This window comes from Ascaphus truei, chromosome 10 (genome assembly GCF_040206685.1).
Source record: "Ascaphus truei isolate aAscTru1 chromosome 10, aAscTru1.hap1, whole genome shotgun sequence".
Taxonomy (NCBI): Eukaryota; Metazoa; Chordata; class Amphibia; order Anura; family Ascaphidae; genus Ascaphus; species Ascaphus truei.
In genome coordinates, this window is record NC_134492.1 from 29418218 (window position 1) to 29523064 (window position 104847).

The window sequence follows — 104847 nt, forward strand, 5'->3', positions numbered from 1 at the left end:
TAATATTTCCAAATGAATAACACAGTGGTAGATTCTAATGCCTCTTTATGGAATGTGAACGGTAGGATTGAAGCCCCCAACTGCGGGCAAAACCACTTGAGACACACTTGCAGGGTATGCTGGTTAAATGCAAGTCTATATATAATACATTATTGTTCCTGCAGAGATATGGTGGATACTGGTATCTCGTGTGAACAATAGATTGTATGATGAAAGCCCCCACTGCGGGCAAAACCGCTTAGACACACACACATACAAGGTTTGCTCATTTGGTGTAAGCCTGTATACAAAACAATGTTGTCCCTACTTGCGGGTGTTGCCAAAACTAATGGTTTCACAGTCGGAATATTGATAGCTTGAGGATGTAATCATCCCGTAATTAATACAGTTAGCTCCGTTTCAGGGAGACTAAAACAGCGATATTGCAGGTTCAAATATCTCTTGTGTGTTCCGTTATATGCTGGAAGCCCCCACTGTGGGAAACGCCACTTAGCACACACATATAAGTCGCTGTACACCTGCTATCAATACAAGCCTGTCTTCCCAAATGCTGCTGTCTCTGTTCGCTGACGCTGCCACTTCTGATGACGTCACTCGTGATTACATCCTCAAGCTATCAATATTCCGACTGTGAATCCACTAGTTTTGGCAACACCCGCAAGTAGGGACAACATTGTTTTGTATACAGGCTTACACCAAACGAGCATACCTTGTATGTGTGTGTGTCTAAGCGGTTTTGCCCGCAGTGGGGGCTTTCATCATACAATCTATTGTTCACACGAGATACCAGTATCCACCATATCTCTGCAGGAACAATAATGTATTATATATAGACTTGCATTTAACCAGCATACCCTGCAAGTGTGTCTCAAGTGGTTTTGCCTGCAGTTGGGGGCTTCAATCTTATCGTTCACATTCCATAAAGAGGCATTAGAATCTACCACTGTGTTATTCATTTGGAAATATTATACAGTGCCCCTAGACACACTTTTGAACAGATATCATTGCACCCTTGGATAGAGGTTACCTGTATTTTTGCCAACTTACCAGCACATATATAGAGACTACATCTCTGATAAATACTCCTTCCGCCATTGAGGTTTGAAGGAGCATACTTACCTGCTTGTCCACTAACAGTGATAATCGCTATTTAGACGCCCATGGTGAAACATAATATAGCAATTTACTGCCAATTCACCTAACCACTTCAATACGGGGTTTTTTAATGTTTGAATGTTTTATATGTGTTTTTAATCTTGATCAACTACAATGAACTAATAAAATTTTATTATTTTTCCTGAACTTACCCGGTCGAGAAGGGCCACACCTTTTTGTTCTATCTAAAGGTATTGATACCGATAGACTATTGTAAGTCTCACCACAGTGTACTAACATTGAGTGCTTATCATATGAGGGAGCCTTTTCTGATCTACACTGTAATATAGTATATAAAGTCTGCATGAACTGTGCCAACTATCCCCTGAAGTGCGCATGCGCACGAAACGCGTTGGGCCTTTGAGAGTTACAGTGTGTCAGCGAACTCTATCAGGAGCAGACCCCTGCTGAAATCCACAGCTTCAGAAAGCAGGAGAAGCGAGTTCGGCAAGCGGCTTCACCTAGTGTGACGTAGTTCCGGTCGCGGACGGGAGGCATCGCGAGAAGTAGTCTGCACTGACGCGCAACCTGACTTCGACCGGAAGAGGCGCCTGCAGCCTTCCCTGAAGCGCCACGCGTCCACCATTACCTGCCGCCGGACAAGGCTTATTATACACCACTGCCTGTTATCTTTGGATTTCCTGTAAGTAGGATTCCGGTTTTACACACCGGATCCTAGACCTGCTCCGTTAGTTCTCTGCCTTTTTATATTTGTTTAATAAATTCTCTGTTATTAGTCAGCCTGTTATTGTTATAAGTGTTTGTGTGTCCGTGTATGTGTGTTATATGTTTTGTTCATACCTTGTTACGCTATGATTTCTCCTTTTATCTTCCCTGCATTATATATCTTGGTTGCTGCTGTGGAGCCTGCTGTCTAAAGACTGGATCATCCTTATTGGACATTGCAGCATATCCTTGGACTCATTTATCATTTTCCATTTGGACATTGAGGCGCCGGGCTGTATTGTTTTCTTCTGTGCTTTGTACTAACTGTGTTTGGGTTAGTTTATTTCCTGGCAGCCTTGCCATATTTAGTTAATATCACATATGATATAACACTTTGTGGTCACAATATTGCACCGTAATATTATTTGTTATTTTTAGCGCTATATACACCATTTTTTCTTTTAGTGTCTCTGTGTGTGTATCAGTGTGTGTGTGTATCAGTGTCTCTGTGTGGCTTGCGTGTGTGTGTCAGTGGCTGTATGTGTGTGTATCAGTAGCTGTATGTGTGTGTATCAGTGTGTGTGTGTCAGTGGCTGCGTGTGTCAGTGGCTGCGTGTGTATCAGTGGCTGTGTGTGTGTGTATCAGTGGCTGTGTGTGTCTGTGCAGGCCCTATAGGCCAGTATAGGCGATAAAAATTTTAGTGGGTCACGAAGGAGAAGTTCAAAAATAACCGGGTCACGGAAAAAAAAGTTCAGGAAACCCTGCTCCAGGCCATTAGCATAGTGGACCAGGGTTCGATTCATGGCTGGGGTGTTTATTTTTTTCCATTTTAATTTCTACTGAGTGCGAATAGCCGTGCGGCTATTTGCACTCAACTTAACTGAGTGCGAATAGCCGAGCTGCTATGAACACTGTAATGTCAGTAGGTTTCTATGCCTTTATGCACTAGAAAAGCATCATAATGTCTTATAGCTCAATGGTTATGCTCCAGGCCATTAGCAGAGTGGACCAGGGTTCGATTCCTAGCTGGGGTGTTTATTTTTTTCCATTTTATTTTCTACTGAGTGCGAATAGCCGTGCGGCTATTTGCACTCAACTGTGAATAGCCGTGCGGCTATTTGCACTCAACTGTGAATATCCACTGCCCACACAACCAACACAGACACAACTCACACACACAACCTCAATCACAGCACACACAACCAAACTCAATCACAACACACAGACACACACCTGAATGCCCTCCTATTGTCTCTAAGTTCTCCCCACCAATTACATCTCCGGAGCAGGGACTCCTCTTCCGAAATGTTACTTTTATGTCTGAAGCACTTATTCCCATGACCTGTTATTTGTATTATTTGTAATTTATATGATTGTCACATGTATTACTAATGTGAAGCGCTATGTACACTAATGGCGCTATATAAATAAAGACGTACACACATACAATCACAAACAACACACACACAAACACAAGACACATACTCACAAGTCATACACTTTCTCCTGGGGGGAGGGAAGTACCAAGCATGCTCCTGTGGAGAAACAGACTGGAGGAGGAGGGGATGACTGTGTGCAGGGAAGGCCCCGCCCCCGCACCAAGCCACAGCACAGAGAAGCAGCAGCAGCACCGAGCTTTTGAACGCCCGTGCACAGCTCTGCCCGCCTCCAGGTTTCCCTGCACGCCGCCTTCGCCCCCCTAAATAATCTTGCGCCCCCCAGTTTGTGCACCGCTGAGCTACAATTTACTTCCCGTCTTTATGACGTCATGATGCTATGACGTCATAACCAGGAAGTAAATTGTAGATCAGAATTTCGCAAGCGATGTATCTTATGTCCACGGCAACAGTAGCCATTAGAGGCAGCGACCATTGAAGTAATGATGCATTACATTGCAATGATTAAATATTAAGCATCAGTGTATTGGTTTAAATTAAAAAGTTAAATCAAAAATGTATCAAAGTTATTAAAGGTACTATATAAAACAATACTTCATTGTTTTCCAATGATATATAATATAAATATACAGTATAAAACTATGCTCTCATGCCTGTTGCCTGGCCACACGTGCACAATGACACGGCTCAGAGCACACATACACACAGTGCTATACACTGCTCAGCACATGTACAACCAGAGTACTACACCCGACTCACACGTACACAAACCCAGTGCTACACACTGCTTAGCGTATGTACTCACAGAGTGCTATACACACAAAGCACTCAGCTCTGCACACGCATACCATGCTCTGTACACATCACCAATTCACCTAAAGTAAACGATTTTAAAATCATATATTTATTTTTTTGCTGAAACACAGTAACGATCTGATTGATCTCCGTCCCTCATAGAGATAATTGCAGTGTCCCAGCTCCAATCCCAGCCTGGAGCAGCGAATGTAAACTTCCACCTGCAGAACACCTTAAAAATATATAGCAAATGAAGTTGTACAAAAACAGAATCCAAGTTGTCGGCAAGTTATAATCTTTAACTTTCCAGGTGAGGACGTTCAAAGGAACTGAATATAAAGTATAAATATCAAGGAAGAAATCCGGATCCCTCTGCAGACTGAGCTCTGGAAGGTGATGGGCTTATAGTCATACTTTTAAGGTCTGACTTATTTTCATTTGAAACATAAATAAGGTTTGGTGCAGAGTAACAATCCTTTTTTTTCTAAGGAATGTTATGTTGCTTGTACAAAGGACATCTGTCTGAACGAGAGGCGAGCATAGTGTCATGGTATAGCAAGATGGCAGGAGATGATTCCTTAGCATGTTTATAGATGGTAGCTAGGAATGAAGATCTTTGGTGTCTTCTACATATTCCCCACGGAGTGTTCATACTACGCACACCTGGGGCATACGATTGGTGTAGACCTTCCACTGTGTAATGTCTCTGGAGCAATTGATTAAATATTTTCACAGATCATACAGACCCTTGTGCAGAACCCAAATCATCCCGGAAATAAACTTGGGCCCCGGAATAAAACATGAGAGGGGAGCTGAAGAAACAATGATGCAGTCACACAAAGGGAGACCACACTTTAAAGCATTTAGTGTCCCATCCACCAAAGTCATTCTGAAGTTAAGCTCCTGTTTTATGCAGCGACACGGAGGGAAAGTGCCTGGAAAACAAACAACGAGTAAAAAACAAGGTTCCACATTCACAAAAGATGGCTGGGAGCCAAAGCGTCCCAAAGCTTGGCACTCTGTTGTGGATCTATTCATAATCACTTTAAAAGATCACTTTTAATCCTAGCCCTGAACACGGTTCATTCCCCCCAAAGGCGGACGTCTGATGGGGTTCCCCAAAAGCTGCTCCCCTCTGGATAGAACCAGCGTGCTTAGGGTTAATATCTGCGTTTGCTTACTGCTGTGTTTCGTCAGCCCCACTCTCTGGAATGTTAATGACCCAGAGGACAAAGGACTTTGAAACCACAGCTGTATTCAATCTGAAACCCTTCAGTCTACATCTGCGTCGCCCCAAAGGCGTACAACCTTTGGTGCAGCCGAAGGGCAGCCAAAGGGTGTGAGCTATTTGGCTGCCGTTTGCCGATGTTAAAGCTGCTCTAGTTTCAGTCTGAAACTCACCAGCCCTTTTATCTCCTGTACCCAATTTTCCAACTCTAACTGTCCACAAAATGTCTGTGAATTAACTTTAGAACCTCTGTTCATTTAATGTAACCATGCATTGTCATCATAATTCTGTGCCCAGGACATACTTGAAAACGAGTAACTCTCAATGTATTACTTCCTGGTAAAACATTTTATATAAATAAATATGAGAAGTGATTATAGATATATATATATATATATATATATACAGTGTTCAACAAATCACCCAAAAATCTACTCGCCCAACCAAAAAATCTACTCGCCACCTAGTCCCGCCCTCAACCCCGCCCCTAGTCCCGCCCTCAACCCCACCCCTAGTCCAGCTTTAAAATAAAATATATAAATAAAATACATTTAATAAATTCCTAGTCAGAACAACATTCGTTTTTGACATAAATGTATTTATTGTATTACATTATACTACAATTAGTCCTTGTTACGTGTGCGTGTGTGTGTGTGTAAATGTCGGATCTAGAAATAAAAGCCAGGTTTGAATGACTAGTTTCCTGAACCCCTTAACCAGTGTCTGGACGTCCCCGCTTCACAATATCTAAAGCAGCAATCCCGCCTGGGATCTTACCTGATCCGCAGTCCCTCAATGTCCAGGTACCCTCACTCCCACAATGTTATACATTGGAGAGGATGTGTTCCCTACCTGTCTTCCGATGTCTTCCGTGTGAAGCTTGAATCAGATCTGGAAGAAAGCAGTATAGGTTATTTCAGTGTAGTATAGGGCAGTTAAGATATATAGGGTAAATAAGATATCCAGATCCAGAGTGTGGGTGACAGAGAGTGTGAGGGAGAGAGAGAGTGAGGGAGAGAGAGTGTGAGGGAGAGAGAGAGAGAGAGAGTGTGAGTGAGAGAGAGAGTGTGAGGGAGAGAGTGTGGGGGAGAGAGGGAGAGAGGGGGAGAGAGGGAGAGAGAGAGAGTGTGGGGGAGAGAGAGAGAGTGGGGGAGAGAGAGAGTGTGGGGGAGAGAGTGTGGGGGAGAGTGGGGGAGAGAGAGTGGGGGAGAGAGAGTGGGGGAGAGAGAGTGGGGGAGAGAGAGTGGGGGAGAGAGAGAGTGTGGGGGAGAGAGAGAATGTGGGGGAGAGAGAGAATGTGGGGGAGAGAGAGAGTGTGGGGGAGAGAGAGAGTGTGGGGGAGAGAGTGTGGGGGAGAGAGAGCGTGTGGGGGAGAGAGAGCATGTGGGGGAGAGAGAGCGTGGGGGAGAGAGAGCGTGGGGGAGAGAGAGAGTGTGGGGGAGAGAGAGCGTGTGGGGGAGAGAGAGAGTGTGGGGGAGAGAGTGTGGGGGAGAGAGAGAGTGTGGGGGAGAGAGAGAGTGTGGGGGGGGAGAGAGAGAGTGTGGGGGGAGAGAGAGTGTGGGGGGAGAGAGAGTGTGGGGGGAGAGAGAGTGTGGGGGAGAGAGGGAGACTGACTGACTGACTGGGTAGGTGACTGACTTTAGGTGACTGACTGACTGGGTGGGTAGGTAGGTGACTGACTGGGTGGGTAGGTGACTGACTGGGTGGGTAGGTGACTGACTGGGTGGGTAGGTGACTGACTGGGTGGGTAGGTGACTGACTGACTGGGTAGGTGACTGACTGGGTGGGTAGGTGACTGACTGACTGGGTAGGTGACTGACTGGGTGGGTGGGTGGGTAGGTGACTGACTGACTGGGTGACTGACTGGGTGGGTAGGTGACTGACTGACTGGGTGGGTGGGTGGGTAGGTAGGTGACTGACTACTTGTGGTCTCTCTCTCCCACCCCCTACACACACACACACACACACTCTCTCTCCCCCCCCTACACACACACACACACACACACACACACACACTCCTCTCCCCCCCCCCCTACACACCGTGGATCGCTGTAGTCTCCGGTCTCTGTGACAGCCGAGGAAGCGGCAGGCCGGGTGTCACCCTCGGCCTCGGCGGCTGTCGCTGCGGGTCACCGGGTGGCAGTGAGGGATCCGGACACAGGGGAGAGAGGAGTGGGGGGGCTAGTGATGCGGCTGGTTACCGGGTGTCAGACACGCCGGGACATGGGGGCAGCGGCAGCCTCAGCTCAGTGGCTGTCGGTGAAGGAGGAGACCATCTTCTCACGACGGGCTGATCCGGGTCACCGACCTGGCGGAGCTGCCACGCGGGGTCACGGAGGCCAGGGACACGGAGTTGGAGGTGAGATCGGGAGTGAGTGGGGAGATTTGGGGTGTCGGGGGGGGGGGGAGATTGGGGTGTCGGGGGGGGGGGTCACGGAGGCCGGGAGAGATTGGGGTGAGGGGGGGTCACGGAGGCCGGGAGAGATTGGGGTGAGAGGGGGGGTCACGGAGGCCGGGAGAGATTGGGGTGAGGGGGGGGGGTCACTGAGGCCGGGAGAGATTGGGGTGAGGGGGGGGTCACTGAGGCTGGGAGAGATTGGGGTGAGGGGGGGTCACTGAGGCCGGGAGAGATTGGGGTGGGGGGGGGGAGGTGGCGGGTGGCTCGATGGGAGAGGAGGCGACAGACGGCCCTGCAGGGGCCTGAGGCAGACAGGCGCGGAAGGGGCTGGCTGCCGGAAGGGGGAGGAGTGGAAGCGGTGAGGAGGGAAAGTATTGCTGAGAGGCGGGGGAGGAGCGAAGGCACTGCTCAGAGAGCCGGAGGCGGGGTAATCTCCCCCAACAACATGAACCCGCCTCCGGCTTTTTTTTTTTTTTTTTCTCCAGCGCGAGCGCGGGAAAAACAGCAGCGCGAGCGGGGGAAATTAAAAAAACAAACACGTGTGCTGCTTGGGCCAATATTTACTCGCCCGGAAGTTAAATCCTCTCGCCCCGGGCGTGTAAATGTATAGGATTGTCGAACACTGTATATATATATGGTTGGCCCATCCTTTAGCTTCTTTGCATACCCAGTTAATCAACCCCACACTGATGAGACCCATTAAGGTCAAAACAGCTGTCTGTGGGTGGTTTTCTGGGTATGCACCTTAACCCTGGCTGTGCTCAAAGCTGTGACCATGCAGCAAGCTTAAGCCTATAGGGAACCATGTTAAAAATGGTTTTTGAAGCAAAAAGTGGCTCATTTGCATGTAATTTCCCAGAATCCCTTGGTGCAGTGGAAGTGCTGTGTGCTGGGTGATAATGGGGAAAGGCGGGGTTGCAGACCTGCCTAAGACATGCAGATGAGCATACAGTTGTATTTACATTTGTGTATATATATATAGATATATATATATATATAAATATATATATATCTATATATATACACAAATGTAAATACAACTGTATGCTCATCTGCATGTACATGTACATACATATATATATATATATACACACACACACACACACACACATACACACTATATAGAGAGAGAGGTATACACACTGTATATATTTAAAAATATATATTTAAAAAAGCAGCTTTGTATCTCAATGTATCTTTACTAGTAACAAAAACATTGTGTTTCTACACTTACCTCCAGTCATTGAGCCTGCGCTGTTCCCTTTGTTGCATTTAGAGTGGCCTCCTTGTGTGTTGCATGGTCCTTCTCTGGAGGATCAAAGAAATACACCTAAAGAAGAAATGCATACATTTACATTTTACACAGGCCGTCACATGGCGAACGCATGTCTCCGTCACTCATATAGAGAATACTATACACAGGATTTACATTCCGACGCCTCATTTTATGGAGGGTGTGACCTGCCTGTGTGAGCCGTAGAAGACGGAGTGAGAAGAATGAGTCTGCGAGTCGCAGTGCACCAGCCAGCATTATGACTTCTGGGATTGCCATGTTTACAATGTGACAGTAACACACTGGAGATACTTTGCCCACATTCGAAGCCGCTGCGAATATGCAGTTTTTGCGCATGGACAATGTTTGTTTTTTTTGGGATTCTTGACCAAAAAAGGGAGGATGAGCTATTTTGGATATGCAAAGTATATTCAAAATGACAAATTAGCATATATCCTAGGCATCTCAGTTGTGGTTCTTTTGTGCACAGGTAACCAACTCTCCATGTGTTGTATCTAGCTTTGTTTGAGGAGGTATATGTAGAAGGTGGCACTCTAGTTAAGAAGACTCTCACCACATATTTTAATCATCTCTTCATGGTGCAACATTAAATCTTCACTGTCCAATGGTTCAGCTACTCATTCTCACTAGGTAGCTATACAATGCGCTAGCGGGGAAGTGGTGAAGCTAAGCAGTGACTTACCTTGAAGCCAACTGCCAGCAGCGCATGGAGGAGCATGATGGTGACCATGGTTGTGACTGCGATCCTGCGGTTATCCTCACGCACGGCTGGCCAAAACGTCAGCATGAGGACAGTCCCAGAGAGGCACATGGCAAATGCCATAATGACCCAGCGCAATGCCTCAGGGGGAATAATCCACAGCACCTGCACAGAAAGGAGATAATGAGTCAGAGTAATGTCAGGGAGAGAAAGCTATCTTCACCGAGAGTAATTTCCGAGAGAGGAAGATATCCCCACCGAGTAATGTCAGGGAGAGGAAGATATCCCCACCGAGAGTAATGTCAGGGAGAGGAAGATATCCCCACCGAGAGTAATGTCAGGGAGAGGAAGATATCGGCACCGAGAGTAATGTCCAAGAGAGGAAGCTATCCCCACCGGGAGTAATGTCAGGGAGAGGAAGATATCCCCACCGGGAATAATGTCAGGGAGAGGAAGATATCCCCACTGAGAGTAATGTCCAAGAGAGGAAGATATTATCACAGAGTAATGGCAGAGAGAAGTAACTATAACTCCACAGTAATGACAGAGAGAAGAGGTCAAAATAATATGAGATACTATCGGAGAGAACAGAGACTGGTAATAATGATTTGGAGTAATGTTAGGGAGAGGAGGTTATAATGATTTTCAGTAACAGCATCCATTATGAGATGTATAATATGATTTCTGAGGAGAAACAAGATGCTGAAATTGCTCTACTTTAAGCTGCAGCTGGTACTCTTTCAGTCTATAGGGCGTGTGAGAAGGACCTGCCATGTACTTGCTCTGGAAGGGTTTGCGGTGCAGTGCACTCTGGAAGTTATAAGATTTCGCAGGCGCTATTTAACCTGAGGAGTATTCTGGAGCACTTTGCTTCCTGATGTGATGTTTGCACAAACAAATGATGTATTTATCAGATGAGAAGCAGTTACAGGTCCTCAGTGTCCTTGCTGTGCATTCCACTAAGTTCTCCCAAGTGCGGCTGGCTGCAGGACGCACTCACAGCGGCAGGGATGTAGATGAATAGAGAGTATCCGTAAACGCACACGATTTCCAGGAAGGAGTAGGACACCATGCTCATCACTTTGCTCTGTCTCCATGTGAGGAAGCCCCAGAGCGCCAGCGGCACAAGCCAGACGTATGCATAGATAGCGGTGGCAGCAATGGACACTGCAACAAACAAGGTGATCACTAAAATTCACGCAGGGACCCGCTGCCTGACGTGGGATGGGAGAACATGGGGTCTGGGGTAAACACTGAAGAGGATGGGTTTGTCTGCCCTTTAATGTAAACATGTTGCATTGTACAATAGTACCGAGCATCACCATACATCCATTCGCCAGATAACACCTATCTTAATTTGTTAATGGTCAGCCTCTCCTCACACATCAAGTCTCCACACAATAAATATACAACTTCATGTAATGATACTGAGCACATCTTCACAAATGTATTCTGCAGAAAATAAATATTTAGCTTCATACGACACAGTATCTCTATGTTCTAACATATGCGGGGGCCTTTTTCAAATTTGTTCTGGGCCCAAATAGTTCTGTTGCCAGTCCTGTCTCTACACATGTCAAAGTCCCAGAAAATGAACAAGCACCTCCAACCTTTCAGACATGTGCATGCAACACTGAACACCACCACGGAATATCTGTAACTCCTCCACAGAGAGGAGAACTCAGTCTGAAGACACGGCTTGGAAGTAGCTGCACCACGTATGGCTGGTTACTCTCCTTACCGTGAGCAGTACACCTCCCGCCACCTTGTGAACACAACATAGACATAAGTACCAGCAGACAGAACACAGGAGCAGCCAGTCACCTCCCGCGGGTCAGATGTCACTCACCTTTCCTGAACTCAGGCACGTAGTGATATTGTGGCTGGCCCAGATGCATCAGGAAGTTGGACAGATTTCCACTGATGGCGATGGTGAAAACCAGCGTGGCACAGATCCAGAACGGACCTAAAGCAGCCATGTTACAGGCGTTACAATTGTAGCGATAAACCACACTCGGCATACGGAGGGGGGTAAAAGTGTGAGAAATTGTGAATCTGTTCAGTTTTGTACAGTATGTGAAGAGGACTCACAATCACTGAATATCTTTTTGTGACGGGGGTACAATGATCCAGAGAACAGGTGGAGCAGTACAGGCAGAAATAGTAGTGACGGCACGCTCATGGACTTGTGCCAGCAGTGATAATTTTGACTTTTGGCAAGAAACCGGCAAGTGAACAGAGTACGATCAATACGGGTATCCTGACGCCATAGGACAGAATTGGCGCCAAAACTCTGCAATTGGCGTTGCGAGGCAACGAATAGTATATACCACAGGTTACAGCGTAGAAATGCAGGTAAATAAAAACAAACGATATAGCAGGAACCAAAGGAAAAAATAAAGAGCAACAGCAAACAAAAAAATCTTGCTGTAACAGAAAATATTTCCCCAAGTTCAGGAGATAGAGGTTACAGAAACTACATGCGTTTGTAGTACTTACTTAAGCAGTCTCCGTTAATGGGATCTCTAGAATCTCATCTCAATGAAGTGTAAGATTAGTAAATCCGAAAGGGTTATGTCAGGTAACAGCCGATATGAACAGATAAAGTGGCACAGGGTTATTATAGCGCAACGTCTAGAAGTAGCAGGTTGTAGCAAATCGTATTCAAGGCCGTCACGTATGTAACCAACCAACAAACGAAGCCAACGGGAAGAGGCCACTTTATCATACATACTGTAGGTAGATTAAACAATATTCGTGCCTCCTGATGCAAGAAATCCTATTTGTAGGTGGGATATTATGTATACTATGTATATAATATATATATATTACAGTATGTGTATATATTATGTTTGCTTACTCAATGGACATTTTTTGGTACATTCGATAGATAGTTGACCAATGCTGAAAATATTTTCAAAGAAACTACTCCCCCCCCCCCAAAAAAAGCTCCAACATTAGTGCGAGGTGAATGGTGAGAGTAGTCCGTATCGGGGATAGTGAAGGATGTTAAGGCGAGTCCATTGTATAGTACAAAAAAATATCCCTGTTAATAGAGATGTCACAAAGAGCAGATAATACTAAAAGTAAATGATGTGCATAGAAGAGTAATGCTGGTGTTTGAATTCATGAATTACACGAGACAACGGACGGAGGGCAATTGCACTGTAAGCACATTCCAAAGTACATTGAAAAAATGTAAAAGTATAAGAGCCCTAACCAGCCTCTCCATGCGCAGTACTGCTGGGTGTGTAGGCAGGGTCCCAGCAAGCATTTTAACACTGGTCAAGTGATATGAAGTTCAGTTTTCACACCTTCCAGTGTCCTGATCACATGGTCGTCCGGAAAACCTGGTCTATGTAGAGACAGGTAACTGGATGAAGCTCTCGTCCGTCCCTCCATGGATCACACAATACTGGAATTGTAGGTAGGGATCTGGACACATTGCAGGCCGAGTTAGCAAAGTTCAATGCGATGATGCAGTATCCAAATAGAGCCCTCGAAGGGGCGATGTCTATATAGAGATATGTAGTTGGGTTTACTTGCATATCTACCCTCACACACACCTGCGGTGTTTTCAATGTGTTCCCTGGTAACGCAGGTTGCAGGATTTGGCGCCAGTTTGTCTCGTGGCGTACGGCTACAGGTATTTAACGTACACTCTGTTCACTTGCCAGTATCTTGAAAAAGGAACACCTAGGGACTGAAATGTTGCTCGGTTTCTATGAAATAATTGATAACTATTAGCACAAGTCTATGCAAGTGCCATCATTAATACTTTATATTTAGTTTTGTACAGCAGAAATCTCCAATTGAATGTAACAGCTGATCACAGCTTCCGAAATATAAATAGATATAGAAAAAGTTCCATGGAAGGGAGAGACTAGTTTGTGATGCTGTGACAGGAAGCGGATCTTACAAAGTGGACATTTTAACAACCATATTTGCAAGGTAACTATTACAAAAGATAGAGTAGAACCATCTCTGGACAAACAAAACATTCGTGGGTTGGGAATTTTTCCAAGACCGAGTTTAACATCACTCTGTGTATGTGGGTGGGGGGGGCGAGAGAGTACAATGGGATGGGGGAGGGGGGTGCAGCGATATATCACTCACTGTACAATGGGGTGAGGGGGTGCACAGATACATCACTATGTGTACAATCGGGTGCGGGAGTGCATCAACACATCACTTTGGGGAAGGGATACAGGGATACGTGACTCAGTGTACAATGGGGTGGGGTGTGGGGTGCATTACTCACCGTACAGGTCAGGGTTGCTGCGGATATACAGCCGTACAAAGTTTCTTCCGGGTATTGGTAAAACGGAGCCTTTAATTCTATCCAGAACCTGTTGTAAAGCGTTAGATTCAGAGAGCAGAAACACAGACTTTACGGGGGGTGTATAACCTATTAGCAGAAACATTGACTAAGCCCACACAGGGATCATATATACATATTTAGTTCTCCTGTATATCCCCCAGTGCAGGATCTCTGCTCACACGCCCATCGTATTAGTGCCTGTGCAGCGAACGATAATCACTAATCACCCTCCTTCTCTACTATGTGCTGCAGCTCGTTACTCACTTGGTAAGTGTCGACGTCGAAGAATGTCTGATAATAATCAAACGTCCAGAAGGGGGCGCTTTTCTTCTGCCCGGCAAGCAACTACAAGCCAGAAACATACAAGCTGCTTATTCAAGTGTAGAGATGTAACACAACATATCCCGTTCTAATGCAGAATATCACAACGGTCCCTGGCAGAGGGAACAATGCAGCAAAATATCAGTGTAAGGAAGTGTTAGGGGTCAAACATTTGGAGTGAATGTGCATCAATTACCATTCACGACACATATGGATGTAGATCATGCAACATTACAAACTAATGCGCTTAAAATGTAGAAACTTACAGAAATCCTACTTTAGAGGAACCCAAAGCAGCGCAGTGACGCCATTTATAATTATAGCAGATTTGGAAAAAGATTCCAAAAGGAGGAACCAAGTTTATATTATATTTCTGAGGTTAGTTTGCTCAGTCATTTCTGTTGTAGACTAGTGAAAAATAGTAATTTTTTTATGAAGAAAAAAAAGCCAACACGTTTTCACCATTACTGTGCACAAAGTGAATTGCACCAATATTCACACATTTTCTATACTGATTCCAAATTTATTTCAGGCTATTCACACACACAAAACAAGACTGTTTATTAATACTATTCTAGGTGGACACCTAACTATGTCCTGCGCTGGTTTAATAAAGAAATTATCAGCTGTTATTAACACCATTTATCTAGCACCACCATATTCTGTAGAGCAGTACAGATAAGAGATTGCTAATCGGTATTTTGCAATATAAAAATCCCTGGTCCCAGGTGTAACAGGTTGTGTCAGGTGACTCGCCTCCGTTTTATCCGAGTCTTCCTCCTCGTCCTCCATCCTGTGCCCGTGCTGGCCCCCGGACTCGCCGATACTCACCGTTGTGGCATCTGGGTTTGCAGTCAGCAGATTAGCTGCGTCATCAAACTCTGAAACAAACAAACATCTCCTGAGCACAGGCACGTTATCGGAGCTCTGTCTGCAAAGAGCACGCACACGTGTAGACAGAGCACACATACATGAGGGAGGATGGTATGCATTTTATAGACTCCCAAACATTCAAAATAAAAACAAGCGCATATCTTTGGATAAAGGGCTATGAGAAAGGAAATAGTTTAGAGGTTAGAAGACTGAGCTAAGTTCTGTTCCACGTGCAGACTCCACTGTATGCCTTTAGTGGAAGTGGACAGTCACCCAGCTCAGACACTGTGCAGGAGGAACAACGCCACAGAATGACCATGCTCGCTCTTACTGTCACTGTGGTCCTCACCTTGAAACTTCAGATCATCCGCAGTCGCCATTCAGTCTGTGTCAGTGACGCTTTGGTCACAAGTCCTGCAGAAATCACATGACAACACATCAGAAATGCCCAAACTGGACATGCACAGAGAGAGCCGAGAGTGGTTGTGGTGCTGACCCTTGATATGGTTCATGATCATTATGACCTCAGGCATTACTGGGTTATCTATCCTCTGTACTGCTTAACATTTCCTATTTATTGATAGACTAGCTAAAAGTACCCAGCGTTGCTCAGCAATTACCGAAAATTTTGTTTCTCGTTTTCTCTCCATGTCAAGTCGGGTTTAAAGGATATCCCAGCTTCAGCACAGGTGACTCAATCCGTGGCTCAGTTGAAAAACTGAGCCACAGATTGAGCCACCTATGCTGAAGCAGGGATATCCTTAACACCTGACCTGTTGGTGGGCCTTGAGGACTGGAGTTGAGAACCCCTGCTCTAAACCTTTGTATTTATTCTGCTGCTCCTTCAAGACTTTCCCAACAGCCACAAAGTGGTTCCATTCAATGGGGGAGCACATCAATAAAAAACAAAGATACAGAATATAATGTAGTACTTCAGGATTATTTAAAACCAGAGACAGAACATGAAACACAGACAGAGCTCAGTGCACATCCAGTGAAACTTATACACGGCACAGTGGCTAAATATACATGTATAGATATCTATTAAATAAAATGGTCTTTTAGTTTAACATTTTGGCCAAAGTGTTGTAAGCCCCTGAGCCACTACACGGCAGACCACATCTCAAGGGTCCCTAACACTAATATAAATTCTTAATAACCTGTGTATTACCAGGAAGAATGATTTATAATAAATCTGTCAAAATTAGTTGCATAGTTCTAAGTCTGATTGAAGCTTTTATTAACCTGTACATTACCAGGAAAAGCACTCTGTATTAGATTTGTCACAATCATACTGCAAGCAAGCAAGTTCCCCTGAGAGTGGGAGATTCTATGCAGTGAGCTTTTAGCCATTTAAATGTGGGAGGGGGTGAGCTTCAACAAGATAGGAAGAGCCACCCTCCAATCAGCTAAGAATTGTTCAGCTGGTCTTAGCTGATTGGAGGGTGGCTCTTCCTATCTTGTTGAAGCTCACCCCCTCCCACATTTAAATGGTTAAAAGCTCACTCCATAGCATCTCCCACTCTCAGGGGAACTTGCTTGATTGCAGTATGATTGTGACAAATCTAATACAGAGTGCTTTTCCTGGTAATGTACAGGTTAATAAAAGCTTCAATCAGACTTAGAACTATGCAACTAATTTTGACAGATTTATTATAAATCATTCTTCCTGGTAATGCACAGGTTATTAAGAATTTATATTAGTGTTAGGGACCCTTGAGATGTGGTCTGCCGTGTAGTGGCTCAGGGGCTTACAACACTTTGGCCAAAATGTTAAACTAAAAGACCATTTTATTTAATAGATATCTATACATGTATATTTAGGCACTGTACCGTGTATACGTTTCACTGGATGTGCACTGAGCTCTGTGTTTCATGTTCTGTCTCTGGTTTTAAATATATATCGCCATGCTCAGTAGCACTCCTCTGTGACACTTATATGCTTATATATATATATGTTGTGGTTATTTTGGGGGTTCAATATGAGCTTGCAGGTGTCCTGTATGTTTTACAGTACTTCAGGATTAATATGAATGATGTAAAACATCCCAATGAACTCACATGTAGATGCAAACATTGTATTAAGATGTTATTGTCATTATTAAAAACTACTACATTATATTTCTTCTTATTTTCTCTTCACTTCTACCATGCTGAGGACTATTTACTTAAGACTCACCTTTTTGCATCTACATGTGAGTGCATTGGGATGCTTTACACCATTCATATTCTTGAATATCTTAAAAACGAATACACTATATTTTGTATTTTTGTTTTTTTAATGGATGTGCCCCCCCATCGAATGGAACGATCCACTTTGTGCAGCCTGATTTTCTCCAGAATATGTGTAGTATAGGGAATGGATGAAAAATGTACACCAGGGATACATTTCATTTCATGGATTGAGCGTCTGTCTATATTGCCCTTGGTCTTGTTTCCTTGAATAGAATTTCTCACATTTGGAATTGTGAGTCTTTGCCATTAGATCTACTGAGGGCTTTCCCCATTTCTCCACTATTTGATTGGTTACTGAATGTATTCATTCTCCTTGGTCTATTATGTTTCGACGTAGAAAGTCTGCTTGTATAGTCTCTCTCTCTGCAACATGAATGGCGGATAGAAAGTTCAGATTTGAATCTGTCCACCTGAGCAGTCTCGTGACTTCTTTGGCTGAAGACTGGCTTCTTGTGCCTCCTTGATGATTTACATAAGATACCGTCGTCATGTTCTCTGAATAAATCATTACCGCTAACTTCTTTATTGTTTGGAAAAACAATGTCAAGGCCTTGAACATCGCACTTGCCTCTAGAATATTGATGGGTAATTTTTATTCCTGTTTTGTTCATAGGCTTGAATTAGTCTTGAAGGTTTTCTGGTCGTGCATTGCAGCGGCAAATTCGCACCAAGGTAGCTAGTGGGCCTGGCCCCATTGAAGGGCGGTTCTTGTTCCTGCAGCGCACGCTGTAGCACACGCTGCAGCATGTACTGGGGACCTAGCCTAAGGCTGCGCTTATAGTGCCAGTGACGCGACCGATGATGTCACCCGTCGCCATTGTGATAGTTGCAATTCAAGTTTAGGCGACGCTGGCTACAAGGCCAGTGACGTCATAAAAGGGAAAGTCAGAGGGACAGAGAATCTCTCTGATTGGCCACATGGAGAGACCGTTGCCGAAAAAAATCAAATAACAGTGACTACCAGATTTTTGGTAGTGCTGTCGCTTGGTCGCGCCGTCGTGTGCACTACAAGCTCCGACGACGACGGTGACAATGCATTCGTTATGACGCGACGTCGCATCACAGTCGCTATAAGCGCAGCCGTAGGGAGGACAGCCTCAGGGCCCACTAGAGCACATATGGACTGTGGAAATAGAGGGGTTACATAAGTATATAATTAAAAGGTTATTAAATAAAACACAGAACTAGAAGTAGTTCAAACTAATAGGTTTTTTTAAATAAAACTTTTAGATGAGGGATTCTGACAAAGAATAATAATTTACTTTAATTAATAAACCTAGAATTCTAGTCTTCTACTTTCTCCCCAAGATCCACAAATACATAAAATCATCCATGAAGACCAACTACTCTTTAACTATTAACCACACAGTACATAGACTTTTGTTTGCAACAATATGTACATTCCTTGTGGAATAGGACTATGTTTCGCTGCTGCCGTTCAGCCACCGAGGGACAGCTGGCTACCGCTGTTCAGTCGCTGGCTATTTAGGCCCTGAGTTAGGTGATTAGTGTTAGGATAAGGGGTTAAATTTAGGGTTGTTAGGGTAAGAGGTTAATGGGTTAAGGTTTTTAGTGAAAGTACTTAAGTTTAGGATTTTAAGGGTTTAGGGGTAAGGTGTTAACAGGGTACATTTCTATGGTAAGGGGGTTATCGGGGTACATTTTATTGTAAAAAGGTAAGGGGTTAACAGGGTACGTTTTTAAGGTAAGGGATTAACAGCGTACATTATTAGGGTAATCAGGTAAGGGGTTAAGGAACAAACACTTTACCTGCTGCGAAATGGCTGCATCAAAATGTCCTACACCGCATCCTTTGAGGATATTTTAAGGATACTAATTAAGCATTGGATATATATATATATATATATATATATAGATATATATATAGATATAGATATATATACACACCCTCTTCCCCCTCCCATTGTATATACATACACCCACTCTCTCCCATATATATATATATAGATATATATAGATATATACTGTATACCCCCTCCCCCACCCTCATTGTATATATACATACACACCCTCTCTCTCTCCCCCCCTCCCCCATTGTGTATATATGCACACATACAAACCTTCTCGCCGGTCCCGGATGTCACTCACTGCACAGGATCACGTGACTATGGATTTGTTGCCGGAAGTCTGTGCGTATCAGTGACATCACCTCATTGACCACGTGATACAGGGTTACCCAATCGCAGGACACTTTGCGCCACTTCATAAGAGCAACCCCGGGTACAGAGCGCTGTGGTGTCTGGGCCCCCCACGTGTCAGTGTAAGGGGTTCCCGGAGAGGGTGTCCGCAGCGTTATCCTAATCAGGAACATAGAACTGAGACACAAGATCACCGGCCCAGCACAAGTGAAAATATTATGTCACCTGTCACCTCTCCCTGATGTCCTGTCTCACCCCTCCCTCCCCGATGTCCTGTCACCCAGAAACAATACCCTGTCTCTCCAAAATACCTTGTCAGTCTCCGTGATATCAAATAGACTTCAGTTATAACAATTGGTAATTTTCCATTAAATGTATTTTCTTTGGTCTGGAATCCCACATTCCCACTGACTTCGGTCCTCGGAGGCTGACATATCTCCACACTTTTGTCACAGTTGACCGACCGTCTGTCAGTGAAGCTGAGCAGCCAACGTCCTAATAACAGCACTTGCGTGTGCGCAGCCTGGGTCCTGGGTGATCCTCATTGATAAAATCATAGGCTCTGCAAACGTTAATTGGAAATGACAGCTTGTGTGTAATACTCATTAGGTTTGCACTGCTGTGTTATTAGCTGGAGTTGTATATAACACGTTTCCTTCCAGATCTTGCTCAGTTCTCGATAAGCTTTGCGTTTCTGCGCTAGCTGCTGAATATTTGTGATACGATTGCACAAACACCCGAAATGACCTACATTAGCCAGCACAAACTTCTCACACCCCGGAGGGCAAAAGCAGAGAGATGCTGGGGGCAAGTAACAGTGACAAAGTCGGTGGAAGAAGAATGAATTTGGCCCATATAAGGGGAGAGGGTGAGAAATGCTTATACAAGGAAGTGCAGGAGGGCGCTGCTAGTTATACGTAGCGCTTTACAGAGACATTGTGCAGGCATAGGTCCCTGCCCCGTGGAGCTTACAATCTATGTTTTTGGTGCCTGAGGCACAGGGAGATAAAGTGACTTGCCCAAGGTCACAAGGAGCCGACACCGGGAATTGAACCAGACTCCCCTGCTTCAAACTCTCAGTGCCAGTCAGTGACTTTTACTCACTGAGCCACTCCCTCTCCCTATAATATACATGTTACAGTAGTTTCACCCAAAGGGGTGAAATCTCCTTCTGCAGGGGGCTGGAACCTGGAGGAAATGGGTCTGTATAAGCGAGATGGCCTGCATCCATCTTGGAGGGGAACTAGGATGCTCAGTGAATAGTTTACCTTAATTATCCAATTATTAAATCCAATTAAATTCGTCAGGGTGAATCTAACTGACCCTCCCTCCCCCTACCTGTAAGAGGTAGTGGTTAGGTGAGATATTACAGCAGGAAATATCCAGGGGGAAGGAGAACAGCTTAAATATTTAAAAAAATTAATATGAAATATGAAAATGAAGTATGTTTGTTGTCGCCCAGCACTATATTGCAAGTAGTGGAAAGGCTCAGCCTGTGATAGCAGCATCACACTCTGTCAGAGAGTCTGTGCTCAGGGATATAAACTATGGGCTGTTATATAGTGGCCGCATGCGCTACGCCGTGCACGCGCAGCACTTATAATTGGCTGAGGTTAGTCAGCCCTTCTATACAAGGGCCGCGCACGGCAGTGAGCGTGCATCCGGCCGACAGTGGGGAAGACGGGGAATAGAATGATTTCGCGCCACTACCGGCGCTGAAATGTATGTATATGTGTGTGTATGTATGTATGTATGTATGTATGTATGTATGTATGTATGTATGTATGCACAATGTTAACAAATATTTTATTTTTACCAATGTAGTTTTTTTTGTTTTTTTAATAAATTACACATACATACACACATATACATACATACATAAACACACAGTACCTTCACAGCTCACAGCATACAAACAAAAAGCATGTGGCACGTGCACGCGCACGGCCGCACACACTATATGAACAGAGAGAGTCTGCCACAAGTGGTGTAATCCTTTCAGTGAGTTGCCTTGCATATGAGTCCAGCTCTCAGGCAGATCCAGCACACCCTGATTAGTGAGCTTCGTTTCACGTGAGCCCAGCTCTCAGGCAGATCCAGCACACCCCGATTAGTGAGCTTCGTTGCATATGAGTCCAGCTCTTAGGCAGACCCAGCACACCCCGATTAGTGAGCTGCATTGCACGTGAGCCCAGTTCTCAGGCAGATCCAGCACACCCCGATTAGTGAGCTGCGTTGAACATGAGCCCAGTTCTCAGGCAGATCCAGCACACCCCGATTAGTGAGCTGCGTTAAACGTGTGCCCAGCTCTCAGGCAGATCCAGCACACCCTGATTAGTGAGCTGCGTTGCACGTGAGCCCAGCTCTTAGGCAGATTCAGCACATGCTGATTGGAAAACTGGACACAAACCCAGCTCCCTTACAAATCAGTACTTGATTACAGACGTGGTAATCCTGTAGTCCAGGGTAACAGGACATTCCCTGTGCTGGAGAAGATTTTACCCAGTTTACTTGAGTTGATCTCTTCTCCAGCACGAACAGGACATGTGCTCGGCCTACTGCATACTCACACCTGGGGCCGCTGCTGCTTGTGTTTCTCTGAGATATTTCACTTTTGGTACATCATCTAGTGCAGGGGTGGCCAACTCCAGTCCGTAAGGGCCACCAACAGGTCAGGTTTTACAGATATTCCTTCTTGAGCACAGGTGGCTCAATTAGTGACTGAGCCACTGATTGAGTTACCTATGCTGAAGCAGTGATATCCTTAAAACCTGATCTGCTGGTGACCCTTAAGGACTGGAGTTGGTCATTCCTGATCTAGTGTCATGGGGAGGTGACTTCGTCCTTTTAATCAGATTAAGTTTACTCTCATATTTCCCTGTTTGTTTGCTGTCTCCCGTGTTCAAATCCACACAAACCAGTGTTTACAAAAAGGAAACACCTAGGAGCCTCCTACACTACAGAGCTACTGCCAGCCAACTGTGCCCCAGGGGAACCTCTTCATTATGCAGGTTGGGTCACTGATATAAGACATCCTTAAGTGAGCTGTGAATTACAGAGCCACCTGCTGGGCCTCCTCAGTGCTCAGCATGGGGAGCTTGCTCCAGGTAATAAGCACCGTAGCTCTGTTTGTGCAGAAGAGTCTGATCCTCTGCTCCCTCTTACTGTACGTTGCTTTTGGCAGAGTCCTGATGATCCTTTTTCCGCAAACCATGGCATCTGTGCTGAAGTCACATTTCAAGATGACTGGCACCCATCACCCCAAGTTTCAGTATGAGGACTGGGGACACACCTTCTTCACATACAAATTTTTAAGGACTGTCCTTCAAATCATGTGGTTGCGGCTGGAAGATGAGGCATTCCTGGGACATGCTGCCCCCAACATGCCTGTCGTTGGCCTGAGTGGTGACCTACATCATATCTGGGACTATCTGAAGGGTAAGGACCTACAGCCTGTTCCCAATGTGAGGACGGGGGGGGGGGGGGGGGGCTGGGAGATACAGGAAGGACTGGATCACTCATATCACAGGCAGTAGTCTCTGTCTCCTGCAACATCTGTGTGTATCCAGAATGAGAAGTTATTGTATTGTGCAGTTTGTGAATGCAGAATCCTACACTCTACAATAAAGAGGAGGGGTATGAAGGGGACATCCTCACAGTGAGGGGGAGCACCTGCGTAGTGAGAGGGTGGAGCAGGAAGGTGGAAGTATTAAGGGGAGCACTGACAGTTTAAGGGGTATGAGGATTCAGCAATGTCCCCTCTTGCTGCGTCAGGTATTTGACCTTGTGATAATACCCCCCAGGCCAGCGTCCATTGGTCCTAAGTTTTGGGAGCTGTACTTGACCCCCGTTCCTCTTCAGACTTGACGAGTTTAACAAGCTGGTTCGGGATTTCAACTCTATGGCAGATTTCCTGATCATCTACATTGATGAAGCACATGCAGCAGGTAGGAGAGAAGCACCCGGGGGGAGGGGGTGGGGGGGGGGGGGGGACCGGAGTGTCTGTTACATGGAGAAAATGGGCGGCGTCACAGTGCAGATAGGGAGCATTTTTTACCTTGTATATTTTCATTGGGATTTCTATGATTGTATTTTTACCCCTCTCTTCAATGGTTGCACCCCCCCTTTCGGAAGGTTTCACATTAAACAGTTATGTAGTGAGTATTGTGGTGCTCAAACAATCAGATATTGCTCTATGGTCAACTTATTGCTAGAATCTAGCAGTGTCCAGATGCTAATAAGATGCCCAATCTTGTAATAGGTGCTGAATAGGTCTGAAAGGGGTGTATGTGCCAAGTGGTGTCAACTTGATGACCACAAATATTGACATATAAACACCCAATCATAAAACAATGTATACAGCCACTTCCAGTTAAAGACAGGATATATTTCAGGGCACTAAACAGGTCTGAGCTCTGAGGAAAACCTTCCACGCATCATATTTCCTGAGCACCAAGACACAACAGAACGAATTTCTCACACCTCTATCAACATAACGCAGTGTCAGTTTAGACCCAGCACTTTCACCTCGTGGTTTGTTTAATCATTTAATTTCTGAACATCATGTAGTTTGAAAGAAGTCACACTAGAGGCTGTGGATTAGAAGCCCTGGGTCAATATGACGGGACAGGAAGCCTGTGTGGGGGATGTTATATTGTCTTGCTGATTCCTTCTGCTCACTCCCACTGCTGATTTGTTTAATGTTTCTTTTGGCATGTTATTATTCTATAGGTTTTCCATGATGTGTTTGGGTTCCACATGTTTGTCTCGCGTGGCATTCAATACATCAATTCTACTTTTAGAAGTGTTCTGTGTGAAGAGATTTAGGAGCGGTGATAACGATCAATGAGACTCTGGGGATGATGCTGTGTGTTGGTAGGATGAATATGTCACTCTCAGGCTTTCTGTGCAAGTGCAACATCTTTCTTTGTGCAGTCAGAGTTGGTTTTCAAGAGTAGTAAATTATGTGTATGTTGACACCTTTTTATTGGATTTTTTGTCATTGTACATAAATTATCAGACTGCAAGTACCCCCAATGTAGAGATATTCAAACAACCAATGTCCATATACTGCTGAAAAATGCATGTACATCATCAATGTATCTATTTCATGTGGTGCAATTAGCACTGTAAGATCTTGTTAAGAGCCCCTCTGTTTTGTATGCAGATATTAAAGAGCTCTGTATTCTAACATGTTATCTTTGTTCTGCATGCAGATGAATGGGCTTTAAAAAACAATGTGGCTATCAAGAAGCACCAGAGCCTCCAGGATCGGCTTGTCGCAGCTCAGCGCCTGTTAGAGGAGCTACCCTCCTGTCCTGTGGTGTTAGACACTATGGAGAACCTGTGCAGTGCTAAGTATGCAGCATTACCCGAGAGGCTTTACATCCTGCAGGGGGGCAAAGTAATGTATAAGGTAACAGCCTTAATGACATTATCTGTAAAAGAAGGTGCCGATTTCAGGCGCACATCACATACATCAGTACAAGTCAGTCAATCCGCGCTCATGCTTCCTAAAATGAAGATCTTGAAGTAGATCTACTCTCTCCTTTTGCTGCTGCTGTAACGTGAAGGCACCCCTCCTTCACCAACATCCACTGCGGAGAAGCTCCAACGGCGGATAATCATGCAAAAAAAGGCACAGAAGCTCACCAAGGGTAAAGATTCATGTATCTTAATATATAAAATCGAAAGGTTGGTACTAGCTGCGGTGAATCTGATTGGTCCTCAGCCTCTGGCCAATCAGATTGGTGGCTCTATGACGTCACCCAGCTCTATGACGTCACCCAACTCTCTCCCTCTCCCTCTCTCTCTCTCCCCCTTCCCCTCTCTCCCTTCCCCCCACCGGCTCCCGGACGGAGGGGAAGCGCGGCGCGGCCCTCCTGCCCAACGCTCACTTCCCTCCCTCCCCGGCGGGGGGGACAGGCAGTGGGCAGGCAGCCTCCGGAAGGACCCCCTTCCTCCTGCAGATGCGGACAGGCGGGGGGTGGTATTCAGTCAGGAGAGAGGGGGGGGGAGTTAGTCAGGAGAGAGGGGGGGTTAGTCAGGAGAGAGGAGGGGGAGGGAGTCAGGAGAGGGGGGAGAGAGGAAGTCAGGAGAGGGGGGGAGAGGGAGTCAGGAGAGAGGGGGGGAGAGGGAGTCAGGAGAGAGGGGGGGGGAGAGAGGGGGGCGGGGAGGGAGTCAGGAGAGAAGGGGGGAAGCCTGAACAGCTGTGAAGAGGGGGGGAAGGGAGTTGAGAGGGAGGATGGGGGAGGCAGAACATTACATCACGGGCAACGCCGGGTATATCAGCTAGTTAAACATAAAATAACAATTGCAAGTATTAACTTACATATAAAGTAAAATTAATCCAGTAGTAAGAGGTACAGGGACATCTGACACAGGTTGATACAGGACCCAGGGGTAGACACCGAGGCTCACAGATCAGTCCCGCGCACTGGGACCAACTGGCTCGGCAATACTCACATGTTTCTTCCGGGTTGCGTCCTCTCGCGATGCCCACAAGGAGTAGTCCACCGCAATCGCCGTATCTCTACAGCTAGAACACTACCCCCGTTGGAGCTAGCCAGATGAAGGCAGCTCAAAACTCCGTGGGAAGGCTAGTGTCAACTGAGCAACTGAGTGTCTGTCCTGTACAAGATTAACTCCGCAACGCGTTTCACACACTCTGGTGCTTCATCAGGCAGTCCTGATAAAGCACCAGAGTGTGTGAACTGAGTTAATGTAGTGTTCTAGCTGTAGAGATACGGCGATTGCGGTGGACTACTCCTTGCGGGCATCGCGAGAGGACGCAACTCGGAAGAAACATGTGAGTATTGCCGAGCCAGTTGGTCCCAGCGCGCGGGACTGATCTGTGAGCCTCGGCATCTACCACTGGGTCCTGAATCAACCTGTGTCAGATGTCCCTGTACCTCTTACTACTGGATTAATTTTACTTTACATGTAAGTTACTACTTGCAATTGTTATTTTATGTTTAATACACGAATCTTTACCCTTGGTGCGCTTCTGTGCCTTTTTTTGCATCACATACATCACTTCCAAAAGGGGATCCTGTGTCAGCTCTTCTATTTCCTTTGTTAGAAGATGTGAGTTCTCTAATCTCTGTGCCGCTTCAGCTCTGGCAGGAGGAATAAAGCACTGTACGTGCAGCAACATTAACATGTAAAAGTGTAAAAACTTTTCTACACAAGTAAAAAGAGGACAAACAAATGTTTCTAAATTACCTTCAGGGCAGCCGTGTTAGCCTATTTCCAGTAAATGTACACGTTGACACTAAACGTTTTGTTTCTCTAGCAGCGAGGTTAATTACTAGGAGACCAATGTTTTGTTTGGACTAATTACGAGTAATAACAGGAAACTAATGTCTCATCAGCCACACAGAGATGTGTTTAAAAGGGCTATTTTATAAAGAGAAATCCTTACACTGATAATAAAACAGAAGGTGATGAATGTATAATCTTCATTGGTGATTAAGGCGCACTGTAGGAGATTAAAAGAAGCTTAGCGTTTTGAAAGGTTTCAGAAGGAGACAGAAATGTTGTATCGGGAATATTATATGCTTCATTATGCTTTCTTTACAGGGCAACATGGGTCCATGGGGCTATAAACCAGAAGAAGTGCGCTCTGTTCTTGAGAAAATGAAATAATCCAATTAAAATTAGTCACTGCAGAACAATCAACAAGTTCCCGACCATAACGAGTGCTCAGAAACGGACTCCAGAAATATTTTGTTTGTGATGGTTGTAGCTTAAAGCCCAGACGGTTCCCACCTGATATTGCAAATATTTGTAGGAGTTGTGTGTTCTGAACGCAGAAAAAAAAATAAGATATTTTTCAACAACATGTTCTTACCGGTGTCTCTCCTGCTATGAGGAGGAAGAGCTCTTCCTGTTACATACTGTTCTGCTTTTATGCTGGGAGAGATTTTCCTTCTGTTACATAGATTGTATGTTCTGTTTTACGTACCAGATACATATTCTGAAACTCATGTGTTAGTACTTGCTTCCCTCCTTTAGTTTCCCAGAAGTAGAAGCTCTTGTGCACTCACAGCACCTCTGGTGATATGGACATTGCGCTACAAAAACATGGGATGAAGTTTACTGAACACTGTGCGGTGTTTGCGTCACGTCTTCTAAAGCAGAATGTGAGCCATGGATTTGAGAGCAGACTGTACATGTGATGTAAACTGATGTGAAGTGGAAAACACTCATGTTTTATTAAGAAATATATAAATATTTTACATACAAGATCAAAACTTGACAGTTCTATCAGGGCCACTTCATTCCGATGTAATCTTCCTTACTGCAGTCCTGCTTAACCTAGTTAAAACTGACAGCTGTTCCCAGAATGCACTGGGAGATAAAGGCAGGACTGCAATCAAGTGGAGTAAAGCAGGATGAGTTATACGTCCTCTTCTGCCGACACGCTGCACACAGACACAAAATGATCAAATCCGGACAGGATTACAAAACGCAAGTGAGCAACTTGAAGTCCAGCGAGCTGGGGGGAAAAAAATCAAAGGATTCCGTAACTAAATCATAAAGGATCCCCGGCAGGTTAATTATCACACTGATTATCCGTTCAATAAGAACACACACTTTAAAATATAGTAGAGATAGTTCCTTATCTTGTTATTAGCATTGGATGTGATGGGAACACAGGGGCAGAGAGGCACATGCAGTGAGTGCAGGAGAAGAAACATAGTACTGTATAAGGATGCAGGAATTGCCTAGTCCAGACTAGCAGATGACAATTCCAGAGACAGTGGCAGCCCACGGAGTGAATTAACAAGCTGAGTCTCAGCAGGGACAGAACTTCTGTAACCAACTCTTAATGTGCTGGCTGCAGATCACATCTAATGTACAGTTTGGTCAGTATGAGGTGAACATGGACAGTAAACATTCAGAATAAATCCATCAGCGCTCAGCTCAGAATATTCACCTGCATAGTTCAGAGATAAGTTCTATATCGAACTTATTATAGTTCTGATTGCTGTTAAGAGAGATCAGTCCCTAAATTATAATAGACATGACTGTGCCGGGCCAGGTACAGTACTTACTGGAAACTCCTCGACCTGGAGCTGCCTGTCCACGTGCTCGAGATCTGGAGTGAGAGATAACGGCATGTCACATATCCAGAGTGTAACCAGTGGACTGAACTTTCCTGACCCACTGCATCCATAATAACCATTACTCATCCTCCTACTTATTGTGTGTCCTCAAATAGTACTGCACTACACATCTACATGATATAAATAAATGGCAAAATGTTAAAGTTGCAGTTCCCTCTGCATGCTTATTATTTTTTGATTGTTGAACAATTTCTTCACAATACAGGGTCTTTGGTAGAATGGAGAAAGTGAAGTGTTTATAACTGAACCCTAGTGCGCACACAGGGAATTAACCTTAAGAATAATTCCACTTTTCTTCTAGTCCCTTTATGCCAGTATAAAGAAATAGGTATTTAACACCCCCAGTTGGGGTTAGGACAAAACTTTCAACGAATCAGTCTCCATCAGCTCTGGGCAGGCTGGCAGACAAACCAGAAAAATAAAACCTGCGAGGAGAGACCCTACCCCGTTGGCCTGCTGTGAGGAGTAGAGCACGCAGCCTTGTAGTGGCTGTTGGAGCCTGATTAGTTGATGTTTTATCCTCTGTGCTGGGTAGGCCTGTATTCCCCATTTCTTTGAACTGGCAAAGGCGGGACAGAGTGAAATAGGAGTTAATTCTGTTGCGTTTAATCTGCAAAATAATACAAATTTAAGATTATGTAAATCGTTAACAATTTAGCTGGTGATAGTTATAGACATAATATATAATACGCAGAGGCAGTTTGTGCTGAATAAATACTTGTCCATTGGCGACTTCTATAGAAGAAGAGATGAGGTGCCCAGGCATGTAGACCTGTCTACACCTCACTATCAGATGGGGCTTGAGGAGAAGCTCAGTGGTAATGACACTGTGAATTAGGTGAACCAAGTTCATATCCCACTGTCAGCTACTTGTGACCTTGGGCAAGTCACAATTTCCCTGTGCCTTAGCCACAAAACAGATTGCAAGCTCTACAGGGCAGGAACGGCGTCGGTCAAATTCTACGAAAAGCGCTGCGTACACTGAGCGCTATACAAGACTTAAAAAAAATACTTTGATAAATAGAATGAGATTCCTTCTGTGTGATCAGCCAGAAATCTCTTCTCATACTGTAACTTTCCACAGAACACTCACCACTGCAGAAGTTTTGCGGATAATGTGCACAATAATATCTAGGAATAACTTGCAGTTTGGGCCAACAAACAACCTGAAAAGCTCAGATTAACCGAGGGAAAGTGCAGCAGCTGGAATTGACCAGACACCTTTCTTTGTCCACGTTGGGTATTGTTAGGACCAGTATGTCAGGCCAGAGTCTGCACTCATGTTAAGCTTCCATTTTGTATGGTCATAACTAGTTAAGATTCTGTAGTCAGCCTTTTTGCTGAAATATAATTCATAAATGCACTCAGTTTCTCTGCTAAATTGCATTTCATTCTTCCTGGCCAGGATATCACTAGATACTTTTGTAAGGTCAATTTCCTGGTGTTTTAGTAGAATATAATAGCATAGTTCTCTGCAAGAAGCAAGGTAGTGAAATATAGTTGCTAAGACTCAAGGTCTCTTTTGATAACAGACAATGAATAAGCTATGTATTCAGAACATTGCTTGTATTGAAAAGGGACACGTCTCAAAAGTCACGCCACTAATATGTCCTGCCCCTAAATCACGCCTCTAATTAAAGCTACGCCCAAGACACACCTAGTATACGCCTATGTCACGCCTATGATACGCCTATGTCACGCCTCTAACTAATATCTTTTTTTATTCTGTATAAAAACCATTACCCTATGAGTAATAAATTGAGACAAAGGATTTGAAACCTGGCGTGCGTTACGTTTCATTTTGTTCGTCTCCCAGGCCTGAAAAGTTCACCGAAGACCGGAGATAACAGTTGCAGGGCGTGAAGCTTCCTGGGAAGTCTGCTGCAAAACGGTTGCAGATAGTGTATCCGGTCACAAGGCTTCAGTTTTCTCTACAGAGAATAGGTTCCTTTTGGTTCTGAAGCCAGGGGAGGAAATAACGGATTTTCCTTTCAGTTTTGGTGTCAGAAGTGGGATTGGAGAATTGGGTATGAAAATTCTCTATGGTTTTATTGTAGTGATTAGTATAATCGCAGCAATTTTTGTTATTTTTCACTGTGCTAAGTGTGCAATGCTTTCATTTGTCTCAAGGAAACCTACAGTTTCATCTCACGCCATGTATGCAACTAATAATTCATATGTGGCCATGAACAGAGTCTATGATACTATTGGTCCCCATAAGGCAATAGTCATAGAGAAGTGTACCTAGTAAGGGTATTTGTTCTTTTAGAGAACGAAAAGGAGGGATTGTTAGGACCAGTATATCAGGCCAGAGTCTGCACTCATGTTAAGCTTCCATTTTGTATGGTCATAACTAGTTAAGATTCTGTAGTCAGCCTTTTTGCTGAAATATAATTCATAAATGCACTCAGTTTCTCTGCTAAATTGCATTTCATTCTTCCTGGCCAGGATATCACTAGATACTTTTGTAAGGTCAATTTCCTGGTGTTTTAGTAGAATATAATAGCATAGTTCTCTGCAAGAAGCAAGGTAGTGAAATATAGTTGCTAAGACTCAAGGTCTCTTTTGATAACAGACAATGAATAAGCTATGTATTCAGAACATTGCTTGTATTGAAAAGGGACACGTCTCAAAAGTCACGCCACTAATATGTCCTGCCCCTAAATCACGCCTCTAATTAAAGCTACGCCCAAGACACACCTAGTATACGCCTATGTCACGCCTATGATACGCCTATGTCACGCCTCTAACTAATATCTTTTTTTATTCTGTATAAAAACCATTACCCTATGAGTAATAAATTGAGACAAAGGATTTGAAACCTGGCGTGCGTTACGTTTCATTTTGTTCGTCTCCCAGGCCTGAAAAGTTCACCGAAGACCGGAGATAACAGTTGCAGGGCGTGAAGCTTCCTGGGAAGTCTGCTGCAAAACGGTTGCAGATAGTGTATCCGGTCACAAGGCTTCAGTTTTCTCTACAGAGAATAGGTTCCTTTTGGTTCTGAAGCCAGGGGAGGAAATAACGGATTTTCCTTTCAGGTATGTTCATGCGTGTCTCCTCTTCATACATTATTTATACAGTGTCACAAATGGGTTGTATTTCTGGGATGCGAAATTACAATTCTGTGCACATTCAAAGAAACGGGGGAGGTAATTAAATGCAAATGTGACGGGCGATACTACAGAATTATCACAGCTGCTCACCTCTTTCCACAAAGCGCTCAAAATTTATCGGCTCCTTGGAGACACTTTTTTCAATTCGTAAACTTCGTACTGGAATATAAACAGATGGGGGAATCATTAACCTCACCAGGCTACATACATTTATACATTACACAACCAGCCACACCGTTTTTGGTATCTGTAAGCTGTTCTATCTACTGCCAGTAACGAGTGCCTTTTAGCCCTTATTACCACGGGCTACACCCGTTCTATATAGGCAGGTTTCTACACCACCTCCTCATCCCTGATTCACCAAAGAACACCCTTGTAGGGAATACTGCATACCAGCTTCCCTAAGAACATTTGATCTAATCTCCCTCATTTGTTCTTATCAATATATAATCCAGAGTGCTACACGCACTCAACATAGGATTAAATGTGTGTGTCTTATCCTTGGATTTTAAACCCCATTATTTTAATTTGATGAACATTAAAATATGTATTTTAATTTATCCTCATACTGCATTTAGGGTAGTGAGTGCTTTAGTTGGGTTCTTGCTTCTTTGCTGTTCTACCTATCCTATCACCCACAGCACCTCACCCTACCAACATATCCAGATACATTAAGCTGCAGCGGGGTTTCCTCATTATTAGTACATTACATCAGTCACAAATTAAATGTACAAGTTATTACTATTACAAGTTATTAAATGGCTGGTGTGGTTACTATGTAACTATATTACTGCTAAAAACATAACCATAGAAAACATCAGGGTGCAAAAAGAGAACAGTGAGAAGTCGCAGGGTGAGGTCATGGAAAAAGGGTGACGGGGTAGCACGAGAGGCTCACGGCACGCGCTCAGTCTAAAGCTGAGTTCAGACAATGCGACGTGTGAGCGCACACGTTCGCCACTTTCGCTTTCGTGTGTGGGAGTTTTCCAACTGAAAACGACACCCGGCAGCGAAGTACAGCGTTGTTGCCGCTGCACTTGAAGAAGACAACTGAAGTTGTAATTTCAAGTGCAGCCGCATCACGTGTACTTCACCAGCCAATCACAAACACACAGAGTACACTTTTGGCGCTATATAAATAAAGACGTACAATACACACACTTTGTTTCTTTTTAAATTAAATGGCTGGCGTGGTCCCGCCTCCAATCGCGTCATTCTGTCTGCTGGGGATGAGCACACATCGCCCAGCAGACAGAGGCTCGCGGACGCGCGGTAGCGTAGCAGCCTGTCTGAGCTCAGCCTTACTCCATGTGCTCTGCAGGGTGATCTTGCTGATTTTCAGGAGGCCTCTCAGGCTGATGATGAATTCCTGAGGGAACATCCCTGTTGTTGTCCAGAATGTTTCTGGATTCCTAAGAGAAAAAAAACACAGAAGATCAGAAGTCAACAGTGACCCCCGAGAAGTCAGACATGTGATCGCTGAGCCCCTCACCCGTCTATTATGTGCTCCGGCGGGTGTCTTTCATCGCTGGATGTTGCAAGTGTCACCTGGGCCCCGGCGGAGCTCAGGCACACATCACCTGCCCGAGTCATGTCACACAGACACAGGGGGACGCGGCCAACACCCGTCTATATATCTCGGCCCTCTTCTCCCTAGTTGTGAAGCTGTTGCTTAGTAACCACACTCCGCTCCCGGAAGTAGCTCTGTGCAGCCGGAAGTCCGTCCTTAGTGACCGGCAGCACTGGTCTGGAATGAAGGTTCCGGGCGACAGAGGATCCGGGGTTTTCTCCCTGCAGAAGTGAAGCGCAGACCAGGGTATGTATAGGATGTGGTACTCAGCACTGCTTTGTGGAGGACAGAGGCGGGTTCTCCCTGCGGCAGGTTAATGTTCACAGACACAAAACTCTACATTTCCAAACTTTTTCCGTTCCATTTATTATTATAACTCTGTTTTTTTTTCCTGTCTGTCTCTTGTGTGACAAAATAATTGTATTTAATTGCAGTTGTTCTAAAACTGAGTATTGAAATGTCCCCTTAAAGGGGAGGCCTGTATTTAATTAAAAAATAAATGATGATGATGAGATGCAGGCACATTTTTGGTAATGAAAGTATTAGTTCTCCTTCATAGTACAGGGCACAAGGTTAGGGAAAGGGAGCGGCTGCACGGGGACCTCAGGTATGGATGTGTTGTTGGGTTTCTGAATGTTGTAACGATTCTCTTTCCTCCTATGTAAGACTATGTCTCAGAGCTCAGAGGACACAGGACAGATCTACGTGCGTGAGAACGGACAGCTGCGGCTGGCGGGGTCACACAGCGCTCCGCTCAGGGCTCGGCCCTGCGGTCTCTTCATGGTAGAGCTGTGCGTCAAGCAGGAGGACACCCACAGACAGAGGGAGAAACACTTCATCTTCACGTACACGGAGAGGGGAAGCCTGCGTTACTCCGCCAAGTCCCTCTTCAGCCTAGCGCTGGATCTCATTGCTGATAACATCCAGCACGTAGATTCTCTGCTGGGATTTCCTGAGCAGATCGCGGACAAACTCTTCACTGCGGCAGAGGCCAGGCACAAATTCCACGAACCCTGTAGCGGCCTCGCCGCTTTGCGCAAGTTCACCGACGCGTACGGAGAGCTGGTGCTGTCCTCACTGTGTCTGCGAGGCAGGTACGTGATGCAGCGTTGAGGCACCCAAGGTGTGCGGATAACTCTGGGGAGGCTGTTACCGGCACCTGATCACACAAACTGTTCCCGGGTCTATTAATGAGTTGTGAGATGTAGTAGAGATTATATATAAGGTGCCCACATCCTCTGCAATGCAGAACAATGGGGTAGAAAGATAGTAAAACAATCATAACATTAGCATTTGGTACTTAAGTAAGGCGAACTCTGCTCTGAGGGGATTACAATCGGCAAGGAAGGGTAGTGGAAGCAAGGTATAGGGGAGAAGGAGGGTGGTGTGTTTGTTATGAAGGTGGAAGCTGGAAGATGGGATGCTCCTTAGCTTACTTCCCCCCACCCTCAACTGTTTATTTTTGTGCATTTTTTGAGTACAGAAATAAAGCGTGAGGGGGGAAATAAAACATGAATATAGGCATATACAAGATTGCATTTTGTCTGGATTCAGAGCTGGTGCTTGAGGGGAGCGCAAATGTTCCTGTATATTGTTAGAAGGCAACTCGAGGCAAGTTCTTGTCGCCATCTCCAATGAAACAGTATGTGTCCCCTATGTGGAGCATAGGGCAAAGACCTTGGGAAGGGAGACAATAAAACTGTCAACTCTTAGCTTTGTAACAGATGATAGGTGTTCAAAAATAAGTTCTCTCTCCACTGTACAGGAATGACAAAGAACACTTATGAGCACATTCACGTCTTATATCCCTGAACCTGCCTTGCCCCATAATCACACAGCATAAAGTGTGTCCACAGCAGCCAAGGATTCTGGGTAATGACATGCAAATGAGCACTCCTGGTGTGTCACTTTTTGCTCCATATCCACTTTAAGAAGATAAGTGTTGTGATAGAGGGGTAAGGATATCAGGGGCATGATGCACGTGCTTCCTTGAAGAACTGAGTTTTCAGGTATTGTTTAAATGTGGGAAGGGCAGGCACGTGGGAAGTGGGGTGGTTTCAGCCATCCTAGCTTTTCCCCAAAGGGTGCAGTGTCTCTTCCCCCCTGCCCTGTGCTGCCTGGCTGCAGCCTGTGTTCGATTTCTTCTCTCTGCACTTCCGCTCTGATCAGGCTGATGTCATTGGAGAAGGAAAAGAGAGGAGACTTGAAGGGGTCCAGCATCTTTTAGGTGAGTTTGTTGCCTGCTACTGCACCCCTATAACCTTCAAGCTCCAGCCCGTCTGTGCCCCTGGTAACCCTTCAGCTCTACTCCTGACAGCACCCCCTCTGCCCCTCATGCTCTACCCCTCAAACCACCTCTGACCTTCTGCTCTACCCCCTTAGGCGCCTTCTTTCCCTCCTGCACTCTCACCTCTGCCCTCCTACTCCCTCACCTCTGCACTCTCCTCCTGTACATCCCGATTCTGACTCAGTGAATTCTGAACCAGACACTGACCCTTGACCCCTAACCCAGCCAAGGAGCAAGACATACGATAAGTGCAGATGCAGATAGATCTAGATATCTCTCTCTCTCGAAATCTCTCTCTCTCGATCTCGATCTCGATCCCTCTCTCGATCTCATAAAGAAAAAGCAACAATGGAGACGATGGATGTCAGCGTCTCTGCCTCCATGCTGGGACACTCTGGAACAGCTGATGGAGTCCAGGAATCAAATTAAACTTTCTCTCTTTCTTTCTCTCTCAACAGCGAGCATTAGCTTATAAGCTTTCCATGTAAAAATGGTTTACAGGCAAAAGGTGACAGGGTGTGCTCATTTGCATGTCATTTCCCAGAATCCCTTGCTGCCGTGGAAGCACTGTCTGCTGGGGATAATGGTTGAAAGTCAGGGTTGCAGACCTGTCTAAGACATGTGAATGTGCTCACAAGTGATTTTTTTTACTTGCTATATATAGATATTATATATAAAAAAAACACAACTTTGTATGAATAGGGTTTTTTTCGGAGGGGCCTGCAATATGCTGCAAAGTTTCGGGCCCCACTCTGAGGACTTGAAAATGTTGTTTTCACAATTCTACATGGTAAAGTCCCTCATATTAAAGTACTGATGCTCTTGTATGGACTGCCTGACCGGTCTGAGACGGGTGACTTTACACTGATTCCCAGCAGTAGCGAGGTGTGGTTCTACACGAGGTTACAATATGTAATGTGCATATAACACAACCTGTTGGGTAGTTAGCATTGCCAATTTAACATACCTCCTGTTCATAGAAAGTCACAAGTGTTTAATGGTTGGAACTTCTTCTGCGTTACATGGAAACCTTTTGTTTACATTTCAGTCCCCAGGCTAAATGTGGGGCTCTTTGACAGCAGGTATTTGAGGGACTCGTACAAACATTCAACCCTGTTTTATAGAACATTGAAATTGCAACAATACACAAATACAGTCACCATACTTGGAAGTTTGTATTTTTTTTTTAATGCAGTTCCCTTCTGTTCATGAAACATTAATTAATAATCAAACAGCACAATGTTCTTTGCAGTTAATTAAAGGGTATAATTGGCACGTTTAGGTATTGACAGACGTTGCTAGGGCATTGTACATACAGGCAGTACTGGTTCACATAAAGCATGGCTACTTCCCTTCCAGAGGGCCCTGCAGCATATTGCATGCCGCTTGGTAGGGTTTAAAGCAAGTTTTCTATTTCAGTAGTTGCAGAATGGAGAACCACCATGTTTTGTCAGATTGGGGTGTGTGTGTGCGCGCGCGCGTGCGTACGGGTGCATGTCTGTAAACCCATGGAGCACAGCACCCCCAGTCACAAAATAGTTCCAGCAGCCCCGGGGAAGGGAAAGTTTTGCAGCAAAGGTAATTAATGGGTGGGCTGCCATCTTGAAGGAGGTAATAAGGGTAGATCATAGATGGCATTAGGAGAGTATTTGGAGATGAGTTCTAAGGTATAGGGAGGGACTGCATTGTGGGGAGCTAGAAACTTGAATTTAATTCTGCATGGTACTGGGGGCCAATGTGACTTGTGCAGAGGGTAAGAACATTGTGTGAAATAGGAGTCAGACAGCAAAATTTTAGAGTAGATGCGTGGGCGGGGGGGGGGGGGGGGAATAGGAGGTGGCAGAAAGGTTAGACAAAGACCAACAAGGAAGAGATTACAGGAGTCAAAACAGGATATGAGGGAGCGGAGTGAGATGTTTTGATTCTGGGGAAAGAAATTGGCTAAATCCAGTGATATTGCAGAGGTGGCAGGGTTTGGTGAGGGGTTGTATGTGTAGGATACAGGAGAGGGATAAGTCGAAAGATACATTCTTGGTATTGGGACTATGGTGGAGTCATTCATGGTTACTGAGTGTAGGGGTGGAATTGGTGGGTTGGAAGATGAGTTCTATTTTGGACATGATGCGTTTGAGGTGTCGGAGGGGACAGCAGACAGTGACACTGCTCTTCCAGTGGGGGGCAGGGGGGGCATCGGCAGATAGTGACACTGCTCTTCCGGGGGGGGGGGGGGGGCGGGAGTCAGACTGTGGCATTGCATTTCTGGGGGCAGGGGCAGCAGACAGTGACACTGCTCTTCTGGGGGGGGGGCAGCAGACAGTGACACTGCTCTTCTGGGGGGGGGCAGCATAAAGTGACACTGCTCTTCTGGGGAGGGGGGCAGCAGACAGTGACACTGCTCTTCGGGGGGCAGCAGATAGTGACACTGCTCTCCTAAACAGTACAGAAAGAAAGGGAGATATTACAGAAGCACAGTGTTGGTACATTGAGCTGTGGTTCACTATACCTCTTTTCCCAATACATTTTCTGCGTCTAAGTTTCTTTAAAGATAACATTTCAGAGGCCAGTGTCTTTTATGAGAAACCTTTCTAACCGTAGGATAATGATCTCTACTCTTTCATATATTAATTCTAGGTGTCCCTTGAACAGTTGGGGACAGATAGTGTCAAGAGATTAACAATACAGAAGATGGGAAGGAGTATGGAGAGGACAGATAGATTTGGGTATCAGCAGGAAGATAATGAAAACTACATGAATGGGTTAGTTCAGGGGGGCTCATCTCCAGTCCTCAAGCCCCCCACGACCAGGTCAGGTTTTCAGGATATCCCTGCTTCAGCACAGGTGGCTCAATTAGTCCCTGATTCAGCACACGTGGCTCAGTCTTAGACTGAGCCTCTGATTGAGCCACCTGTGCTGAAGCTGGGACATCCTGAAAACCTGCGCAGCTTGAGGACTGGAGTTGAGCCCCCCTGGGTTAGTTCACCAAGAGAGGAGGGGAAGACGCCCAAGTGCAGAGTACATGATCAGCAGTGTGAGAGACAGGAAAGGTCTCCAGTACAATGGGTAATGAGACGTGCCCCGTGGAAATATAACACCCAGAAATGTTTGAATCTGTCACTGGAGAAGGAAATCCCAAACTGCAAGTAAAACTCTGCACAGTCCTGCAGACACGGGGTCACCTCCAGTCTGGTGCCACCGATTCTCCCTATTACTAGGACAAACGGGACTTCGTACGTTCCTCCTGGTTTAAAATCCTATTAATAGTCTAATAAGGTGGAGGGAAGGGATCATTCTGAGCTGAAACAGGTGTTTTGGTGTTTCTGTGCAGATATCTGCTGGTGTCTGAGAGGTTGGAGGAGATCAAATCGTTCCAGGGCCTCCGATGCTTGGACCTGTCGTGCTGTAAACTGGGAGACGAGCATGAGCTGCTCGGACACCTCACCACGGGGGCAATGAACAGGTACTTCCTGTAATACACATTGTGTGCGCTTCACCCAGAGTCCTGCTCAGAGAAGGCTTCTCTGCTAATGGTTGGAGATCCTGAGAGGTCCTGATGTTCTGATAACAGGAATATGTTTTCTGTTGTACATTAAGGGGTGCAAACTACAAGAGCTGGGTAATGTGCTAGACATACTTTGTATTTCTGTACATAACAGCTGTTTAACTTTCAGAGGATCACATTGTTCACTAAACAAGCAATGCTGCCGTGTAAGATTAGTGGTTTACTAACGTGTCCCTCCCCTGTTAATGTATGTTCAGCTGTGACACTGCTTTCCATGAACCTGTCTAGTTTATGATTTATACAAAGCAGCAGCACTGGTTTGTCTTTAAACTTACTAGTGATTCATTGTGTATGTGTGTGTGTGTGTGTGTGTCAGTCAGTCATTTATTTAAATGCCTAGGACTCCAGAAATTAAAATGAAATAGTACAACTTGCAATAATCAAAGAACCATTTATTGGGACAATCGCCACAAAAAAAACAACGAACGTTTCAGGGTTAGGTCCCACTTATTCGGATTTGTTTAGGAATATTACACTTAAACAGTCCTTCTGTACTGTGCACGCATTATATACACGTACATAAGGGCTGTGTAATATTGTTGTACAACCCTGAAACATTGTTTGTTTTTTGTTGTGGTGACTTATGTCCCAATAAATGCAAATTTGATTATTGCAACTTCTACTGTTTCAAATTTCATTTTGGGAGTGCTGGACGTTTTTTAAATACATTGTTCCTTACTACCCTGGTGGTTGGGTAACAGCCCTGGGGCGTGTTCCTTACTACCCTGGTGGTAGGGTAACAGCCCCGGGGCGTGTTCCTTACTACCCTGGTGGTGGGGTAACAGCCCCGGGGCGTGTTCCTTACTACCCTGGTGGTGGGGTAGCAGCCCTGGGGCGTGTTTCTTACTACCCTGGTGGTGGGGTAGTAGTTGTCCAGATGTGGGGACAATAGGTTACCGCACCCTAGGGGATGGAGTAGTAGCCCGTGGGCCCCACGGTGATATCCTTTACTTCCAAAGATGAGGTTGGGGTCAGTTCATTTATTTAGATATTGCAGCACTGTGTTGGCACCTAGTGCTGTGTAAATAACGCACAGGAGTCTGTCACTTGGTGATACTGAGATGTGTTTCTTCCTCTGCAGCCTGAACGAGCTGTACCTGAAGGATAACTGCTTGTCAGACGCTGGGATCAGGAGAATGACCGCTCCCCTGAGAGTCCTGCACAGAGGACTTGGGAGTCTGACGGTGCTGGATCTGTCTTGTGAGTTTTTAGTCTGCCACTATGTCAATGCTCTTCTTGACGCATCCAGTGACTGCGTGGTGCAGGCAGAGGAGGGACAAAGACAGGAATAAGGCTGTGGCCTGTGCCTGACCCTGTGCCACACACGTCTGGAATCCTGGGGGGTTTGCAGGATCCTGACCAGCTGGAGGTTTGATGGCAGCTCTTGCGTGATTACATTTTGCTGCTCTCTAGATTCCTGTGCAGGTAGTGGTGGCTCTGAATGTGATGGCAGATAGGTCAGTGTTATAGATGAGGGATAGTTTGCACGTGACTTTCTCGGACCTCACAAGTCTCTTTTTCAGGCGGCATCGTTCATAAATAATACAGTACTCATGTTCAACCAATTGGAGTCATCTGAAGCTTCTGCATCTGGACAGGGGTTCACCTTTGGACTCTCATGTATTTGCTCCTTGTGAGTCACACTATCGCTTTGTCAGCATGATGAATTTCCAACTAGCTGCAGGGGCTCAGAGAGCTCTCAGCAACAGAGACTCACCCATGTCTTAGGCCCAGGGGCTACGTCTTTAGATCATTGCACCTTCGCCGCCCATATTACAGCTGAGAGCCGCTTTGTGCTGGGATCGCTTTTTCAATATGAATGACTGTTGAATGAAGACCTTCATGTCCATGTTTGACTTTCCCTGTTTCCCTTCCAGGTAACCCGAATATCACTGACCTGGGAGTCACTTTCCTGTTTGCGTTTAAACAGCTTCAATTCTTAGACGTTTCTGGGACGGGCGTGCAGGTGAGACATGTTAACAAGCAGGTAGTCTGCGCCTTGCGCATGCGCAGAACTTCCCTACCTGTACAGTGTTACATCGCCCTCTCAGTGGAACTCGCGCTCATACCCTGAGCTCTGCCTGTAAAATAATCGGCGTGTCCCTCTTCCTATGCATAATTAACAAGCCCATCACATGAAAACACAGGAGACCAAAGAAGAAAAATAACATGTTACAACATAACAATAGTTACCAAATGTCGGTCTAGGACATTTGGTTGCGGCCAGTGTTTAGCCGCCACTCACCTCGTCGCAGGGATATCTCTCTGCCAGCCATTTCGCTGCCAAGGTAAGCCCCAAACCTTACCCTAAAAAACCCTAATCTTAAACACTAACGCTACGCCTTTACCTTAAAAACGCTTGCCCTAAAAGCCAAACCCCTATCCTTAACCCCATACCCTGACCACTAAAACACCTTGTTAACTTATCGTATTGGCAAAACGGTCAGCGGCTGAGTGTCCAGCGGCGGAGCGGCTGTGGGGGAGGGTTCCTCGGCGGCCAGATGCCGATCACAGTGAGATGGTCACGGCTAGATGTCTGATTTTGCCTTATGTTTCCTCACACACGCAGCTCGGTGTGCTCTCTCACACTCACACGCAGCTCAGGGTGCTCTCTCACACTCACACGCAGCTCAGGGTGCTCTCTCACACTCACACGCAGCTCAATGTGCTCTCTCACACTCACGCAGCTCAGTGTGCTCTCTCACACTCACACGCAGCTCAATGTGCTCTCTCACACTCACACGCAGCTCAGTGTGCTCTCTCACACTCACACGCAGCTCAGTGTGCTCTCTCACACTCAGCTCAGTGTGCTCTCTCACACTCAGCTCAGTGTGCTCTCTCACACTCACACGCAGCTTAGTGTGCTCTCTCACACTCACACGCAGCTCAGTGTGCTCTCTCACACTCACACGCAGCTCAGTGTGCTCTCTCACACTCACACGCAGCTCAGTGTGCTCTCACACTCACGCAGCTCAGTGTGCTCTCTCACACGCAGCTCAGTGTGCTCTCTCACACTCACACGCAGCTTAGTGTGCTCTCACACTCACACGCAGCTCAGTGTGCTCTCACACGCAGCTCAGTGTGCTCTCACACTCACACGCAGCTCAGTGTGCTCTCTCATACGCAGCTCAGTGTGCGCTCTCACACTCACACGCAGCTCAGTGTGCTCTCTCACACTCACACGCAGCTCAATGTGCTCTCTCACACTCACACGCAGCTCAGTGTGCTCTCTCACACACGCAGCTCAATGTGCTCTCTCACACTCACACGCAGCTCAGTGTGCTCTCTCACACTCACACGCAGCTCAGTGTGCTCTCTCACACTCACACGCAGCTCAGTGTGCTCTCTCACACTCACACGCAGCTCAGTGTGCTCTCTCACACTCAGCTCAGTGTGCTCTCTCACACTCACACGCAGCTTAGTGTGCTCTCTCACACTCACACGCAGCTCAGTGTGCTCTCTCACACTCACACGCAGCTCAGTGTGCTCTCTCACACTCACACGCAGCTCAGTGTGCTCTCACACTCACGCAGCTCAGTGTGCTCTCTCACACGCAGCTCAGTGTGCTCTCTCACACTAACACGCAGCTTAGTGTGCTCTCACACTCACACGCAGCTCAGTGTGCTCTCACACGCAGCTCAGTGTGCTCTCTCACACGCAGCTCAGTGTGCGCTCTCACACACTGGGATTAGTTTGATACACTGTAACTTTGACCTTGATGGCAGGGAACACGGATTCATTGACGTCAGCGGATCTTGGAGGCTACCCGGGCCACGCTACATTAAGTTAGAGCCAGTGTTGGTGCCTGTTGCACTAACTTTGTTATGCAAGTTACATAAATATTTCATTGCTTATCGAATGTGGTATTCTGTACAAATAAAAATTTGCCGGGCTCAGAATCTGTGACTAATATTATACACAATAGAAACATATCTGTGTTTTATTTATGTTTGTAGGATCCCAGGGTAACAATTCACAGGATCCTGACTCGGTCTGGATTACGCCACTCCAAGGAACCCTTACCGCAGTTTAATCACGCGGGATGCAGAACACAGGGCTGGGCCGAGCAGGTACCTACTGTGCTACTGTTTTATTTAACTGCACCCCCCCCCCCCCTTGCTGACCCTTACATGGGTCACAGGTCATACTGGTGACCTCTGCAGGGGGCAGAGTTCACATATATAAGACGTGCCCAGTTCTTATTGGGTCGAATGTACCGACACAAAGTATATGAAATGGTGATTGAGGTCCGTTAATTCTCTGTATTATTATCATTGTTCTACATTGTAAGAAGGCATTGCGACTGGTTACTCTTCTTGCTCTTCTATTGTAGGTTTTGCATCAGTGGGCGAATTCTATTATACAAGCCGCTAAACCAAAGGAAGCCCTAAAATCCAGGAAGGTAGCACAACAATTCTGTGAGTGTCGCTGCAGAGAGATTGATATACATTAACTTCATAGCATGATGTTACCTGTACGATATCGGGCCGAGGGGCGGGTAACATGACGTTCAGGAGACGTCCCAAGGGGAAAAGCTACTTATACATGTTAAAAATGTATGTTTTCAGGCTTCAGCGATCATTTAAAATTGCATAATTCAATTGGTAGTTATGTAGGAATTAAGTGAGAGGCAAAAGCAGCTGAATGTGACTTAGTTTGGTTGTTTTTTCTCTCTAGTTTTTATTTCCTTTAAGATAACAATGACATGTTTCTTAAGGTTATAAAAATAAAAAAAAACCTTGTAATTGTGGCAGTTTCTCAGCTCCTGTGAGGGAGGAAACATTAAGAGGTGAGAGGAGGCATCTCACCAGCTAATTGTATAGGCAGCTGAGATTCCAGTGGGACGTTCTCCTACGGGCTGGTCAGTCTGCCCTCCCCTATGTCCTTCTTAACCCCGGAGAGTCATGCACCCTAACACAAGATCCGTTTGTAACCAGAGCGGATGTGATGCAGAATCACATATTGGAGTTGGAGTTGGGGGGGAATGCAGTCGGTATCATCTAATACTACAGAATTGCTTTATTTAAAAAAAGAACATATAGGATTGTGGATGTTTTGCTGCTTTTTAAAGCTACTGACAAGAAATTTATGAAAGGAGCTCCCTGTTTTCTTTGTTTTAGATGGTAAAGAAAAGCGAATAAACCACCAGGTTTCAGAAACGTGCCACATGCAGAATCCTCAGGGACAGACCCACAAACACCTGCAGTTTTATAGACAAGAAGGACAGGAACCCCAAAGTCAGCAGAGGGCTCTGGTCTCCTCTAATCCAGGACCGAGCTCACACAAGAGATCTTGTGACGACCAAGCACAGGAAGTTGTTCCTCCCACTCCATCTGCAAAGCGTCAGTGTGTGACTCTTACTGCGGCAGACTGGAACTTATTAAATACTTACTGAGCATCCCGGGTTCTTATACCGTGTAACCGCCACTGTGCCAAGAAAGCATGGGAGATCCAGCTTGTTATGCCCAGAAGTGGCAGCTGCATGTGTATATATGTTTATTTTTAATAAAAAAACAATTTTTTTGTAATTTATTATTGTTGTAACTACAAGAAATTCAAGCATGTAGGGTTCTTTTGCAAACCCCCAACTGGCCCTGATTCCTGCATTTGAACTATGCTGGAAAGGAGGATATCATCTATACCAGACTGCATCATTACTGCTGTGATGCTGCCTTTACCATTTATATTTGCTGTGACTTCACTTCTTCTCAAATTATGCACTTCTTTTTACCAGCCTCAGTATGTCTCTAACTCTATTCATATATCTCCATCTCTCCTTCCTTCATCACTTCTCTGTTCACATGAACTCCTTTCTTACCTGCGTCCTCTGACACCACACAGCTCTATCCCCTGCACTAAAAAACACCCCTACAAATCATCCTCACACATCCTCTTTCTATCCATGCTTCTCCTTGCTTCTGGGGATATCTCTCCCAATCTTGGTCCCTGCCTTATTTCTACATGCGCTCGTCCTCGCCTGCCAATTGCAACCTCTACTCCTTCTGGTGTCAACCCCTCCAACCTCATACCCATCCCCTGCCATCCTCTCTCCCTTTCTCCTGTGCCCTTTGGAATGCTCGCTCCCTTTCTAACAAGTTCCTCTCTGTACATGACTTTTTTCTCTCTCACTCTCTGCTCCTATTTGCTATAACTGGGACCTGGCTCACTCAGTCTGACACTGCTCTGGAAGCTGCCCTCTCCTATGGTAGCCTTTCCTTCTCCCACACTCCGCGCACTGATGGCAGGGGTGGAGGCGTGGGGCTCCTGCTCTCTGCCGTTACCGAACCCTTCCTATTCCTCCCTCTCTTGCTTTTCCCTCCTTTGAGGCTCACACTGTCCAGATCTTCTCTCCTCTCCCTGTCCATGTGGCTGTCATCTATCGCCCACCTACCTCTACTCATCCCCCTTCTGCCTTTCTCACTTTGAATCCTGGCTCTCTTTCTTCCTCTCCTCAGACTCCCCTGTTCTTCTCCTTGGGGACTTCAATTACCACATTGATGACCCCTCTCTCCCTTGGGCTTCCCGCTTTCTTTCTCTAACCTCTTCTTTTGGCCTTCAACAGTGGACTGCAGCCAGCACCCACAAGGATGGCCACTACTTAGACCTGGTTTTCACTAAAAAATTCTCTCTCCGATTTCTCCATTTCCCCTTTTCCTTTCTCTGACCATCATCTCATCTCATTTTCTCTATCTCACTTCTCCCCTTCTCCACCTCCATCTACCCCCCCCGGTTCTGCAGAAACCTGCGCTCTATTCACTTACCTGACTTTGAGTCCACTTTACGCTCCTCCCTCTCCTCTCTCAGCTCCGCTACAGACCCCGACAACCTACTTAGACCTGGTTTTCACTAAAAAATTCTCTCTCCGATTTCTCCATTTCCCCTTTTCCTTTCTCTGACCATCATCTCATCTCATTTTCTCTATCTCACTTCTCCCCTTCTCCACCTCCATCTACCCCCCCGGTTCTGCAGAAACCTGCGCTCTATTCACTTACCTGACTTTGAGTCCACTTTACGCTCCTCCCTCTCCTCTCTCAGCTCCGCTACAGACCCCGACAACCTGGTCAGGAACTACAACTCTGTCTTGTCCTCGTCTCTTGATCTACATGCCCCGCTTTCTCTCTGCCGCACTCGCCCTTCTAACCCTAGACCCTGGCTAAATTCCCACACGCGCATGCTGCGTTCCTCCACTCGTTCCTCTGAACGCCTCTGGAGGAAGTCTCACACTCTCGCAGACTTCCTTCACTACAAATTTATGCTATCCTGTTTCAACTCTGCCCTCTCGCAAGCTAAACAAGCCTTCTTTTCTGCACTAATCAACATGCACAAGTCTAACCCACGCCGACTGTTCTCTGTCTTTGATACTCTACTCATACCACCCTCAGCTGCCTCACCTTCCTCCATCTCCGCTCAGGACTTTGCTGACTATTTTAAGGAAAAGGTGGAATCCATATGTCAGAACATCCCCTCTGTTTCTTCCTCCCATCCTACACCTCTTCTTAACTCTCCTCCTGCCTTCCTTGACTCTTTTTCCACTGTCTCAGAGGAGGATGTGTCGCTGTTGATCGCCTCTTCGCCCTCTACCACTTGCCCTCTTGACCCCATTCCGTCCCATCTCCTAAAACCTTTTGCTCCTACTATAATCCCTACGCTCTCACACATTTTTAACTCCTCCCTCTGCTCTGGAACCTTTCCATCCTCCTTCAAACATGCAACAGTCATACCATTACTCAAAAACAGCAAGCTTGACCCTACCTGTCTTTCTAATTATCGACCTGTCTCCCTCCTGCCTTTTGCCTCTAAACTCCTTGAACGTCTTGTATTCTCTCGCTTGCTCCATTTTCTCAACACCTATTCTCTCCTAGACCCTCTACAATCTGGCTTCCGCACTGCTCACTCCACGGAAACAGCCCTCACTAAAATAACTGACGACCTCCATGCTGCCAAAGACAGAGGTCATTACACTCTGCTCATATTACTCAACCTCTGCAGCATTTGACACCGTGGACCACCCTCTTCTCCTTCATATTCTCCATACTCTTGGTATTCGGAACAAAGCTCTATCCTGGATCTCATCCTACCTCTCCCATCGTACTTTCAGTGTCTCTTCTGCTAACACCTCCTCCTCTATTGATCTCTCTGTGGGGGTACCCCAGGGCTCTGTCCTGGGACCTCTTCTTTTCTCTGTACACACTCTCTCTAGGTGACCTAATAACATCTTTTGGGTTTAAATATCACCTCTATGCTGACGACACACAGATATACTTTTCAACACCCGACCTTACACCTGCTGTACAAACCAAAGTTTCTGAATGTCTCTCTGCTATATCATCCTGGATGGCCCTCCGCCGCCGTAAACTCAACATGGCTAAAACAGAGCTCCTCATACTTCCTCCCAAACCTGGCCCTACTACCTCCTTCCACATTACTGTTGGAACTACAATCATTCACCCAGTAGCCCAAGCACGCTGCCTAGGGGTCACACTCGACTCCTCTCTACCATTCGCCCCTCACATTCAAAACATTTCTAAAACTTGTCGCTTTTTCCTCCGCAATATAACAAAGATACGCCCTTTCCTCTGTTGCTCGACTGCTAAAACTCTGACTCAGGCCCTCATTCTCTCCCGTCTTGATTACTGTAACCTCCTGCTGTCCGGCCTTCCTGCCTCTCACCTGTCTCCCCTACAATCTATCCTAAATGCTGCTGCCAGAATCACTCTACTCTTTCCTAGATCTGTCTCAGCATCTCCCCTCCTGAAATCCCTCTCCTGGCTTCCGATCAAATCCCGCATCTCACACTCCATTCTTCTCCTCACTTTTAAAGCTTTACACTCTTCTGCCCCTCCTTACATCTCAGCCCTAATTTCTCGCTATGCACCATCCCGACTCTTGTGTTCTGCTCAAGGATGTTTTCTTTCTACCCCCTTTGTATCTAAAACTCTCTCCCGCCTTAAACCTTTTTCACTGACTGCCCCACACCTCTGGAATGCCCTTCCCCTCAATATTCGACTAGCACCCTCTCTATCCACCTTTAAGACCCACCTTAAGACACACTTGCTTAAAGAAGCATACGAATAGCACTGTGGATATTCTGAACACATGATACATAAAGCTTGGCCCCCTGCAGACGCACTTACCAGAACTCCCTCCTACTGTCTCTGTACGTTCTCCCTACCTACCAATTAGACTGTAAGCTCCTCGGGGCAGGGACTCCTCTTCCTTAATGTTACTTTTATGTCTAAAGCACTTATTCCCATGATCTGTTATTTATATTATCTGTTATTTATTTGATTACCACATGTATTACTATTGTGAAGCGCTATGTACATTAATGGCGCTATATAAATAAAAACATACAATACAATACAATACACGGGGTGTGACTGCACTCACATAGGGGTCGGTGAGGTGCCCTCTACCCCAGGACATGGAAGAAACAAAGTCCTTGCAACATGTGAGATTTTTACCAGCAACTTTCATATATTTGCTGAGGGAGGGTTACTCATCATCCATATGTTTGCCGCTCCAGTGCATTTCCTGCACCAGCTCATTTTTCCATTGTTTTGTTACCAGTAGCAATCAACCTGAGAATAGATTCTAGCGACAAAATGTGAGGTGTCAGCACGCTGACAACAGGAGACTGCTGCAGCAGTGAAGGGGTTAGCGTACTGCATTGTTCGTCTGTACATAACTCGACGCGGATCCTTACACCGCTCCCGAGCTGGAACAGGAATCGCCCAGCTTCCATTATGCAAATAGATTAATAATTACTCATATAAACACTGAGCCAGGGAAGGCGGATCTAGTTCTTGTAATGAAATGTTTCTCGGAAAACAAGCCAGCAAAATCCGTAACATAATAATATAGCTCGCAGAACACCTCCCTCCCCTCCAAAGTAATATATCTCGCAGAACCACACCTCACCCTGCAGTAATATCTCAACACCCAACATCCTGAATCAGAAAACGTATGTTTATAGGACGTTCTTTTTATCGCTCTTCTTGAAAGGGGCGAGACACGTTAAATTTACTGAGACCCTGAACTTGTTAGGCGATGAATGCTGCGAAATGTTCCTGAATTTGTCAAATATTTTTAATCGGTGTAACAGTGTAATAAAATATCCACTGCACGCAGCAGAACAAAGTACATTACTGACTGAGTATACAGGAAGCCGAGCACTAAATATATAATGTTGTGGATTTTGAGTTTGCTGAGATTTGTGTATGTTTAATTGTAAATTATTTGGGAGGTTTTTGTAGCCTCTCCTCCTTGGTGTAAGAGAACCCGTCCCACCGCTATTTAATCAACAAGTACACACGTGATAGTAAAGAAAAAGAAACCACCCGTAGTATAACACCGTTTTAATGCTAAAGTTTATAAAGGGTGAGTAGTGCACAACTCCAGGTATCTGTTTAAAACGAGCATTCACACTTTTTTGGGGCAGTGTGGGGCGATATGTACGCCTAGCGGAGGTTGTCTGCTCTCTCCCAGCCCATCGCCGCCCAGAAGATGTCACTGCTTGTGCGCGCCTTGTCTCGGCATGCACAGGGAGACAGAGCCAGGCGGCCTCCGCTCATCTGGCATTCCCAGAAATCCCAAGTACACGCGTGTGAATGTAGTAGTCTAGTGAGAGATTTCTTCCCCAGGAGAGAGGTGGTGGTGACCTTTGCTGCAGCAATAAGCTGGGAAGTATATACAGTATTTTGTTGCACTTTATTATTTTTTTAGATATTTTTCTCACTATAGTCACTAGGACACTGCTGGCTTTTAAATAGTTTTATCTGCACTGTAGCTCATACATTAGGCACCACATACATGTCACGCCCCCCATGCTGCTGGCTATATTAGAGTTTTGTTTCCTCTATTCTCTTTCCAGTGGAAGAAATACAAAATACACAGTATACAATTGGTAGTGTACGATTGCTGAGATGGGTCACACTGTGACAGGGTTGCAGGCTTGAAATGTTTTGGCCAAAAAGATTGAACTAAATGACCCAAAGTTATGAGAAGAAAATAGCAAATAAAAATATCCCTTGTGAGCACATTCACACGTCTTAGACAGGTCTGCAACCCTGTCTTTCCCCATTATCACCTAGCATACAGTGCTTCCACTGCAAGGGATTCTGGGAAATGACATGCAAATGTGCACACTGTGTCACGTTTTGCTTCAAAGCCATTTTGACATGGACCCCTATAAGCTTATGCCTGCTGCCTTACACAGCTTTTCAGCACAGCTTGGATTAACTGCATAGCCAATAAACCTACTCTCAGCTATTTCAACCTGTTGCGTCTCATCAGTGTGAGGCTGCTAATACTGGCTTTGCACTTAGAAGCTGGGATAGGTCTTAACCAAGCCTTAAATAAGTAGGGTAAAAAAAAGTGACAGAAACCCTCCACCGAACAGCACCATAACGTAATGTACGAAATAGTTTGTCATATTCGATGTGCACTGGGACTTCTTTATTAATTGTAGTATACGTGGTCACTTTCCCAGTGGCACAACCAGTGGCACAAATATATAAATAGATAATATTGCGGTTGTGGGTTTTGTTTTATTTTATGCTAATTACAAGCTTGCTCACATGATTGAACCCAGATCTATTTTGCTTATACCTATTATACAGATGTGTGGAGAAAGCATAACATAAAATAGTGCAACACAGTGTGAGAAAAGCAGAGAACCGGAGCAGTGAGCCAGCATCAAATGCACTCGCACGCTCCAAAATCTTCTCAGCATTGGGAACCAGTGGTGGAGGCTCAGGTGATCGTGGATGGAACAGGCAAAGGTCAGGAAATTACTCCAGGGTATTAGGTATTAGAAGAAAGCGTGGCCAACATAGCGTAATCTTGTATAAAACTTTATATGTGAAAAGAACAAAATCAATGTACTCACAAACTGTACATTGAAAACAAGCGTTGTGAGCTCACAACGCTCGAGCGTCTGAGCTTAAAGTCCGTGTGTTGGCGCTCGCGCACGTACGGCAAAAAACAAATTGCAGGCTCCCTACGAGGCCGCCCATAGTGCTCGCGCGCGCGCACACAACGGGACGCGATGGCGGGCCGCATTTTCAAAAGATTACATTTGTCTTTTGGCGCGGCAGATGAGCGATGGTCACGTCACGGCGGCGGAGGTTCAGCCAATAAGGGTGAACCAGCCGCATGACGCCCCCGCCACACCTCCCCATCGCCTGAACATCGTTAGGAAGGAGAGTTTACAATCGCGGGAGCGACAGGCGTGCGACACGTGCACGCGGTGAGTATAATCTCAGCCTTTGAACAATCAGTCCCTCTGCTAAATTACCTCCACCAGGGATTCGCTGAACTCTCACTCCAATTGTGCTCAGGGACGCAGGGGATGCAGATACATCTAGAAAAGACTCCTCAGTGGCTCCAGCAACAGAACGCAACCACCCCTACGCGTTTCACTCGTGCCCGGCTTCGTCAGGGGCTCAATAATGGTAAAACGCAAATCTCCATCTTTAAATATCCACTTTTCACGCGCCGTCGTACATACATTCTGTGACATCATGACGCACCGTTACACAGGACTCGCATAATATTGATAACAAAAATAACTACACGCAAAATTACAGAACAGCGAACTGATAGGAAGGCAGGAGTAGAAATCTGTATCGAATTAAAAATAGGTGAGAGGAAAGAAAGAATCCCTTTAGTGTGGCACTAAGGAAAGTGCACCCTAATTACAACTTAAATTTTATTGTAAACTGATTAAAATAGACTGTTTGGAGAAATCAACCCTGAGGTCTGAGTGCTTTTGCTGCCCAAGCACTCAGACAGTGTATAGCCCACACCTCACCGATGAGCCGACGTCACCGTCAGGGTTGATCTCTCCTATCTCTGCAGTGAGTGTGGCGGGTCTTACAATAGACAGGTCGAATTTATATTGATATATATTGTTGTTTGAGGTGTTTTGTGGCTGCTTCACCTCAGCCATTAATGCATACAGCCTTACTTTTCATCCAGCAGACAAATACATTCAACTGCCTTTACCCCCATTCAACTGAAATGGTCACAGGGGTTCAGAGATATCCTATCATACTTACCTTTCGTATAGAGACCACCCATATTCTAGGGTCTATTAAGATTTGATTAAAGAGGTATTTATATATAATAACACCTCCATTAAACACCCTACCAAACCTCTCCGTCTTTTAATTACTATTTGTTTGTTTGTTTTATGTATGTGGTTTCTCCAAACAGTCTATTTTAATCAGTTTACAATAAAATTTAAGTTGTAATTAGGGTGCACTTTCCTTAGTGCCACACTAAAGGGATTCTTTCTTTCCTCTCACCTATTATCAATCCATTCCCTGTGAGCACCACCCTCTCAGTAACTGTTTGGATAATTTTCCCTCGCTTTGCTTGAGCAGAGTAAACTCTGCAGACTTCACCTGCGTGCAGATCCCCTTGTCGAATGAAAAATATATTAGATACAAAAAAAAATGAATTAATGAGGTTACTGGTGTCACACCATAAAAGATCCTTCTAAAATGTTGACACTAAAATTAATAAAATGAAGGATTGTCTGGAACTATTTGTAGATAGCGAGGGTTTTGAAATGAAGATGAAATTACGCATTCCGTAATAGAGCTAAATATCAAATTTAACACTAACGGATCAGAATTCTATAATCGGGATTATATACCCTTATACCTTATAGAAATAAAATAAATCTTTTTTTAGAGAGAGGAATTTACTCAGCCAACAGGGGGCAGGGGGAGAGAGGGGAGAGAGGGGAGAGAGGGGAGAGAGGGGAGAGAGGGGAGAGAGGGGAGAGAGGGGAGAGAGGGGAGAGAGGGGAGAGAGGGGAGAGAGGGGAGAGAGGGGAGAGAGGGGAGAGAGGGGAGTGAACAAATAAAAAATAAAAAGATGTAGCCTTGAAACAATTTGAGAAAGTTAAAATATTATAGTTAAGCAAGCTGACAAGGGAAGAAATACTGTCATTATGACACGGGAATATGAGTTGCACGAGGATCTCAATGACACGTATATCTGTGTTTAATTTTACTCAGGGACCCCACACAACAGTACCAATTAGAACTGGAAGTTCTGTTACAAAAGGGTGAAGACTAGGGAATTCTTGATGAAGCCGAATTCACTTTGTTATATAATAAACATCCCAAGTTACCTATTTTTTTTATTTATCTAAAATTCATAAGAACTTGCAAACACCTCCTGGGGGGCCAATAGTCTCAGGAATTAATTCTCTCACATCACATTTGTCTCAGTATCTTGGTTATTAAGTGACGGCCCTTCCCTCTCACCTTAAAAATGCAGTTCAAGCTGCCGTTTAAAAAAAAAAAAAAACATTCAATATGTGAATCAATATAATCTGCACACTGACAAGTGATTAGCTAAGTTGCAGATCGATCCGTTCTCCTGTAATCGATCGCTTTGCTCAGGGTTATTTAATTCAGTTATTGCTGCAAAACAGTACCCACAATGCAAAGTTCTGTGTGGAAGATCATGTGATCAGGCAGTTACTAGATGCAATTGGTGCACTGCTAGAGAGAGGGCAGGGCTCAAGAGCCGGAGCCTGTCTCAGAAGGGGAAGGGGATGTGACTTTGTAAATGTTTTCTATAGAAACAAAAATAATGCTACATTAGAATACATTAAAAATATCTGCAAAAATTGTTTAAAAAAAGAAATAAAATGCTACTAGTATTTTCTCATAGAACTGATTTATTTAAAAAAAAGCACACGCAGGATATTGCTTGAACTGCAGCTTTAAGGATTCCACTGAAGTCCTGAATATTTTTGAAGGTCTTCAGTGGGAACAAAATTACCTTTGGGTGACGTAATGTGGCTTTGCTTTATACATAAGAAAGGTTTGCAATCAGCAAATGGCTTACTAGAGCTAAGTGTTCGAAAAAGGAACAAATAACATTTGTTACTGATTGCAACAATGAACACAACCATTTCTGGTTCAATGATAACATCTTTCTACAGATATGTGGCAGTGCCATGGGGCCGAGGGTCGCACCAAGTTATGCTAACATTTTTATGGGTGCACGGTAGGGTGAGTTCATCCATAATAACAATCCATTTGGTGCGAACCTGTTCCTATGGCGGCGCTACTTCGATGATATGGGAAGGTGATTAGGCTACATAAAAAGATTTCTTTATTTGTCTTAAAAATCATGATTTTAATCTGGACTTTACATATCTATAGTGATTCCTGCATTGATTTTTTTTTTTTTTTAGATTTTAATTTATATATAGAAAATATTGCTGTCAGAAATAAAAAAATTTTTTTAAGAAAGTGGACAGCAATCATGTCATCTTAAACTCAAGCTGTCATCATAGGACATGGATAGAAAATCACTGTGGCTAATTTAGGTGTATATGTAAGACCGGTACGAATATTCGCGTATACCATGATCAGGCTGCCATATTGGAATCAACATTTATAGACAGGAATTATTCCAACGTAAATATTCAAATGGCTAAAGAAAGAGCAGGCCTTTTAGACAGAAGAGTTATCTTGCAGGATTCACTTAATAGTAAAGACAGAATCAAAAACAAAAGTAGAAATTAACTGTACCTTTCATCACACAATGTAATAGCGCTTCAAATAAAGAAGACTATTAAGAAACATTGGAATATTCCATGAAAAGATGATATGTTAGCTCATTTTTACCTGAGAACCCCCTGTGTCATTTTTACTAAACACCAAATTTAAAGAGCAAATTAGCACCAAGGGTGTTTAAGAAAGTTGCTACCACGAAAGAAAACATATGGTTAGGCAACACATGTAAGGTTTTTTTTTCCCATGATCTAAATGTAAAATCTGCACACATTGTTTTCAATATTCAGGAATTAATGAATTGTAAAAGTGAGTTGGTAATTTATCTTCTGCGGTGCCCCTGTGGTAAAGAATACATTGGGAGAACAACTAGGATGGGACGCGTAAGAATGCTTGAACATCGACGCAACATCACCACAGTTTTGGTATCCCATAGTCCTCCTCTCCGTGTTAAACAAAAACATTATTCTGATCTCACCAGGACAGCATGTATTGTGCTGGAACATGTTCCTGTAAACTGGAGAGGTGGAGACAGAGTGAGATTACTGTCCCAGAGGGAAACCTTCTGGATGTAGTAATTGGGGACCTTACAACCTACAGGTGTAAATTATGATATTGCTTTTAATTCCTTTGCATTTTGATCTCCAGTCCAGTGTGAGTGTGTGAGTGTGTGAGTTTTTTGTGTGGTGGGTGGGTATGTTTGTGGTGTAAGTAATAGAAGGGGAGGGGGGGAAGTAGTGTTTATAATTAAGACGGTGTGTCCTGTGTGTGGATGTTGAGAGGGGTAATGTGGAGTGTGTAAGAATATGGTGGGTGAGTGTGTGGGGGGTGTACTTGTGAAGAGGAGAGCGAGTGTGCATGCGTGAAAGTGAGTAGGGGGTGAGCAAGATCTGAAGAGCAGGGGTGCCCCGAGATTTGAAATCTTTCAGGGGTGCCCAGCTCAGAAACACACGAGAAACATCTGCAATGTTTGTAAAACGCCGCTTTGGGCTTCAGATACTTTGTATCAAGGTAAGAATGTCTGACAAATGTATTCTGTGGGTGTCCCCTTCACATGGATACCAGCCTCCCCCAGGGAGTCGCTGAGCCCCGGTCCCTTCCCATCTCTTTTCCTGAGCTGCGGATCCCATAGGCACCGCCGAGGGGTGCTACCAGTATACAGGAGGTCTGCAGACAGCATCGCTACATATACACAGGCACTTTTATATACATACATACATACATATACACAGGCATGTGTGTGTACATACATCATCATGTTCAGCCTCTGGAGTCCCACTGCTGGATGAAGGCCTCCCCAATGATCCTCCCGGCACTGCGGTTGCAGCCTCTCTTCTCCATGTACATACATATACACACCGTGCAGGGAGGCTACGGCTGCTCCGTTCCCGCTGTCACTTGGGGCACACGTACTCATCGGACCAGTCGGCACACTCTTGGACTCCGTTCTGGCACAGACTCCGTGGGATGCAGTTACAGTACTGGAAGAAGACGGAGGTGCAGGGCCACCACTCACTGCCACAGAGGGGACAGGACGCCACTGAGAGGGGAGAGGAGGAGGCAGTGATAACGAGCAGTGCCCCCTGATCAGTGGGAGGCAGCACCGACAGCTCGAATTAACACTGTACTCATTCATTAAAGGGACGGGGGGGATTTGCTGAAGTTTTACTCCAGGGCAAGAATAATTATTTTGACTATTGGGACTCTCTGCTTGTGTATTAGAGCCTGAGTCGCTGCTTGTGTATTAGAGCCTGAGTCGCTGCTTGTGTATTAGAGCCCGAGTCGCTGCTTGTATATTAGAGCCTGAGTCGCTGCTTGTATATTACTCACACGGTCCCGGCCTCTCTCACACAGACACTCACAGGGTCCCGCTCTCTAACACAGACACTCACAGGGTCCCGGCCTCTCTCACACAGACACTCACAGGATCCCGGCCTCTCTCACACAGACACTCACAGGGTCCTGGCCGCTCTCACACAGACACTCATAGGGTCCCGGCCTCTCTCACACAGACACTCACAGGGTCCCGGCCTCTCTCACACAGACACTCACAGGGTCCCGGCCTCTCTCTCACACAGACACTCACAGGGTCCCGGCCTCTCTCACACAGACACTCACAGGGTCCCGGCCTCTCTCACACAGACACTCACAGGGTCCCGGCCTCTCTCAAAAAGACACTCACAGGGTCCCGGCCTCTCTCACACAGACACTCACAGGGCCCGGCCTCTTTCACACAGGCACTCACAGGGTCCCGGCCTCTCTCACACAGACACTCACAGGGTCCCGGCCTCTCTCACACAGACACTCACAGGGTCCCGGCCTCTCTCTCACACAGACACTCACAGGGGCCCGGTCTCTCTCACACAGACACTCACAGGGCCCAGCCTCTCTCACACAGACACTCACAGGGTCCCGGCCTCTCTCACACAGACACTCACAGAGGCCCGGCGTGTCTCACACAGACACTCACAGGGCTCGGCCTCTCTCACACAGACACTCACAGGGCCCGGCCTCATCTGAACAGTCCCCACAGTTGTTGATCCCATTGCACTTCAGGTTGCTGTAAACCCAGAAGCGCGGGTTCCCGCAGCGGAAGATCAGGTATCCGGGTAGGTTATTAGGGAGGTTACCTGGTGAAACAGAGAAAGAGACAGCTCTGTAACTCAGTGCAGATACCCATGCAACACATGCACAGATAAACAGTACAGTGAGAGCTGGGGACGGACGGAGGGACACACCTTATGAGCCCTTTATAAACTGGATATAGAACAGTGCCTCCTACACCCCCACCTTAATAACACACCGCGCCACCTCCCGCCTGGGCTCTACGTTCCGTCAGCAGCTTTGTGATTGGCTGCTACTGGTAGCCAGGCTCTGGGATGGTCCGAGAGTGGGCGGGCCTATCACTGGCCAATGGCGTGGTTACTGTCTATTGGCCCAAATCTCTTGCCCACACTTCTTTTATTGGTGTGGCTTCACCAACATAGGGAATAATGTTTGAGAAAAAGTTTAAAGGGCAACGCTGGGCAGTTTTGCCTTCAGATTCACCTGGGAAGAAGCCCACTGCTGTGGTCTCACCTTGGAATGTGCTGGACTGCAGTACCCCCCTGCACAAGTCTGGCCAGAGATCCCTTTCACCCCCACAGACTATAACTGTTCTGTAAATTATAGGGTTTTTGTTTACCCGCTATGTTACTGTTGATACTGTATGTGATCATACAATACTTTTGATACTGTATGTTACTGTTGATACTGTATGTTACTGTTGATACTGTATGTGATCATACAATACTTTTGATACTGTATGTTACTGTTGACTGTATGTAGTCCCTTTTGTGTAGTGTACCTTTCCTCTTCCCCCTGAAAGCCTCTGGTTACATGGAGTAGGTGGGAGATACCCTAGGTATAGGAGCGCATCTCTTGGGTGATCCCCCTAGTGGTCCAAACTGGTGATGTTACCACCCTAGTAGGTGTGAGATTAGGAGTATTTTAGTGGGTGTTTGGGACCCTTTTTGCAGTAGCTCGGGCGGGAATCCTTTGTAGTCAGTAGGACCACGGTATCTCCCTGAAGAGCTCATGAGAGCCGCTGGGGCTAATAGGGATGAGTGGGTAAGGACGGTAGTGATTGAATATATGACTTCTAAATATAATACAGCAGCTGTATTTAGGGCAGGCAGAGCTGAATATTTGGTTAAGGTCTGGCAGGTGGGACACAATATTCACCTAGACCGAGTAGAGTACGTTAGTATGGCAGAAAGAAGTGCTACTCTATCACAGTGCCCGATAAGGAGGGTAAGCCTGTCCGGAAGCCAGACCCTGACCATTACTGCAGCTGAACCCCGTTATAACGCGGTCCTCGGGGTCCACCCGATACGTCCGCGTTATAAACAGGATCGCGGAAAAAAATGGCCGTCGCGATCAGGGGTTCTGCGTTTGCCGGAGGGAGAGAGCTGAGATAACTCTCCCAGCTCTCTTTGAAGCCAGCGTCGCTGCGGCAGCCCCACGCAGCATTACCCGGCATCTGCAGCAGCAGCTGATCTGTGTCCTGTGCAGAGAAACTGTGAGTCTGTGAGAGGGGGGAGGGGGAGCGGGGGGAGGGGGAGCGGGGGGAGGATCTCACGGAGTCTGAGCCAAGATGTCAGCTGTCTCTGTGTGTCCCCGGCCAGGGGCCAGCTCCCTTCTCTCCTCCTCCCCAGCGGAGGTACAGGCCAGGAACCAGCTCCCTTCTCTCCTCCCCCCCAGCGGAGGTACAGGCCAGGAACCAGCTCCCTTCTCTCCTCCCCCCCAGCGGAGGTACAGGCCAGGAACCAGCTCCCTTCTCTCCTGCCCCCCAGCAGAGGTACAGGGAGGGCGGGAGAGGTGTGTATGTGTGTGTGATGGGAAGGGGGTGTGTGATGGGCAGGGGGGATGGGATGTGATGTGCATGGGGGGTGATGTGCAGGCAGGGGGGATGTGCAGGCTGGGGGGTGATGTGCAGGCAGGGGGGGTGTGATGGGCAGGGGGGATGGGATGTGATGTGCATGGGGGGTGATGTGCAGGCAGGGGGGATGTGCAGGCTGGGGGGTGATGTGCAGGCTGGGGGATGTGATGGGCAGGGGGATGAGATGTGATATGCAGGGGAATATTGTGTGTGTGTGTGTGTGTCCGTCCGTCCGTCCGTCCGTCCGTTAGCAATAAATCTTTAAAAAAAATATTAGCTTTAAAAAAACGGGTGCCATGCACACAGCGTTATAAGCGGATCCGCAATGTAGCGGATCGCGCTATAACGGGGTTGAGCTGTATTAATACAGCAGGGGCGGTACTGCAAATTGTAAAGGGAGATACAGCAGGGATATACTGCATATAGAGTCGGGAGGTAATTACAGCAGGAACGGTACTGCACACAGGCAAAAGGTTCTCTTGGTTAAGAGGAACCAGTTATGCCACAATTGTAATGCTATGTGTTTTATAATTCTGTGGGCCGGCACAATTATTGATGGTGCATAATTATGCTCCTCATGCGGGGTCGTGAGGAGGATTTTCACCAGAGGGAGGATGTAGCCAAGTGCCCCTGGCTATAGCCTTCTACTGGCCTCAACACTATAAGTCCTGATATGAACAGGCAGTGTTGGGGTTAAACTCCTGCACAGGGCTAAGCCTGCAGTTGCAGCCTGGAATGGGTACTATGTTGCCTTATCCAGGAGCAGGCCTAAACCAGCAGAGGGAGTGTCATACCTGGGGAGAGTACTGACAGGGTCACATGTATAATGCCTGTCAGTACCTGGACCTGCCCTGTTATGGGGCGGGGTTACAAGCCCTTCCCCCCGGGTATAAAAGCTGACACTTCACCAAATTGAGTGTTCTCTAATGTGGATGGTTATGGTGCCGTGTATAGCCTTTTTCCAACAAGAAGGTTGAGGAGATTAGATGAGGCTCTTGGGGCCTCAAGCCCCGGGCGTTTGCTCCAGGGAAGGAGATGTCATCCTGTACATGCAATAAACCTGGCGTTGGACCCAATATGCAGTGTGGTTATTGGGGAGGAGTATGGCCTGTGGGGACCATCCTGCAATCCGCAGGATCCTCATGGGATGGAGGCGCTGCACCGTAAGAACTACAAGAAAGCCTGCCCTATCGCTGCTCCCAAACTCCAACCACAGAGCAACTCAGACCTCCTGACCCAGCAGGTGAGCTACAGTACCCAGGGAAACACCCATGTAGTGGCCAGATCTTCCGTGGCAGGGGGGAAAAGGTGCTACAGCAGTATAATACACATAGCTATATACCAGTATGCAAGGCAGTGTAATACACAGAGCTATATACCTGCATGTAATGCAGTGTAATACACAGAGCTATATACCTGCATGTAACGCAGTGTAATAACACGCAGCGCTATATACCTGCATGTAACGCAGTGTAATAGCACGCAGAGCTATATACCAGTATGCAACGCAATGTAATACACAGAGCTATATACCTGCATGTAACGCAGTGTAATAACACGCAGAGCTATATACCTGCATGTAACACAGTGTAATAACACGCAGAGCTATATACCTGCATGTAACGCAGTGTAATAACACGCAGAGCTATATACCTGCATGTAACGCAGTGTAATAACACGCAGAGCTATATACCTGCATGTAACACAGTGTAATAACACGCAGAGCTATATACCTGCATGTAACGCAGTGTAATAACACGCAGAGCTATATACCTGCATGTAACACAGTGTAATAACACGCAGAGTTATATACCTGCATGTAACGCAGTGTAATAACACGCAGAGCTATATATCTGCATGTAACGCAGTGTAATAACACGCAGAGCTATATACCTGCATGTAACACAGTGTAATAACACGCAGAGCTATATACCTGCATGTAACGCAGTGTAATAACACGCAGAGCTATATACCTGCATGTAACACAGTGTAATAACACGCAGAGCTATATACCTGCATGCAACGCAGTGTAATAACACGCAGAGTTATATACCTGCATGTAACGCAGTGTAAAAACACACTGAGCTATATACCTGCATGTAACGCAGTGTAATAACACGCAGAGCTATATACCTGCATGCAACGCAGTGTAATAACACGCAGAGTTATATACCAGTATGCAACACAGTGTAATAACACGCCGAGTTATATACCTGCATATAACACAGTGTAATAACACGTAGAGCTATATACCTGCATGTAACGCAGTGTAATAACACGCAGAGCTATATACCTGCATGCAACGCAGTGTAATAACACGCAGAGTTATATACCAGTATGCAACACAGTGTAATAACACGCCGAGTTATATACCTGCATATAACACAGTGTAATAACACGCAGAGTTATATACCTGCATGTAACGCAGTGTAATAACACGCAGAGTTATATACCAACATGTAACGCAGTGTAATAACACGCAGAGTTATATACCAGCATGTAACGCAGTGTAATAACACGCAGAGCTATATACCTGCATGTAACGCAGTGTAATAACATGCAGAGCTATATACCTGCATGTAACGCAGTGTAATAACACGCAGATCTATATACCTGCATGTAACGCAGTGTAATAACACGCAGAGCTATATACCAGTATGCAACACAGTGTAATACACAGAGCTATATACCTGCCTGTAACGCAGTGTAATAACACGCAGAGCTATATACCAGCATGTAACGCAGTGTAATAACACGCAGAGCTATATACCAGCATGTAACACAGTGTAATAACACGCAGAGCTATATACCAGCATGTAACGCAGTGTAATAACACGCAGAGCTATATACCAGCATGTAACGCAGTGTAATAACACGCAGAGCTATATACCTGCATGTAACGCAGTGTAATAACACGCAGAGCTATATACCAGCATGTAACGCAGTGTAATAACACGCAGAGCTATATACCAGCATGTAACGCAGTGTAATAACACGCAGAGCTATCTATCTCTTCACATCACAAGTGGCGAAGTTTCACTTACTACATAACGAGGCCGCCTCCTCCTCCCCATTGCTGCAGTCGTTAGCGGCGTTACAGACTTGTGACGGCAGCAGGCATGTTATTCTGTCATCACACAGGAAGCCGGTGAAATTATTTGACGTCAGGCAGTAGCGACTCTCTGAGGACAAAGACAGGAAGCTTCATCAGCGCTTAATTACGGGTGCAAATTCACTCGTTTGTATATCTGTATTTATATAGCGCCCACAATGTACTCGGCACTTTACAAAATGTACAGTAAGGGAAATTCTAATACAATAAGTGCAACAAACAAAATCCGACAATAATAAAGGAAACTCATGCTCCTGTTTATTTTATAATGTTGCATTTTCAGGCCTTGTCTGGTGAGGCCTTGGAAAGTGCTGGGAGGTCCATGTGCCTGGTGGGGTGACATGCTACAGCTAGATCTGCCCAGTTACTGGGGGCAGAGTGTTCACACCACCTGGGTATATAAGGCGGGGACCCTTCTTATTATAGGTGGTTCCAGACTCCAGGGGATGCACCCAAAGCAGCCTTTATATACTTCAGACAGGAAGACACAGGGAAAGACTTTCTCCTTGTTGGAACAGATAGGGATGAGATTCCTAAGTGTAGGGTCCTTGAACTAGGTGACCAAGAGAGACTACTCTTGCGTGGGAGGTGGTGAATCCAGCCTCCACATTCAAGGAATAGCGTGAGGTACCAGTTCTGCAGTGCCTATAGGTTCTGACTATTCTCTGGCGGATGCCACGTACACTACGAGCCTGTCCTGATTACTGCTGTTTTGTATGCTGTTCCAGCTGACAATAAAGACCACACTATTGAAAAGTTCCTGGCGCTCTTTCTTCTATTTTTCCTGCGCGCCACTCCTAACGGCCTTGGCCTGACCCCACGGAGAGAGAAGACCCTGAGATAAGAGGTAACCACTGAGCTAACACTCTAATGAGCAGGTCTAAACCCTGCCGTAGTGAACCAAAGACACTGCAATTCATGTGCACCCTATCTCTATACAGCCGGGTGGGATAGGGGAGTTACACTTATAAGCTGCACGGACATATTCATATCAATAGAACAGAGCACACGTTGTTGAATGTTACCTGGAGTGCGTTTCGGGAGGGCGAGTGCAGTTGTACATGCGATGATAGCCGCGATGATCAGCAGCAGAAGTAGAACGACAGCCGTGATACAGACACATCTGCGGGAGCAGCAGGACAGGTACCGGCAACTGTGACAGCAATCTGTGACCAATCACACGCGTGACCACCGCAGAACAGCATCATGCAGAATGTGACATTGAACAAGAGCGTGGGGAGCAATAGTACACTTACTCTACACTATCCACCGGGTAATTACCATCAATATCATTCAACTTCTATATACCACCCAACCTCTATATAACAACAAAACATCCTCTACATATCATCCAACCTCTATATACTGTACCATCCACAGTCTAATTCCTATAAACATCGTCCAACCTCTATATACAATCCAACCTCTATACACCAACCAAACATCCTCTATATACCATCCAACCTCTATATCAACAAACCAACCTCTATACACCAACAAACCAACCTCTATACACCAACAAACCAACCTCTATACACCAGGCTCTATATACCAACCAGCCTGTATATTACTAACTCGATATACCAAACAACCTCTATATACCAACCAACCTCTAAATACAACCTCTGTATATATCCAACCAGCCTTGGTATACAAACCAAACTCTACATACTACCTCTCTCTGCGGAGAGAGAAGCCTCCACGTGCAGCCACCTCCCCTGACCAGCAGTGATCTCTTGTTAGTTTCAACTCAGGTTCTGTTTACTTGTATCCAGAGATAGAATAAGAATCACTGCGACTCCTCCACCTTTAAAGCAGCCCCCCCCCCCCCCATCTAACTGACCTCAACCAGGGAAACGCAATTTTGGACATGGGAACCCTCCTCCCCCCTCAGGAGACATCTGAATTTGTTGACCTAGCATTTTCAATAAATAAGAATCTCTGTGACTAACACCCTCTTATTTACTGGTTCCCAAACATTGCAGGGAGGGGTGGGGGGGGGGGTAGACGGTGTAACACAGGTAATATGTAGGCCGGGTGAGTGTCGCTCTGCCTACCGTTATTGGAAGTCAGGTTTCAGAGTCAGACACCGAAGTGTAATTACCCGGGGATTTAACATGCTGCGTCAGACAGACACTGAAGTGTAATTACCCGGGGATTTAACATGCTGCGTCAGACAGAGACACTGAAGTGTAATTACCCGGGGATTTAACAAGCTGCGTCAGACAGAGACGCTGAAGTGTAATTACCCGGGGATTTAACATGCTGCATCAGACAGAGACACAAGTGTAATTACCCGGGGATTTAACGTGCTGCGTCAGACAGAGACACCGAAGTGTAATTACCCGGGGATTTAACATGCTGTGTCAGACAGAGACACTGAAGTGTAATTACCCGGGGATTTAACGTGCTGCGTCAGACAGAGACACTGAAGTGTAATTACCTGGGGATTTAACGTGCTGCGTCAGACAGAGACACTGAAGTGTAATTACCCGGGGATTTAACGTGCTGCGTCAGACAGAGACACCGAAGTGTAATTACCCAGGGATTTAACGTGCAGCGTCAGACAGAGACACCGAAGTGTAATTACCCGGGGATTTAACGTGCTGCGTCAGACAGAGACACTGAAGTGTAATTACCCGGGAATTTAACGTGCTGCGTCAGACAGAGACACCGAAGTGTAATTACCCGGGGATTTAACATGCTGCGTCAGACAGAGACACCGAAGTGTAATTACCCGGGGATTTAACAAGCTGCGTCAGACAGAGACGCTGAAGTGTAATTACCCGGGGATTTAACGTGCTGCGTCAGACAGAGACACTGAAGCGACACAGATTGATGAATTTCAAGGAATGTGTCAATTATTTCATTCGGTCTGTTTGTTAAATATGTGGCGCTTCCTAATATAAAATAACGACCATGACATTATCTGGACGAGTCCTGAACAATCACCCGATTCTTTGTAATTACCTTCTTCTTCTTTTGAAAGCATCGTCACCGTGGAGCCAAACGAGGCAGCATCCAAACTTCTCCTCTAAAGAAAAAAAAAAGAAGAAGCTGAACATCTTAAATAAGTAGCCCGTTATTAGCCCAGAGCAGACAGGAGGACATGGTAGGTGTTTTCCATTTGATTCCTGTTTAAGCCTTTCACTGGCAGCCTGTATGCTGCTGCTCCACAGGGGAACTATCAGCTACTAAATGTAAAATAGCAGTGAGGTCAAGGAAATTAATAAAACACAGTTACACTGTGTATTCACGCCTGACCCTCCATAAAAATACAGCGTAATAAATCAAACTCCCTGTTGCAGGGTACATGCAACCACACACGCGGGTTCTATTGATAAGGCTTATTTATTGAGCCTTCAAAACATACAGCTCAACAAAACAAAATAGCTTCTCTTCAGCAGACAAAAACAAAATAGCTTCTCTTCAGCATAGAAAACAAAGCAGCTTCTCTTCCGCATAGAAAACAAGGCAGCTTCTCTTCAGCATGCAGGACACAGACAGTCATCACACATGTACTTTGAAAAACAGACCTTATAGCAGTAATCTCTTCAGTATATCAGTCCTGTCTCCTGACCAGCTAGCTTTCATGTGTGTACAGCCTGGGGGTTTTAAAATACCTTGATTATGCAGCTGGGGTCAGACTAATTAAGCAGCCCTTCTCAACTGAAACTTAACCTCGTCACTGCTGCACTGCAAGCCTAAACATAGGTTTGCCAGGTATATGGCTGGTGACGTTCATTCACCCTGTCACACTCCGGTTGGAGTGAAACGTATAAAACTTGGCGATCGGAACAGCGATCAGCACGGACAAAAGGGGATAAGTAATTATTAATAATCAGAATAATACTTGAATGTAACTGCAAGACTCAAGCTGCAGGAAGTTTGCAGCAAACAGTATTGACGTTTCCTAATAACTACATTAGGGAGTCTAACAAATTGATTACTCATTATTTAAGCACTAATGATTAATTAAGCATTAATTTACTCATCACACCTTTGTCTCTCCCTGCACACCACTATGCCCTCCCCATCCCTTTTTCACTACCCCGTTTCCTCGCGCCCTTGTAAACGTTTCTATTCTTGTCACCTTCCTCACAACACTTGACCACCTTGTGTCTGTGCGCAGGCGCCATTATCCCTACACCTTAGTTCCAGCCACTTCTGCACCCTCAATAAGTAATCTCTTCCCACCTGTTTTCTATGTACTCCTCCTCCTGCTTGCCGATGTTGATATCTCTCCGACCCTGGACCTTGCTATATACACATGTACCGTCACCTCCCGGCCTTCTCCTTCCTCCCTGCTAAGGGTACTAACCCACCTAACTTAATATTTATTCGCTTCCCTTGACTTTGACTCTCATTGACTTAAATGGCAGATCCACGGCTCTAATGCCGATCGGGACTATAACAGCTTAATGAATTACCCCCTTTGAATCCTGGCTTTCCTTCTTTCGCTCCTCTAACTCTTCCATTCTTTTCCAGGGGGGGACATCCTGGGCATCTCACCTTCTCTCGCTAACCTTCTTCTTTAGCCTCTGCCAATAGACTGGTTCCAGCACTCACAAGGATGGACACTAGACCTTGTCTACTACAATCTGTTCCTTTTCTCATTTCTCGGTTTCTCCTTGCACTCTGTAATCATCCCCTCATATCATTCACCAACGCTCATTCCTCTCCCGCTCCTCCTGTTCTCCTCGGCACGCTTGAGACCTTTGCTCCATTGACCTCTCTTGTCTGACATCTACTCTGAACGCTGACCTCTCTTCTCTCTCCTTTCTCTGAACCTGACAATCTTTCAAAAGATGACAGCTTTATCCTCTCCTCCTCTCTTGATCTATATGCCCCTTCTTGGCTCTGGCACACCCGTTCCCTCTGACCCACGGCCCTTGGCTAAATTGACAAACAAGGCTTCCTTTGCTCTTGTACTCGCTCCTCTGAATGGCTATGGAGGAAATCTCGCTCTATACATTCCTTATCTCCTGTTTTTAACTCTTTTTCGAATGCCAAACAATATTACTTCTCCTTACTAATCAGTATTCACAGACTCCTATCCATGCAGTCTTTTCTCTGTGTTTGACTCCATCCTCTCACCTTCTCCTTCTTCCCTCCCTCCCTTCACTTCAGTCCCAAGTCTCTGATTGCCTACTGGCTATATCCTCGTGGATGGCGCTCCACCATCTTGAGCATAATGTGTCTAAAACTGAGCTCCCCATATTTCCTGCTAAGCCTGACCCAATGTCCCTTTTTACATCATAGTACACTGAGCCACCATCTATCCTGTCACCAAAGCATGTGGCCTAGTAGTGACATTTGACTCCTCCCTCTCCTCTATTCCCATTTATGCTCTGCCAAGATCCACCCTCTCCACTCCACTGCTAATACTCTAATGCAGGGGTGCACATACTATAAGGCTGCGTCCATAGTGCAGGAGACGGCGCGAGCTATGTAGCTCGCGCCGAAAACAAACACTAGGATGACAATGTATTTGTGTATAGTGCATGTGCATATGTGCGACGGGGAGACCAGTGCTTTGCGCTACAAACAAGTTTGTATTTCCCGCGTAACGGCCGGTTTACGAGAGCGGCTCGCCCAATGAGAGCGAAGCAGCTCCGTGACATCACGGCCGCGCCCCCCCGACACGCCTCCCTACAGGACAGGAAATCTCTCCTGCTGCAGACGAGCATACGCTGCGCCGAGACGTGCAGAAGCAGGCGCTTCCACTATAGCCGAGGCCTAAGGGGGCGCGAGATTGTCTGTGCGGGCGCAATGGTAACAAATGCCCCGCGCGCTTCCCGAAGGCATTTAAATTAAATGCCAGGGAAGCGCCGACAGGTCTCTGTAAACTTCACTTACCTTGGCTCAGACGGCTTCTGAAGACATGACAACGCAGCATCGATGATGCAGCATGGTCACGTGACACTGTGTTGCCATGGCAACGTGACGTAGTGCCGTCAGAACGCCGGTGCCAAGGTAAGGAGGTGAGCTGAGCAGGCAGGGGGCGCAGCGCAGAAAGTTTGCGCACCCCTGCTCTAATGCATGCCCTTATCCTCTCCCATCTGGATTATTGTAACATACTGCTAAAAGGCCTCCCTGCCTCACTACTTTCTCATTTACAAACAATCTATCCAAAATTCTGCTGCTAGAATTACTGAGATCCTCAAGGAAGATACGCAGCATCATTATAGAGTGCAGCGCATGAATTTGGAAAGGAACAAATGTGTATTGACATATTCAGCACAGATATCTAGTACAGTATGATCCTTCTGAGGAGCAGGTGTACGGCAATATCTAGTATCATTATACTGTGCCGCATGTAATGTACATTATACATAGGCTGAAAGTGTGTATAGATTCTTATTATATAAAACCAGAGACAGGACATGAAACACAGACAGAGCTCAGTGCACATCCAGTGAAACTTATACACTGTACAGTGCCTAAATATATATGTATAGATATCTATTAAATAAAATGGTCTTTTAGTTTAACATTTTGGCAAAGTGTTGTAAGCCCCTGAGCCACTACACGACAGACCACATCTCAAGGGTCCCTAACACTAATATAAATTCTTAATAACCTGTGCATTACCAGGAAGAATGATTTATAATAAATCTGTCAAAATTAGTTGCATAGTTCTAAGTCTGATTGAAGCTTTTATTAACCTGTACATTACCAGGAAAAGCAAGTTCCCCTGAGAGTGGGAGATGCTATGGAGTGAGCTAAGTAGGAGGAGCCACCGTCCAATCAGCTAAGACCAGCTGGCTCCTCCTACCTAGTTCAAGCTCACCCCCTCCCACATTTAAATGGTTAAAAGCTCACTCCATTGCATCTCCCACTCTCATGGGAACTTGCTTGCTTGCAGTTTGATTGTGACAAATCTAATACAGAGTGCTTTTCCTGGTAATGTACAGGTTAATAAGAGCTTCAATCAGACTTAGAACTATGCAACTAATTTTGACAGATTTATTATAAATCATTCTTCCTGGTAATGCACAGGTTATTAAGAATTTATATTAGTGTTAGGTACCCTTGAGATGTGGTCTGCCGTGTAGTGGCTCAGGGGCTTACAACACTTTGGCCAAAATGTTAGACTTAAAGACCATTTTATTTAATAGATATCTATCTATACATATATATTTAGGCACTGTACCGTGTATAGGTTTCACTGGATGTGCACTGAGCTCTGTCCGTGTTTCATGTTCTGTCTCTGGTTTTAAATATATATTGCCATGCTCAGTAGCACTCCTCTGTGACACTTATATGCTTATATATATGTTGTGGTTATTTTGGGGGTTCAATATGAGCTTGTTAGGTGTCCTGTATGTTTTAGATTCTTATTACCATTATACTATGCAGTGCATTCACTATCAGTGTATAGATATACTCATTATCATTATCTGGCGCAGCATGTTCCTTATCAGTGTATAGATACTCAACATTGCTATATAGCTCAGAATGTTCATTGAGTGTATGATTCATTATCATTATAGAACACAGTGTGTTCATTATCAGTGTATAGAGATACTCATCATTATACATACAGCACAGCGTGTTCATTATTAGTGTCTAAATACTCGGCACTCTTATACAGCGCAGCGTCTTCATCAGTGTATAGAAATATTCAGTATCATTACACAGCGCAGCATGTTCATTATCAGTGTATAGATACTCAGCATCATTATAGTGCAGCATGTTCATTATTACTGCTTCGATACTCAGTATCATTATACAGCTCTGTGCATTCATTATCAGTGTATAGAGATACTCTGCATTATCATACAGCGCAGCGTGTCCATTATCACAGTATAGATACTCTCCGTCATCATACAGCGCAGCATTTTGATTCTCTGTGTATAGATACTCAGCTTACGATAATTCTGGAGGCAATAAACATGATGTCAGTCTCACCTGGGCATGAGTCCGGTTCATATTTCAGGAGATTCTTCTGTAGTTCCAGGCGAGAGGAATATTCCTCCTAATCCTGGATTATTCACCTGTGAATCTGACCTCGGGATAAAAGTCTGAAGCTGCAGAACGTTTCTGCACGAGGTCTCAGCCCCAGGTTACCTGGTGACCAAGAAAACACTGGCAGAACCAACAGGAGGAGTCACTGGACACTGATGTATATACAGTAGAGTTAATACCCTGTTACATCAACAATGTTTCCAATAGATAAAGACACTGTGTTGCAAAACTAAGTATATTTACCGGGACCAACGCCACTACATACTTATTACTGATTATTAGGAGAGTGGAAACTTTATTAACTGGAAAATTCTTGGCGCGTAAACGTTTCAAAATGTTGATATAATTATGGGCAGGTATAGGTATACTGAGGTTTCTGAGAACAAAGCATAGGAATACTTGATAATAAAAAATAACAATTTATTAAAATACACAAGGATGAGACTGAATCTGAACCTTATAACAGGGGTGCACAGACTTCTTGGGCTGCGACCCCCCTGCCCGGGAGCCGCGGCGTTCCCGACCCCCTCTCCACTGACTCGGCGTCAAATGCCGTCGCAGGTCACGTCACTGAGGTCGCGCATGCACAGAAGGGGGGACTGCAAGTCTGCGCATGCACAGAAGGGGGTACTGCAAGTCTGCGCATGCACAGAAGGGGGGACTGCAAGTCTGCGCATGCACAGAAGGGGGGACTGCAAGTCTGCGCATGCACAGAAGGGGGGACTGCAAGTCTGCGCATGCACAGAAGGGGGGACTGCAAGTCTGCGCATGTGCAGAAGGGGGGACTGCAAGTCTGCGCATGCACAGAAGGGGGGACTGCAAGTCTGCGCATGTGCAGAAGTGTAGCAGATGCCACAAATCGCCGGTTCTGCTTTGCGGCGGCGGCGCCATGGAACGTAACCCGCCGTATGAGCGGGGCCCTACGGTAACCTCTGTTCATTTAATGTAACCATGTACTGTTATAATTCTGTGCCCAGGACATACTTGAAAACGAGCGGTAACGCTCAATGTATTACTTCCTGGTAAAACATTTTATAAATACATATTTATTTGATTCATTTCTCCTCATTTGTTTTGAAATCCTTGGGTAGGCTGCACGCTAAAAAAAACAATGAATTGATTTCACCAATGAACGTACGGGTCAGTATATCAAGATTTCATTCTTGAGGATCAAGTTTTGTATCCGAGAGGCTATTTATCCTAGTCTGTAAACAGCATTTTATCATCAGTTTAATATTAATGGGATGTTCCTGGATATTATAGTTCTGAGGCATATTATTTGCTATGGAATATGTCTGTGTGTGGGTCAGTACTGCATGAGCCTGAATATACTGCCTTGTGTATATACACTGACGCGCACACGTGCACTACTGAGCTCTCTGGATTTATTGTGTAAATGATATAGTGCTTTTAAAAATAAAGTATTCATTTTTTTTCTCTTTTTGATGCCAGTGAGCTTAAAATGTGACACTTTATTTTCTGAAAAAGATGTTTTGCCCCAAAACCAATTGAAAGAAAATTCCCTCCTAAGAATAAGTAATTATTGGAGACGAGACGGGGGGGAGATGAGAGAGACTCTGTACAAGGATCCTGGGTGTTTGTGCTGTTATGGAAATGAATGCTAATGCACTAAAATAACCTGTTTTACTAAGAAACATCACAGCAAAGACAGCAACTAATGCTCGGACTAAATACTCATTCTGTGAGCAGCGAGGGGACGATCCAATCGCCATCCACAGAATAAACTATCCGTACTCCGCCACGACACAGAGACTTCCTCGGCTAAATCTCACAAAGTAGCATGATCAGTGCCTGCTACTTGACATGCACTGCTCACATGTGGGTAGGCTTGCCAGGTGTCCAGTATTGAACCGGACTGTCCTGTATTTGGACACTCTGTCCAGTAAAAAATGTATGCGTCCAGTATTACCTCTCTGGACATAGTGACGTGACCGGCTTGGGGGGCTGCGGGATTTCCCAGAGCAGGGTTGTGGCTAGGGGGCTGGGCAGCTTCCTCCATCCTGATTGGCTGCATTACCCAGCAGCAGCCAATGAGGAAGAGGTGTCAGGTGCCAGGGATGGGGCCAGAGAGAGGAGGAAACTGCATGGAGCGGAGTGAGGCGAGATGTGTCTCGAGTGCGTCGCACCTTTTACTATTGTGTCCAGTATTTTTGGAGAAGCTACCTGGAAATCCTACATAGGGGCTATTCATTAAGGTCCGTTACAGGTTAACTAATGCACGTGACCCGACATTAACTCCCACATACCTTGAATGGGAGTAAGAAAGTGTCCTGGCCTTAAAGCTGCAGACCAAGCAATATCCTACGTGTGTTTTAAATAAATCAGTTCTGTACTATGAGAAAATACTTGTAGCATTTTTTTTTAAAACAACTTTGAATTACATTTTTAATGTATTATAATATAACAAGCATTTTTTGTTTCTATAGCAACCATTTACAAAGTCACATCCCCTTCCTCTTCCTTCTCTAGCAGTGCACCAATTCTATCTTGTGACAACCTGGTCACATGATCTCCCCACAGAACTTTTGCATCTTTAGACCTCTTCTGCTGCACTGACAGCCATTTATTGATCCCCCGAGCTGATCAGATCGATCGGCAACTTAGCTAATTACTTATCCTTGTGTGGATTGTATGGATGCATATATTAAAGGGTCAAAAAAATAAAATTAAATGGCAGCTTGGACTGCTGCTTTAACTGTAGATTATGCTACTGGTTTGAGCAGCTTTCTATTGTCAGGAGCAAAACTACAACTCCCAGCACCTCTTGCTGCTGAAAGAATTAGTAGAGATGATCTCAGGGACAAGTTCAGGTCTGTAGAGCAGTGTGATGGGCACCGGGTACTACAGGACAGGACTGAGGGTCACTTAGTGTCCCCTCTGTCCCTGCTGCTAACTCCACATGTGCAGCTTTTTACATGAAATCTCACACCATACGATTCTGAGTATTTGACGCACATGTTGAAGCCACGGGTAAAATGTTTGAGCTCTTATTCTTTTACTGAAGTATAATTCCTTAGCGAGTTATAGAACTCCACTGCAGTTCAGGTCAAATATCTGACATCACCGTGTACAGAAGTATTAGCAGCAAACATAACACTGCCAACACCCAGCATTACATATAGGAGCACAAGCGTCCTGCTGCTCACCTGAAATACATGTTCAATGCTCCTGTTCTTTGTGTTCACATTTTCACTGCAACACACGTCCCTCTTATGTCCTGTGTGTAACGTGGGGAAGTCAGGCACCTAAACAAAACTGCTTAAACCCATATCGTACCTTTAAAGGGAATGGTTTCCTTGTGCACCCAAACACCAACAGAATGTATAAACAATCCACAATGCTTAAGGAGATCAGACTCCGCTACATTGATTGACATGTTGGCTTAGGTGGTTTTCCGATAGTGTTAGGACCTGCAAAGGGGCCATGCCTTAGGGCTGGGACCCGCTGCGCTCAGCGGCGCAGACAGCCGCGCGAGCATTCCCCACCAGCAGGGGAATCCTCCCTAGCCGGTCCCAGTCCCCCCTCGCTGGCGGCTCACTACGCACTGTGACGCGTCAGCCGGCAGGGGATTCAAGAAAATTGTGATCCCGAGCGGTGACGCGTCACGTGGTGCGCTGATGAGCCAATCAGCGCGCGGGGGCGGGAGCTGTCATCAGGCAGCTTCCTACTCAAGGTAGTGTGTGTGTGTGTGTTTGTTTGTGGCAGAAGGGGGAGGGAGCTGCTTACCTTACAGCAACCCGCAGCAGCTCCCTCCTGCAGCCCGAGCCCGTCGAGGGAGGGGGGGAGTAGCGGGTCCCTCCGCTCAAGCCACGCCCCCCCCACTCCCGCCCCCTACAGACCGCATATCGCGGTCTGTGTCTGTCAGCGCCCCGCCTGTCTGCAGTGCGGGCGCGCTGACTGAGGGAGCGGGGCCTTAGCCTTAGATTGGGGACTGCAGGCTTATAACACTTTGGCCAAAGAGTTTACATAAATGATCCTTACTTATGAGAAGACAAACAGTTAAGTATTTAACTATATATTTTTTGTCAGATTGGATGTAGCATTGGGAATTTTTTGTCTTTTGTTGTATATATTTGGTCACACCCAATAGCACAGCTTTTGACACAAATATATGATATGGTGGGGTGGGTGTTGGGGTTAGTTTGAAGGGATTGTGTGTGATTTGTCGTTTCAGCAGTTGGTTGCACCCCTATTTTCTTCTTTACATTTTGTAACTGCCGTAAAAGACCACAGCTGGATCTGTGGGTGAATTGAACAACTGAATAGGAAAGGTCAACTATCAGGTCCAGCTGCAAAAAGAACACAGCACCGGATTTAGCAAAAGAAAAATCCAATGGGTTTCAAAGTGTAGAATAAAGAATAAAACCGATAAATAGTAAGTCATCTGAAGGAGTGTCAATATAAAGGAAAATATTATGTTTCATTTAGCTGACTTTAGCTGGAGGCAGCACTTTTGTAGTTGTTCATAGCAGTATGGGACCAATGCTTTCCTAATAAATGCACAGACCCCCTTTCGGGGCTACTGTATCACTTAATGGGTGAACTGTGTGGGATCACTCAGGTTACTCCCCTCCCCATCATGTGATGTAGGATGACTATGCAGAAGGGATTGCCACGTCCCCCCCCCCAATGTCTTGTGACCAGTGATGTCACCATAAGGAGATAGATGGGTGTATATAGCTCCACCCAATGTTCTATAAACAGGTTCTTCAGAGTTCAGACTAGGGTCCTCACTATGAGTCCTGTAAATAGGTTTGTGTATTAAGAAGTGTCCGGTCACTATTTGTTTTTCAGTTCGGAAACGTGCCCTTTAAGCAAGCGCCAGCAGTACTGGTCCAACATTGTTCTCATTATTGAAAAGGAGGAAGCTTTTATTATTAGGCGTTCTCGGCATAGTAAGCTATGGATCCACCAAACCTGAAGGTCCCTCGTACAACACCTATCACATAGGTATGGAAGAAGTATGCAGTATATAGTTTGCCAGTTGGTAAACCCAAAGTATATTCCATGAAAGGCCCATCCGATATAGGGCATTACTATATGCAAGAGTTACTACAGGCAACTATAAGTACCTCCCTAATGTAAGCGTGAGAGCTACCAGGGGAGGAAGTCCAGAGCCCACAAGTTTCTGTCAAGTGAGATGTATGCCAATACCTTGGAGCCTTATATAGATATATTTGTAATCTGCATATCCACGCCCAGCCTGCACCTACCCAAAACCCTGATCAGGAATGAGAGACTGAACACTAATGTATGTAGTCAATCTGATGTAAACACCTTTTGGAGCCAGGTAAGGAAGGATTACAAATGTTTTACCCTTTATTTTTGTCTTGTCCTGAAAAACCTCTTACACAACAGAATAAAACATATGACAACCATTCCAATAGAGAAACAAAACACAAACAGGTTATTTAACCTAAATATAATTCAGAAATCACGCATTAAGCACAGGGTGAATCATTTGCAAAAGATTAAAAAGTGCAAGTTGTTGTTTTAAACATGAATGTATTGAAACACTCTGGTAAGAAGGAATGTCCTGCGAGTGGTGACATCCTGTGGCCTAAGCAGAGAAGTCAGCCAAGGAAGGCTGCGCTTACGGCGACGTCAAAACAAATGCATTGCCGCCGTCGCGTGCGCTTATAGTAAGCGTGATGCGACGGCTTGATCGCGATTGCTGGAAGTCATCTCAATTTGATTTTTCCAGCGACCGCAGCCTGACGTTGCCGGCGGCACTATAAGCGTAGCCTATAATAGACAACAACCTCCCCGCAGACCTGAGTTACCTACTGATGTGGACTGTTCAAAAGAAGAGAGAATTCATTACACAATTCCCCAACCCGAACACTGTGGCAAGAGGGACTGGGCAGGACGTCCGACGGGTAACGTCGGCTTGCAGACACAAAGCATTCTCCATATCTCTGACAAGCAACAGCCTGAATTCATGCTCCTAAAAGTCTGATTTTACACCTCGTAGGGACATTAAATCCAGTCCTGGGGGGGGGGGGGGGGGGGGGGGGGCATCGCTTTCATCGTGCCACCGCATCTGATTTGAGGGCATTCCAGAAACATGACAAGAACGGCGTGAAAGGCAGAGTAACATTACCACTACTAGACGGGTGGTCTCAGTGTAAGACACCTCCGCGTGGAACATGTCCGCATTACCTCTGCCATTCAAAAGATTTTTTATTTTTTATTTCCCCTCTCCAGCCAGCCCATTGGTGGATCCATAATAAAAAGGAACCAGTATTTCCATGTATCTTGTTGGAAAGATTGTGTCTCTAAACAAAATAAATATATTTAGCGCTTATGATCTCTATAATGTTACAATACTAAATATCTAATTATATCCCTATATAATCCCCCACACAAAATACTACACTATATTTATATTTTTGCCTGTTACCTTACATTGTTTGCACTTCTAAGTCGGAGCTATGCACTTTGTCTATTAACCGTGGCCTTCTGAACAGCAAGGTTTCGGAGATGCTGATGACTGCTACAACTCAAAAGAAATAAGGCATCACGTAATCAAAATCCGTCACCGCTACAGATTGGCTATTATTTATTACAGAACATCTGAAGGAGCTTACATCCCATACCCAACATTAAGAGATTCCCACACTTCCCATCTGTTTCAGAAGCAGAAGAGATTTTCAGCGTAATTAAGAAAATGCATCATTCTCACTGCCCATTTAATCCTTTCACATACAGAGAGCCTGATCCAAGCTGAGACACGCAGTCACTAGACGAGGGGAAAGGCACCAGTTACCGTGTCATGTGTGTCCAAGTGTAAGCTGTGCAGTACATACACAGCCCTGGCAGAGAGATGGATTTATTTGTAGTAGGCGATTTGCAAAGCAGAATCAAATCACGAACATGATTACCCGTGTGGCTGTCAGGTTTCCTTTTCTATAAGGAGGGCTCAGCAGACCTAAGATTAAGGAACAAAATCAAAAGCAAGGAACACGCCAACCACCTTTAAGAGGGCACAGTCATCCCCACCACCGAGAGCCTGCGTCGTAGGAATCACAGCTACCCGAGTAAAGAAACCTAGACTACAGAACCCCGCTCTCCGCTTCACAAGGGAGTCGGAGATTTGTAAGAGTGTGCAATCATTAACACTTCGTTTATTTTCGAAATTTCAGAACGCTTCCCAAAGCTGCAGGTGCCCCTCAACTGTGCAGTGACAAGAGGAGACGGGAGCCAGACTCCTGTGTTATATGGATGACCGTGTCAGGTCCACCTTGGCCGGTAAAGGTCCAGCATCTTCATTCTCGTGGTACTTTCCGTGGACGACCACGAGAGCCGCAGGAGAGTATCGGTGCAACTTCTGCTGGTCCATGTGCTCCAGGTCCCCGTAGATGCTCAGTTTCTGAAACATATGCAGATATACATGAAGACCAAAAGATCTGCCCCCCCCCTTTTCCCCCCCCCCACTCACCCGATTAACAGTAAAAAGTCTGTACTGGGACCTCTCTATACACCCTGTACCTTTTCACTGCAATAGTTGAGAGCTTGTTCTACCTGTATTCAAATTTAACACTAGCACTCCAGCAAGCGAGCAGTTGATGCAGGAGAGTATATGGCGGATGCAGCAGAATCGCTGTAACATACATATCTGAAGCTGGAGGGGATGCAGTCTCCCTAAACTGAAAAAGTAGTTGGAGCATGGAGCAGCCTCCAGTAGAGGGGAGCAAGTTGGTGCAGTGGGGCCCTGGTATACAGGATTTAGGGTCCCCGGGATACAGGGGCAGGTGCAGTCAACCACCAAAAAAACTTTACTGAATCAGACCTGCTTATTGGCTGCAGTTTCACTGATTTCACCAATTAAAAACAAAGACACGGCCGAAGGTGGACATGAAATTAAATCCTCTTTAGGGAAAGAAGGTTCCTGGCTTTGCTGCCTCCTTATCAGCACAAAGAATCGTTATTGCTCAGTAATAAGGAACGACTTTGTGAAACCCTAATATACATGCCTATCCCTCCAATAGGAAAGTGCTGCAAAACAGAGCAATACAAAACAGGCGGTCTCATCCGGCCGCATTTACCTCCGAGGGAATATACTGATCCACAGCTGTAGCAACTGTAGCACAACAAATCCAAAGCAGCACGATGACAGACAGCAGGAGAGTGGCCGTCAGGAGCCAGTTAGAGTTCCTGAAAAATCAAACGTTGAACAGAACGTTAACACACATCATGGGGACTGGACGCAGGGAAAGGAAACAGCCACTCAGGGCTCAGAGGTGCAATGCCTGGTAGCACATGTAAATAATAGAAGAATCTAATATGTTCCCGTAAACAAGAGCAACCAGTTAAAAGCAGACAGAGGCGGCTCAGGTAATAGAGAGACACAGAGGCGGGTGAGGTAATAGAGAGACAGACAGAGGCGGGTGAGGTAATAGACAGACAGACAGAGGCGGGTGAGGTAATAGAGAGACAGACAGAGGCGGTGAGGTAATAGAGAGACAGACAGAGGCGGCTCAGGTAATAGACAGACAGAGGCGGGTCAGGTAATAGAGAGACACAGAGGCGGCTCACGTAATAGACAGACACAGAGGTGGGACAGGTAATAGAGAGAGACACAGAGGCGGCTCAGGTAATAGACAGACAGAGGCGGCTCAGGTAATAGACAGACAGAGGCGGCTCAGGTAATAGACAGACACAGAGGCGGGTCAAGTAATAGACAGAGGCGGGTCAGGTAATAGAGAGACAGACAGAGGCGGCTCAGGTAATAGAGACAGACAGACAGAGAGGCGGGTCAGGTAATAGAGAGACACAGAGGCGGCTCAGGTAATAGACAGAGGCGGGTCAGGTAATAGAGAGACACAGAGGCGGGTCAGGTAATAGAGAGACACAGAGGCGGGTCAGGTAATAGACAGAGGCGGGCCAGATAATAGAGAGAGACACAGAGGCGGCTCAGGTAATAGACAGAGGCGGGTCAGGTAATAGACAGAGGCGGGTCAGGTAATAGAGAGAGACACAGAGGCGGCTCAGGTAATAGACAGAGGCGGGTCAGGTAATAGACAGACATACATAGAGAAACACTTCATGAGGCCGTCTCCACCCTCCTCCTCAAATAAACCAGCTTTGTGGCTCCAAGGACCTTCTCCTGTGGATTCTCCAGCCATGAGATCCGCTGCAAAGGAATCAGAATGATTGCTTAATGCAGCAGAAACCACCTACCCGAGAACGAGAAAGAAGGCCACAATAGGAACAAACAGCCCTCAACTTCCCTGAGAGAGGAGGACGCCCCACCTCCAGAGGGAGAAAACTTACAGGACATTTTGTCCAACATGCCGTCTCTGGGAGGTGGGTTTTCAACCAGCAGCTGTGGCACTTGCTGGACTTCAGGCTCAGACTAAAAACAGACCAAGGAGAGAAAAGCTTCGTTACTGACACATGGCGTCACCGCCAGCAAACCAGCAGGATGCATATAAAGAGAATAAAGCCCGCTACAACTTGGGAGAGAAGAAGAAACATCCGTCCTAAAGACAAGAGGATTTCTAGCACTACTAGGGGTGGGAATGCCACGTACAGACACTTCCACAGGCCTCCAACTTTCTTCTCTACGTGTTCTGGTGTCTCCGTCATAACCACAATGGTTCCCTTGGCTGCTGCCCACATGTACCAGCTCAGATCCTATAGGAAGTGCGGGACGGGTCTGACGGGAATGTGTAACTCCCCTGAGCTGATCGTACATGTATGTTTATTACTGTTCTATGGTCCCATGACGCTGGGATAATTATACTCTGTATACAAATACCTCGCTGACAGAGCAGCCTCATTATATAACGAAGTAAAGTGGTCCTGAACTACACAAATTTGGCAGGGTTATTTCCTGTGGGGACGTCCTACTCAAAGTACAACGTGATAAGTTGCAGGACAGTCCTAGCCTGGCTTTGGCAGAAGACCCTGGAAGCTGCAGCATCCCACACATAACATGGCCATGCACCTGGAATACCACGATCCGGCCGTCGTCCACTTGCATGTAGAAGGTCCAGTAGGAGGTGATGAAACTTTGTGCAGAATCCGCCATGTCGCTCCAGAAAGATCTCACCAGCGTCAGCGGGAAGAGGACATGAATCCGAGGCATCATAGCTGTGAGCTGAAAGCACAGTATCACCGGGAGGCACGTTGGCCGCCACAAGCACAGAGTCACCGCGAGCAACGTCAGCCAACACGCACAGCGTTATCCATATGCGCAGCGTCACTGGGAGCCACGTCAGCCAACAAGCAGAGCGTTATCCACATGCGCAGCGTCACCCACGTTAGCAGACAAGCACAGCGTCACCGCGAGCCACGTCAGCAGACAAGCGCAGTGTCACCACAAGCGCAGTGTCACCGGGAGCCACGTCAGCAGACAAGCACAGCGTCACCGGGAGCCACGTCAGCAGACAAGCGCAGCGTCACCCACATGCGCAGCGTCACTGAGAGCCACAAGCGTGTGAACATTTGTTACATTGTCGAATATTGAGAAGCTTATAAGCACGGCAGTCCTCATTGCTGCAGCTTTGAAATCCTAAAGCATTTTTTCCTCAGGGTATGCGGGAGGGGTGGGGGTTGGGGGGGGGGAGAAGGGGGCGCCTGTCACGGGTCTTTATTTCGGCCATAGGTATGAAAAGTTACTGTATCTTCACCTAGTAAACAAGCTGTACGAGATGCAGACAAAGTTTTAACTTCATTGCAAGCTGCACCTTTAACCACATTCAAAGCAAACACAGTATACAAAACCCAGCCCATCACATGCGGAACACGCTGCGCCTGTAAATAAATACCTGATACTGAGCCGCCGGTATAGGGCACAGGAACAGTATTTGCGCTTGTACCTGACTGGCAAGAAAATATTACTGTGGGAGGAGAGAAGTTATACTTACTTCTTCCTGTCTCTTCTCCGCAAAAGGCATCTGACTGTGACAGCCCAGGTTACAGGCAAACTGCTCATTGGGGTGGGGATAGGCTTCAGTGCAAGCTACAGGGAGGAGAGCCACAGAAATCAGGGGGGGAGATTTGTGGAGGGGGGGTTCAGACATCGGTGGGGGGGGGGGGGGAATCAGGCATCGAGGGGAGGAGGTCAGATCAGGCATTGGGGGGTGGGGGGTGGGAGAGAAATCAGGCCATTGGGGGGAGTGGGGGGAATCAGGCATGGGGGGGAAATCAGGCATTGGGGGGGGGGGGGGAGGAGGATCAGGCATTGAGGAGGGGATCAGGCATTGGGGAGGGGATAAGGATCAGTGTCACAGGAGACCAGGTAAATACACCTGTATAACCAGGATCATTTCATTGAGCAAAACGAGTATAAATTGTGATTTATTCCCTTAAAATAGGCAAACACACATTGTTACACAAAATACAGAGAAAAGCACCCATACTTGGGACTTTGGTAACAAAACTATTCTTTCCTAGGTGCAGGGACTTCCCAACCAGAACTTTACCCCCAATAGTCTTGTAGCTGCAAAAATTCCAGGCAGGTTGTGCTGAAGCAGAGCCCTGCCTCTTTCGCGCTGGAAACACTTCAACAACCTTTCAGAGAGGACTTAGAGAACTGCCAAATTTGAGCTGCGTAAGGGTTTTTAAAACCTCTCAAAAAATCCCTCTACCTATCAGGAGCCTAAGAGATTTCCCTAGCAACCAATCTAAGACTACTAAATGGGATTTCTTAAACCTCTGACTGTCCACACGGGCAGGTGATATATTGTCCTTCTGCCCTCTGTTACATTCCGGCCACCCGCGGTGACGGGTCTCCGGCACGTCTGAGTAGACCAGTTTGAGGTGTGAATCAGGTCCCTTGATCTGAGGATGTGGCCACTACTGAGCCATCCTGAATAAATAGCTCTCACACCCTTAGGGCTGGGACCCGCTGTGCCCGGCGGCGCGGGCGGCTGCACGGGCTTTCCCCACCAACAGGGGAATCCTCCCGAGCCGGTCCCGGTCCCCCCTGGCTGCACAGCTCACTACACGCTGTGACGCGTCAGCCGCTAGGGGATACAAGAGAATTGTAATCCCTAGCTTTGACGCGTCACATGGTGTGGCTGTGAGCCAATGAGGAGGGGAGGCTTCGGGGAGCGGGGAGGAGTGTGGAGGGAAAGCAGCGTGAGTGCCTGTCTGTGTGTATACCTGAGTGCCTGTCTGTGTGTGTGTGTATGTGTGCGTGAGTGCCTGCCTGTGTGTGTGTGTGTGTGTGAGAGTGCCTGCGTGTGTGTGTGCGTGAGAGAGTGCCTGCGTGTGTGTGTTGCTTTTAATTAAAAAACATCATCAGCCCGAGCCCGTGGAGGGAGGGGGGGGGGAAGAGTAGCGGGTCCCTCCGCTCAAGCAACGCCCCCCCTCCCGCTCAAACCTCCCACTCCCGCCCACCTCCCTACAGACCGCATATCGCCTGTCTGCAGTGCGGGAGCGCTGACGGAGGGAGCGGGGCCTTAGCCTTAGGCTAAGGCCCCACTGCTTCAGACAGCGCACTCGCACTGCATACAGGCGGCGCGTTGAGAGGCATTTCATGCTATCTCCGGTCCACAGGGAGCATTTTTGCGTGCGGGGGGGGGGGGGGGGGGGGGGTGGCCAAAACGGGCCGAGGAGGCGCGGCCATGAAGAGGGGGCGGGGCCACGACGGACACCGGCCAAACTAATATATGTTTGTTTTCCCCCCTGAGCCTCATACCAGAAATCTTTGCACAAACACTTTCCTTCCCAAACAATTCAGGCATTAACACAGGGTGTTTGCAAAGGCAGCGGGTCTGCAGAGGGGAGAGTGAAACAACACACGCACCCAGACTAGTTCCTGCTCAGAGAAGCGCCCCTCTGATTGGACGGCTCAAAATAAATCAGGAATTGGGGAGGGGGGGGGGGGATCAGGAATTGGGGGGGGAGGAAGGGGGGAATCAGGAATTGGGAGGGGAAATCAGGAATTGGGGGGGGAGGAGGGGGGGAATCAGGAATTGGGGGGGAATCAGGAATTGGGGGGGAATCAGGAATTGGGGGGGAGGAGGGGGGGGGAATCAGGAATTGGGGGGGAGGAGGGGGGGGGAATCAGGAATTGGGGGGGGGAATCAGGAATTGGGGGGGGGAAATCAGGAATTGGGGGGGGGAATCAGGAATTGGGGGGGGATCAGGAATTGGGGGGGGGAATCAGGAATTGGGGGGGGAGGAGGGGGGGGAAATCAGGAATTGGGGGGGGATCAGGAATTGGGGGGGATCAGGAATTGGGGGGGATCAGGAATTGGGGGGGGATCAGGAATTGGGGGGGAGGGGGGGGAATTGGGGGGGAGAATTGGGGGGGAGGGGGGGGAATCAGGAATGGGTGGGGAATCAGAACTGGGGGGGAGGGGGGGAAATCAGGAATTGGGGGGGGGATCAGGAATTGGGGGGGGGAGGAGGGGGGGAAATCAGGAATTGGGGGGGAGGAATCAGGAATTGGGGGGGAGGAGGAGGGGGGGGGTGAATCAGGAATTGGGGGGGATGATCAGGAATTGGGGGGGATGATCAGGAATTGGGGGGGATGATCTGGAATTGGGGGGGATGATCTGGAATTGGGGGGGGGTGATCTGGAATTGGGGGGGGGATGATCAGGAATTGGGGGGGGGATGATCAGGAATTGGGGGGGGGGATGATCAGGAATTGGGGGGGGATGATCAGGAATTGGGGGGGGGGATGATCAGGAATTGGGGGGGGATGATCAGGAATTGGGGGGGGATGATCAGGAATTGGGGGGGGGGTGATCAGGAATTGGGGGGGGAATGATCTGGAATTGGGGGGGGTGATCTGGAATTGGGGGGGGGATGATCTGGAATTGGGGGGGGATGATCTGGAATTGGGGGGGGATGATCAGGAATTGGGGGGGATGATCAGGAATTGGGGGGGGGATCAGGAATTGGGGGGGGGGATCAGGAATTGGGGGGGGATCAGGAATTGGGGGGGGATCAGGAATTGGGGGGGGGTCAGGAATTGGGGGGGGGATCAGGAATTGGGGGGGGGGATCAGGAATTGGGGGGGGGATCAGGAATTGGGGGGGGGATCAGGAATTGGGGGGGGGATCAGGAATTGGGGGGGAGGATCAGGGATTGGGGGGGAGGATCAGGAATTGGGGGGGGAGGATCAGGAATTGGGGGGGGTCAGGAATTGGGGGGGAGGATCAGGAATTGGGGGGCAGGCAAGCAGGCTGTTGATGGGGAAGCAGGCAGTGGTGGTAGGGGGAGAGAGTCACCTGATTCACACTCCAGTTTTGTCCGATTCATGTCATCTCCGTCTCCAACAAACTGACAGATGGAGAATAGGCGGCAGCCCCTGTGACAGGAGAACAGCTCCTCCTCCTGTAGAGAGATCAGCGTTATACAGGTGGGGAGGTATGTTTTGGGCTCCCCGGGGTAGTTAGGTGTTTGTCCGGCTTCCCTCTGGGAATTAAGGCCTTACTTTGCGCAGGGTTAGCTCGGGGCAGGTTTGCATGGGGTAGGTTACCTCGGGATAGGTGTGCAGGGGGTAGGTTCCCTCGCACACCCGGTGACAGGACGCGGTGTCTCCCAATACAGATTGCAGGGCCCCAGATATCCGGGCCACACACATAAACAGGACCAGCGCAGCCAGACTCCCCCGGACAGCCGCCATCTTACTACACCCAAACACTTCCGCCTTCTCAGCGCAACGGGCTCGCAGGCACTTCCGGTGTCATTAACCAAGGCAGCCCCTTGTTGATATACGTCATCTCACTGCGACCACCGTCTCTTGTTTAAGAATTCTGGGAAATGTAGTTCTCAGGGACCGGGGACATAGTGGGAGGCGGCGAGGGGCGGAGCGGTATATCACCCCTCACTATACCGCTCCGTCTGCCCTATACCGAGATGGATAAGTTTGTTATTCGGAAGCCGAAAGCTCAAAAAGTGGAGAAAAAAGACCCGGGGAGGAGAGAGAGGGCGCAGGGTGTGCAGGTGACGCTGCAGTCACTGAGGGTGAGAGGGCGCAGGGTGTGCAGGTGACGCTGCAGTCACTGAGGGTGAGAGGGCGCAGGGTGTGCAGGTGACGCTGCAGTCACTGAGGGTGAGAGGGCGCAGGGTGTGCAGGTGACGCTGCAGTCACTGAGGGTGAGGGTGAGAGGGCGCAGGGTGTGCAGGAAACGCTGCAGTCACTGAGGGTGAGAGGGTGAGAATGGAGAGGGCGAAGGCGCAGGGTTTGCAGGTGACGCTGCAGTCACTGGGGGGTGGAGAGGGTTATATATCCAGATCTCTCCCACTTGACTATTCCATGATGAATATTCTGTAGTATTGTAGAACATAAATGTTCCCAGCACACCAAGAAAAAAGAACTACTAAAGGATCAGCCACAAAGTCAAATTTAATTAAACATTAACGATGCATATAACGTCAAACAGCAACAAAGGGACAACGTGTATATATATAAGGGAACAGGGACAAAGACAGGGCTGGGGGAGGAAAGGAGAGGAAGAAAAAAACACAGGTAATAAAAAGTGCAGGGCAAGGGGGGCAACGTAACGTTTCGGGGTACAGACCCCTTCTTCTGGCCTGTTCCCAGGTAGACCGAAGTCACCTGGTACTTCCCTTACCCTGTGACTAGGTCCCTGAAATACACAGTGACACACTGACACTAAATTACAAAGGTAAATGAAACAGTGGAATACCAAAGATATATAAAGAGCAAATAAAGAGCTACTGCTAGTACTCCAAGACAGTGACACACTGACACTAAATTACAAAGGTAAATGAAACAATGGAATAACAAAGATATATACAGAGCTACTGCTAATACTCCAAGCTGTAGTATTGGTTACTCACACCCGAGCAGTGCGTGTAATACTCATGTATTAGGCCTCGTCCATGGTAAGCGCTTGCTCGCTGAAGCGTGCTGACGCTTGCTCATGCTTGGCACTGAGCCCCTACAGCCGCAATTAGAGAGGCTTTAGTAGGGGCTCACCTACGCTTCCGCGCGCTTGCGGAAGCGTAGGTCTTAGCAGATTTTTAAATTCACGCGCTTGCTGGAGCGCAGGGCCGGTCACGTGAGTGGTTCGCCCAATGAGGGCGAACCAGCTCCGTGACGTCACTGGCCCGCCCCCTGACGGCGCGCAGGGCAAGCAAACGCAAGGCCAGGGAAAGCACCCACTTTCCCTGAGCCTCAGCACGCCAGCGGGGAGCCTGGCCGAGGCCTAAGGGAAAGGTAATACTCGAGAATTGGGAATGGTTGGTTATACACAGGTATTGGGGGAGGTGTAATACTTTAGTATTGGGGGATAAGGTGTTGTATTCGGCTATTGGCGGTGGTAATTTTCTAGACGTGGGGTTGATAATACTTGAGTATTTTTTGTGGGGGGGGGGGTGTAATACTCTGGTATCGTTAGGTTTAGTGCACCCTTCTCTTGCGGGTGCCTCAGACGGACATGAGAGGAATTTGTTGAAAAGTGATAACCTTTTATAATTATTGCTCTGATGGGACGCAGCAAAAAGTTGCTAAAAAGCACTGTGACCCATTGATGCCGCCATGCTCACTATATACACAGCGGTGTGTAACATCACCGGCCACCTTCCAGGCCTGGGGACATCGCACCATCACTGGGTCCGACTCAACTCTCCAATAACAACAATATCTCCTTTCATTAGTCTGTACACTGTTTTGTATACATATCCCTGATACCGTTTGGGATTCTCTTTTTTGGTTATTCCTGTAACTTGACGTTCTCCAGAGATGGTTTCTGACATGTTGTCTTGTTTTAGAGAGTTGTGGTTCTGGAAGATTTAAAGAGATGGAAATGTATCCTGGAGTGTCCCCAACAGACGAGAGGAAACCTTCTAGAAACTCTACAGCAACTGAAAAAGAAAATTCCCTCAGAGGAAGTGATACGTTCAACCAAAATCGGTACTGAGCATCCTGTGAGATCGAGGTTTCAGTGAAACACTGGTTTATACTGGGAGAGGAGATACAATAACCTCTAATACCCAGTACACATTAAGAAGTGACCTGTGAGGTTTGGTAAACTGTGTGAGCTCTTAATTACATCGATTTTAAAAAAAAAAAGCTGAACGTTGCTCCTTTTTTAAAGGATTCACAAACTACAACAAATCTACCTTTCTCCAGGGCATATGGCTACTATAACTAGTGACAAATGTTAATAGACGCGTCAGGTTTTGTTCTTTTCTGTCTTCACAATGTGTTTCCATGTGCTCAGGTCTGTGCTCCTCTCGTTACCCCCAGGGGATGCAGTGAAGACCCTGCAGACGCATAGTGACCTGGAGGTGTCGGACCTCGCACGGGAAGTTCACACTCAGTGGGAAATCTTCATACAGGAAAAGCGCAGCAAAGCCGCCATAGAAGTGAGGAGCGATGCAGCGACTGAAAAACTGCGCGGTAATGCCAGGCGGCTACTGTGTGAAGCGCTGCACATGGAGGTGAGAATACGTCACCTGCCCTCTGTATGAGACAGGAGCTGGGCTTCATTCACGCTCCATACAACGATATGCTATATAGCTGCTTTCCTGTGCTTGAGAAGGGGTCCACTCTGTTCAAATGAAAGGGACTAAAATCTTCTCCAGCGCATGGAAGTGGCTGCAGTGTATGGAATAAGGGACCATAGAGGTGAAAAGGGTTAACTGCCTCTCTATACAACACATGCTGAATGTACCAAATCTATGTAGTGCCTCGCTGTAATACTCTGTGCAGTTAAAATGGATGCTTCTCTGTATCATTATATGACTGCGTTATATTATCACACTATTCATTGGGCTTACACGTCTGTTTCTAGGTGTAATCTTTCTGTCCTGTGTCCCTCCCCCTCAGGTGGGTGACTCTCTGGCAGAATATATTGAGCGTGAAGTTTTCCACCGGAGCTCCCGTCTGATCAGCGTGCCATATCGAAGGACGGTCCGTGCACTGGTGTTTACACTGAAGCACAAGCCGGAGACCCGCTCCCAGGTCAGGGACGGACAGCTACCTATCAATGAACTTGTGCAAAGCCATAAGAAGCGGTGAGACCACATCTGCTGCACTGTTACAGGCTTTGTCAGAAAAGAGCAAACTCCACTAAAGGAAACATGGCGTGCGGGGGTATTGGTCCAGATATTTCATTGTCTTGTGATGAAGTGGCGTAGATCACGTGATGCTGATCCTGGGCACCTACATGTGGACATACCCATCTGTGCCTGTCTTCACTTGGAATATTGTTACCATTGTTACCTGCTGCTCTGTGTCATCTCCTGCAGTATTGTTACTCTATTGCTGGTGTCTCTTTGTATCATACATGTTGAGTATTGTAATTCTATTCTTGTAGTCTCACGCCAGAATTCACTGATCTCTGATATGGGTTATTGCATTGTGATCAGTAATTGGCTTGAAAAGTGGTTAAGGTGGGATCACGGTGACCTGTGTCTGCTGTTAATGATTCTCCATGTTGGGCCCAGGTCCACAAAAGTGTGCCGAGCGTTGGCATGTTTCTGCTCCCATCTATATGAAGCTAAAGATTTGCACGTTTTTGTGGATTTGGGCCTTAATGTTTTTCTCTGGGTGGGAGCTCAGCGTGTGTGATCGGGGCAGAGGGCTGACACTCTACGTCTACAGACTACCAAGTGAAACCTGGGGCACATTTTGTGCTTTTTCTGGGATTTCTTCCCAAATAATCCTGCACACCGGATCTCTTACCAATTTATATCGGAGTCTCTGTATCATTGGGACCGCTCAGTGAATAACATACTCTACCTCCTTTTTAACTGTTCTTTCATCATTTTGTTTTATAGCATTGCAAATGTTAGCCTAATAGTCTTAACTGCAGAACACGATGCCTTTACTAAAATCCAGGCTTGTAACTGGGAACATAAAGCGGGATTAGCACCGAGTTATAAAGCTTTCTTTTTTTTATTCTGATAATTTGCATGATTTTAAACAAGTAATTATTTAGGTCAAAGGGGCAATTTCCCAAAACATATTACAATTTTAAGTGAAGCTGAAGATTTTAAATCGGACAAATAAAGAAATATTACTTTTTGATGATGCAGACTATAAATGAACTTGTGAAACGACCTCCCCTTCATCTGACAATTCTGTAAACCCTCCTGGAGACACTGTTTTGCATTGGTGACATCAGATAACAAAGATGTACAACAGGATGGAGTAATGGGGGGGAGGGGAAAGGTCACCAATGTCCCAACTCCAAAAGAAAATGAGAGGTTTTCCTCTCTGATGACCCTAAAGTGATCAAGTAATGTTCTAAATAATTGGAGAAGAGCTGTGTGTTTGACTGTATTACCAGTAGAAAGGAAGAGGAAGTGCTACTATATCCTAGTCCTGTGGCCAGGGCACGTCTCCAGAGTGGTAGAGAACTGTCCCATATTTCATAAGCAGTCTCCTGCCATAATGTCTTCCAGCACTGGAAGGTAGGATTGGATTCCCAGCCGAGATGGTAAAAGTCAAGTAAATTAAATTAGAAAAATATGGCATATAGAGGACACCGTGAAGGGGAACACTTATTCCCCCCCTGGATGTGAAATGGTAGGGCTCACATCAGTATGACCTAGGATCACAGCTACCTAAACAGAAAACAGGTGGCCATAGTTATGAATTGCTTCTAAAGTGATACAGCAAGTTTGGGTTCTGCAAGGCTGAAGCGTAAAACGCAGCACAGTTCTTCCTGTTGGACTAGGTAGATAGAGATGAAGAAGGGCTCAAATGCAAGGTATAATAACCAATGATAGCCAATGTCAGTATCCAAGGATAATCCAGAAACAATAATAATGAAGTAGTAGCTAGCAATATTGGGTTAAAAAACCTGAAGACAGGTAATGGGTAGGAATGACCCCCCCCCCCCCCCCACGATCAGTCTCATTGGAAGTACCCCTGTAGCAATAATGTACCCACAGTTCCTCGGTTTATGGCTGGCAGGATGTGCAGCTTCCAGTAGCAGTAGATAACAGGAAATGGGAAGGAGCGCACGATCTGACGGGAGCAAGGAGAGGACCCAATTCAAAAAATATATAAACTTTATTATGTCATAGACCTAAAATCCAACGCGTTTCGAACGCTTTTGCGTTCTTTATCAAGGATAAAGAACGCACTAGCGTTCGAAACGCGTTGGATTTTAGGTCTATGACAAAGTTTATATTTTTTTGAATTGGGTCCTCTCCTTGCTCCATCGGATCGTGCGCTCCTTCCCATTTCCTGTTGCTGTTGGACTAGGATTGTGTTTCAGGCCTCCGGGATGTTGCAGTGATTAGTAATACATCCTGTCACATATTAAGGCTACGGCTCCAGTCTCACCTGCAGCACGTGCACCTGGCGGCGCGTCCACAGTTTAAAGCCATAGTCTGTAGGGGAGCATGGGGGGCGGGGCCATGACGGGGCAAATCTGCCCTTCTATTGGTGCGCACCAACCACGTGGTCACGGCACGGGAAGACAAAATTCTGACAAAAGTCACAGCGCTTTGTGCGCCAACGCACAGCCACTGGGGCCTGCCCCATAGAGGGCTGTGCTGTGTGGTGCGCATGACGTAGCGCGCGCCGCAGCGGCCACTGGGGACCTGGCCTAACAATACAGAACCTGCTGCTTACGTTTAATTCCAGTTCATTGGGTCAGGCTGGCAGGGGGACCGCGGCAACTGCTGGGAGGAGTAACACCTAACCCGAATATGCCACTTAGTTTTGTGGTAAAACTATTTTAGGGTTGAGAGTTAATACAAATTCACTCAAAATGATATTGTTTATTTAGTGTCCAGTATCAAAATACAGGCACCAAAGACATAGATTGTGAGCTCATCTGGGCAGGGACTGTGTCTGTCACATTAATATGTGCTGCTTACCGCACGTTATACTGCAATTGTTCAGTGCTTTGAGTCCCGTTGGGAAAAAAAGTGCTATATGAAATACAGTTATTATACAGGATCACTGCAGTAAAGATGAACATCATTCATACATAATGATCATTGTGGGTTAATAGGACAGTAAAGTATTTGAATAAGAGAGAACATTTTAATAACAGGCATGTTGTGGAGTGCTGCTGCATCACACAACTCCCTGCTAGGTCTCCTCTAAGTTCCCTTATTAATAATTGCAATGTAAGAGACGGTGTCTAAATCTCACGGTCTTATACAGTACATATCGCCACACAGCATGCGCACTAATGATGCTTGAGCAGAAATAACTATCGGGGAGAGTGTGTCGTCCTGTCACAGTAACACCAGCCCTACCACAGCGATCAGCATGAGAACTCCAGCTAAGATGCAGATACTGATGAACACGACATCGCTGCTGTCCTGTCCTCGGTCACTGCTCTCCGCTGCTTCCGCCTCCGGCTGCTGCGCCTCTGCTGTGTTTTCCACTAACCCGTTGAGCTGTGATCGGTCAGTGCCGGACAGGAGGTGCACTGAGGCCTCCTTCCTTTTGGGCTCGCACTGCACCTCATATTCATGGACATCCTCCTGGGCCCCCAGCGAGAAGTCTACGTACAAGACGCTCACAATGACTGACGTGTTGTTCCTTTTCTGCGGAGAAAAGGGCACGGGCATATTTGTCATTGTGTAAAACTAAAATAAAGATGGTGTATTAGCGAATCAATGTGATTTAATTATAAAAAACTCGCGTCAAACTTCACTTGCAAAATGTAAAGACTGGAAGTTTACTATAAAATATAATGTACTGATGTCTTTACTAAAATAATGAAAGATGCAATCCATCTCGCTCATCACTTATTGCATGTATATTGTTGGAGCCTGGAGTCCCTCAGCCTACGATGGGTTATTGAGGCAATCAGTGAGAGTTGAGTAATCCTGCCAGTGGGCATTTTGGAAAAGGACACAAATATTAAGGGGATCGTGGGTATCAATCATTATAGACGTTTAGGTTTTTATCCACAGTAACTCTTTTTGTCGTTTCCATGAGAACTGAAGAAAAGTGATTTAGTAGTATCACACAAACATACCCAGCAGTGTGTCATACAAACGTACCCAGCAGTATGTCACACAAATGTACCCGACTGTGGCACACAAACGTACCCAGCAGTGTGTCACACAAACACACCCAGCAGTGTCACACGAACGTACCAAGCAGTGTGTCGCACAAACACACCCAGCAGTGTCACACGAACGTACCAAGCAGTGTGTCGCACAAACACACCCAGCAGTGTCACACGAACGTACCAAGCAGTGTGTCGCACGAACGTACCCAGCAGTGTGTCGCAGGAACGTACCCAGCAGTGTGTCACACAAACGTACCCAGCAGTGTGTCACACAAACGTACCCAGCAGTGTGTGTCACACAAACGTACCCAGCAGTGTGTCACACAAACGTACCAGCAGTGTGTGTCAGACAAACGTACACATTAGTGTGTGTCACACAAACATCCCCAACAGTGTGTCACAAACGTACACAGCAGTGTCACACAAACGTACCCAGCAGTGTGTCGCAAACGTACCCAGCAGTGTGTCACACAAACGTACACAGCAGTGTCACACAAACGTACCCAGCAGTGTCACACGAACGTACCCAGCAGTGTGTCACACAAACGTACCCAGCAGTGTCACACAAACGTACCCAGCAGTGTGTCACACAAACGTACCCAGCAGTGTGTCACACAAATGTGCACTTATCAGCTTGTAAACCTCAAAAACTACGAAACTAAGTGTAAAGTGTTTGGATTGAAGTGAGCGTGCATACACAAATGGACGCACGCACACATACACAAACGGACACACAAACACACAGGCACAAAGATTTGCAGAAATCTCTGTAAAGTTACCGAGTATCGAAGGAACACATCCCTCCCCGTACGACCTCTAGTGATACAAAGCACATATACACTGCTCTGTGTCTCTGTGTGCACTGCCCGTGCCCCTGCGTCCTGCTCTGAGCTCGGACCCCTCACCTGAGGTCCTGTGCCACACGTATCAAAGCGAGCATAGATCTTGTAGTTGGAGCCTGAGATGTGAGCGGGACAGCTCGGGGAGCCCAGGTAAATGTGACTCTTCTCCAGCTGAGGGACAGACTGAGCCGGAATCTGTATCTGGAAGTCAGTGCGGGTGCAGCTGACGTTTATGGGAACCACTGCGGAAAGAAAAAGGCTCGGTAAAGGAGGGTGGTCTGTGTATCCTGCTGGGGGGGAGTGAGCAGGCGGGATTCATATCAATGTGTCGCAGAAGCTGTCCTTCCATTCAGGTCTTTACTGTAAATATAGAAGAGCTGGTTTCAGCGCGGAGGTCAGATATCCCTCACATTTCCTTACTGATTATATTACTGAATATACAGAAATGGCGTCACTTCTTCCTGGGAGAATCTGTATGTGTTACCGCATGATAACAGGGACATGGCAGGTGCTATGTGCAGTATTGCAGTGTACATTGTTCTGTGTATAAAGCAGATAGCAGCATCACAGTGTATACTGTCAGCTATATACTAAGGGATTCTCAGACCTATTTCTCATGTCCCACGTTTGTGCTGATAAACGTGAAGAATCAACGGAAATACTGAGCACTGTTTGTCATTCAACGTTGACTAGGCCACCTGTGCTGAAGCTGGGGTATCCTGAAAACCTGACCTGTTGGTGGCCCTTGAGGACTGGAGTTTCCCGTCCCTGGTCTATAGTGGTGCTCAACTCCAATCCTCAAGACCCCCCACCACCAGGTCAGGTTTTCAGGATATCCCAGCTTCAGCACAGGTGGCTCAATCAAAGACTGAGCCACCTGTGCTGAAGCAGGGACTGATTGAGCCACCTGTGCTGAAACAGGGATATCCTGAGAACCTGACCTGTCGGGAGGGCGGGGGAGACTGGAGTTGAGCACCCCTGGTCTATAGTATCTGCATTGGAAGCGCTGGGAAGGGTTCTAGAAAGCGAGACACCTTCAGCACTGATCTGCAGAGTTAAGGGTCTGCTGAAAGGGTTAAAACAAAGGGTTTCTTCCCAGGATCATTTTGCAAGTAACAGTATTAGAGCCGAGCCTGTAATTCCTCTAGTAAATCAATGGGAAGTGACCACTGGCCACTTTCTTATACCTAGTGCATTACAAACCCAGTAAAAGCTTTCCCTCAGCACTGAGAGTGCATTGCAGCCAGACAGGGGAACAGTATCCTCCTGCCAATACCCACAGGATTTTAAATGCACACAAACCACATTTGCTCTGCTCTTCTCTCTGAACACGGGAGGACCCCTCCTCTGTCTGTGTCTGAGGGTCATTCCCACTTGGGGGTCTATGTATCAAGGCAAAATTGGAGCAATTCTGGGGCAAAATAACTGCCCCGTATGTTTCAAAGAAAGAAGTCACGTTGTGCTGTTTTTTATTCCCCGGCATTGCTATACTTTTATCTTGATACATACGCCCCATGGTCCTTATGTCCGGAGTCTGATCTAAAGAGGGTGAGAGGGGCGGATTCCTCCACTTGATATGCGTTGGAGGTCACAGTAAGGCCGCCATTATAGTTGCCGCTCGCGCGACGGAGCGCAGGACGTCACGTGCGCCTGTCACTCACACGAAATCTGCACTGAGGTCGGAGGCGTGGCCCTGACGTCACGTGAATGGTTCGCCCGTGACCCGGCCGTCGCGCGGCAAAGGCAAAATTGTCTTCTTCAGGATCGCGTGCGCGGTCACGCGCTTTATAGGTGGCCCCATAGACACGAGGTTTGTTGTGCGCACGTGCGCACCGTTGCTGCCACTATAATCGCGGCCTTAGGCTGCGGCCTTAGGCCTCACTGCAAAATACAGCTATAAATGCAGTACGCTCACAAACGACTTCTGTGGATCTTCACGTGGCACCTATGTGTGGCATCGACCCCTGTGCGGATCCTCCTGTTTCCCAGGGAATCTCCCATCTCCTGCTCAGCATCAAATCAACTCCCCAGACTTTTATCAGGAAGTTATTCATAGGAAGGGATCATTGAAAAATCTCTGACTGACCCGAGTCATCAAATGGATACTTTAAACTGGCAGTATGGACTCCATGTAAGGCTGAGTCCCCGCTGGCGCTGAGCTCGCGGAGCGGGCGGCGCTTGGCGCGGTTACTTGCATATATATATATGCAAGTTCCGGCTCACGTGATGCGCGGGCACACACGCTCGGCGCTTTTGTAAATAACATTTTTATACTTTCCCGCTTGCTCAAATAGCCCACAATTGCGCCCCCTCCCCCCCCCGCGCGCGTCCGCAAGTTGCAGGACACCCGGCGCTCATGCTCATGAGCGCGCTCAGCGCCAGCGGGGACTCTAATACATCTATCAGGGTTATATGGATATATATTTGTTTCCAATTCTTGGCGGTGCCGCCCTTTACACCTCCATGTTGATAAGTCTAAAGAGGCGTCCAGTCGCGCCAACTTTAAGTTGTAATGCAGGGGTGGCCAACTCCAGTCCACAAGGGCCACCAACAGCTCAGGTTTTAAGCATATCCCTGCTTCAGCACAGGTGGCTCAATCAATGGTTCAGTCGATGACTGAGCCACCTGTGCTGAAGCAGGGATATCCTTATAACCTGACCTGTTGGTGGCCCTTGAGGACTGGAGTTGGCCACCCCTGCTTTAATGGTTCTGTATACTACAGTACAGTCGTTCTGCTCATTAATGGTCATTCACGCAAATAGCCATTAACACTTGGCGATGGTTGTTATCGCTATCGGTGGCTATCAGTATGTCACTTACCCCCAATGTACGATAACGAGAAACCCTTGCTGGCCGTGTCTCTGTCAGTGCTGAGCACCAGTAACAGGTTATTCCTATTGGCTATCAGAGGAGGGGGGATGACTCGCCCGCACCACCTCCCCAGCAGGGCGGCGTCCTCCCCCCCTCCATCATACACCGACAGGTGGTCGTAATCACACATGCCCGTCAGGCTGCTCCTTTCCTCCAACTCCAGATCCAGAAAGAAGATCTTCACGTGAAATCCGGGGGGCAGCTGAATGTTCCAGCGACAGTTAATATTATTGGGGTACGGGTGCGGGTAACGAGGGCTGGAGAGATTCCCCTTCATGGCTGTGAACACGTCCTGACATTCACCTGAGTGTGAGGTACATAGTGAGAGGTTAATACAACGTGCAGGTCCCCCCCCGTGTCACCTTCTCACTGTCCTGAACCCCGTCTGGAGCCCCCCTCAGGTAAGGTCTTAGAATGAATATGGTTGAAGAAGTTTGGTGATGCGGTGCACAAGCAATTGGATGAAAAATACTTTGAGAGGTTAAAATAAGTATGCTAGGTCTGGGGGTCCTGTATTCGTTACAGACCTTTCTATTTCTAATGGTCAGTGTTAGTCTCTGTGTAAGGCCGGATCCATGGTGAGCGTGCGACCGCGCACGTGTAGCTGGAGCGGTTTGTGGCTTGGGGGTAGACGCGACGGGGAGGTGTGACGTCACGGAGCCGGTTCGCCCTCATTGGCTGAACCGCTCACGTGACCTGGCCGTCCCGCGACAGAATCAAATTTATTTGTCTGATCGCGAGCGCCGGCGCTTCTCACCTCGCGCGCGGCCGCGTGCTCTATGGCCTGCCTCATAGAGACACGGCCTTTTGATCACACCGCGCCAGGTCGCGCTCACCATTGACGCCGCCTACACCATTGCCGCCGCCGCCATTTAGACAAAGTACATAGGTTGTGTCCAACTTGTACAGGAGCCAAACCAGCTTCACAAACTGCTGCCTGATTAGGTCTTCTGATTGTGCACTTCCTTTTCCCAGGCTTAGTTACACAAGCTGTGTAATGTAGCACGGGCAAGCTCCAGGTAACAATCCATGTTTACAGTAAGTAGAAAGCTAAAAGTGATACTCCGAGTGAGCACATTTGCATGTCACTAACCTGAATACTTTCCTACAGTTTAAAACCGATATGACGTGACAATGGGGCAAATGAAGCAAAGTGGAAGATATACAGATCCACTCTCGTGTTCCTTGTACTTACAGGATTGTTACAGACTCGGCATGTTCGGGGTTAACTTTATGTAAAGTATGGTACTGTATTGTTATTTATTGTGCAGCTTGTAATTACAATATGTCTAGAAGTGTGGGTTCTCTCCTATTCTTTGATTTGTATCCCAGGGTGTTCTTGAAATTTAGATTTATGATTATGAACCAATGTGTATTTTCTGGTAAATATCAAGAGATCACAATAAATAAATAGATACTTACTGTACCCGGCGTAACAAACGCTAATCTAGGAGATTTGAAAGGTTGTTAATTAAACATTACTCTTTGTTTTTAGCCCTCCCTGTAATGCATTGCTGTCTCTTGTCACCTCTTCCCCACCTTATTCTCTCCTCCATCATGCCCTGCTCTTTGCACTCTCCTCCCCTCTCTTTGCACTCCCTGCCATACTGTGTCTGCTCCTCTCTGTGCACACTAAACTTATTTCTCTCCTTGCTGTCTCTCTGTTTCCTCCTCTTACTCACCTTGCTGTCTCTCCTCCACTCTCTTTGCACTCCTTCCTGCCCCATGTGCACACTGCTCTCCATCCCATTCACAGAGGGGAGGGATGTGCAGACTAATTGGCTGTTCCTGGGTGGGTGACAGGCTGTTCAGCCTATCACAGAAGGGTGTGCAGACATCCTTAGGGTTTAAAATATATATATATATATATATATATATATATATATATATATATATACATACATACATACATACATACATACATACATATGAGGTTTCTGCCCTAAAACTTCCCATTATGGTCCAGATAAGACCAGCACATACATTTAAATATAAGATTTAGGAATCCTTCTGATCCCCTCATCGTTGGGTCCCACACCCATCACTATATGAAGCGCTTGACCCAGGAGATGTTACAAAGACTTTGTTCGTACCAGAGGAGAAATACGCCTTGAAACCCCGTCCCCCAATGTTGAAGTCGGACTTGAAGACCACGAGCAGCTCATTTGATGAGGACACGGAATCCGGGGGCTTCACCGTGCCACAGTAATGGCTGATGTGACGCTGTTCCACACCTGAGCCATCGAAGATTGCAACATAATCAAAGTTACATTCTTCATTGTTCTCCATTTGGAAGTCCATGAACACCAGGCTGACCCTGGAGAGCGGAGCTGCCCGGATCAGCCAGCGACACTCTGCGTTGTTGGGGTAATTTTCAGGGTATTCTGGGCTGGTAATGATCCCAGAAAGGCTGGTGAGGACCCCCCAGCAAACATCTGCAAGATAATGGGGTGAAGAGAGGGGGAGCTCATGAACCCAGAGGGAGTTGCAGAGTACAGATCAGTGGTTTCCAACCTTCTTTTGGTTAAGGAACCCTATAATTATATTGTGAAATTCTGCAGAACCCCAATCCTCTCTAATAGCGCATCTGATATCAAATGTATTGTAAGGAACCCCAACCCTCTCTAATAGCGTGTCTGATATCAAATGTATTGTAAGGAACCCCAACCCTCTCTAATAGCGTGTCTGAGACTAGATGCATTGTAAGGAACCCCAACCCTCTCTAATAGCGCATCTGAGATCAGATTCATTGTTAGGAACCCCAACCCTCTCTAATAGCGTGTCTGAGACTAGATGCATTGTAAGGAACCCCAACCCTCTCTAATAGCGTGTCTGAGACTAGATGCATTGTAAGGAACCCCAACCCTCTCTAATAGCGCATCTGAGATCAGATTCATTGTAAGGAACCCCAACCCTCTCTAATAGCGTGTCTGAGACTAGATGCATTGTAAGGAACCCCAACCCTCTCTAATAGCGCGTCTGAGACTAGATGCATTGTAAGGAACCCCAACCCTCTCTAATAGCGTGTCTGAGACTAGATGCATTGTAAGGAACCCCAACCCTCTCTAATAGCGTGTCTGAGACTAGATGCATTGTAAGGAACCCCAACCCTCTCTAATAGCGTGTCTGAGACTAGATGCATTGTAAGGAACCCCAACCCTCTCTAATAGCGTGTCTGAGACTAGATGCATTGTAAGGAACCCCAACCCTCTCTAATAGCGTGTCTGAGACTAGATGCATTGTAAGGAACCCCAACCCTCTCTAATAGCGTGTCTGAGACTAGATGCATTGTAAGGAACCCCAACCCTCTCTAATAGCGCGTCTGAGACTAAATGCATTGTAAATTCTTCTGCATTTGGTAATATTTTGAAGTGACCTGAGAATTGCAGGGGTCCCTTTAGGGATGCCCGGGGAACCCTGGCTAAGAAACACTGGTATAGACGCCGTATCCAAACAGAGGGAAGATTCACTAATGCTCTGATACAGGATATCTCACTTGGATCCCACGCTAACTGCTATCCAAGCCAATGGCAGATAATTCTAAACATAGCCTCAGAGAAAAAATGATCTTGCCTGCAAAACGTGGCAGTAAATTCCCCTATGAGACCTCTCCCTTCCCCCCCATGTTTACACAGACGTTTCTAGTGTCTTCTCATGTTTAAACAAAGTACATTTCTTAAATGGAGGATTCATTGTGCGGAGCTGCTTGCCAGTGAAGTCCCTGCTAATAACGAGATCGCCAGCAGACATGTTGGAATTAGAAGACAGAGCAGGGTGCGCAAACTGTGGGGGCGCTAGACTTTCTGGGAGGGGACAGCAGTTATAGAGGTCCCACGCTCTTCCCCCAGGCATTTAATTTAAATGCCGGGGACCGCACGAGGCCTCTGTAACACACTTCCCTTCCAGCGTCGCGTCATCATGGTAACCCGGCGTCAAATGACGCCGCGGGGTCACGTGACGGCACGTTACCATGGCAACGTGCCGTCACATTACCCTGCGCATCATTTGGGGGGGGGGGCACGAGACGTAGAGGCGAGCAGGCAGGGGTGCGCACGGGGAAAAGTTTGTGCACCCCTGATATAACCCATGCGTGCTAAAATGCACCAGGCTGGTAGCTCTTGAAGCACTGAAGGGGTTAAGGAGCAGAATGGGACAGTTGGTTGCGCCGACCAATTCCCCGCCGGCGTTTAGCCACACGGGGGACCCCCCGTCGCTGTACCCACCGCCGACCGCTTCTACGAGGAGGTAAGTTTTAGGGTTTTAGTGGTTAAGGTAGGGGGCTAACTTTAGGGGCTTTAGTGGCGAGGATAGGGGGCTAACTTTAGGGGCTTTAGTGGTGAGGATAGGGGGTTAACTTTAGGGGCTTTAGTGGTGAGGATAGGGGGTTAACTTTAGGGGCTTTAGTGGCGAGGATAGGGGGTTAACTTTAGGGGCTTTAGTGGCGAGGATAGGGGGTTAACTTTAGGGGCTTAGTGATGAGGGTAAAGGGTTTTAGGGAAAGGGGTTAAGGTTTTAGGGGTATGGGGTTAGCGTTAGTAATAAGGGTTAAGATTAGGGGGTTTAGGGTAAGGTTAGGGACACCTTATCGGGGAAGCAGCCGGCGGCTGAGTGTCCCGGCGGCGAGGTGAGCAGCGGCTAAAGGCTCGTGGTCATTTAGTTGCGGTGAAACGGCCGCGACCAGATGTCCTGGACTTGTAAGGAGGGAGTTTTAAACTAAGAGCTGTGCATTCCCAAACCGTGACTGTGACATGGGAGTTAGACTCATACAACAAATAGAAATGTACCTCACCCTTCCTGTACGTGGCAGAGAAGCCTGTGCTGGCCACGTGTTTGTCAGAGTGAAAGATGATAGAAAGAACGTGCCACGATGATGTGAACTGGGGGGGTAAAGTGCTGCCACAGAACTTCCCAAGGAGGTTCCCTTCATCCCTGGAAGCCCCGTTGTAAATCTTGACGTAGTCGTATTCGCACGAGTCGTGGTACTCCAGGCTGAAGTGATGGAACGTGAACAGGACGGAGGAGCCTTCCGAGACCACGATGAGCCAGCAGCACTCCGTGTGCGACGGGTACAATCCTGGGAAGTTTGGGCTGGACAGGTTACCTGCGGGGGCAGAGAGGACCCCCCCACACTTCACACCTGCGAGAGACGGAGGGGACAGATCATCTCAACTGTCTGCATGAGCCACTGAGAACCGAACAGCCAGTCACATAAAAACAGCCACCAGGCCACTAGGGAGAAGCAAAACACCATTTAGATAACCATATTAAGTGTGACCCACAGGGAAAAAAAGCCAAGTATTCTCTTTCAGCACTTTTATTTAAATGCGGAGATAAAAACTAAACTGCATAATTCCCAAATAAAAAAGCAACATTGAAACACACTCTCAATGCAGATCTGTGCTATATCTTTTATTCATATAGCAGAAAGGCGGCATTTTGAAATATTTAAACGCCTGGGGGGGGGGGGGGGGGGTATTTATCAAGCTATAAAAAGACGCGCAGATTCCCAAACCGACGCTTCCTCTTTCTGCTGCACCGTCCCAACGGGATTTAACAGCGCAGCCTGCGTCTGCTGTCTTTCCTCGTCGCGAAGTTAGCGGCAATCGGCGGTGCACAGGTTATAGAGAGATGTATTGCCAGGTCCGGCTTGATGGTGGTGCTGTCGGTGCCACTGCACCGAGCCCCGCGGTTAGAGAGGCGCCGCGCTCTTCCCCACAACAATAAACCCATTGCTGGGGGGAGAGGGCGGGGCCTGTGTAACTGCCTCTTATCTTGTCCGGTGGCGTCTCCTACTGCAGCGTCTCATTGTCATTGCGCCACATGTCACATGGCGCCGCGTTGCCTTGGCAACGTGACATCATGTGGCTCCGTGACATTACATGTCAGGACAACGTGACATCACGTGGCACTGCAACGTCACATGACGCTGCGACATCATGAGCCGTCGTTGGAGGAGGCGATGCCGTGCTGGACAAAGTAAGAGGCCTCGCAAAAGCCCCATTGCACGAGCCCCACAAAACTCCCAGCCGGCCCTGACACGTTCTGCGTCTCTGCCCCAGCTTGTACCTTTGGGGGAGTCAGTAGGAGGAGTTGGGGGAGTTACACGGTGCACAGATTATAATGAGATGTATCACATTCTGCGTCTCGGCCCCAGCTTGCACCCTGGGGAGTGTCCGTAGGGGGAGTTACATGGTGCACAGGTTCTAATGAGATAGACATTCTGTGTCTTTCTGCACCATTCTTTATCCCTTAAATTTTCCAAAATAAACCCTCCATATGTGAAGTGGCGAAAATGTAACCTTCTGCATCAGATGTAACAGACAGTTCTCCCATACACCGCAGCTCTGCTCCAAAACACACGTCTAAACACAGAGTGCTGAGTCTAAACACGGAACCTTGCAATTAAACACGGAGCCATGCGATTAAACACGGAGCCATGCGATTAAACACGGAGCCATGCGATTAAACACGGAGCCATGCGATTAAACACGGAGCCATGCGATTAAACACGGAGCCATGCGATTAAACACGGAGCCATGCGATTAAACACGGAGCCATGCGATTAAACACGGAGCCATGCGATTAAACACGGAGCCATGCGATTAAACACGGAGCCATGCGATTAAACACGGAGCCATGCGATTAAACACGGAGCCATGCGATTAAAAACGGAGTCATGCGATTAAACACGGAGCCATGCGATTAAACATGGAGCCATGCGATTAAACACGGAGCGCCGCGTCTAAACACAGAACCATGCGATTAAACATGGAGCCATGCGATTAAACACGGAGCCATGCGATTAAACACGGAGCAATGTGATTAAACATGGAGCCATGCGATTAAACACGGAGCCATGCTATTAAACACGGAGCCATGCGATTAAACACGGAGCCATGCTATTAAACACGGAGCCATGCGATTAAACATAGAGCCATGCGAATAAACACGGAGCCATGCGATTAAACACGGAGCCATGCGATTAAACACAGAGCCATGCGATTAAACATGCAGTGCTGCGTCTAAACACACTTTTCTCTACTTTAATACACAGACCCCTGGCAGTCTACGGACATACAGAAAACGCAGCATTGCCTGTGCGTTTCTTGAAATGTTTTATATATTATTTACCATGTAGAAAATAAAGATCCTGAATTGTTTATCTTCAGATATAATAATAATAATAATATTAATAATAATAATTTCTATAGCTTTCTGTAATTCTCACCATTTCCTCCTCTCTTTACCTGGGTATGTAAGAAACAAAGTTACTAATAAAACCCCTGCTTACCTTTCCTTGCGTGAATTGCTTCCCATAACACAGTTATCATGAAGATGCACTTGTAGTGAATATTTCGCATTTTTGGATACTAAAACGATAACATAATCCGCAGACCTGGGAATAATCTCACAAACGCCTCCTGTACAGATAAGAGTCAGAGAGATGGAGCTGCGATGGAATAAATTATTCATCTCTTGTTTGAATTAGGAACCCGATCGTTACTTTGCTTCCTGCCTTCGGTATCCTGATGTGTATCAGATGTCCTCTGATTTAAACAATTGTAACCGTTTTATCTGTGTAACATCATAGGACGCTTCAGGAGCAGAATTCAGGTGTCTCAGCCTCCCCCGATGGGGTGAAATGATTCATTTTCCCTACAGATTCAGAACAGCCTTTATCTCTCTGCTGAGCATTATCTGTACCTGTATCTCTCTGCGCAGCATTATCTGTACCTGTATCTCTCTGTGCAGCATTATCTGTACCTGTATCTCTCTGCGCAGCATTATCTGTACCTGTATCTCTCTGTGCAGCATTATCTGTACCTGTATCTCTCTGCGCAGCATTATCTGTACCTGTATCTCTCTGTGCAGCATTATCTGTACCTGTATCTCTCTGTGCAGCATTATCTGTACCTGTATCTCTCTGCGCAGCATTATCTGTACCTGTATCTCTCTGCGCAGCATTATCTGTACCTGTATCTCTCTGCGCAGCATTATCTGTACCTGTATCTCTCTGCGCAGCATTATCTGTACCTGTATCTCTCTGCGCAGCATTATCTGTACCTGTATCTCTCTGTGCAGCATTATCTGTACCTGTATCTCTCTGTGCAGCATTATCTGTACCTGTATCTCTCTGTGCAGCATTATCTGTACCTGTATCTCTCTGTGCAGCATTATCTGTACCTGTATCTCTCTTTGCAGCATTATCTGTACCTGAGTCTCTCTGTGCAGCATTATCTGTACCTGTGTCTCTCTGCTGAGCATTATCTGTACCTGTGTCTCTCTGTGCAGCATTATCTGTACCTGTGTCTCTCTGTGCAGCATTATCTGTACCTGTATCTCTCTGTGCAGCATTATCTGTACCTGTATCTCTCTGCGCAGCATTATCTGTACCTGTATTTCTCTGTGCAGCATTATCTATACTTGTATCTCTGCGCAGCATTATCTGTACCTGTATCTCTCTGTGCAGCATTATCTGTACCTGTATCTCTCTGTGCAGCATTATCTGTTCCTGTATCTCTCTGTGCAGCATTATCTGTACCTGTATCTCTCTGTGCAGCATTATCTGTACCTGTGTCTCTCTGTGCAGCATTATCTGTACCTGAGTCTCTCTGTGCAGCATTATCTGTACCTGTGTCACTCTGCTGAGCATTATCTGTACCTGTATCTCTCTGCGCAGCATTATCTGTACCTGTATCTCTCTGCGCAGCATTATCTGTACCTGTATCTCTCTGCGCAGCATTATCTGTACCTGTATCTCTCTGCGCAGCATTATCTGTACCTGTATCTCTCTTTGCAGCATTATCTGTACCTGTATCTCTCTGTGCAGCATTATCTGTACCTGTATCTCTCTGTGCAGCATTATCTGTACCTGTATCTCTCTGTGCAGCATTATCTGTACCTGTATCTCTCTGTGCAGCATTATCTGTACCT

The 104847-nt window shown here is 46.6% G+C and overlaps 8 protein-coding genes across 18 annotated transcripts; 3 read left to right on the top strand and 5 right to left on the bottom strand.

Annotated features, from left to right (window-relative positions):
* Positions 1-4107: 4107 nt before the first annotated feature.
* On the bottom strand, positions 4108-19608 carry YIPF1 (Yip1 domain family member 1). 3 transcript variants are annotated; one of them, XM_075616377.1, is made up of 11 exons: positions 19466-19607; positions 15499-15563; positions 15033-15157; positions 14220-14300; positions 13896-13983; positions 11484-11600; positions 10635-10801; positions 9617-9799; positions 8875-8970; positions 6095-6133; positions 4108-4949 (listed from the first exon to the last, which is right to left on the bottom strand). In XM_075616377.1, exons 2-9 carry the CDS (start codon positions 15527-15529, stop codon positions 8881-8883), a joined length of 882 nt encoding a protein of 293 aa, XP_075472492.1. In that variant the 5' UTR covers positions 15530-15563; positions 19466-19607; the 3' UTR covers positions 4108-4949; positions 6095-6133; positions 8875-8880. The 3 variants fall into 3 exon arrangements, with proteins under 3 accessions (XP_075472492.1, XP_075472491.1, XP_075472490.1); XM_075616376.1 differs by lacking the exon at positions 6095-6133 and adding an exon at positions 19155-19195 and having other exon boundaries at positions 19466-19526; XM_075616375.1 differs by lacking the exon at positions 6095-6133 and having other exon boundaries at positions 19466-19608.
* A 31-nt stretch (positions 19609-19639) lies between these two features.
* DIO1 (iodothyronine deiodinase 1) lies at positions 19640-30456 on the top strand. 6 transcript variants are annotated; one of them, XM_075616382.1, is made up of 5 exons: positions 19640-19900; positions 22728-22981; positions 23347-23490; positions 24760-24959; positions 27560-30456. In XM_075616382.1, the coding sequence occupies exons 2-5, from the start codon at positions 22735-22737 to the stop codon at positions 27635-27637; spliced, it is 669 nt and encodes a 222-aa protein (XP_075472497.1). In that variant the 5' UTR covers positions 19640-19900; positions 22728-22734; the 3' UTR covers positions 27638-30456. The 6 variants fall into 6 exon arrangements, with proteins under 6 accessions (XP_075472497.1, XP_075472496.1, XP_075472498.1 ...); XM_075616381.1 differs by lacking the exon at positions 19640-19900 and adding an exon at positions 20020-20628; XM_075616380.1 differs by lacking the exon at positions 19640-19900 and adding an exon at positions 22415-22650.
* On the bottom strand, positions 27736-33493 carry IFT25 (intraflagellar transport 25). Its single transcript, XM_075616384.1, has 5 exons — positions 33280-33493; positions 33093-33199; positions 31878-31946; positions 28603-28646; positions 27736-28043 (listed from the first exon to the last, which is right to left on the bottom strand). The coding sequence occupies exons 1-5, from the start codon at positions 33378-33380 to the stop codon at positions 27945-27947; spliced, it is 420 nt and encodes a 139-aa protein (XP_075472499.1). The 5' UTR covers positions 33381-33493; the 3' UTR covers positions 27736-27944.
* On the top strand, positions 30690-44743 carry LRRC42 (leucine rich repeat containing 42). Of its 3 annotated transcripts, none has more exons than XM_075616372.1 (8): positions 30690-31712; positions 34024-34451; positions 38970-39101; positions 40285-40403; positions 41081-41169; positions 43160-43273; positions 43537-43621; positions 44324-44743. In XM_075616372.1, exons 2-8 carry the CDS (start codon positions 34027-34029, stop codon positions 44596-44598), a joined length of 1239 nt encoding a protein of 412 aa, XP_075472487.1. In that variant the 5' UTR covers positions 30690-31712; positions 34024-34026; the 3' UTR covers positions 44599-44743. The 3 variants fall into 3 exon arrangements, with proteins under 3 accessions (XP_075472487.1, XP_075472486.1, XP_075472488.1); XM_075616371.1 differs by lacking the exon at positions 30690-31712 and adding an exon at positions 33482-33603; XM_075616373.1 differs by lacking the exon at positions 30690-31712 and adding an exon at positions 33607-33669.
* A 9143-nt stretch (positions 44744-53886) lies between these two features.
* On the bottom strand, positions 53887-70872 carry LDLRAD1 (low density lipoprotein receptor class A domain containing 1). Its single transcript, XM_075616385.1, has 6 exons — positions 70195-70872; positions 65251-65314; positions 63306-63446; positions 62213-62350; positions 57250-57378; positions 53887-56288 (listed from the first exon to the last, which is right to left on the bottom strand). Exons 1-6 carry the CDS (start codon positions 70213-70215, stop codon positions 56143-56145), a joined length of 639 nt encoding a protein of 212 aa, XP_075472500.1. The 5' UTR covers positions 70216-70872; the 3' UTR covers positions 53887-56142.
* A 4706-nt stretch (positions 70873-75578) lies between these two features.
* On the bottom strand, positions 75579-84910 carry TMEM59 (transmembrane protein 59). Its single transcript, XM_075616386.1, has 8 exons — positions 84718-84910; positions 84467-84572; positions 81147-81241; positions 80225-80377; positions 79549-79630; positions 79306-79408; positions 78321-78429; positions 75579-77644 (listed from the first exon to the last, which is right to left on the bottom strand). The coding sequence occupies exons 1-8, from the start codon at positions 84862-84864 to the stop codon at positions 77489-77491; spliced, it is 951 nt and encodes a 316-aa protein (XP_075472501.1). The 5' UTR covers positions 84865-84910; the 3' UTR covers positions 75579-77488.
* A 70-nt stretch (positions 84911-84980) lies between these two features.
* TCEANC2 (transcription elongation factor A N-terminal and central domain containing 2) lies at positions 84981-89244 on the top strand. 2 transcript variants are annotated; one of them, XM_075616389.1, is made up of 4 exons: positions 84981-85184; positions 86979-87120; positions 87457-87650; positions 88039-89244. In XM_075616389.1, the coding sequence occupies exons 1-4, from the start codon at positions 85098-85100 to the stop codon at positions 88228-88230; spliced, it is 615 nt and encodes a 204-aa protein (XP_075472504.1). In that variant the 5' UTR covers positions 84981-85097; the 3' UTR covers positions 88231-89244. The 2 variants fall into 2 exon arrangements, with proteins under 2 accessions (XP_075472504.1, XP_075472503.1); XM_075616388.1 differs by having other exon boundaries at positions 84982-85205.
* A 1688-nt stretch (positions 89245-90932) lies between these two features.
* On the bottom strand, positions 90933-103274 carry CDCP2 (CUB domain containing protein 2). The gene is made up of 6 exons (XM_075615473.1): positions 103205-103274; positions 100703-101077; positions 98007-98348; positions 95863-96216; positions 93106-93284; positions 90933-91727 (listed from the first exon to the last, which is right to left on the bottom strand). The coding sequence occupies exons 1-6, from the start codon at positions 103272-103274 to the stop codon at positions 91413-91415; spliced, it is 1635 nt and encodes a 544-aa protein (XP_075471588.1). The 3' UTR covers positions 90933-91412.
* Between the last annotated feature and the right edge of the window lie 1573 nt (positions 103275-104847).

What these genes read in the sequence shown, in the direction of transcription:
- IFT25 (XM_075616384.1), bottom strand. Translation starts at nt 33,380, where the DNA reads ATGACTCGGGCAGGTGATGTGTGCCTGAGCTCCGCCGGGGCCCAGGTG. An exon ending in CCGGAGCACATAATAGACGG is followed by an intron (nt 33,200 to 33,279) that starts GTGAGGGGCTCA and finishes TTTTTCTCTTAG; the next exon opens with GAATCCAGAAACATTCTGGA. An exon ending in TGAGCGCTTTGTGGAAAGAG is followed by an intron (nt 28,647 to 31,877) that starts GTGAGCAGCTGT and finishes CTCTCACTCCAG; the next exon opens with ATCTCGAGCACGTGGACAGG.
- TCEANC2 (XM_075616388.1), top strand. Translation starts at nt 85,098, where the DNA reads ATGGATAAGTTTGTTATTCGGAAGCCGAAAGCTCAAAAAGTGGAGAAA. An exon ending in TGACGCTGCAGTCACTGAGG is followed by an intron (nt 85,206 to 86,978) that starts GTGAGAGGGCGC and finishes GTCTTGTTTTAG; the next exon opens with AGAGTTGTGGTTCTGGAAGA. An exon ending in GATACGTTCAACCAAAATCG is followed by an intron (nt 87,121 to 87,456) that starts GTACTGAGCATC and finishes CGTTACCCCCAG; the next exon opens with GGGATGCAGTGAAGACCCTG.
- YIPF1 (XM_075616375.1), bottom strand. Translation starts at nt 15,529, where the DNA reads ATGGCGACTGCGGATGATCTGAAGTTTCAAG. An exon ending in CAGCAACCCTGACCTGTACG is followed by an intron (nt 11,601 to 13,895) that starts GTGAGTAATGCA and finishes TGGCTGCTTTAG; the next exon opens with GTCCGTTCTGGATCTGTGCC. An exon ending in CGTGCCTGAGTTCAGGAAAG is followed by an intron (nt 10,802 to 11,483) that starts GTGAGTGACATC and finishes TGTTTGTTGCAG; the next exon opens with TGTCCATTGCTGCCACCGCT.
- DIO1 (XM_075616383.1), top strand. Translation starts at nt 22,633, where the DNA reads ATGGGGAGCTTGCTCCAGGTAATAAGCACCGTAGCTCTGTTTGTGCAG. An exon ending in TATCTGGGACTATCTGAAGG is followed by an intron (nt 22,982 to 23,404) that starts GTAAGGACCTAC and finishes GTTCCTCTTCAG; the next exon opens with ACTTGACGAGTTTAACAAGC.
- LRRC42 (XM_075616372.1), top strand. Translation starts at nt 34,027, where the DNA reads ATGTCTCAGAGCTCAGAGGACACAGGACAGATCTACGTGCGTGAGAAC. An exon ending in GACGGTGCTGGATCTGTCTT is followed by an intron (nt 40,404 to 41,080) that starts GTGAGTTTTTAG and finishes TTTCCCTTCCAG; the next exon opens with GTAACCCGAATATCACTGAC. An exon ending in CACAGGGCTGGGCCGAGCAG is followed by an intron (nt 43,274 to 43,536) that starts GTACCTACTGTG and finishes CTTCTATTGTAG; the next exon opens with GTTTTGCATCAGTGGGCGAA.
- TMEM59 (XM_075616386.1), bottom strand. Translation starts at nt 84,864, where the DNA reads ATGGCGGCTGTCCGGGGGAGTCTGGCTGCGCTGGTCCTGTTTATGTGT. An exon ending in CCCTGCACACCTATCCCGAG is followed by an intron (nt 84,573 to 84,717) that starts GTAACCTACCCC and finishes ATCTCTCTACAG; the next exon opens with GAGGAGGAGCTGTTCTCCTG. An exon ending in ATCAGTATATTCCCTCGGAG is followed by an intron (nt 77,645 to 78,320) that starts GTAAATGCGGCC and finishes CATATGTTTCAG; the next exon opens with AAACTGAGCATCTACGGGGA.
- CDCP2 (XM_075615473.1), bottom strand. Translation starts at nt 103,274, where the DNA reads ATGCGAAATATTCACTACAAGTGCATCTTCATGATAACTGTGTTATGG. An exon ending in AGCAATTCACGCAAGGAAAG is followed by an intron (nt 101,078 to 103,204) that starts GTAAGCAGGGGT and finishes CAGACAGTTGAG; the next exon opens with ATGATCTGTCCCCTCCGTCT. An exon ending in CTCTGCCACGTACAGGAAGG is followed by an intron (nt 98,349 to 100,702) that starts GTGAGGTACATT and finishes ATTATCTTGCAG; the next exon opens with ATGTTTGCTGGGGGGTCCTC.
- LDLRAD1 (XM_075616385.1), bottom strand. Translation starts at nt 70,215, where the DNA reads ATGAACCGGACTCATGCCCAG. An exon ending in GCTTTCAAAAGAAGAAGAAG is followed by an intron (nt 63,447 to 65,250) that starts GTAATTACAAAG and finishes GATTGGTCACAG; the next exon opens with ATTGCTGTCACAGTTGCCGG. An exon ending in CCTCCCGAAACGCACTCCAG is followed by an intron (nt 62,351 to 63,305) that starts GTAACATTCAAC and finishes CTTTGTCCTCAG; the next exon opens with AGAGTCGCTACTGCCTGACG.